Source organism: Eurosta solidaginis, chromosome 4 (assembly GCF_040869045.1).
Source record: "Eurosta solidaginis isolate ZX-2024a chromosome 4, ASM4086904v1, whole genome shotgun sequence".
Classification (NCBI taxonomy): Eukaryota; Metazoa; Arthropoda; class Insecta; order Diptera; family Tephritidae; genus Eurosta; species Eurosta solidaginis.
Window position 1 is genome coordinate 5,512,865 of NC_090322.1, and position 115,441 is coordinate 5,628,305.

The 115,441-nt window shown below is 37.0% G+C and overlaps 5 protein-coding genes across 24 annotated transcripts; 2 read left to right on the plus strand and 3 right to left on the minus strand.

The window, feature by feature from the left end:
- Positions 1-359: 359 nt before the first annotated feature.
- On the minus strand, positions 360-99,314 carry svr (Carboxypeptidase D svr). Of its 15 annotated transcripts, none has more exons than XM_067779779.1 (13): positions 99,225-99,314; positions 98,266-98,900; positions 26,295-26,530; positions 21,485-21,964; positions 20,518-20,618; positions 11,740-11,845; positions 6,424-7,066; positions 5,924-6,333; positions 5,584-5,854; positions 5,304-5,527; positions 5,079-5,231; positions 3,903-5,011; positions 360-691 (listed from the first exon to the last, which is right to left on the minus strand). In XM_067779779.1, exons 2-13 carry the CDS (start codon positions 98,809-98,811, stop codon positions 552-554), a joined length of 4,419 nt encoding a protein of 1,472 aa, XP_067635880.1. In that variant the 5' UTR covers positions 98,812-98,900; positions 99,225-99,314; the 3' UTR covers positions 360-551. The 15 variants fall into 15 exon arrangements, with proteins under 15 accessions (XP_067635880.1, XP_067635879.1, XP_067635885.1 ...); XM_067779778.1 differs by having other exon boundaries at positions 98,266-99,017; positions 99,225-99,307; XM_067779784.1 differs by lacking the exons at positions 98,266-98,900; positions 99,225-99,314 and adding exons at positions 43,750-44,949; positions 45,662-45,758.
- Positions 99,315-100,463: 1,149 nt separating this feature from the next.
- AMPKalpha (AMP-activated protein kinase alpha subunit) lies at positions 100,464-103,381 on the plus strand. Its single transcript, XM_067779819.1, has 2 exons — positions 100,464-101,191; positions 101,350-103,381. Exons 1-2 carry the CDS (start codon positions 100,919-100,921, stop codon positions 102,769-102,771), a joined length of 1,695 nt encoding a protein of 564 aa, XP_067635920.1. The 5' UTR covers positions 100,464-100,918; the 3' UTR covers positions 102,772-103,381.
- On the minus strand, positions 103,172-104,171 carry LOC137248874 (thioredoxin). Its single transcript, XM_067779835.1, has 2 exons — positions 103,787-104,171; positions 103,172-103,727 (listed from the first exon to the last, which is right to left on the minus strand). Exons 1-2 carry the CDS (start codon positions 103,967-103,969, stop codon positions 103,386-103,388), a joined length of 525 nt encoding a protein of 174 aa, XP_067635936.1. The 5' UTR covers positions 103,970-104,171; the 3' UTR covers positions 103,172-103,385.
- Positions 104,172-104,263: 92 nt separating this feature from the next.
- On the plus strand, positions 104,264-111,697 carry LOC137248870 (putative nuclease HARBI1). 5 transcript variants are annotated; one of them, XM_067779827.1, is made up of 9 exons: positions 104,264-104,440; positions 108,167-108,298; positions 108,380-108,699; positions 108,754-108,857; positions 108,936-109,083; positions 109,148-109,583; positions 109,655-109,729; positions 109,794-110,219; positions 110,282-111,697. In XM_067779827.1, exons 2-6 carry the CDS (start codon positions 108,177-108,179, stop codon positions 109,525-109,527), a joined length of 1,074 nt encoding a protein of 357 aa, XP_067635928.1. In that variant the 5' UTR covers positions 104,264-104,440; positions 108,167-108,176; the 3' UTR covers positions 109,528-109,583; positions 109,655-109,729; positions 109,794-110,219; positions 110,282-111,697. The 5 variants fall into 5 exon arrangements, with proteins under 5 accessions (XP_067635928.1, XP_067635926.1, XP_067635929.1 ...); XM_067779825.1 differs by having other exon boundaries at positions 109,148-109,729; XM_067779828.1 differs by having other exon boundaries at positions 104,268-104,440; positions 108,205-108,298; positions 109,148-109,729; positions 110,282-111,695.
- On the minus strand, positions 111,070-113,718 carry LOC137248871 (uncharacterized). Of its 2 annotated transcripts, none has more exons than XM_067779830.1 (3): positions 113,394-113,718; positions 113,134-113,329; positions 111,070-113,057 (listed from the first exon to the last, which is right to left on the minus strand). In XM_067779830.1, coding segments are annotated over exons 1-3 (822 nt in total). In that variant the 5' UTR covers positions 113,396-113,718; the 3' UTR covers positions 111,070-112,433. The 2 variants fall into 2 exon arrangements, with proteins under 2 accessions (XP_067635931.1, XP_067635932.1); XM_067779831.1 differs by having other exon boundaries at positions 113,390-113,718.
- Between the last annotated feature and the right edge of the window lie 1,723 nt (positions 113,719-115,441).

Here is a 115,441-nt window from a genome sequence, read left to right on the forward strand (position 1 = left end):
TAAAATATTTATTTATATAAATATTTATTATTTTTTTTTATTGCCGCGCTAGCTCTCAGCGCATTTTTTGTAACTTGGTTACAAAGGAATGTGCCTAGTATAAAAAATATAAATAGGAAGTAAAAAAACAAAAATCTGTATTGCTAATGGCGTTTTCTTTTCTGAAAATAGTTGGTTCTTCTCAGCGCGCTCACTTGAGTTTGAGTGTTTCTGTGACAAAATATTTTGCACTAAATACCAAAAAGGGTCGCATTACTACAACAAGAGCCATTGTGCAAAAGTTAGAATTGAAAAGTGCAAAATGAGGGTAACATTTTCTTCCAGAAAAGAAAACGCCATAAGCCTTGCACAAAATGGACTCAATATTGTATCTTAATTTTTATAAGCTCACATTTTCTTGTACATGATTGCAATAAATATTTAGCATTTGCTCTTTGTTGTATTTTTTTACTTATTCTATGATTATGCTGCTGAATATTTTTTTATAACTTAGATTTTTATTTAAATTTAAATATGTTTATTTTTTATTTTTTTATTATTCTAATCACAGTTTACTTGCGTTTATCTAACATAACAACCTCCTCGCCACTAGCTTCATTGAATTCATTTTCAAAATCATCATCATCGTTATCGTCGCTATTTGCCTGAGGAATAGCATCATCATCAAAATATGGTTGTAGGGCCATGCCTTCTGTAAAAAATAAGAAAAAACATTTTTAAACTAAATTTTTATTAGTTTTTTTTAGAAAGCTAACAAGCCATGTAAATTTAAGCTTATTCGAAAAAATTTAATTGTAATAACGATACAATTTTTAATTGGAGTTGCCACCTATTTAGAAAGTTAAATTTTTAGTACGTGGAATGGTTAAATTATAATATTCCAAAGTTTTTGTCAAAAAAAGAGTCTTCACCGCTTCTTACTCAAAAAATAGCGGCGTATCAGCTGTTCAAAATCTATATAAGACGTTTATAAGAGGAGTTGCCACCTAATAAAAATGTTCAGCAAAAATAAATTGATGCAATTCGCGAACATCGGAGCTATGTAAAACAGGCAACAGAAAGAAAAATATTTTAACTAGAGTTGGCAACAGCTTAAAAAGCTTAAACTTATACGCCTTCGAATGGGCTCTTAGAGCTTCAATAGAGGTGGAAGGTTGGCACAAGGGTGCCCAAATGGAGCTAATACAAGAGTACACTGATGGTTCCAAATGGAAGAAGGGCTACGGTAAAATGTATGTTGATCCGGAAATAAACAGACCCTACTAGCCGCCAGATCACTGACGCGTTTTTCAGGCGGAAGATGTCGCCGCCACAGCAGTAGAAACACTTAAGGAAAAAAGCTTAAGCTGCAGCATTAACTTTTGTATTGACAGGCAAGAAGCATCTAAGGCAATAATCTCGCATAGCACAACATCTATCTAATAATGTGTAAGAGTGTAAGCAATCCCTAAGAAGATTCGGGATAGGGAGAAGCATACATCTATATTGGATCCCAGGGCCTATGTGAATAGATGAGAATGAAAAAGCAGATGAGATAACTAAAAAGGGCGCATCCCTCGCAGCATACACCGTAGGCGTCCGAATCGGATTGAGCGAGATTAAGAAAAGGCAAGAGTTACTTCGCTGGAAAGACCAGTTGGAAAACGATTTAAATTCCCTTGGTATCACCAATTGGCGGCAGTTAGCTTAGCGAAGCGAAGAAGCGACTGGCCCGCCTTGTTGGACGGCCATAACCGTTTAAGCGCGAACTAAGTAAGACAGTTGCTCATGATCGGCCGAACAGGAAATGCGTGGATCCAAGCGCGGACTGTAAAGTGTCAAAGAGATCATCTGCAGGTCTTACAACCTTAAGAGTAACAAAGACCAGGCGAAAAACCATCTAAATTCCCTTGGTTTCACCAATTGGCGGCAGTTAGCTCAGCGAAGCGAAGAATCGACTGGCCCGCCTTGTTGGACGGCCATAACCGTTTAAGCGCCAACTAAGTAAGTAAGACAGTTGCTCATGATCGGCCGAACGGGAAATTCGTGGATCCAAGCGCGGACTGTAAAGTGTCAAAGATATCATCTGCAGGTCTTACAATCTTAGACTAACAAAGACCAGTCGGAAAACCATCTAAATTCCCTTGGTTTCACCAATTGACGGCAGTTAGCTCAGCGAAGCGAAGAAGCGACTGGCCCGCCTTGTTGGACGGCCATAACCGTTTAAGCGTCAACTAAGTAAGTAAGACAGTTGCTCTTGATCGTCCGAACAGGAAATGCGTGGAACCAAGCGCGGGCTGTAGAGTGTCGAATAGATCATCTGCAGGTCTTACAATCCTAGACTAACAAAGTTTATATTGCCAAAAAAAAAGGACTGTAGGCTCATGGCGGGTATTCAGAGTGGACACCGTCTGCTGGCTTCACATGATTTTACACTAGTCCTTGTCAGTGATAGCAAATATAGCAACTTTGGTTTGGATAAGGAAACGATCAAGCACGTTTAGTGCTCGTTCCCGTCGCACACCTGGATAAGACACCAACTATCAAAAGTGATACAGCTATCGCATCTAAAAGCGGCAAGTGGCATAGGTCCAAGAAAGCTTCTAGTATTTGCCAAGAGGATTGGAGCTATTTTATAACATAGGCTCTGGTTTCAGATGGAGTTTTTCAATTTGATCATTGAGCAAACTTCTGGTAGCACTATGGACTAATTCGGTCTATGTGAGATCCTACGGACCGGCCAACTCAACTTAACAAAACCTAAAGCTTATAATGGTATAAATCGAAAACTGAAATTAGTTTATCGTGTTGAACCATCTAAGTCATAAAGACTTCTTTAACTGCTGCCTAAATATAGGTTTGGAGTTTAATAAAAGTGCCACGTATGCGTCAGTTGTCAACATGATAACACTACCTCAGGAGTTTGTTACAACTCAGTTCTACAACTTTTACAGGCCTAGAAACCAGGCATGCTTAACCAACGAACCGATATCATTTCGTTATGATAATTAACGTTAATAAACGAAACAAAGGTCATTTGGTTTCGTTTATTAACGTTAAGAACGTCAAATTAACGAAATGATTTTGTTTCGTTTTCTGCCATATCAAAACGAAATCAAATCGTTTATGTTGATTATTAATTTCAAACTATGCTGGCAAAGCTGATTGATGGCGGAGTCATTAAAGGTGAAAGCATTAGCCAAGCTGATTGCAACTTTTCTCATGAATTATGACAGTATGAACATTTCTCAGAGTATTTTTGACATTACCACCAACGAATTACACAAACAAATTACATGGAGTTTGTGTGTGTATGTCCGCTCGCTGGTACCACCTTACGGCTTCACCATGGCTATAGCATTGCCAGCACAATTCAAACACAAAGTATCACGTTTTTGTTAACGTTTTTAACGTTAACGAAAGCTTTTCGTTTCGGTTAAAAACGAGATACAATTTATCTTGATAATTTCTTTATCGATAATATTTCGAAGTGTTTCAACGGAAACGGAGGAAATTTTTTGATAAACGATTAGCTTAAAGTTAAGGTGCATCCCTGCTAGAAACTAATATTGTAAACACAAAGAGGATCGGTCTCGCAGCTCACTGCAATTTATAAAAGAAAAGCCCGTGAAGATATTACGTATTGCTGCCGATGTAACAGTATTTGGCAGGAGTCTGGTCGTGGGAGAATGAGAAGTATGTCGAACTTCTCCTATTTAGAAGTCCGCTTCGTAGTAGACCAACACAAAACATAAAGAGTTTAACCTATTGCAATACCCCGTAACACGAGTCCCCCACTCGTCCTTCTTGTGATATTCTCCTTGTTGATTGTGCCTGGTGCAAATTCATTATGGAAATATTTTTGTATCGTGTTTATTCCCAATGATTTTCAACATTCTTAATTTCACTTTTTAGGTACTTACTACGTATAGGAGATCGAAAGAGCTCCGTTTCACCATCGTCTCCAGCATCATCATCCTCGAAGAGTTCTTTTCCTTTCTGCGGCAGCAATGAGAAACTGTAGTACCGTTTATCAGCGCGATGTCGTCGAGCCAATATAAATTGCACACACAAGAAACACAAGATCATTGCGACGATAATAACAATACTGGCAAACATGATAAACAACCAACGTGGCATACCCCACACATGTTCGTCGATCTTCAGTCGAAAAATAACACCACGCACAGCGCCACCTTCCACTTGTACCGTGCGCTCGGTGCCCACATGACGTGGAGCCTCTACCTTTAACGTAATTTCTCCCAACGGTACACCCTTTATGCTGTAAGCGCCCAAGCTGTCGGTAAAGTTACGCAAATAGTTGGGCGTATGCGGTGCTATCACTGAAACTTTTGCATGTTTCACCGGATGATTGATGCTATCCAAAACGAAACCGGAAATTGTCACAGCTTGTGCTGCTGCTACGTTGAGTGGTATAGCACTGCCAGCGCTAATAGCTACATCACCGTCGGCGCCACCACCCAAGCGATGTACCTCACTTACACCGGTTAGTAACGAGTAGTCTCTCAATTGCACTATGCCTAGATCGTTGATTTGCTGAGCTGTAACCCGCACATGCTTCACCGACGACTCATAATTGCGCGCACTTATCTCCAAAGCATATTCACCCGGTGGTAAAATGATTTGAAAGCGTGCAGCATTACGCGTGACATTGTAGATGGGTTTATGATCGATTAACTTGATGAAGGCCTCACGCAGCGCTTCTCCTTTATGGTTCTGCACCTGCCCCACAACACCCGTATCGATGAGTTGAAGAAAATTCTTTATTTTGCCGATATTTCTACGCCAAATGGCGGCGATCTCTGATTGTACAGGCATGCGACAACAGGAGAGACCCAAACTGAATAGTGGAATGTTGTACATTTTGCAAAGCAAATTTGTGAGACGTTCGGTAGACGCTTGATGCAGCGAACGAGTGCTGGTAGCGGGACACTGAAGAGGTGCTGTATTGAAATCGGTATCTTCAATTGAGTGTGCGAGCTTTTCGATGATTGGTTCGCCTTTGGGATAACTGCAAAAGGGGATGAAGTTTTAATATTTTTTGTTCAAGTTCCTGGGATCAATATCTGAGTACTCACGTTAGCTTTGAGCTGCCCGCAGTGAAGGTTAGCATCAAGTCGAAGCGTTCGCAGTCCAAGAATTTTAACAACATATCACGTTTCTTTTCCGATTCAGGATTGAGTACACGATCGGCAAGTTCATTACCGAATTGGGGATCACATATGGAGTTGCTGCGAAGAGAGAGAGAGAGAGCGGAGGAGAGTTAAAGATATATTGCATGATGAGCTCAGTTCGAAACTTACTTTCTGTTGTACATTTTGAAGATTACATTGAAATTTTCGGTTAACGGTAAAAGATAAAGGACGCTCTTCTGCAGCATTTTTAAGATGCCGGTATCACGTATCTTATAACCCTCAAGCACATGCCGCGCTATATTCATAGTAATTTCACGTCCTAACGGTGATGTTGTGTCGAAAAACGAGCTGAGTATGAGTATTTTGTATTTACTTTCCTCCGGTTCGCCAATCTATAAAAAAAGTTCTAATATAATATGATTCAAGTAAACCCTCTACCGGTACTTACATCTGCGGTCAGCTTAATGGAACTGTAGTAAATGCCAAACTCACTTTCAGCATAACCAAAGGTCGCAATCTGACCATTTCGCGTCTCGAACTCAGCCAAACGTTCACGAATCTCTGGATTGCTATGATAACGCGTTTTCACAACATTCTCAATTACACGGAAGTCATTTGCTGATGACCAATGCTGTGGATCGTCACGCATCATGATCACATCCAAACGCATTTCACGCGTATCTGACGGTATCTCGATTTCCTCGCGATACGGCGCATACCTGTTTCATACCAAGATAACAAATAAGTTCAGTGTTTGAGTTCCACAAATTATGCACTATCTTACTCACCCATCAGCTATTACGGTGATGTTATGCCTACCCGGCAGCGCCAACTTCCAGTAATCGCCGTGTATAGCACTGAAACTGGCATGTTTTGCTCCATCCAATGTAACTGCCGCACCTGCTATGGTCGTGCCAATGGAACTACGCACTGTACCGTGCACTCCGTAGTGCACTTGTTCGATGAATCTCAAAAGAGGCTCGCGGTTATCGTGCCAGTAGTTTGGTAACTCTGCGGTTGTTGGAAATTTGTCGCAGCCTAACTCGAGTGTGAGCTCTAGTACGCCTGCATGCACATAATTCCAATCTTGCATGCCACCAGTCACGCTATACCACTGTGCTCCATTCACGATGCCGTTCGGGAAGCGCTCATGTTTGAAGAGGGGGCATGGGTTGCCTAAGTGCATAGTGGGATGTGCCTGGTGAAATAGAGGTTTAAAATAATTATATTCAAACTAAAAATTCAGTGAAGGTAAACAACAAATCAAAAAACTGCAAGCTTAACGTGCCTCCGAATAAACCAACGCCAAATGTCTAAATAATTGATTTTCCTCCGTTGGATTGAACTTTCGTCCCATTGTCGCTGCCGTGCGTTGACGGGCACTCGTATCTGAGAAATCATTTTCACTATCATCGTACGGATAGTTGGCTACCAATGAGCCACCATGCAAGTTCGCCGACAGCACAAACGGTATTGACAATGTCCAATTCATTACAGCTGCTACTTCGGGCTCTGTCACAGCGTTTTCTTTATCGGTGCCATATTGATCGGGAAAATTTCGATTCAAATCGAGTTTATTCGCATTATTGCGACCGAAGCCACTGGATATATCGCCCTCGTGTGATTGCTCATAACCATCTGGATTCATGCTGTAGAGGAAATGCATACGCGTCGTATTTATCAACCTTGTAATGCGTCCATCGATGCCATAACGTTCGCACATATACTTAGTGAGTAGAAGCAACATTTCTTTGCCAACCACTTCGTTGCCATGCATATTGGCGACATATTTAAATTCTGGTATGCCGGGTATATGTTGACCAGGGGTGGCAAATACTTCCATTACCCACAAATCACGATGTTCTACACTCTTACCGATAGAATAGAGACGAGTGATGGGCGGATAGGTATCGGCAATGTTGCGTATGAACCTAGCATGCGTTGACGGGGAGAGAGAGAAGTGCAGCCAAAAGTTGTACTATTAATTAAGAACATTCGAATTATGTGCAAAGCGTAGCTATATATGAACTCAAATAGTTGCAGACATAAGAAAGCTTAAAGCTTGGGCTCTATCCAATGTATAGTTTAAGAGCTTAGCCTTTGGTCCTTATAATTATATGTTCGCCTTGTGAAGGAATTTAGTTTAAAGATTTTGAAACGTCTAATGATGGATGCTTTCCTGTCGCATAAGCAGCTCCTAGTTTAAATAGAGTCGAAGACCTTAGATTACTACCTTAAGACCTAAGCTTTGCCTTCTAGTTCCTGTGCTCTGCGTGAAAGTATTAATAACTCTTCCAAAATAAACGCATGCGTAAGAAAGCTTTTATGTGTGAGTTTTGCGAAAACTTGTTAGCAGTTTTCAAAGTTCAAGGTCGTGGAGATAACAGCTATGATTCCTTGGCAAGCGACTTGTACAAATGTAAAAAGCTCAAAACTGGAAAAAATTTAAGCTTCTGATATGCAGTGATATAAATTTGAAAATTTTTGATCAAAAAATATTCAAATATCATGCCCCAAGATGATTAAAAACGTTCAAATTTAAAAGCATTTTCTGTTCGAAAATTAACGTATCGTCGGTAGAAAAATGTACCATAAATGTGATTATTCTTGAATAATCAATCATTTATGATTCATATTTCGAAACGCTTTTTGCGCATATCTGATATCATTGTAAAATTGGGCTTTAATTGTTTTAGAGTAATATTTGAATGTTTCTCACAGTCATTTTCTGATCATATTCGTGAACATATTTCAATCGTTTTGGTTGAGATTTTTGAATCATTTTTGAATGCGATTATCATGCATTTATTTTTCATATCTCATACAAAATAAGATACAACATGCTAATCTTATTTCATCAGGGGAAGAAAGCATGCGGAAGTGAGCTATTTGAACCAAAGGTAATTCGCAAACAAACTAGACCAATATACACCTGCGACTAAAACATCCAGCATCAGATATGATCGTCAACATCTTAAAATACGATATGGTACGGGATGTTGATATCCAGGTACATATTTCAAGAGAGTTTCACTTACCTGGGGTTCAAATAGTTCACAACCTTTGTATTGTGTAATGGTTGGATTTGTATTTTTCGAAGGTGGAGAAATGGTTGGGGACATCTTTTGTTAGGAGCAGTATATACATTATTTCGTGCCTTGAAGAATAAAATTTTAATATATTTTTTCTGAACTTCATGATTGAAAAAATGTGTGTATGCGAAAAAATAAGATCTTCAATCAAAAGTAAAATTTTAACAAGTATAAAATTCATTATTCAGTCAACAAAGATTGTCAGAAAAGATTCAGAAAGCTGAATGAAAAATGATTAAAATTTTGTGATCACCTAAAGTAAACACATTTGATTCAAATATGATTCCAAAATATGATTGAAAAACTATATACAGTTTTTGATCATCAAAAGTATTCATATTTGATTATTTCTTTTGTTCAATTGTATGATAACTCATTTTTTAGTCAGAAAGAGTAATCAAATTGTATTGATATGTAGGGAAATTCAAAATTTTATCACCTAAATGCTGAGTGGGTAGCTGGAGGTTAAAAGCTTTCAAAATATCGTCAATGCACAAGTTTTAATTTAAAATTTTTAAAATTTTGTGAGCTTAAGCTTTGATCTTTATAGTTTCACAATTTAAACTGTAAAAAAGCAACTGCTGGATAGCTGTGACACTACTTCCTCTGGCATATTGATTAATTTTTATCTCTAATTAAGTTTGTCCTTAGCCAATTGAATTGCTTATTATTAAAAGGGCTCATGACCAACTTTGGGCACCTTACAATTATATTTCATTTTACTTACTGAGTTTTATTGGTCTGGGTTCGTTTAACCCCAAATATATTCAAAAGGTATTGACCCGGCCAGAACAGTCGCTCGATTTTGCGACGGCCTGGCAATTATATATTCCGGGTCTTCCAAGGAAAGCACAGCGAGATAATTTAGTGCATTAATCTATACGGATGACCCAAACTATTTTTGTCTATCTAGGCACTGTTTAGGTTTTCCTACGTTTGTTCCAATCAAAAAATTCTAGCTGTGCACGCGACAGTACTTTAACGCCTTCTAGTATTTGCTATCTAAGCATTGTCTTAGAAATGTCAGTATTCCACCTATAACTGCAAGGGTTGATAAAAAGGACCTCAGGTATAATCCATATTTCGTTAAACAAGCAAATTTTGTACTTACAGCTCTAAACACACAAAAAAATAAAGTGCAGTGTTAACACTAATTTTGGAGTCAACTCTGTTGCTCTGTTGTATTGAGTAATGGCAGATGTGGATTATCAAGCCGCAGTGGTGTTGTAGTAACGTGATCCGCATTTCACACGGAGCGATCAACAACCGGCCGAAGCAACAACCACATTTTTTTATTATTATTTTAATTTAAATTCTAAATTTTTCAGCACTTCTTTGGTTTTTATATAGAAAACACCACAAAGTGTGAAGCATATCTGTGAGGACTATGTTCGGTACACTCAGCGAAAAAATCGTTCTTAAACAGTTTTTAAGAACAGTTTTTCCAAGCACATCGTTCGTATTTTATGACCAGTTTGGTATTGATGCGAACCTACTGTGCTAATTTCAAGCACAACTTGGGCTTGATTTAACATTTTTCGGTCTCAATTCAAGAACGGTTTGTGCTTGATCTTTTGGGGGAGTGGGAAGGTAATGTTTTCAATTAGTACCCATTTATTTATTTTTTTATTAATAATATTTTTTTTTGCCATTAATAAAAAATTTTAATAACAAAAAAACTATTATTAAAATCCAAATAATGAAAAACGCATAATATACATTTCTTTCTTATATTTCTCTTATTGATAAATTATTCTTTTTATTGATGCAATCTGCATATATACTTAAACCATTTCATAACAAGTTTGAGAATTACCTGTGCATATGTGAATGGAATGGACAACCGCAACATCATAGCCGCTGGGCCACTACAATTGCTTGATGGCTTGTGCCAAATGCTTTATTTAACATTGTAGTGCACACGAATTGTACCGTTCTTAATTTAAGAACATTTTACTTAATTTAAGAACATCGTTCTCATTAATAGCACATTTATTCATATTTTAAGACCAGTCGTTCTCTTTTCAAGAAAATGGTGTCAGTTCAAGAACAAGGTTGTAGTTTTAAGAACAGGTCGTTCGTTTTTCAGGAACAAAAAAGTAAGAACATGAAAAGCTTGAATTGAGTCCGGTGGTGCTGGATTTTAGAACAGCGTTTTTCTCTGAGTGTAGATAAATAAATAAAAAAAAATACGGTCGTAGCTTCAAACGAATGCTTTTCTCAGCACCTCGATAGAATTTTCTATTCAGTCAGAATATGAAATATTCTAAGAAAAATTAGACAGTACCCATAGGGTAGTATAGGAGAGTATAGAGTAGTATAGGATGTTGCTCGTAAATAGGCAAATATACATATTCCATGTTGGAAGCGGTCTGGGCCCTGACATAGTATAGGGCATATCTTAACAGGGACCAGGTTACCTAACCGCGAAAGCTGTATAAAGTATAAACTTTGAAACTTAAAACAGTTTCACGTGGCAGTATGCAGTTGATTTAAGCTTTTCAGACCTTTCAAAAGCTCGCCAATTAATTTAGAGCAGCGATGCACGATGCCAGCAGAGCTTCGCACACTTAAGCAAATTTTTTTGTAGAAGAAACATGGAAAATAGCGAAAAAAGTTGCAGCATAGAAATCGCGGTGAAATCTTTACATTTTGAAGTAGATGCGAAAACTGATTCACGGCTTGCTTTGCTGAATCGCAGTTGCTGCGCTCACACGACATGTTCATAGGTGAATACCGAATAGTTTTCCGTTGCTCTGCGAAACTCTTAGTGACATCGTCCGCCGTGGTGTGGTGGTAGCGTGCTCCGCCTACCACACCGAAGATCCTGGGTTCACGCCCCGGGCAAAGCAACATCAATATTTAATAAACAAGTTTTTTCAAATAGGAGAAAGTTTTTCTTAGCGGGGACGCCCCTCGGCCGTGATTTGGCAAGTACTCCGAGTGTATTTCTGCTATGAAAAGCTTTTCAGTGAAAACTCATCTGCCTTGCACATGCCGTGCTAAGACGGCAAAAAATATGTAGGTCCCGCCCCGCCAATTTGTAGGAAAATTTAAAACGCACACGACGCCAATTGGCTTAAAATCTCTTCGGAGGTTACCGCGCTTTAATCACAAATTAAGTCGGCCGCCTTTATGGACGTTTCAAATATATGTATTTCTTAACATTTAATTTGGAGTTATCAAACAACAAGCGTAAAGCTTTTAAAGCATCATACAAAGCTCACGCAAGCTGAGTATAATTCTCTTTAAAGGGTAAAGAACGGGATTTTCGGAGCTCCTATCTGCCTGCATGAAATTGCTTTTTTGATCGCAAATACTTACCTGAAAGCTTTTAAAAGCTCATGCTTTAAAATCTACTTAAGCTTACAAAAGCGCTGATTTTCAAAAGCTCAAAGGAAATAGCTAACTAATACCACGAAAAACATTCAAAATTCATCCTATATGCTTACCTTCCAACTGTTTGAGCTCAAAAAAACTTAAAGACAAGTAAGCTAAAATTATATACAAACTTCTCCATTGCTGTAAAGTTGTGATGCTCAAATTTGATTGGTGTAAGAAAGTCATCATCGTTTATTGGCTCTTTGGAGCGTTCCACTTTTACCTTGCGAAAATTACCTAAAAACGAGTAAAACGAACGAGGATTTGATGAAGTACAAATTAAAAATTAGATTATAGGAAAAAAATAATTATGACAACTGAAAAACGATTTTTGCGTGAAAGTATAATGAATTATTGAAAAATGTTAAATAATAAAGAATGAATTAATATTCAAACAAAGAATTGCCGACACCGAAAGGGAATTGAAAAGTTTCATAGAAAATTAAATGACGCCAAAAAAATGTACTAAATAATTTGGGAAAAATTGAAACAACGTGACCACGGAAGGGACAAGGCGACAGCTGTTTCGATAGTACCTTGTAAATCGCTGAAAACCTCTTCTCCCGGGACTGTGTAATTTTTTTGTATTTCTATATAGAACAAAGCAAAACCAGCTTGAAACGAATCGCCAACAACAAAACTGGTAGCTTTAGCTAACATTCAAAATATGCACTGTGCAAAAAATAATCTATGCAAAGGCAATAGGAAAAAGTTACACAACAACAAAGGCATGGCTTTGGTTGAATTGTCGACAGTTTTTGACTTTGTTGTTGTGTAACTTTTTTCTATTACATTTTTTGCATTGATTATTCTTTGCACATTACATACACTCAGAAAGAAACTTCTCCCGATTGAGGAAAAATTCCTCATTTTGCAGAAATTTTGGCCATGCGAATGAGGAAGAATTTCTCAAGTACCATTTCACTCCTATTTTTCTTCAATCGGGAGGTTTTTTTCTGAGTGTACTTTGTATGCTTGCTGGTACCAAAGCTAAGCTTTTTGTTGTTGGTGACTCGGTTTAAGAGCTGGAGGGCGGGCGTTGAAGATATTTACAAGGTATAATCAAATCAGCTGTCGCGTTTTGCGTCGTTTCTTTTTTAATTTTTCCAGTTTATTAAATAAATCAACATAAAAAGTTGCTTAAAAATGTTTTATACATTAAAAGCGCTGGAGGAAATCCTCGCTTAATTACACGGCTGAAAATTGTTGTTTAAATCTTCTATGACCAAACTATTTTCCGCCTTCAAACCTTGCAAAGTTTAAAACGAAACGAGCTCAAATGACTGGTCTTGAATTGAAACATTTAAATTTTAGTACCAAAAATTTCCATTTTCAAACTTCTGGACTCAAATTTAAACCAAAATATATTAAAATTTGGGTTTATCCTCTCATAGTTTATTATATAGACCAAAAAAGTAAAGACGCGGAACGGGCTAAACTTTTTGGTTTAATTTTAAACTTTTCATCGGGAATTATATTTTTCATGTGTCAAACTGAAGCTAATATATCTTAGAAATTGCTTTAAATTATTTAGTGGTTTTAAAAGTAGTATAAAAACATCTAAAATCAACAGTAAACTTTGCTAGGTTTAAAAAATAAACTAAAATTTTTGAATTTATAGTACACAAATAAAAAAAATTGAATATTGAGAAATAAAATATAATTAAATAATACGAAATGCTTTTTTTTTCTGTTCGGAATGAAGAATAACAGCAAAAAAGAAAGAATAAATGATTTTAGACGTGTTGCATACTTTTTGGCGTTCAAGCACCTTAAATAAACTTATTTATTATTTTGAAAATTTCAAAATTTGTAAATTTATTATATAAAACAAAGGCAAATTTTCATCTTTATAAATGAATAAAAGAGGATTTTGAATAAAAAAATTAGTTTACACTCCAATCACTAATGCACAGTGAATAATTTCACTGGTTTACAGCCAAAATGCACCAGAGACGCCATTATGAAATTCCTATGTAAAATCACCTCCTGATTTCGAAAATCAAGGTTATTTTTAATTCTATGGTAACGTTTTTGAGATATTTACGAATAACGGTTTTTTCAAAAAAAAAAAAGAAATTGGGTCCGCTTAATCATATATATCTGAAGAACGAATTGAGCAATTCCAAAACGGTTTGAATCTTTTAAAAGGTAATACAATTTTCTATAAACTGTGCATACAACACTTTTAGCTAGGCCCTGCAGATTCAAATATTCCATTTTTTTGTAAAAATATAAAAAAAATTGTACTTTGCGAGGAAGGATCTCGAAAACTTTTTATTTTTTTGCAGATTTTTTTCTTTCTCTCTAAGCTCTGTTTTATTACAAAAAAAAAAAAATAAGCTTTCATTTAACAAAATCGATGGACTAATACAAAAGTTATAAGCATTCAAGTAAATATATCCATTTAATACTTAAGTACCCTACTGGTACATATGTGTGAGTATTCGTATATCAGTTAGTTAGTTTTTGCAGATTTTTTTGTTTTCTCTCTAAGCTCTGTTTTATTAAAAAAAAATAAGCTTTCATTCAACAAAATCGATGGACTAATACAAAAGTTATAAGCATTCAAGTAAATATATCGATTTAATACTTAAGTACCCTACTGGTACATATGTGTTAGTATTCGTATATCAGTTAGTTAGCGAATATTAACACATATGTACCAGTAGGGTACTTAAGTATTAAATGGATATATTTACTTGAATGCTTATAACTTTTGTATTAGTCCATCGATTTTGTTGAATGGAAGCTTTTTTTTTTTTTGTAATAAAACAGCGCTTAGAGAGAAAAAAACAAATCTGCAAAAACATAAAAAGTTTTCGAGATCCTTCCTCGTAAAGTACAAATTTTTTATATTGTTACAAAAAAATCGAAAAAATCCGTAATTATTGTTCATTATCTTTGAATCTGCAGGGCCTAGCAAAAAGTGTTGTATGCCTTTTAAAAGCTTCAAACCGTTTTGGAATTGCTCAATTCGTTCTTGAGATATACATGATTAAGTGGACCCAATTTTTTTTTTTGGAATAAACCGTTATTCGTAAATATCTCAAAAACGTTACCATAGAATTAAAAATAACCTTTATTTTCGAAATCAGGGGTTGATTTTTCATAGAATTACATAATGGCGTCTCTGGTGCAGAAAAAAAATTGGAATTTGTGATCCAGTGTTTTTAGCTACAGTAGGTGCACTTCAGTAAATAATTTTGCCCAAAAAAAAGATTATAACAGTTAAATAATGAGGACAGTGATGCAGGGGTGATGCAAAATGCTTTTTTGTTACTTATATATATATCTAACATTCCTGGGAATTAAATAACTCAACAGATTTGGCTGTTTTTAACAGCTGCTAAATAATCTTTATTTTTTTATTAAATTGATATTCATTCTTAAATGCAAGTTTTTTTGGTGCAGATTAGTGATTAATAATTAAGAGAATTATTATTTATCATAATCATCGATATTTCATTTTAGTACATACATATTTTTTTTAAGGTGTTTAAATTTTTTTACTTATTATAATAAAATGTTTTATAAATATATAATACAATACATATATTTATTAATAAAATACTTTTGCTTTACAAGATCAGACTAAAGATAAAGTTTAAAATTTTATTTTGCTGGACCTACGGTCAAAAAAAAAAAGCCGACGAAAATTGTTCTCCTCTTAGAGTATTTCTACAGTCACTAAAGCTACGCACAGAACGCTTTTAGTTCTTGTGGTTGATATTGGTCAGCTCATTTGGTGATGGGTTAAGGCAAAAAAGTTAGTAAATCCCGAGCAGTTTTCGTAAAAGCAACGATATTTAATAAAAGTAATAGTGTAATCCTTAACAAAGAAATTTACATTAAATGTTTACAAACCGCAAATAACCAGAAATATGAATATCGTAGGCAATTTGCATTGCAATGAATCATCCTTTAGGAAATTCTGGATGAAGTTTATATAATGGGAGACTTCATTCCGTCATTTTGAAAGCGGATGACCACGAAAGGCCACTGAACGCGATGATAGGGATATCATCAGTATAGCTCCCTTGAACATATTTAAAACTGCTGCAGAAATTGCCATTGAGTTTAAGGAAAGCATAAACACGAAAATTAGAATTGCAATGGAAAAGCGTCTCTTAAATTAGACAGGAAACGATTGGCTATGATTCAAATTCTCTTATGAACACAAAATAAGTTGTATTCGCTCCGAGGCCAATTTCTTTTTTCGCAGAACCAGCGTAGTGGGGGGAGGGATTTTTGTTGTAAGAAGTTGGTTTTATTCTAGCCAAGGACCATCTAATAACTTTACCTCAAGTGACGGCGGACCAACAATATTGTGACGAATATGAGCATCACTAAGCGATACTAAGCAGCCACTCGTATGTACGTAAACAAATCAATCATCATTTACACATACAAGGCAACGGAGAGATACTCAAAAAAACATGTAATCATCAGCCGAAGTAGTACTCATATATACACACGCATATAGCTACAAACTACAAATATACATGTATAGGGCTGGTAACCAAGCCTGAAGTTCGCGAAACTACTAGACCCTTGGAGAAATGGGTGAACGAGGAAACCGAGAGTATAAAAGCAGCTCAAGCTGAGGCATGACTAATCAGTTTTGATTTAAGCACGCTATTGGTTGTGAAGTATAAGTGTTATCGTGAAGTACTCTCAAAGTAGTCTAATAAAGACCATTTTGCATTATTGAATATTTGAGTTATTTATTCAGCAGTTTAGCGATTCGAACGTTAGCAGAAGGTTTGGAATAAGCGGAATTCCTTAAATTCGTTACAATATTATAGTTTTCATGTTTATACTATCCTGCATTTCCCCAGCAGTTTCTTGAGCAGTTTTAAATGTATTCAGAAAAGCCATGATGACGGTATTCTCATCAACGCATTCAGTGGCCTTTCGTGGTCGTCCACTTCGATAATGAGTTGATAAAATCACCTATTCGATATATTTCGTCCAGAATCTCTTTACGGATAATTCATTATAATTTTCTCCGCCGACGCTTTCCATATTCTACGTGACTTGTTCTTTTTAGGCAATTATGTAAATTTTTTTTTAAGGATAAAACTATTACTTATATGAAATATAGTTGATTTTACGAAAACTTTCGACTTTCGACTTACGACTTTCTAACTTTCTCGCCTAGTACTACCACATAATAAGTTAAGGAATTAATAACTAAAAAGTTTCCTTAACCAGCCGTAGAAACACCGTAACAGGGATCAAATTTTCTTGATTTGTATGAAAGACCCCAACAAAAAATATCACATCATACACACAATTTTTTAATGTTACAGACATTCCTAAATTAAAAACCCGAAAATATATAAAAAATAACTTTTTTACCGATTTATTTATGATTTTAAAATGTAGCGAAAATATTTATATTTACAAATCTTACTCTGATATCAACTTTGAAACAGTATTTGAAGTGCAACACTATTATGAACGGTTCACCACTGTCAAATCTACCAATTGCTTAGTTAAACCCGAAAATATATGAACTGTTCGAACATTGTGTGCGGATCAAGACACATTCGTTGAGTTTCAATGAGCTTTCCAGCTCTAAATTAATTTTATTGGAATGATCCGGATCAGTTCCATGTGAGTTGGCAACACTCAAACATATTAGGGCTCCTGTTATATGCAATTTTTCTCGCATCGTCCCCCAAAATGTTAGATTGAAATTCAAGAGAAATTATCAAGCTAATAAGAAGTATTAATAGTTCTTTGAACAAATGCGTTATAATTACTTTATAAAATTATATAGGACTTTACACTTAAGCAAAAGCTTGAACGCTATTACTTTACAACCGGAGTCGGCAGTTAAAAACGTCCAAAAATATCGGAAGATGTATCAAAAGACATTTAGCAGAGAGTGTTTATCAAATTATATTAGACTTTTTTTGTGGAGTGTTTCTGTTTCTGTAAAGATTGTGCGAGCTACATTGCTGTAAATAGAATTCTAGGAAAAATTTGAAACTTCCATATATATTGGCATGGAAAATGTATCGTTTTTCTAATAAGCATAATGTAACTATTCCGTCACCTTAATTTGTTGTCAGACTTTAAGTAAATATGTATGGGGTATCAAAAGGGAAAAAATTGGTAAATATCGTACACCCTAGGAGGATGAGCTGTCAAAAATCTACTACAAAAAAACTAAATCCACATAACCACACTGTGGATCCGAAATTAAAAAAAAAAAAAAAATGTAAGGCGCGATAACCTCCGAAGAGATCTAAGGCCGAGCTTCTCTTCCAATTTGCGTCGTGCTCCTATTGATTTTCCCTACAAATCGGCCGGACGGGACCTACATGTTTTATCCCGACTCCAAACGGCATCTGCAAGGCAGGTGAGTTTTCACTGAGAGCTTTTCATGGCAGAAATACACCCGGAGCGCTTGCCAAACACTGCCGAGGGGCGACCCCGCTTAGAAAAATTTTCTTCTAATTGAAAAACCTTATTTCTAAAATTTTGATGTTGCTTTGCCCGGGGTGTGAACCCAGGGCATATGGTGTGGTAGGCGGAGCACGCTACCATCACACCACGGTGGCCGCCGAAATTGATCCAGATAAATATCAGAATGACAACTTTTTGTTGCATTTACATGTTAGATTTTTATCGGGATCTGGATCAGAGTTCATTGGAACTCAGCTATTGTTGCGTGCAGTGAATACAAAGTTTAAATACAGCAAGTAACTAAACCTGCTTTGACACTTACTAGGCCATATAAAAAAAGCCAAGTAGAAAATTTTATAAATTTTCACAAATAAACAGACTGAGCTAAGAGCTTTGACTAAAAGGTAAAAGCTGAGAGCTTTCTTTACAAAACTAAGTACATGCCAATTTCCTAAGTGAAAGTCAAAATTCATTATCAGAAATGTGTTTTTTTTTTAGCTTTCACTAATTTCATTTTCAAGTGTTTTAATTAAAAACCGGCCTTTGAGCTCAAAAAAATAGAACAGTTCTTTATACTAACGGCTAAAAACTGATTAAGTAATTTCTTCTTCAAATGTAGTTACGTAAAAGCTTTAAAGAATTTTAAATAAAAAATTGGTCACGCTGTTTACAACGTGAAAGCTTTAAGGCCCGCATATGTTACGCTAACTATACATTTTTCAATTATCTGACTAAACAAAGCTTACCTAAATACCACGGAAAAATAGCTTTTGAAAAGAAAAAAACGTAAAAGCGTAGATAAATGTGCAGTAAGTACTTAGAATTATGCAATTTAATTAATGGAACATAGTACAAGAACAGATTGTTCGCTAATAACTAACTACATGGAATCTAGCACTGAAGAGAGCTTTATCTCCCATGAGTTAAAAAGCTTGCTAAATTTAAAAAAAAATGTGCTGTTCCGTCTTTCAATGAGGTACTACTTCGCGTTTGTTTTTATTTTTTCGACTTAGCTTTCTTCTATAAGTTTTACTTTTAATATTTGGAGCTTTCATGGATTTTTGCAAAATTCAAAAACAACTGGGTATGTATGTATATTGAGCTAGAAATTACTTATTGAGCTTACAAAAGCTTAAAATCCATAAGAATAAATAAATTTTTTCGCATGCAATTTGCAATTATTCAATTATATTCAAATCGAGCTTTTGTAATACAGCTCGAAGCTGAGCTTTCATCTTCGTTGCTTTGTCGAATTTGTTAAATAAAATGAATACATATACATATGTAAATAAAAGTACATGAAGCTTGGTAAGCTTTAAGCTCAAACAGCTTTTTGCCACTTTTTTTAATTTCGATTCGTAACATAGAACTGCGATTATCCGCTAACGACATTGTGCGTATGAATCGATTATGTTGCACTTTACGTGAAAAAACAACGTCCTACAAATTACTTATACTTATGTATTAGGATCTCATAAATAGTATAAATTTATTGTTAGTAGTAGCTTGAAATGAGTGCGAACACTTAAATAATTGGACAAGACACTGGATTTGTTATATTTTTTTTATTTATTCCTCACATACACAAATCGATTATAACAATAACAATGATTAGAGATATACGTATTACATACGTACATATATATGCTTATATATATTTTAATAATTTACTAATTTGTAGAGAGCTATGAACTATGCTTTGACACAGTGCAGCAGGGAATGTCGTACATGGATGGTCACAAAGCTATTTGAATACTGGTGGATTGTGTTGTGTGGAATACATACAGATATAGTCAGTTGTGTGATCAATATAGATTAGATGCATATGTGTGTGCCAGTGATTCGAGTAGAATGCAGGTGATTTCGTGTTTTTTTTTTACTGTTTACTTAATGAAAGCCCATGGGAGTAATGAAAGCTTCAGTGTATGAAAGCTTAAATATATATGTAAGCTTTGTGAAAGCATGCAAGTAGTTTTATGATGTCATGAGCGTGAGTTAAAAATAGAGCTTGGGAAGAAAATAAGTGAAAAGGTGATAACGGAAAGCTTTATGAAAACAGAACGAGCTTAGGTACGTAACGAAAGCTGGAAAGCTTGCGCAATAGGTCTAAAGATGCAAAACGGCTGAAGTTCTTATGCGTAATTATATTTATGTTACATTTATGTTAAACAAAAAATTACAAAAATAAACAAAATTTTTTGACTAATATTCACTCGCTTGCTGTTTTTTGCGCAAGCTTTTGTCACCGTGAGCTTTTGATGTTCGCTTATTCTATCCAAAAAACCAGCATGAAACCAAACAAAAATCATAAAAATTAAATGAAAACAAATAAATGAAATTGTCAAAACATAAACAGTGTAATATTTTCTTTTTTCTCAATGTACATAAATAACAAAAACTTGAGACAACAACAACTGTGCATTTTTGGAGCGCAGTTGATAATACGCTTTAATGGCTAAAGAAATATGGACTATAAAAACTGCTTGTACCATCGTAATTCGTCTCGAGCGGAGATAAGGTGAAGTCGACTCGTAGCGCCTCGTTATTTTCATTGGTCACGTGTACTTGTTTTGGCTCACTGGGCTGATAACTACAGCAACATTCAGTTGTTGGATAACACCACCACACAAAAAAATGAAAAGAAAAAAGAAATACAGAAAATGTCATTAAAAGTTTTGTAAACAAATTTATCAAGTTTGCAAATGTCTCAATTTGCATTCACTTTTCTGGATGCATATAATTCATGTACAGTGTTGTGCAGGCTGGAAACAGTGTTGAGCAACATTTGCATTTTATTTTTGCTAAAATTTTACTTATTTTTTTATGGAATAGGAAAAACTTAAAAATTCTTCACCAGGATGAAGACGAATTCAGTACCAGATGTTCATATACGATCAGCTGATTGCTTCTTCTTGAAATTATCCAAGCAACATCTTGGTTTACTTCTGGAGGATAAGCATCTTCTATTGTGTATGTATTTCGATCTGAAATATAATGGGTATCAATTTCTTGAAGTTCAGGCCATAGTCTAATTTTCTATCAAATTTTGTTGCGTCCTTAAGCCACACCTCTGATTTAGGGTCAGCATGTGGATTCCCTATTTCCCAACGAGTTCTGCCCACAATGGACAACCCAAAACTCCGTGGGATTTTGAGTTTGGGCCATTGCCCCTTCTTATGAACGAAAACAAAAATTCTCGTTGAAAAGGCGTTATCATTTTACATCAGGCGCATTTTTGATTTATTCAAACCAAACGAGTACATCTTTTTCCAAATTTTGAATTTTTGCCTAAGGATTTTCGAAAAATGAAGCTTAATTCAGCGTATGTTTAACTCGAACCATCTTCTTGTTGCTATTTAATTGCACAACACTGTACATGTGTGTGAAGACCTGTAAACACGTTTATTGACGAATGCATTCATCTTGCTTGGTATGTAACTCTCCTCCCTTACTTACCCAAATGCCAATGCTTGCACATTATAAAGGCCCGGCGTAAGTAAACGCCAATATTCGCCACGTTGTGTTGTACGTATCGGTTTATCCTCGATACCGGAGACTACAATGCTTGCATCATTGATTGGATAACCACTGGCGTCTGTGACCAGGCCTTTAATACCAATATGCGCCAATTTCAATAGCTGTAACAGACTTCGTTTATTGCGTGCCCATTCAGCGGGTAATGCGGCAGCTGGCGGAAATTTACAACATGATAACTCAATGGTGAGCTCAAAACAATTGGTGTAGGCATAATTGAAATCTTGCATGCCACCATTTAGTTCATACCAATGAGCACCATTCGTTATGCCATCGGTGAATGTGTCATTGCAATTGTGTCCCTTTCGCATTATCGGATGATTATTGGAGTATGTGTGCGCCATTAGTTTGAAGACGCGATCGTCGGGAGTGAGACTCTCTTCGCAGCATTCATGATGAGCGCTGGTGATTGATTTGTGTTTTTTTTTTTTTAGGAAAAAAAAATGAATGATTATTTGTTGCAAGAAAATTTTTATTTATATGCTTATTCGAAGGGGTGACATCATTCTCTTCTAACTTTTTGTTTGATTAAATTAATTTTATTGATTTTTGTTTCTTCTATTCATAATTCAAACGCCTATTTAATTAAATCTGTTGAATTACATACTTATGGCACATACTTATGTAGTTACTCTATAGCTATGCAACTACAATTACAAATTCTCAATTTCTCTGCAAAAAAAATTTAAGAGTTTAAAAAGTTAGTCAAATAAAAGTTCCAAGTTTTTGTTAAATAAAATTTCGCTTTAAAACAAATCAAGGAGACTTTCATGGAATAGTTCATTAAATAAATAAAACAATACTAGGAGTACTTTTTTTGCTAATCAATTAATAGAGTTATCGCTTGATTGTATTTCGATTAATTGATTTGTTCAACGTTTATCAATAACTTTACTAATCGATTAAAATAATTTTATTTCCATCATTTGAAGGGACTTGCTTTCCAAGTCTTTAAATTGAAATTGATTTTGAGGACTAACTCAATACGGAAATAAAATATTTCGTTTTGCTTCTATATCAACGGGATTTACATAAAATCAATTAATTTAGTAAAAAATATGGAAGCTTTGCCTGATAAGTGAATTATTTGATTTGTCCAATTAATGCGATTTACTGTAGCGATTTGTGTAATCAAAATCAAAATAATTTAAATTAACTTTCTTGTATGGAAATATTTGCTTACATTGTTATAATAGTAAAAAAATTTTAAGATTCGAACTTGAGCTAGCATAAAAAAACCAAGAATGAAAATCAAATTATGTTAATAATTAAATTAATTTTCAAATTTTTAAGTTATTCAAAGAGAACTTGGTATTGAAATGTAACAATTGAAACTGAGCTCGATTGTGTGAATAAAGTACAAATTAATTTCAGCTTCAATCAGTTTTTTTTTTTGAGCGACAACACTTCATTGTATACAAACTGAAGCTAATTGACATTGATTTCACTTGGTTAGTCATAATCTATTTGATTTATCGAGATTATTTGCGTAAGCGATCAATCAAAATGAGAATAAATCCAAATAAAATGATTATCTGTTATAATTTGCTTATTCGAAACTATTGTGACAATGAAAATTAGAAAATTTTCAAAAAATTCGAAGAAAGTTAGATTTCGACTAAAAAAGTAATCAATTTTTTTTAACTTTTTATAAATATATAGCTATAATGAAAAGTAAAGTAAAAAATTTAGCTATAGTTTGAATATACAAATTACATTCATGTCATTTGAAAAGCTGATGATGGCTACCGCTGGTACATAAAATGGCAAGTAAGGAAGGCTAAGTTCGGGTGTAGCCGAACATTACATACTCAGCTGAGAGCTTTGGAGACAAAATAGGGGAAATCACCATTTAGGAAAATGAACCTAGGGTAACCCTGGAATGTGTTTGTATGACATGGGTATCAAATGGAAGGTATTAAAGAGCATTTTAAAAGGGAGTGGGCCATAGTTCTATAGGTGGACGCCATTTCGGGATATCGCCATAAAGGTGGACCAGGGGTGACTCTAGAATGTGTTTGTACGATATGGGTATGAAATGAAAGATGGTAATGAGTATTTTAAAAGGGAGTGATCCTTAGTTCTATAGGTGGACGCCTTTTCGAGATATCGCCATAAAAGTGGACCAGGGGTGACTCTAGAATGTGTTTGTAAGATATGGGTATCAAATGAAAGGTGTTAATGAGTATTTTTGTAAGGGAATGGGCCTTAGTTCTATAGGTGGACGCCTTTTCGCGATATCGCCATAAAGGTGGACCAAGGGGGACTCTAGAATCTCTTTGTACGATATGGGTATCAAATGAAAGGTGCTAATGAGTAGTTTAAAAGGGAGTGGCCTTAGTTCTATAGGTGAACGCCTTTTCGAAATATCGCCATAAAAGTGGACCAGGGGTGACTCTAGAATGTGTTTGTACGATATGGGTATCAAATGAAAGGTGTTAATGAGTTTTTTGAAAGGGAATGGGCCTTAGTTCTATAGGTGGACGCCTTTTCGAGATATTGCCATAAAGGTGGACCAGGGGTGACTCTAGAATGTGTTTGTATGTCATGGGTATCAAATTAAAGGTACTAATGAGGGTTATAAAAGGGAGTGGCTCTTAATTGTATATGTGAAGGCGTTTTCGAGATATCGACCAGGGTGACCCAGAACATCATCTGTTGGGAACCGCTAATTTATTTATATATGTAATACCACGAACAGTATTCCTGCAAGATTCCAAGGGCTCTTGATTTCGCCCTGCATAACTTTTTCATTATCTTCTACTTAATATGGTAGGTGTCACACCCATTTTACAAAGTGTTTTCTAAAGTTATATTTTGCGTTAATAAACCAATCCAATTACCATGTTTCATCCCTTTTTTCATATTTGATATAGAATTATGGCATTTTTTTTTAATTTTTCGTAATTTTCGATATCGAAAAAGTGGACGTGGTTGTAGTCCGATTTCGGGCATTTTTTATACCAAGATAAAGTGAGTTCAGATAAGTACGTGAACTAAGTTTAGTAAAGATATATCGATTTTTGCTCAAGTTATCATGTTAACGGCAAAGCGGAAGGACAGGCGGTCGACTGTGTATAAAAACTGGGCGTGGCTTCAACCGATTTCGCCCATTTTCACATAAAACAGTTATCGTCATAGAATCTATGCCCCTACAAAATTTCACACGGATTGGTAAATTTTTGTTCGACTTATGGCATTAAAAGTATTCTAGACGAATTAAATGAAAAAGGGCGGAGCCACGCCCATTTTGAAATTTTCTTTTATTTTTGTATTTTGTTGCACCATATCATTACTGGAGTTGAATGTTGGCATAGTTTACTTATATACTGTAAACATATCAAATTTTTTGTTAAAATTTGATGACAATTTTTTTTTTTTTAAGTGGGCGTGTTCGCCATCCGATTTTGCTAATTTTTATTTAGCACACAAATAGTAATATGAGTAACGTTTCTGCCAAATTTCATCATGATATCTTCAACCATTGCCAAATTACAGCTTGCAAAACCTTTAAATTGCCTTATTTTAAAAGTGGACGGTGCCACGCCCATTGTCTAAAATTTTACTAATTTTCTATTCTGCGTCATAAGGTCAACCCACCTACCAAGTTTCATCGCTTTATCCGTCGTTGGTAATGAATTATCGCAATTTTTCTGTTTTTCGAAATTTTCGATATCGAAAAAGTGGGCGTGGTTGCAGTCCGATTTCGTTCATTTTAAATAGCGATCTGAAATGAGCGCCCAGGAACCCACATACCAAATTTCATCAAGATACCTCAAAATTTACTCAAGTTATCGTGTTTACGGACGGACGGACATGGCTAAATGAATTTCTTTTTTCGCTCAGATCATTTTGATATATAGAAGTCTATATCTATCTCGATTAGTTTATGCCGTTACGGATTGCCGTTATGCGAACAAAGTTAATATACTCTGTGAGCTCTGCTCAGCTGAGTATAAAAATCAAATTCAGTTAGAAGATAATGAGATAACTCATTAATTACTTAGTTTACAAGCGCAATTTTATATTGTCGATTTATTTAGAGTAGTTGATAAACAATTGCATATATTTGATCATTAAAAAATAATGCTTTTTTTAATCAAAAAAGTTCGGGTCAAAAAATTTTCCTTGGTGAATGTTTATGGGATCCCGGGTATATTCATGACGAATCATGCATCTTTTTATTTTTCGGCCTTTTTTCAACAAAAACTACAAATAAAAGTTAAATCCAGACTTTTATTTTTTAAGAACAGAATAAAAGTCCCATAACTAAGAAACGGCTCATCCAAATGTAACGAATTTTTTAACAACCGATTTTCCCAAATATCTGGATTTGAAATCTGTAGGAATACTTCAAAATTTGTGTTCCTGATACTAGAAGCTTGCCATCGAAAAACCATAACCCTCTCTCATAGTTATACTTATACTTTTCCATTCCTGTTTCTCCGCCATAAAATTTGATCCAATTGAAATATTGTTTTGAAATTTGAATCACCGCTTTCTGTTGAAAAAAGGATTATGCATGAATAAAAACTAGTTTCATTTGGATGGGCCGTTCCATAGTTATAAGGCAAGACTTTTATTCTGTCGTTAAAAAATAAAAAAACCGTATTTAACTTTTATTTTCGGATTTCATCATTTTTTTCGAACTATTAAGTTAAAGATCCGGCATTTGTAAAAAATCAATCACGCTTGTAAGTCAGTCACAATACACTTCATCCACTTTACTTACATTGAATTATCATAGGGATAACTCGCCACAATTGCGCCACCATGAAAATTCGCCGATAAGACAAACGGTTTACTTAAAACCCAATTTATGATGGCCGCTGTCTCTGGTTGACGATTGTGCGAACGGAATTGTGTGACTTGTTGATTTTCCAAACGATCGGGAAAGTCACGATTCAAATCGATGCCAGCAGCATTTGTGCGCCCAACATAATTCGGAAGTGATTCGCAAGTACCTTCCTGGAAATAGAAAATGTTGTGCAACAAGAAAAAAACAAAAAAAAAAAAGAACGCGACATTTGATAGAGAATTACTAATTTTTGTATTAAATATAAAAATGATAATATAAGAAAAAAAATGTGAATATGTAAAAAAGTGAGATATTGATAAAGCAGAAAATGCAACAAATAGGCCACGAAGAGATAACAGAGGGCAAGGCACGACGAGTAACTAATAAATAATGTAATTAGTTCGTATTTTCATAATTTTATTGGAACAAATACTTTTAAGTAGTCTAATAATGTGTTTGTTAACCCTTTTACGGCCAAATGTGCAACGCTGTACGTTTTACGTGGGATTACTGTAAAATCAGAAGGGAGAAGAGCAACCATAAAGCGTAGAGGGGATAGGACTAAATCCACTAACAACGGAGCTAGAAATTAGCTAAATGATTTTTTCTTTTTCCGATTTTCGACGTAAAATAAAGTTACTAAAAATATCCAATATATGGCTATGACAGGAGTACAGTCTCTAGACCCTGCTAGTTAATATTACCGCGGTAAGACATGCTTATCATAAGAGGCGACTTCAATATACCTACCGAAGGTTTGACGAGTCAAAAACAAAAGAACTTTCCCACAGCAGTCGTGATAACTCCAGCAGGTGTTAATACCGGTGTGTGCCCGATTCATATCCGGCAAGGATCTGCCAACACCAAAAATATTCCCAACAGCAACATTACAATCTTTACTACTTAATTTACAGTGCAATTTTCTGGTGAAGCCAAGTACGGAGAAGGTGATTCAGTAATTTTGAAGTAGGTACTTATTGAGGGGTGTACCGTTTCTTTCTTTTCTTATGATTTCAAGCATCTGATAGCGTTTAAAAATTAAGATTATAATAAATTTTTTATGATAGGTTAATATACCTAAATAGTATTATTCGTATGTTTTTCTTTTATCATATGGTCGTTGAACGCGAATCCATTGGTCATTTAAGGGTTAATGTGCCAATATAGCAGATGGCATACAGTGACAGCTGTTCCAGCTTACGCTTATGTACGGGTGATTTAATTTTTGTCATTTACCGTATTTTTGTTAAGTTATAAGTAAAAGCAATGCAAATATGCATACAGTGGGCACTAAAAGTTAACGGATAAAGACAAATTATGTTTTGCTCAAACGAAATATATGTGTCATTAAATTTATTAACGAAGTGGATGACCGTCAGTCGATTAGTAATATTGTGGCGAATTTTAACATCACTAAGGGTATTAAATAAAGGCACAACAACAATAAAGCAAGCCGCCACTCTTGTGTACGTAAACAAATCAATCATCATTTACTCACATACATACAAGGCAACGGAGAGATACGCACAAACACATGTAATCATCAGCCGAAGTAGTACTCACATATACACACGCATATGGCTACAAACTACAAATATACATGTATATGGCTGGTAACCAAGCATGAAGTTCGCGAAATTACTAGACCTTAGGAGAAATGGGTGAACGAAGAAACCGAGAGTATAAAAGCAGCGCAAGCTGAGGCATAACTAATCAGTTTTGATTTAAGCACACTATTGGTTGTGAAGTAAAAGTGTTATTGTGAAGTACTCCCAATGTAGTTTAATAAAGACCATTTTGCATTATTGAATATTAGAGTTACTTATTCAACAGTTTAGCGAATCGAACGTTAGCAGAAGGTTTGGAATAAGCGAAATTGCCCAAAATTCGTTACAATATAAACCGCAACTTAATAACAAAGCCAACGAGTAAATACATTTAAAACGGAAAAATAAACAAAAATCTCGAACATAAAGTACACAAATTTCTAGCTAGCTTATTTGTCAAAAGAAGTTAAGCAAGAAAAATATGCGAACCGTATGCTGTTTTTAATTCAGTTTATAGTTTTAAAAGCTGGCAAATGATTCCGTAGTTGCCGTGGATAAAATTGTTTGCCAATTCTTGCACCGTTGTAAAATTCTAGTATATGAAGCAGAGACACCTTTGGTGAAAGGGAAAAGTATTCATATTGTGGCGAAATTTCGATACGACACTATACCGCTAGTAATAAATGGTGGACAACAACAACAGCAAGGCAAGCATATGAAATAGAAACAACAACCTTACCTTACATAAACTATAGATATACATACATGTATACAGCAAATAGGAGACGCAGCCAATGAGAAAAGTAAATAAACAACTAATCGAGATGGCTGTTCGCGAAAGATCTAGTCTGTGAGAAATAAACGAAGGAGGCAACTGAGTGTATAAAAGCAGCGCAGTCCAGGTGATAGGATTCAGTTTGATTTTAACACACAATAAGGGTAGTATGCCAACACATTAAGTTGTGGAGATCTATTACCATAATAGTGCTGTTAAAAAAATAGCATTTTACGTACAGAACATTTGAGTGCTTTTATTCGACAGCTTAGATATTCGAACGATAACAGTAGTTGCAGAATAACCGACAATTCTTAAAATTCACAACGATATTCTCCCGTACAATGGTATACTTTAAATCATAGAAATCCAAAAATGATCGAACAGTATTTTTTCGGCACCTTTAAGGCTGCATTTCGGGGGAAAACTATAAACACAACGGTCCTCATATATTGACTACTCTACTCCTTCCAGCTCCATTATTTTAAGGTAAATACTTTTGGCGCTCAATGTAATAAGTAATCAGATATGTAAAAAACATTTACCAACAATATCAGCAAACAACAAACGAACCAAAATAAGTGGAGCAATATTTATAAAATTAGCAAAAATTAAAAAAAAAACTGTATTGCTAGTATTTCAACCTCTTACGGTTTGAAGGTATTTTTGTAAAGCAGCTACAAGAAGCCCAGCAGTGGTTTAATGAAGTATATTTATTACGCCTGTACTTGACCTCTCGTGGTATATACAAGTTTTAACATTCGCTGCAGCAGCCGAAGTTGGGAATTTCAACCAAAATTTACATTCAACACAGGAAGCCACAAAATGTAAATACATAAACGAATTATTGGATAATGCGAGCGATGGTGGAGTATTGAATAACACCACACAAGTTAAACAAGACTTGAAAACAAATTAAGTGATGAAATGAAAAATTTAATCACAATTACCTAAGCAGTTTTATAGTAAAAAACTAAATTTTGTACACATGGCAGACGTTTATTAAAACCTGTCTGTCACAGCAGGGAATAAACTTCGTAGCTCCGGCCTTATCCAACCTATTTACAGCATCTCTACTGCTCGGCTACATTCCAAACAGGTCACATGCTCACCTGGTAAGTTAAGGTCAAGGTAGTATTCATACCAAAGCCAGGGAAGTTCCCGTCGTATCGACCAATTAGCCTTAGTGCGAGGTCAACCTAAACAAACTCCCTTTGTGACTCGCTTTTGGACTCAATTTGCCTATCTGTCAGGAAAATTCACGGATATTACTATTCACTGCAACAAGGAAAAAATTGAAAAGGCTCTGGTGTCTATAAATGTAGACCCCTGCAGTTTGATTGACGTCTCAGGGAAGATAACAAGACACATCAAGCTATCGAACAAGCTTTGGTTGACAATGATATAAGCCCAACGATCATTCGCTGGGTGCTATCTATGCAAAAAAAAAAAAAACAAAGAAATCAGTCTTATGCCGGGCGGGATAACTGAGTCAATTGGGGCAACTAGGGGATGTCCCCAGAGGGTGTTCTCTCTACCTTCTTGTGGGTCCTAGTCACATCACATGGATGCACAAGTAAACAATATCCAATCACATTCAACTGGCCTTCGCATCACAGAAAGGTGGTGTGATACCAAAAGATTGTCCATCAAACCTAACACAACTGTCCTAGCGCCTTTTGCCCGCAAAGAAAACCGCCCATGTCAGAACCATCCCTGGGTAGCACAAAAGTCCTAATTAAATTTTCAGTGTTTCAATCGGGATATAAATTATTTAAAATTTTCGACAATTCCTCAAAGGCTTGATCTCTAAAAACAACGTTTAAAACTATTCATCGGACATAAAAAAAACTAAATATTCGATATTCGAAAAAAGAGGTAAACAGACTAAAAAAAGCTCGTTAATCACCCTAGTTAGCCGCTTGAAAAAGCTCGTAACAAATGTTTAGCCAATCTAAAATCAATTTAGATGCAACGCCAATAAGCAAAGCGAATACGAGACGCATATTAAACATTTTAACAATGACAATTTGTTGATATGAACGTATCATACATACATATGTTCACAGATTAAAGCCCTGTTTAGGAATGACATAAAAAATTAACATAATATTGGCTATAAACAAATTGAATAAAGTGCTAAGAAAACACTTTGCATGCTTATTAAACAAACATACATATAAAAGAAAAATATTGCAAAAGAAATTAAATGAATTTAAAAACAAACACACGTGCCAACCAGAAATGCCATCGTAACGAGAAAAAAAAAACACGAAATTGTATAGCATAGTGAAACTATGTGTTGTATATATTTTCTTATTTTCCCTTCATTCGAGTGAGAAAATCCTTCACTTTTTCCAACAAAGAAAAATGCTCCTTAAATTTAAAATTGCCCTTACATATTGTAACGAATTTAGGGAAATTCCGCCTATTCCAAACCTTCTGCTAACGTTCGAATCGCTAAACTGTTGAATAAATAACTCCAATATTCAATAATGCAAAATGGCCTTTATTAGACTACTTCACAATAACACTTACATATACTTCACAACCAATAGCGTGCTTAAATCAAAGCTGATTACTGACTACTCAGCTTGCGCTGCTTATATACTCTCGGTTTCCCTGTTCACCCATTTCTCCTAAGATCTAGTAATTTCTTGAACTTAATGCTTGGTTAGCAACCATATACATGTATATTTGTAGTTTGTAGCCATATGCGTGTGTATATGTGAGTACTACGTCGGCTGATGACGATATGCGTTTGTGAGTATCTCTCCGCTGCCTTGTATGCATGTATGTAAATGATGATTGATTTGTTTACGTACATACGAGTGGCTGCTCAGTATCGGATTAGTGATGACAGTATGGCTTAGGGATGCTAATATTCGTCAAAATATTTATAGGTAAAAAAATTATTTATATAATTACATAAGCAATAGCACAACTTGTAACCCCTTATATTTGCTTTACTTGTATGTATGTCACTCTTTCATACCAAATAATAAAAACAGTGTTACGTCTACGCACCAGTAATAACGTGCTTATTACACATTTTTTTGTTCAACTGAGAAATTAAAAGCATTCATTTCGAAATATCCCACTTTTCGTGCTGTTAAATTGCGGGAATCCCTTTTACCATTTTAGCTAATTTTTTGTAAAAAAAAAAAATCTCATGAATGGAAGAAAATCCCACGTTTTGGCATTACTGGTGCCAACAATCATTCCTTCAATTATGAAAAATAACGATAAATTCGCTTGTAGTATGTCGGAGGCAACGGTGGCGTATGAGCAATATTTTAATACAAAGAAAGTTTATTCAGATGGCAGAAGGTTCATTGATGTTTAAATATCGTATGATAATATATTTTTATATTTGTATAAGTATTATATTTATTAGTATTTTTTCACTGAATTTAAATGTTAAGAATTCATATTTGGAAATGGAAATTATTTGTAGAAATAGTCGAGCAAAATATATAGAAGATTAAGTTAATAAATAGCGAATACCGAAGAAGGTTTATTGATGAGCTGTACGAGCTCTACGTAGACATCAACATGGTCCAGCGGCTAGTCCATGCTATGCGAATGAATAATGATGCTCTGGCTAAGAAAGTAATTTAATGAAATGGCCTATGAAAGCAGAATAGGGCGGCCCCCACTCCAGGTGAAAACCGTTTTAATTTCCTTCGGTGTTACCAATTGACGCCAGTTAGCCCAACGAAAAAGCGATTGGCACGACTTGTTGCATGGCTGCCCCCATGGATTGCCATTTGATCTTATTATACAAATATATTCTATTATATATCTACTACTATTTCGATAAAAACTCTGGCCCTGTGCATATTTGGTACAATGCCACAGTATTAGAAGCTTCGTTACGTCATTGTGCGGCTGGTAATGAAAGCTAAACAACAAAAACAGCAAGGCAAGTAGATGAAACAGAAAACAGCCACACATACGTATACAGCATAAAGAGCGCATATTACTCGGGCATATATACACATATGCATAGAATGGAACAGAGAATAGAAGATGCCGAGATGTACACAGCAATAAAAAGCGCATAAGACTTTAAATAAACCTCAGATAAACATGTAATCCAATATGAGATACAGAAACGAGAAATAGACAAGCAACTGTTCAAGAAGGCTGTTCGTAAATAGTCTAGACCCTGGAGAAATAGGCGAGACAACTGAGAGTATAAAAGCAGCACAAGCTAAGGAATAGTCAATCAGTTGGATTTCCACACGCTGTAAGTGAAGTACGCGGGTAATTTTATTGTGAAGTACTACTACCATAGTAGTGTTGTAAATAAACATTTTGCTATACTCCACATTTGAGCTATTTATTCGAGAGTTCAGCGTTCTTATTAATTAATGTAGAATAATTATGTTTCTGTTTCACTCAGCTGATGATATCGCTTCTGTAGCTGAGCAGCTTTAGATCTCATGCATGACAAACCCTCTGCACATTAACAACTTGGCAAAAAATAAAAATAACATAATGAACGGTATTAGCCTAGTTTTCTTGAGGCACTTCAGAGCTGTACGCTGCCACAACGTACAAAGAAAAAACAAAAATAACGTTTTGAAAAAAAAAAAAAAAAATGCGAAAATCTATTGAGCGATATGTTGCAATTTTAAACTGATCTATGCTGGCAGAATGAGTGACTTTAATTGTTGTTGCCGTTTCCATGGTTTAAGTTGTGTAAGTGGGTATTTGTATGTTTTTTTTATTTGTACACAAGGGTGGTCTACTTTCAGCTGAAATTTATGTAATCTACCCAAAAGACTACTTCCTTCTATTTTAAAAGAATCATATATATTATTTCCAATTGCTGTTTTTATATACGGGTCCCTTTTTCGCTCTCATTTGGAATCCAAATCTATAAATAAAGTTTTGGTTGTAAAGATGGAGATTCGGGCTATTGGCGAGCTTTGGCAGTTTTGGTCGGAGAGCTTTTGTTTAGCTATATTTTATTAAAATAAATTGTTAAAAATAAACGATTGTGAGCACACAAAGAAATCTATTTGTACGATGGCACTATTGTGAATATTTGCACTGCATTACCGGCAGTAGCTACCATACGCCAGATGGCAGCGCAAGCTGTAAGCTGTAAGTTTTAATTGATTGATAGAACAGCTGATTTCTGTTGATATTTGATAAGAGACTTTTATATTGGTTGCGCAAGTTGCGCACGGGTCCGGCTCGTATAAATAATAAATAATTATGAAATTTAAAAACAAATTCCAGGTTTTTCAGAGACTTAACTCATCCAAAATTTAGATTTTGCATACTACGAAAATTCATTTTTACCACAAAAGCTTTTTCGGTAATAATTTTATTTAAATAATAACGTAGCTGATGGAGGCTAAGAAATTTTACACAAAAAATGTACTCTGCGAAAATGTCACCCTAGCAAATGGTTTCACTTTAAGACTTCCTGATATATGTGTATGGGGCATTCTATGCCAACCCAACCAACCGATGAAATTAGCCGATTTCGCTAAAAGTTGCACATCTTTGTTATCCTACGAGAAAGGTTTGAATCCCACTGCCGGGAGAAAAGGTTTTGAAGAGATTTACAAGGTAAAATCGAAACAACTGTCGCCGTGTGTCCTAAGAATTAAATAAAAAAGAAAAAAATCCATAAATGAAACAACCTAATGTGCATAATAAATATATACTGACGAACCTTATATATATACAAGTAATTATATTTATGGCATGCTGTATCACCAAGCACCACAACGGCAAAAAAAATGATTTTACAACCAAACACCAAGTAGTGTTTAGTATTTAGTGCAAAAAATTTAGCAAGAATTTTTAATTCCCATTTTTATAGTAGAATTTAGCAATACCTTTTTTTCCGTGAATTTTTTTTTTTGCAAATTCTTAATATGTAGTAAAATTTACCCTTCTTATACTCAAAGCTGTTTTAAAATTTATACTTTTAAAAAGGAAAGTTCGGTATACAAATTCCCGCATTTTTTTTTTTTTTTTTGCAGTAAGTAATTCTTCGTTATTCTTCATTCGGGAAAAAGATATTTTCGCCGGCAATAGCTACTTCCTTACAAAAAAAAATCTGAAAAATTGATATTTTGATGGTTCTGATATTATTGCAAACAAATTTCCATAACCTGTTTTTTATTATTTTTTATTTTTTTTTTTTTTTATTATATAACAGTTCACTACACTTTTTCATATTCTGTTTTCATATTCTGCAACAATTTTTTTTTATTTAATAGAGCGTAAAAAAAATTTTTTAATATATATTTTTTTGTTTTGTACTAGAATTTTTTCGAATACTTTTTTATTCGAGCACAATTTTTGTTTAAGGGGAGATTTTTCCTGCTGTTTTTTTTTTTTTTTTGTTTTCTGCTGGCATTTTTTATTTGTTCCTGCTAATTTTTCTGTTTATATTCAATAATTTAATTGGAAAAAATGCTGCACTAATTAAAAAAAATTTTGAAAGTGCTAGTTAACGTATGGCACGTCGATTTGTATGCAATTATATATTTTTCGCACATTTATAATATGTTAAATTAAATTTTTTTATGTATGCTGATTTTTCGTATTTTCTTAAAGTTTACCACTCAAAGTTTTCTAAATTTTATAATTTTTGCAGTTTGAATAAAATTTTTTTTTTAAATGTTTTTATAATTTTTAAATTTTTATTTATTTTTTTGTTTTCAAAATGATTTGCAAGTGCATATTCATTCGGAATTTTTTTTGCGTACAGAATGAATGAAATGAAATAAAAACAGCAAAAAAAGTATCAACAATTTTCCTTTTTGAATTTTCCGGACAGCCAATGATTTTGCGTTTTTTTTAATTTCGAAACTTTTATTTTATACCTATAATTTTTGAGTAAAATTTTCTTTCAAAACGATTTTACGAGTGGCCATTCTTTCCGAAACAATTTTTTTTTGTCCAGAATGAAGGCAAGTGAAGAACAGCAGAACAAGTGTAAAAACATGTCGGAAATATTCTTTTCGAATTTTCCGCATAGCCAATGATTTTTTGTTTATGAGTGGTGAATTTTCATTACAAATTTTTTTACACACAAAACCAAATACATATATGTTGTTTTAGTAATTTCTGTTGAAACTGAATGCGTAAATATTTTGTTCAGCAAATTTTGAAAATTTTGTGCGATTTTTTTTTTTTTTCAGAATAAATGTTCATATCAATCGAAGCACAATGCATACAACAATAACAGCATAACATTGAGGTGCTGTAAATAAAAAGAATAAGTTCAAAAACAACAAGAAATTCAGCCTCTTAAAGTTGTCTTTGAAAGCGTGTTTAGGAACGAAGGCAAATCATTGAATGTGATCGTTTTATATGCTCACATACATACAAACATTTACAAAACAATTCAAAGTACAAATGTCATTTAATAGCAACAAGATCTGCAAGCGGTTAACCGTTTGTTGTTGTATTAATGAAATAAATAACAACAGCATCTACAACAACATCAAGCAACAATAGCAAAGCTAGCAGCAGCATTTACCTGATAAACGCGCATGCCAATCTAACACAAGACAAGTTAAGAACACAACAACAAAAACTGTTAGAAGAAATAGCAGTAAATAGTTTTGTTATAAATTTGTCAACCCTCAAGAATACTAAATTTCAAAACAAAAACTTGATACATTATGAAAATATTTTGCATTATAGTGTGTTGAGAAAAAAAGAAACAACTCTAAGTAATGTATTTATTGTCATCTCAGGGGCTCACGATAACACGACACATCAAGTTATCGAACAAGCTGTGATTGTCTGTTGAGCTGGGCGGGACATCTTAGCCAATTGTGGCTGCTAGGGCATATGAGCTCCTGCAGTTACTGAAATCCAAATCCAATTTGACACACAAGGGTATGCAGATGGCTTAGTAATCTACATCAAAGGGATGCACGAGAAAAAACTGGCACAGTGAAGAAAACTATCCATGCCAGAATCATCCCTGCGTGGCACTAAAATCAGATTTTCAATGGATGCAATGTACATAACCCCCTCGTGGAATGCTCATCTACATACTACCTTAAACAAAGCAACAAGAGCCTTCTTCGCTTGCACTCGTGTCTATGTGAAAACATGAGGGCTATCTTACAAAATGGGTTACTGGGCAGTAAATACTATTGTGCCGCGAATAGTCACATTGGCTTCCTTAGATTGGTGGCCGGAGACCATGCATCACTGCATCGACTAGTTAGTATTGGCATAATGGGATGCAAGGAGGAATCAAAATCTGATGAAAAAGGCAAACGGCGCTAGACCAAGCTTTAAGAAATCTATGCCAATGTGATGAAACCCCACTGTTTTCCAAGCAAAAATCCATGCAATAGAAGTTTGTGGTAGATAATGTCTACGAGGAGGTTTATCCTCGAGGAGTATCCTCCTTACGTCGAAGATCCAGATATTCTTAAGTGCCTTGAAGTCTTACACAATTACTGAATAGGTACATTGAATTCCTAAATAATCTGGGAGCCAAAAACAAGGTTTTGTTAGGATGGGTTTCCGGCCATCAGGAAGAAAGGGTAGTGAACAGGCAGACTACCTAGCCAAGCAGGGTGCTTTAGAAGCATTCTCTCATCCAGAGGCCTTTTGTGAATTCACAAAAGCGCACACTAGGGAAACTATAAGTAACTGGGAAACAAGAAGTTCTGACGACACTGGTTTGAATGCGCAAGGCAAATTGTCTATACTCCCAGCAAGGTGAGTATCAGCCAAACTCATGAATCTAAGCTGAGAGAATCCACTAACTCTCACTGGGGCATTGTAGTCTTGCATCTAGGTGGCGTTACTCTTAACCTCTTCGTGATATGGAGAAAATAGAAAGCCCGAATAAATAGATACTTAAGTACATAAAAAGTGTCCGTTTACAGTAATAGGCTGAAAGAAGAACTGCAAAGCTATTGACGACTTGATATTCTAATATCTGGGTAAAAAATAACGCATATACATATGAATATGTATGTTGGCCCTTATTGGAGAGAGATTAAGGTTGTCGCACGAAGATAAAATACTGAATTTTTTTTTTCATATCTAAAACCCAAAATCGATAATTCCATAATAGATGATATCATGCATTTAAGTCCGGGACCTAGGTATTACCGCTTGAAAAAATGAGGCTGGAAAAAATATTTTATTTGATTTGCAAGGACCTAATATGCATACAGATGGACATCTCAACGCCTACAAATAATACCGCATAAACTAAGTGAGGCGGCTCGAATGTTCGGGAAATCAAACAAATCTCTCCGTCGGATACCGAGCTCGTACCGGATTAATATACAGAATCTTTTCTGCATTCATAGCAGCACAAAAAATCCGAGATATTAAGTCTTTAAATTCAATTAAGGCAATAATATCTCATAGCACATTATCTAAGAGTGTATTAGAGTGTAAGCAATACCTGGGAAGAATCGGGATAGGTAGAAACATACATCATCATCGGTCGAAGGTTGTATCGTAGATATTCCAATCAGATTGGCCGACCAAGCCGGAATGCGTGGAACCCAGCGCGAGACTGCAAAGTCTCTAAAATTATGTGCAGGCCTTACAACCTTAGATTAACAAAACTATTATCATTGAAAAAGGGGGACTGTAGGCTCATGATGGGTATTCTGACTGGACACTGCCTTTTGGCGTTACATGCTTTTAAATTAAGCCTTGCCAGTGAGTGCCCTTCGCTCGCAAGGCTAAGACTCCAGCTACTAGGAGTGGCACAACTATCAGATCTAGAAGCAGCAAGTAGCATAGGTCATAGAAAGCTTCTAGTATTTGAATAGAGGATGGAGCTATTCTATAACATGGGTTTTGGTTTCTAATAGAGTTTTTCAGTTTAGTCGTTGAGCAAATTTCTGGTAACACTATGGACTCATTCAGTATATGTTAAGTCTAAGTTACAAGAAGAAATTTTCTATATTTGATATACTGCGAGAAGTGCAATAAGTTGAATGAACAACTTAAATACATTTTCCGGAAAAATTTACTATCAAACTATCGACAGAAAAAAAGGATGGTTTTTCAAAAATTTACTTTGTATATCGCCTTTATGTCACTTGGTAGGCCTAGGCCTGTCGTTTGTTAATCACTATGTTCTCTCTCGTTTTTTTTTGTCAAAGCCCCCAGCGGGGTGGAGAGGGGGGGGAGGGGGGCGGATGGCCTGAAGGTTTAATGTGGCCATATAAATCGTTCCCGAGATGGTCGGGCTAGGACCTTAATGGTGCTGTGTTACCGGAGCATACCAGATCTGTATCCGGCAAAGGACCATCACGTCGATAACACTCCACAAAGTCTTCGGGGAGAAACCTTATCGCTACAACAACAACAAACTATCGATACTGTTCATAGTGCCATCGATAGTTTTGCAGCCCTGACTGAAAGGTTAAGCACAAATACTTAAATATTTGTCGTAGAGCATCGTGGCCTAATAATAATAATAATCACGATAGCGTTAGCTTTCACAAAATATTATTATGTAAACGTAATGATTGCTGCCTTTTATAACAGAGGAATGTAAAAAATAATTGAAAACGTTTGTGACAGTAAATATTTTTAGTTTACTAACGCAAAAACCTCATTACCTCAACAGAAAAAAAATGCAATAACCGCAGAGCAGCATTGTGCCTCCACATATGACATAAATCACGCCTACACCCTCTCAATTTAATTACCACTAAGCTACACATTTCTAGTGTACTTATTTATGTATTTGCTACTCTTCATTCAACAAAATTTTCTAGCAAAAAAAAAAAAGTAGAAAAAATCACACGAAAAGCACACATTTCCTATTTTCCTTTCTAATGAAAATATCAACAGCGCTTTCGTCACACAACAGCGCCTACATTAAATGAATGATAGTTATTATCTATTGTTATTGTTATTTTTGTTGTTTTATGTTGTTTTTGTGTAGAGTTTTAACTACTATCTGCTAATATGAGTCGTGGCATCTATTTAGTTCAAGCGAATTGTGAATGCTTAAATAAATTTTAGCGTCATCATATTTTTGTTGTTGTTGTTTTTGTTTTGTCTCAAAAACTCCACCGTTGGCCCATATTGATTTTTCACCAAAAACTTACATACAATCAGGTGTACACATCTACATACATATAAACACAGTGAAACCTCCCTTGGGCGCAATCCCACTGTCAGCCAAGCTTTTGTCCGCTCAAAAGTGGTGTCCGATCAAGAGAGTGAGTAGCTATTTTAAAATGTTACAATTTTTTATTACTCACATCCTTCTATTTTAAAGACCAATTTTTATATTACACTGTTCTGTTCTAAAGAGAGTAAGCCTGTGCTTCAGTGGAGATCTTAGAACACCAACAGTGCTAAACGGATGGGGCAACGGCGTGGAAATGTCGGTAGATACGATATACTTATAAACCGGTTGAACCAATCTTATGGAACCAGGATGGTCTCTAGTGTACCTGTCTGGTAATAAAATGTTCGTTCTCACACGTCATGCGCTTACGGAGAGTTCGCGTCCGTCCAAGAGAGGTTTTTGATTGAATTGTTATGAAAACGGGTTTCAATGTCCGCCGATAAGAGGTTTGTGTCTGCTCACTAGAGGTTTTTCACCCCATTTTATAGCAAATAATTGTTCTAAAAATTGTACCTAAAACTTGGCGCATTAAAAACTGTCCGGCCAAGGGTGAGTTGTGAAACAAAAACTCACAGCAAAACAATAAAAGGTGACAAATTTGTCGGATCTATTAAGCGAGCCCATAATGAAATAAAACGAAGTGTGTCAATATTAAAACGAAAAGGTGAAGTCAATATTACAAAATGGAGCCGCATTTGACAATGTTCGCACTTGACTTTTCTGTAGTATTGATTTTTTTTTCAGTATCACAAAAAACACTACATTCTACCCTTTCTGAAATATTTTCTTAGGTCGATAGTAATGTCTTATTTCTGTAAAAGAGGTAAGGCTCGCTGGCAATACTCCCATTTTTTGGAATTAAATTCCGCGGAAATTATTTCACTGCATGAGAACTATAGCGCTCCTGAGAGGAAATGGCGGCGTTTTAGTCAACGGAACTGAATAGCGTGATATTCGGGTATCACATTGTTTACAACTAAAAATGGCAACACACCGTTGAAGTTACAGATGAGTAAGTGGGGTAATACGCAAACTCGGGATTTACGGTATACAGGCCCAAAACCCAACATTTACCTATGTAAACCCAGCGTTGGGAGGTAGGTTCATTCAAGTCTCACAAATGGATGTATGGGTTAAAAATATAAAGCGGCAGAGGTTTTACAACAACGATCGTTCAAAAAATCAGAGCTTATAGATTTACCTGATGGCTAAAAAGAAGTCTGTGGCTTATCAAATATTTATTTTAAACGGTTGTAGCTAACCCTGAAAACGTTTAGAATAAAATGAAATACTATCGGTCTTATTATCAAACCAGATAGACGTTGTTCTGACTTTACCTATCCACCTGTGTCACCTCTGTCTCACCCCATCTCTTCCTCTCTTATTTCATCTCCGCTCTGCGTTTTTTCCAGTTAACCTTAATCGTACCAAATTTCCCTATCCCTTTCATTCTTCCGTAAATCTTCCTATTTTCCTCTTACTCCTCCTGCTGTGACTCTTATCTAAGTCTAACTCTCACTTTTACTCTTAAATTTATTCTTATTGTTTTCTTACTCCTCCTGTAAACATCTTATTCATACTTTTTCTTAAACCATTATCCTTATTCTTACTTTCAATCCCACTCTCCATCTTACTCTTGTTCCTTTACTTTTTCGCATTCCCTCAAACTTTATTCAGTCTCCCTTATCCAATTACTCGTTTTTCTTTTATTTCTTTCGATGCACCTTTTCCAATGTGTAGATGTATCGAGGTTGGCTTTTTCCCGCACATTGCATTATAAGGTAGTAAAAAAGTAGCAAAATAGTACCACAAATTTTCCCTCCCTACTTCTTTAAAATACGTGACCGGATTATGAGGGCTGGACAGTTTTTGTTGTTATACTACTGACTTCACCTATGCGAGCCCTAAGCTGATACACACGGATCACAATGCAGGTTAAACCACCATCAAAGAAAATATTTATGAAATCGAAATTTTTGGTGTCTATTGAAACATTTCACGCTCTAAGAAACCGTCGCCATGAGCGGTGTACAAAAATAAATATCGACAGTGGCGGAGTTGAGATTTTAGTCCTTTAATTATCTCTAGTACCAACCCTAGAGAAGGAAATCACTGAAGGCAATAAGCTTGCCGATCTACTAACAGATTGCTGACGCGTGCTAGAGCAAAGATTTTGATGCATTTCTAATTGGTCTACAGGTTGAAGCGTTCTAGGGTTAGATGTGTGTACTTCTTCTTGGGACGGCATATAGAATGGCCAGCTTAGACAAAAACGTTTGATTTTGCGTTATAGCAGCCAACCTCATAATTTTGCAAATATACGATTTCTTACTGAGATCTTGAACATATTTTATGACAGCATTAAAGAATTTAGAGCACCAACACTTGATCTAAATTAGTTGGAGTGGCCTAGAAAAGGTGTTAAATGATAAAGCAAGCATACGAAAACACTTAACTGAGCTGTGAAGTGTACCCCAAGCAATACGATGCTTCGGTTGTGACGCATCTTATTTAAGTTGTTATCGCCAGCATACATTTTTTTTTTATTCATGTCATTCTATTTGAGTACTTAGAGCATCTTCTGGTCATCTTATAAGCGGTTTCGTTCAATTTTGCTCGTTTAGGTCCGATATAACACTGAGACTGAATGTAAAAACGGTGCACTATTTCTTTTTCGAAATCGGATAACGAAAAAGTAATGGGCTTTAATCATCTAATAAATATAGACTTCAGGCATACGAATCAGGACATGCATGTTTCATTCGGATCGTCATCTAGAATAATGGAATAGTTGAAATGAGCCAGTAACTATTGTCGCAGCACTGTCATCTTCTAGCGCAGGTGTCCTGTTTCTTGATGTAAGGTTAGTTGCATATTAAACTTTTAGATAATTTCCCTTAAACAAATCAAATCTCAGCCAACTAAATGCGGAGCGCCACGGGGCAGGCGTGAAAAGCGACGACTCGCAAACTGAGCCTTGAATATAGCGAACCAGTTTTTGTGAATTTCAGGAAAAAAAACAGATTTAGACTAAATTAAACATTCCATGCGTACTAAGCACAACAGACGCAAGAACTTAGCATTTGCTGCCAAACGTGCAACTCTGCGTTTCAATAAGTATATATTCGCACTTCTTCACTTTCTCACATTTTTTTAGAGCTTTCTGAGATTTAAAATCATAATTTTTCAGTAAATCTTTCATACCTTTCATGAATATGAAATGATTTGATCTAGCACCGATTTGAAAGTATACCCACATTTATCATCAGAACTATGAGCTGCATAGTTCCGTTGAGAAATACCTATCCTCAAGCGTGTCCAGGGAGGCAAGGAGACCCATGCCTTCTAGAGTTATTTGATGTGAGGCATTACTAGCTCATACATCTAACGCAAAACTTGTCTGCACGACATTTCATCTTAACTCAATGATTCCAAGCGGTACAACAGGATAGTTATGAAGCCTTATTAGTCCACGGTAGCATTTTATGGCAACAATGCTTCCGTTTGTGACGGGGTGAAGTGTTTGGCGGTGTATACGATAACTTGGTACACAATTATTTCTATTCTTAAGTATATCTATGTGTTTCCGTTAGATTTCGCTGTGAGAAAGAACACGTTCCTAGGAGTCTCCCAAAATTGTGGAAAATCTCTACTTTGGAAGTAGTGAACGTGAACTTGTCTTTTCGCTTACATACAATTAATCTTTGCGATATAAGTACATTGAAACTTTTACACTTAAGTAGGCAAACATGCCAAGATAGGACCACTATATCATATCATAACTGCACTATACACCTCACTATTGGGACAAAAGCGTTCCACTTCAATTCATGATAGGTATAAAGCCTTCGGCAAGTACGAAGATAGATCTAAACGCATTTGCTTACATTTTTGTAAATCAAATTCAACTATGCTCGCCTATAGAACTACACAAGCAGCATCATTATTCACCTGGGATCGTTCATAGCCATCTGGATTCATTGTTGGCATCAAATATATATCTGTGGTATTGACCAAATTAGCCACCTCCAAGCTCGTTTCATAATTATACAATAAATACTGTGCCAAATAGATGAGTAGCTGGCGTCCGATTGTCTCATCACCATGCATGTTACCAATATACTTGACCATGGGAGTCAAGGGTGTGCGTGGTTTTTGTACATTTTTTCCAATTTGTAATACCAACAAATTGCGTCCCTCCAGGGAACGTCCAATTGTCTCGACACGCGCATTCTCTGGAAAGGTTTTAGCGAAACGTGCAAACATATCCTCGATTTCGGCTTGCGTTTGATAGTAGGGTACTTTCAGAAAGGATTCATCCTCCTTGATAATAAATGAATGTATAAGGACGACACTGAAAAATAGCACAGCCAGCGTGTGCGCCAGTAACAGCTGTGGGCGAAGTGTGAACATTTTTGACGTGAAATTGACGGGTTAGCGTGAAATTGACTGCTTTACTGAATCGCCAAATGTTAATTGGATTTTTAAGTGTTTTAAATGCCTGTACTGTTGAATCTAGTGCTATATTTATTTTTAGTATTATTTTTGCCTTTTCGACTGCTGCTCCGACTGCGAGACGCAAGGTTGCACTGCTATGGTTTTAGGATATGTTGCGACTATTTAATTAAGGGACATCGGCGGTCGTTAGTTGTCGTAGGTAGGCAGGCAGAGTTGCAAAAAGTTGGAGTGTGTAGGCGATGTGTGGGCGCTGTGGATTTTCGGTATGTGTATATTTTTATGTTTGCTGTTTTTTTATTAGGGCTTTTGACGTCGTACGCGTATTATTTTCTTCCTTCCCTATCCTTTCGTTAGCTGAATTTTGTTTAATGATTTTTTCTGCAATTGTCCACTGCTAGACTCCTTGTTATACTGAAAATGTCAGTCTGCTTTGTTTTAGCGTCAAGCTGTTAAAGTTAACTGCTCTCGCACTGTCGCCGTGCCACACTATCGCCTGTTATCAGCAAAGCGTGTATTAATGTTTGCAAAAATATTGTTTATTTGCTTTAACGTTAATATTCGAGCGTTTGATTCAGTTAAACTGTTTTTAACTTTGCTCATCTAACGCTTAGCACCTGTACCACTCGTTCAGCAAATGTTAATAAGGCCAATTTCATCTTCACTTAAACAGTTATAGCAACTGAATTCCCTGCTCTTCACACCACAGACACATTCAGTCTATATGAGGTAGGGTGGGTCGATTTGTATGGACGAAGTTAACCGATATCGCGCCATCGATTTTTCGATAGTATTTGGGCTTATGAAAAAAAGTTCCACTACGTATACCCAAGAAAATAGTTTTCGAGCCTGCGAAATTTCATTTTTTTTTACTTTTTTCGACTTTGATTTTTAAGGGTTTTTTCATGACCTACTAAAAAAATTTTCATTTGATTGTAAAATTTTCATGTATACCCTGTCCGACCTGAAAATGTCCGCTAAAAACGTTGGTGATAACAGTTTTTTGAAAAAAAAAATATATTTTTTTTCAAATGTTACAATCAAATGAACATTTTTTAGGACATGAAAAACCCCTTAAAAATCAAACTCGAAAAAAAGTCAAAAAAATGAAATCTCGCAGGCTCGAAAATTTTTTTTGGGTGTGCGTAGTGCAACTTTTTTTCCTGAGCCCAAATCCTATCGAAAAATCGATGGCGCGATATCGGTTAATAAATCGATCCACCCTAATGTGAGGTCTTTTTTCACCAAAAACTTTTCTTGTGTTTTGTTTATTTTACTTTTCGTGCTTATTACTTTTTTGTTTGTAATTTTCCGTTTGCACAATGCACCCTCACATCAGCTCTTCGCAGTATGGGCGATAGGCCAAACATTTTATATATTTTAGCGTCAATAATTTTCGTTCGCTTACATCACTGCATTGCTCGGCACTCGTTTTGCACAAACTGAATGAATTCCAATGGCTCATTGCTGATTTATGCCATAAATATTGTATGAATCGTTTGTTGCTGCACGTCATCGCTTTAACACCCTGCAAAAATCCAGCGTACAAGAAGCGCCTCGTCAGCACACCATTCGTGAGAGTGAGTATGCGCCTTTGTTATGGATTTTGCGCGCTCTCAGCGGCACTGTGTTTTGTACTCTAATATTAACGGTAATGGATTACAAGCGCCGAAGCTTTGTTGGAAACGTGTTTGTTATCGATTTACTTTCCAGGCTTTTACGCTCTCGCTGGAGTACATAACTTGATATTACTCATTCAACATTTTTCCATCTATACTTTAGTTTATGACGTCACACGCTTATGACTATGCTTTCGATGTCAGTTAATCATGTACGCAACTCTTGGTACTCTAATATACTCAACGTTGCCGGCGTGATGCGCGCCAAGGTGGCCAACTCAGTTCCAATAGAATTTATTGAAATTTATACTTTTTGTACTCATTCTAGATTGAGCGCCGTCTTCTCAATGTCCTATTCATGTTGAGATGAAGAAAATTGCTGATCTCGTTCCAACCCTACCTCTGTCACTACTTTTATTTACTCTTATCTCTTCACCTTAATCTCTACAATTTCCCCTTAGCAACTGTCTTTAACGTGTAATTTTAAATATTCAGACAGTGTGATTTTTATAATCTGATGCTGAAGAAAACTATAAAAGCTACAGAACTTAGCCGCTTTGGAGCAATATTCAAAGAGCTTGGAATTACTGGCGTATGCTGGGCAATGACGTCATCGGCCTGAACACCCACGCCATGCGTTCTGCTTACACCAACCTAAAAAAATACTTAATTAATTTGGAAACCCGCATTAACACAGACCAGAACGCCAGCGAGAAAACCCGTCAATAAATGCTACTTGGGACTAAGAAGGAAATTGAAAGGTAACGTCCTCTTCGGCAAACGTAAATCATGATCTACAAGTCACGAGTCGTACCCGCCCTATTATGAAGTGCAGAAGCATGGACCCCAACAACAGCAGAGTGTTCGAGAGAAAAGTTATTCGACAGTTTCACGGACCTCTACGTGTTGGCGGCAGCGAGCACCGAAGAATATTTGATGATGAGCTTTGTGCGGACATCAACATATTTCAGCAACTAAAAAACAGCGGATACGCTGGTTAGGCCAGGTATTGTTATCGGAACCTGCCTACGAAAAAAGAATAATCCGGCCCTACTGCAGGTGTAAAACGATTTAAATTCCCTTGGTGTTACCAATTGATACCAGTCGCTGCTATCCTTAAGTATGTGGTTTTTAGAAATTCAAACTGAAAGCGTTTTAGTTTCTAGTAGTTCTGTAATGAACGAGTACAAGATAAAATGCTTGCAGTCATCAAAGAAAAATTCATTATAGGAGCTAATCCTGTAGTACTCGAGCGAAAAGTTCTTACAAAGTCTACTTCAACCAACTGCGAGTTTTGAAGAGATTACACTGAAACTATACTGAAATCAGACATTGTTACAAAATAAACAATGACAAAAAGTTTACAAACAGAAATTTATACCGAAATTACGAGCACTTTGAAAGCACCTTTGGTATTTTCAGTATTTTTCGACCAGAGATAACTGCTTTAAAAAATAACAAATGTTATTGAGCTGATAAGATTTTGGTGAAATACTAAAGTTTAAAGCTGATTGGCCTCGTTTGAACTTTTAGAGAGGTTTTGGAGACGAATTCTGAATATTTTGTTCGCAAATCTTGAGAGAAATAAGAACTTTTGTAATCACAAATAGCAATCACAGTGGTTGCGTTCCAATGAAGCGTGATCCAGATACGGATAGAAATTTAACATGCAAATGCAACAACAAATTGATCCACATGGGCCACATTGTTTTTGTATTTGCATGTCAAATCTCTCTCCGTATCTGGATCACGCTTCGTTGGAACGCGAGGAGTAGTAGCCAAATTACAGCTTTGATTATTTGCCAAAGCTTGACTTAACTTGGAATTTGCCTTTTCAGAGCAGAGAGAAAGTATAGAGCAGATAGCGTCGATTACGCTCGCGAGTAGATTGCGCGAAATCTCAGAGACGCCTGCGCGCGTATGAAGTAAATAATGACGTCGGCAAAACAAAAAATTAAAAAACGTAAACGTTGTGAGCACGCCATATGAGATTTTGAAGCATTAATATGGCCAACGCTTTTGAGCCCAGTTAAATGCGCGTGTAAACAAACAATTAAGTTAGTGTTAGAGAGGAAGAGAAGAAGCAAAAATAAGTTTTACATACACAAAAATTACGTATGATTGAACGTGAATAAGTTTAGGAACAAAGCATTACAATGTATTTATTTGACTACATACTTACAAAGCGTTTAAGCTTTTGAAGGGCTTATCTATCGGCTTAAGCTTAGTAGGCGTTCAACACTTGGTAAGTGTTGACATATGTACGATGGATTGTTGTAGATTATCCAAAAATGAACAAGAACCGATGTAGTTACATACTACGATTTTCAGACTAAGACTGTCAGTCAATAGTGAAATAGCAGACTGGCACTTGTGAAATGAACGGTAAAGTTAAAGCGCCCATTAAAGCTTAAATGACCTTATGGCTGATTTACTTAGAGCTTTAAAATTATACTTTGACTTTGGAAGTTCGTCATACAGGTATCATACTACATACGGATGGTGACTTTGTGGAACTTTGAACGAAGCAAAAATAATTTCTTATCATATGACGCGCTTATCTGTCAAAGTCAAACTCATTAATTTATATGAAATGTACTCTTAGTCATTCATTGAGATATTTAAAGCTGTGAAATCTGATTCATGCTAACCTTCGTACTAAGCCAAAGAATTTGCCATTCTTCGAAAAAATAATCGAGCCTCTTTTCTCTAAAAAAATCAGCTATTTCGATACGTCAATATGCCGCTAGTAATCAATGCTGGACAACGACAGCAAGGCAAGCAGATGAAATAGAAAGCAATCATATATACTCCTAAACAGCAGCTATGAGGATAGATGGCATTACACATATGTACATATATCTTATAACTTTAAACGAGCAATTCTTGTTTGTTTGTTTTGCCGTACGATCTCGGGAACGGCTCAACCGATTTAAATCAAATTTGGCACAGAGATAATGTATCACCTTCTAAGACTTTCTACCTAGGTTTTGCCACTCAGAATGTTTCACAAGGTTGCCACCTATTCGAAATTAAAAAAAGTTGGATGAGATATGCCGATATGGGTATCAAACGAAAGGTATTTCACTTCGCATTACAATGGGGACATTTTTGAGTAGGGTTGCCATTTAGGGTTGCCACCTATTCGAAATTTAAAAAAATTGCATGGGATATGCCGATATGGGTATCAAACGAAATGTATTTCACTCGGAATTACAATAGGGACATTTTTGAGTAGGGTTGCCATTTAGGGTTGCCACCAAATCGAAATTAAAAAAAATTGCATGAGATATGCCGGTATGAGTATCAAAGGAAAGGTATTTCACTCAGGATTACAATCGGGACATTTTAGAGTAGGGTTGCCATTTAAGGTTGCCATCTATTCGAAATTAAAAAAAAAATGCATGATATGCCGATATGGGTATTAAACGAAAGGTATTTCACTCCGCATTACAATAGGGACATTTTTGAGTAGGGTTTCCATTTAGGGTTGCCACCTATTCGAAATTAAAAAAAAGAAACGTTGCCAGCACAACGAAACGTTGCCGAGCAAAGCTCGGTCGCCCAGGTGCTTTACATGTATACAGCAAATATGAGATGCAGCAGATAAGAGAAGTCTAGACCCTGGAAGAAATAGGCAAAGGACGCAACTGAGAGTATAAAAGCTGCGCAGTTCAAGTGAAAGTGAATCAAATTGATTTTAAGACGCTATAAGTGAAGTACGCGAATCCATTAAATTGTGAAGATCCACTACCATAGAAGTGCTGTTAACAAAGATCATTTTATATACAGAACATTTGCGTTTATTTATTCGACAGTTTAGGGATTCGAGCGATAACAGACGGCGCAGAAATATCGAAAGTTCTTGAAATTCGCAACGATATATATAAATAAGAAATATATAGCAACACCTGCATAGTCGTCTACGGTTAACGATTGTTAAGGGCAGCTAAATTTTTTGACGTTTTTGTTCTACTTTTACAGCTTCACATGTGTTTCGCTACACTTTCCGCTGCAGCGATTGAGACACACTTCCTATTCCATTTAAGTACAAGCTAACATCGGCCAAATAAGTCGGAATATAGTAAATTGAGCTCACATTCAAGCTAAAACCAGAATTGAACGTCAAAACAAACCAAACAAATTCAGTAGTGAGAAAAATTCAATCCAATGCGGCTTTATGACGTGTCTGACAGTTAATCAATAAGCAAAAATACTTAGTCAGACAACCATGCTCTATGCAGACTGGTTGGGTAATACAGCTTGGAATGTAGAGACAGTTGATCAAATTCGTAAGCAAGCATGACATCGAGGGGATATATGTATGTTAGGAGTGATCTGCCGTCAATGCATACGCAGTGAACTTATTTTCGCATAGAAATTATATTATTATTTTGCTTAAATTTCAGAAGTTTTAGCAGAAGCTTTATATGTAATTCTCTCTACATACAAAAACTAAAGGAGCCTAGCGACTTTTTTACTTTCCATCAGAATTAGAGTACACATGCAGCATCATATGCTAGATGCATATTCACTAAAAGAGTTGGCCGACACTGCTAGCTTCCTACACCTCGGCGATATTACAATTTCCTTCTTCTTTCGACTCCGCCCATGATTCCACGATTGTTCTGTTCGTTTACAAAGGGCTTTATTGTTCAATTTCCTACTCAGGGCAAAGTACCACTTGTTGATGGCTCTCAGATAGACAAAGTTCCTCGTCGTCTCGAATTTATATACATCAACAGTGACATGATCGGCAGAGCGCGAAAGAACCCATTCTTTCTTTGATGGCATCTACTTTGACTTTTCTTCGGTCATCACAAGTCCCATTTCGGTTTTTTTATGCAGGATAGCCAATGATATCGATACTATAGGCATATGACAGGTTTGTACGCTCCATGGCGGATTATATAGATTTGCTGCTAAAATTATCCGGTCTATTTCATATTAAAGAAATAGAACGATAGGGAGTCGCCATGTCTGAAGCTTTTTTGATTTCGAATATAGCTCAAATCGGCCCATTTCAATCCTTACGAAGCCGATGGTTTTGCCACAACGTCATAAATTTGACAAAGGACTAAAATTCAGACAGCAAAATTTAGCCATCACATTATTGCGCTGTCAAAAGCTGCTTTGAAATCGACAAAGATATGCTGCATGAGGTTCTCTTCTCGTAGGTGTTCTGAAGCCGCAATGAGAAGTTCCTGTTATGTTAATTTATAAAAATTGCTGATTAAGTGCAGCTCACTAGACAAGAAAAACATCGTGAGTAGGAAAACTCTCCGGATATCGCAAACTCTGGAACTTGGTACAAAATTTAGACACCTCCACCTTTAGATGGGACCAACTTATGTGCTTTAAATAATAAGCTGACAAATTCTAACAGAAGATGTGAGCAGTTTTACAAATAACTGGTTTCTTCAGATTTCCGCGAAAAAAGTCGCTTTACTTATGATGCTTGTTAAATCTAAAATTAGCATTCCCTATTCATGGTAGATATCCTTTATACAGAATGCAAACGTCAATCGACATGAACAGCAATATAAATAAGTAAACTTAGGAATTAAGTAGTTACATAAATATACTTATTACTTCTTTTATATTAGGTCGGTTGAATTTTTGTCAGCTTTTCATACAAATCTTACAATCGATTTTTAAGTAACTTCTCATTCAGCTACAAGCGTGAAACTTTACACGAAACAAAGTCATTTCGTTTCGTTTATTAACGTTGATTATCGTAACGAAATGATATCGTTTCGTTGGTTAAGCATGCCTGCTTTACAGATAGGCTGGAACGCCGTGACAATGCAACAAAAGGAAAAAAATCCGTTAGGTGGCGCACAGATCGAAATAATTAGATAAGAATTTGAAATTTTTTAAACCAGCTTTTAAGTAACTTCTCGATGAGTTAAAGACTTGCAATTTCAAACTTAATTCAGAGGTCGATGACAGCCGATGACACAATACAGAAAGATTCGCTAGGGGGCGCACGAGATGAGATATTTAGAAAAATCGTACGAAAGGAGGGAATTTTGGGATTGATTTTTGTGTAAGGTCTCATTGAGCTACAACTCTAAAACTTCACAGATAGGATAAGACGCCGAGAAAATTTAAGAAAAGGAGAAAAACTTTCCGTTAGGTGGCGCACTGATGGAAATATTTAGATAAGAATTTTTGAAATTTGGTGTTTTGAGATCGATTTTAAAGTAACTTCTCATTGAGCTACAAACATGAAACCTCAGAGACAGGTTAAAACACCGTGACAAAGGAACAAAAAGAGAAAAAAATTCATTAGGTGGCGCACGGATCGAAATATTTAGATAAAAATTTGGAAATTTGAAACCTGGTTTTAAGTAACTTCTCGATGAGCTAGAGGCTAAAAATTTAGAGCTTCGTTGGTTAAGCATGCCTGCTTTACAGATAGGCTGGAACGCCGTGACAATGCAACAAAAGGAAAAAAATCCGTTAGGTGGCGCACAGATCGAAATAATTAGATAAGAATTTGAAATTTTTTAAACCAGCTTTTAAGTAACTTCTCGATGAGTTAAAGACTTGCAATTTCAAACTTAATTCAGAGGTAGATGACAGCCGATGACACAATACAAAATGTTTCGCTAGGGGGCGCACGGGATGAGATATATAAAAAAATCGTACGAAACAGATGGAATTTTGGGATTGATTTTTATGTAAGTTCTCATTGAGCTACAAGCGTAAAACTTAACAGATAGGTTAAGACACCGAGAAAATGTAAGAAAAGGAGAAAATAAAAATAAAATAAAAAATTTTTAAACACTTCATTTATATAAATGGATAAAAATTAGCGAAAAATTTCCCCTTATATAAAGACATATTCTTTCTAAACTTTGATTTTTAAATTTTGACATAGAAATAGAACGAAAAAAAATATTTATGTGAAAATATAAAGGTGTTGCGCAATAGATTGACTAATAATATCTCCTTTCCTGACAACTTTCCAATCCAAGTAATGTGCGCTCCACTTTTTCTGAGAAATATTTTTGCATTTTCACTGTCAAAATTTAAAAATCAAAGTTTAGCAAGAATATGTCTTTATATAAGGAGACATTTTTGGCTGATTTTTGTCCATTTATATAAAGGCAGTGCTTAAAATTTTTTTATTTTATTTTTTTTTTGCTAGAAAATTTCATCGTAAATAGCAACACTGTAAGGTCGTCGGAATGTGCTTTCGATTGCTTCAGCTTGTACGTCAGCATTTGCGTGAGAATGTCAACAATTACGAGTATTGAACCAGTATTCATAGAAGGGTGTTTTACCTCCTAATATAATTGAGCACATGCGATCTCTAAGCGAATGTTGAACTGGCCGGTAAATAAAGACCTCACATAGACTGAATGTGTACATAGTGCTACCAGAATTAGTTTGACGAACAAACCGAAAACGCCTAGTTAGGCACAAGGCCTTATACATATATTGTGACGAATATTAGCAAACTAAGGGATACTATCATCTCTTAGCCGATACTAAGCAGTGACTCGTATGCACATCAACAAATCAATCATTATGTTTACCCATATGTCCATACGAGCAGCGGAGAGTGACGCACAAACACATGCCTATATCTGAGATACTCCCAAAAGTATGCAATCAATTGTGCAAGTATCTCTCACATATACACGCGCATGGGCTATGAGAGAAGCTATAAAATCGTACATCTGTAGTTATAGCTGAGAAATTTATAGCTGATGGCTAACTAGTAAATTCTAGAAATAGAAAAGCCAAGAAATATGCAACGAGGAAACTAGACAATATAAAAGGCGGCAACAGTTGAGGCACGATAATCAGTTTGATTTAAGCAAGCAAGTTGCGAAGTATAAGTGTTATTGTGAAGTACTTTAATAAAGGCCACTTTGCATTATTGAATAGTGGAGTTATTTATTCAACAGTTTAGTGATTCGAACGTTAGTAGAAGGTTGCAAATAAGAGGAATTACAGTAAATTCGTTACAATATGTTAAAAAATAACTTCGTCCTCTATCAAATACTAGAAGTTGTTAAGGTCCTAGCTTAACTGCTGCCTCGAGATGTGGTAACCATGCCGCCCCTAATAGTTGGAGCCTTAACGCCGCGAGTGCAGGGCACGTTCTCATTTCCCGCATCTACTGTTACTGCTGTTATTGACGAGGCCTAACTTATAAACGTATAACGCCAGAAGGCAGTGTCCAATTGGTATGCCCAACGTGAGCATTAAGTATTCTCTCTTCGGAGATATGAGCCACATTGTGAGCCTAATATCGTAGGATTTGCACATGATATTAGAAATTTTGGTATGCCGCGCCCCTTTCTCACAAAAGGATTGAGACGTCCACCGTCGATGCATCAAGTGCTGCACCTTCATTTGCCAAGTCATCGGCCTTTTTATTACCTTCTATCCCTTTATGAACATTATATCCATTATAGATGTATGGTCCTGCTTGAGCGAAGTCTCTACAATACTTCTTTGCATTCCGATATAGGGAAGGTTAGGTGGAAGCTGCCCTGATAAGGAAAGCTAACTTGGACAACACGAAGGTCGGTTGTGATACCACATACAATAAAAAAGATGACGTAGATCTAGCTACTTAGAGAATCGTTGGGTAGCAACGATATAGTTCCGAATGATACCGATCTCAACCTTGGATAAATCCTCGGGAGATCCAAATGAGTCGCGACCGAAGTACTTTCGCCTAGTTCTGGCAAAAGCTGGCCAATCAAGCATAAAGTGATTTGGTGATACCACCTCATCATCCTCCATACAGCTAGAGCAGGATGGAAATTCCAGTATATTGAGACGTACCGCATGGATACCCAGGGAACAGTGCCATGTCAAAACCCCAATGACCATTGATAGGTGAGCCTTAGTGAACCCAATTATTTCGGCAGACCCCTGCCATCCACTTTCGGCCAGAAAGATTTTGCTACGCTGCAAGAGGTGGTGTCCGCCTAACGTTTGCTGAGTTGATTCGAGGCCCAGCTATTGAGGAGAAAACCATAGGTAGCCAGCGGAATCCCGAAATCCCTACAGCCATCTTCATCCGCTTTAGTTGTACCGCTGCGGGCTAAGAGACCCGCTTGACAGTTACCCGGAATATCACTACGGCCGGGGACACATATAATCTTAATTATAAAATAGTTCGATGCAATCGCAAGCGAGATCAAGCACTCCCAGACCACCCTCGACCGCACGGTAGTTGAGCTCAAGGCCTTGATAGCCGCTTGGCTATCAGAGTAGATGTTAAATTCCCTAACCGTGGTAGCACTGCCTAGCATTTCATCCACCGCATCCTTAATCCCAGCAACTTCCGCTTGGAATACACTGCAATGATCAGCCAACTTAAACTTGCGGCTTACATTTAGCTCTTGACAAAAGACCCCCCCCCCCCCCCCCCCCCCCAACCTTTCCACCTCACTTCGACCCATCCGTGAACAAGTTAACAGGTCCCCTGCCACAGATAATTCCTCTTCCCCACTCCTCCCTCGGGGGAATGGCTGGGGTGAAGGTTGTACAGAGAGCAGTTATGGTCCTATTAAGGTGGCAGACACACTCTAGCAAACAACAATAATATTATATAATAAACTAGAAGACCCGGAAGACGTTGTTCTGCCCTAAATTTGGCCTATCTGCATACATTTTAATGAGCTTTTTCCGTCTAACTCTGCCCTCCCGCCCTCTTCACTTTTTCCTAATCCTTTTATTCACTCCCCCCTCCGTCTGTTTCGCTTCATCTATCTCCATCTTCGTCTCATTCTATCTCTCTCTCAGTCTCCTTCTCCTTCTCTCTTTTCTCTTCTCTCAAGTTCTTCTCATTCTTCTTCATCCCTCATTGTCTGTCCCAGAGGGTGGTATGTATTTTGTTCCAGTCCCAGTCCCAGTCCCACTCCGAGTCTCAGCCCCAGTCCGTCTCTGGTCTACTTCCCGGAAAAAAGGATCGTAAATACTAATATTACTAATATAGACAAATTTATATACCAAATTTCAGGCAAATCGAATAGGACGTATGTAAATAGGTACGTTTGAACAAAATCGACAGACGCATCTCTTAAAAACACCGGCGACCAATTAACACACATTTTAGCCTTTCTTTTAATATATATAGATTTTTATTTTTCACACTTCAATATAATATTAAAACGAAATGCAGATATTCGTTGCTTTTGAAATTCGGCTTAAAAATTGCACATGGAACAACTAAAGACTCTCCTGAATTAAAAAAAATGTCTTAGTACCTCAAGTCGCGGGCCCCCTCTCGCCGGCCCTGGTGATGCGCTATATATATATATATACATATATGTATATAAAGTTTAATAAGCACGTGCACAAACATATCCATACCAACTGAAAAGAGGCGCACCACTGCGTACACGTAACATATTATTATTACGTATGAACAAATAAAAAAATTTGCAATAAAATAATATTGCGACTATAAACTGAGATATAACCTATCCTATCTCTCAAGTTACATCAAACTACACACGGGGTGCAAAACAAATTCAAAATCGGTTCAGTAGTTTAGGAGTCCATCGCGCCCAAAAATGTTGTGACACGTGTTTATTATATATAATAATTAATTTATACCTCATTTATTGCTTAATAGGACCAGCAGTTATCGGCATACAATAGTCTGTCCTGTCCGGGATAAAGTCGAAACTGGTAAGAAGGCTAGAGTGTCCGAAGTCAGAAAGCCCATAGCCCATATCACGAAGCCTGGCCAACGACCGGACCGCGGCTGCCTTTCCCGCAATATCTACAGGATGTATGTTCAGCATGACATTCAGTGCCAAGGTAGGTGTTGTTTTGAGAGGGCCACTGATACCGATCAGCGCCGTCCGTTGCACTGACACTAACATTTTGGAGGTGCTCGCCGTGTCCATTGCTTTCCACCAGACCAGCACCACATACAAAGATGCATTTGGATATAACTCCGAAGAGAATTAAGGCCGAGCTTCTATCTAATTTGCGTCGTTCTCCTTTTAATTTTTTCCTACAAATTGCGGGACGTGACCTCAGAAGTGAAACAATTAAACGTACGTTCACAGCACAAAACTGGTTACTGAACCACACTTAAAAAGTAAACATCAAAGCCTAAACTAAGCATACAATATATGTACATATGTATGTATATGAAAAAATCTAGTTTAATGCGGCACGAATGTAGGATGAATGCTATGTCTCATTAAATAAAGGAGGAAAAAGAATCAAAATAAGCATAGTAGGGATGTTGCGAATATTCGTATTCGCAATCACGAAAATCCTCACATTAATTTCAACACCCACGGTTTGTCTAAAGACTGGTGAGATTGGAGTGGAAAGCAATTAGGGTATTCACAGGATTTGGTTGAAGAACGCCCTATCTCAGCAATTATTTCATTAACACCCCAACTAGGGTCCTATTAAGGTGGCAGACACACTATAGCAAACAACAATATTATATATTAAATAATTTATACCTCATTTATTGGCAATTTAATACCGCAAAAAAAAATTTAAAGCTGCGTCCGGTTCCGAGAAACGGGAGTGTCTGCTAGCTTAAGACTCAAGCCAGCAGACACTTCGTGAAAACACGACCTACGACTTCCGAACGAGTTGGATAATTGATATTACATTTATTGGCAATTTAGTACCGCAAAAAAAATTTAAAGCTGCGTCCGGTTCCGAGAAACGGGAGTGTCTGCTAGCTTAAGACTCAAGCCAGCAGACACTTCGTGAAAACACGACCTACGACTTCCGAACGACTTGGATAATTGATATTACATTTATTGGCAATTTAGTACCGCAAAAAAAAATTTAAAGCTGCGTCCGGTTCCGAGAAACGGGAGTGTCTGCTAGCTTAAGACTCAAGCCAGCAGACACTTCGTGAAAACACGACCTACGACTTCCGAACGACTTGGATAATTGATATTACATTTATTGGCAATTTAGTACCGCAAAAAAAAATTTAAAGCTGCGTCCGGTTCCGAGAAACGGGAGTGTCTGCTAGCTTAAGACTCAAGCCAGCAGACACTTCGTGAAAACACGACCTACGACTTCCGAACGACTTGGATAATTGATATTACATTTATTGGCAATTTAGTACCGCAAAAAAAAATTTAAAGCTGCGTCCGGTTCCGAGAAACGGGAGTGTCTGCTAGCTTAAGACTCAAGCCAGCAGATACTTCGTGAAAACACGACCTACGACTTCCGAACGACTTGGATAATTGATATTACATTTATTGGCAATTTAGTACCGCAAAAAAAAATTTAAAGCTGCGTCCGGTTCGGAGAAACGGGAGTGTCTGCTAGCTTAAGACTCAAGCCAGCAGACATTTCGTGAAAACACGACCTACGACTTCCGAACGACTTGGATAATTGATATTACATTTATTGGCAATTTAGTACCGCAAAAAAAAATTTAAAGCTGCGTCCGGTTCCGAGAAACGGGAGTGTCTGCTAGCTTAAGACTCAAGCCAGCAGACACTTCGTGAAAACACGACCTACGACTTCCGAACGACTTGGATAATTGATATTACATTTATTGGCAATTTAGTACTGCAAAAAAAAATTTAAAGCTGCGTCCGGTTCCGAGAAACGGGAGTGTCTGCTAGCTTAAGACTCAAGCCAGCAGACACTTCGTGAAAACACGACCTACGACTTCCGAACGACTTGGATAATTGATATTACATTTATTGGCAATTTAGTACCGTAAAAAAAAATTTAAAGCTACGTCCGGTTCCGAGAAACGGGAGTGTCTGCTAGCTTAAGACTCAAGCCAGCAGACACTTCGTGAAAACACGACCTACGACTTCCGAACGACTTGGATAATTGATATTACATTTATTGGCAATTTAGTACCGCAAAAAAAAATTTAAAGCTGCGTCCGGTTCCGAGAAACGGGAGTGTCTGCTAGCTTAAGACTCAAGCCAGCAGACACTTCGTGAAAACACGACCTACGACTTCCGAACGACTTGGATAATTGATATTACATTTATTGGCAATTTAGTACTGCAAAAAAAAATGTAAAGCTGCGTCCGGTTCCGAGAAACGGGAGTGTCTGCTAGCTTAAGACTCAAGCCAGCAGACACTTCGTGAAAACACGACCTACGACTTCCGAACGACTTGCATAATTTATATTACATTTATTGGCAATTTAATACCGCAAAAAAAATTTAAAGCTGCGTCCGGTTCCGAGAAACCGGAGTGTCTGCTAGCTTAAGACTCAAGCCAGCAGACACTTCTTGACAACACGACGTACAGCTCCCTAACGACTACAATAATTTATACCTTATTGATTGCCTAAATGTTTCGTTGTCCTGAAAAATATTTTCACTATACCAAAAGGAAAAATTTAATTTTATATTTTGCCGACCCTAATAAATATAAATTATAACTTTCGAAAATCAGTGAGTTGCATGTTACTGATTACTGAAAACTTAGCAACACTTAACTTGACTTAGAAGTCTGTTGAATTTTGATTTTCTATGTAAGTTCTAAGTGACGTTTACATTTTGAGATGCCATTTATTTGTTTCCATTTCATTTTGACATACAGATTGACACTTATTGATTATGATGCCAGAGTGTATGCGCTAAGTGGAGTATAATCGGTGCTAAATTGCCAAGTTTACGCCAAGTCAAGTCTATGCTAAGTATCAGTAATGTGCCCTTAAGTCTGAAGCCAGCAGACGCTTCGCGAAAACACGTATGAACATACATGCATACATACATATGTACACATGTACAATGTTCATGTTACCGCGCATACAATGAATTAAGTAATGCGTAAATTTAGTTGCATCAATATGTTGATTGTTTTTGTGTTGATGATGGTCGCAACTATAACGGTTTATGAAATACATGTCGGTCTTCTTTCTTTCGAAAATCAGAGAAAAGTTTGTGCATATTTCGTATTTGTATTTTCCCGCTGCGCGCAGGATTTCTGATAACGGGTACATATGTGCTTTAGGGTGTGCCGAGAAAAATAACTTTTCAATTTCCATCCTCTCAAATATTTCTATTTTATTAAAAAAAAAAACCCTCACCAAAGATGGGTCCTATAACTCCACTCTACAGGGTACGATATTTTTATTTTATTTTCCCATTTCGTTAACATGGGAACAACTATTTTTTGTCCAAACTTGAATTTACTCAACTTTTTTCGAAAATCTTTTATGTGCCGTTTTGCCTAGTTTTGAGGTCTTGTACAGGTTAAAAAAAATAAATGTAAGGCGCGATAACCTCCGAAGAGATCTAAGGCCGAGCTTCTCTTCCAATTTGCGTCGTGCTCCTCTTGATTTTTCCCTAAAAATTGGCCGGACGGGACCTACATGTTTTATGCCGACTCCGAACGGCATCTGCAAGGCAGATGAGTTTTCACTGAGAGCTTTTCATGGCAGAAATACAATCGGAGCGCTTGCCAGACACTGCCGAGGGGCGACCCCGCTTAGAAAAATTTTCTTCTAATTGAAAAATCTTATTTCTAAAATTTTGATGTTGCTTTGTCCGGGAGTTGAACCCAGGGCATACGGTGTGATAGGCGGAGCACGCTACCATCAAACCACGGTGGCCGCCAAAAAGTTTTTATGATTTTTTTCTAATCATATCATTTGAAAAAACCCTTAATGTATTTCAACCTTAATTACGAGTTTATGTTATTATTATATTGTTTTAGTTATGGCTATGTGAATTTATGCTTTATCATTTCAATACACTTTTTAAGTGTGAAATAACTGTTTACACAATTTCGTCAAAGAACACAACTTCAAATGGCCACGACTTTTGGACAAAAATCGTAATTAAGATCTCAATATTAAAGAGTGTTTATAAATGATATGATTAGAGAAAAAATCATACAAATTGTTTGAAGCCTGTACAAGACCTTAAAACCCGGCGGGAAATCCGTTTTTCGGGTACCACTTAGGGTGGAGTAATAGGACCAAACTTTGGTGAGGGTTTTATTTTTACATCAAATTGAAACATTTCAGAGGATAGAATTTGGACAAAATTTTTTTTCGAACCACCCTAATATGAACTTTTTCATATGTACCCATTAGCGCAGAAATCCTGCGCGCATGCCATTTGAAACATATCGAAATACAAACTTTTCTCTGATTTTCGAAAAATAGTAGAGCGAGATGTATTTTAGAAACCGTTATAGTAGCAAACATATCAGTTTGTGCTAACACATACACAATCAACATATTCATGCAACTAAATTTACTCATTACTCAAATCATTTGTAGTAAGTATGCTCGCTACCTTGAATGTATGTTCCAGCGTTGCCTCTCGCGCAATTTTTTTTGTTCCTAAAGTGTAGCATTCCTGAAAAAATGTATCAATTCGTTTTAATAGACTGATACATACTTTTTGAGTCATTTCGTCTGAATTTTATATAATGTGTGAAACAAAATTCTGAAATTAATAATATTTAAAACAAAACATCACCGCACTATTTTGGCTAAACGGATCACACAACTGAATTTTATAAAATTTTACCAACGCTCAGTTTTAAATAAATGTCGCTGTTATAAAGGTTTTTCTATTTAACATATCGAAACGCGTTTATTTAAACGGAATTATTGTTTATACGTTTTTTAACAAACACTACTTATGTATGTATAAAAACACAGCTATAATGTGAAAATCATACCATTTAGAATTTCACTGCTATTTTCGTGTTCACAACTGAACATACATACATGTTAGCGCGCATACTTGCTAGACTACTGTTGCCAATTTGGTCCGTTGGTTCCTTTTTTAAATTTTGGTCCTTTTTAGAAAGTAGCCACGATTTTGGTACTTTCCTTTCCTTTTCACTGAGGGAAAAATTCAAAATACTGCTCACAAAATTTGCCACACACTCGTTAACTCACATATAATTTTCAATTTACTTCAATGTAATTCTTAATATAAAAATTGCTCAGTCAACAAAATGTAACAGAACAATGACATTTCACCAACGAGATAATTTAGGCTAGGCATTAAAAAGAGATGTGTTGGATCCTTGGGCAAGCACATTGTCATTAAATTTGGTGAAAGACATAGGCTTATCCTAGAAATGTGGAAATGTTATACCTAAATAATTAACGTAGTATTTGTATACTTTTAATATTTCTTTTCTATTTAATAATTTAAACTCAGCTGATGGTATCTATTTTTTGTAGGAAACCAAGGAAAAATCTTAAATTTTTTATATTTCACAACGAAACGACACTTTAGTAAATTGACGAATTGTTTGTATAACAATAAACTAAAAGAAAAATTTGACCCTTTTTTGAGATTTGGTCCTTTTTGGATGAATTTTGGTCCCAAATGAAAACATGATGTGCTTACTACAAATGATTTAAGTAATGCGTAAATTTAGTTGCATAAATATGTTAACAAAAAAGGAAACGTTTGCTACTATAACGGTTTATAAAATGCATCTCGCTCTTCTTTCTTTCGAAAATCAGAGAAAAGTTTGTATTTCGATAAGCTTCAAATGGCATGCGCGCAGGACTCCTGCGCTAACGGGTACGCGTGGGGTATGCATATTTTTGTATGTAATTATCATTTAGTACAATTTTTTGATGGTTTCAACTTCTTTGTTGCCGAATTCGATGTTTTATTGTTTCGCGATTTGTTAACTAAAGAGGTTGCTCTGAGGAATTTCTTCAGTTGCAAATAAGAAATAGATTCAAAAAGTTGTGCGTTCTAAATAAATGTGATAAAATATTATTTATTAATAGAGTGAATTTTGTGTTATTTTTATACGAATTTAGTCGACATTTCTTTAAATCGCGAGCGTGAAAAAGTGTATCAAGAAGTAAGTATTTTTTTAATTCATATCGCAACATTTAATTAGAGCACAATGCACTAAACTTTTGTTTTCATCAACATTTTAAGTTGGGTGGTAGTGGTAATAATTTCCAATTTTACAAAAATTGATTGAAAACTATGAAAAAGATTATTATCTTCCTTCCACTTACACACATGTTCTGCTTGATGTATAACTAGGAATTTTTCACACGCTGCATGTTGTCGTAGGCAGGAGCAATGCAAATGCATTTACTTTAAATTCAATCATTACCTTACCATTTAATAATGTACATAACTGTCGCATTGACATTTCAATATTAGAGCATGAACTCATAATACAAACAGACATGTGTGTACCCACATAATTAATAGCTGTGTTTTTTTTAGTTCTATATATGTATGTACGTTTACGCGAAATTGCTGCGCATAAAATTTGTCCTATTAAATTTCAATACACATTATACTCAGATGTAACTGAAATATGTGTTTTTGTTTCACCCTCTAGACTAATTCTAACAAACGCATGTATGTATACCTACATATGCAGCTACACTGAAACAATAGCCGTGTTTTTTTATACTCGCGTATACGTTTCGTTTGCGCGTGAAAAAACGCCTATCTTTTCTTAGATAATGCTTAGGAGACCCATCTAGCGGCAGTGGTTAAATAACTAACATAACATCACATGGTGTACCGAAAAGCGGAGACACAACCCTCTGATGGCCATAGGGTATATATAGCTGAATCGGTTGCGATGAATTGTGGACACACATAGAATACATAGAATTAGTGTAGAGGGTGAAACAAAGACACATATTTCAGTTACATTTGAGTATAATGCGTATTGAAATTTAGGACAAATTTTATGCGCATCAATTTCAGAGGTGTATTTAAAGTTTGTCGCTTAGCAGTCCATATAAAGTTTAAGCGTAAACGTATATAGAAGTAAAAAAAACACAGCTATTGTTATATAACTAGAACTAAACTACATTTCTCTTTATATTGAATAAACTAGTCTACAGTGAACCACCAAGAGGCGTAGTTTTATCGTGCTATTTTTCTTTTAATTTAGAGCACAGCTCAGTCCCTGTTTCGAATTTTTTCCGCGGTAAGAAAAAAGCTTCTTCACCCTACAGTAACAGTTAGAACATACCATAATAGCATGTTCCAAACAAATCTTCAACCTGGCTGTCATTTTCATCCTTATATTCAGAACTCGAAATTTCTTCCTCCAAAAGTAGTTTGATTTGCTCTTGATTCATTTTGATAATTACAGGTACCTTCAAAATAATAAAAAAAAGGACGTGTGGCACTCGGGGACTGCCACGGTAAAGCTATTGCATATTATCACTTATGCAATTATAATATTTATGCAACATTTTGTTTTCTTTGATATTAATTCAAGTTTTGTCTTTGATATTAATTCAAGTTACACTTTTTAAGCGTGGTGACCGATAAGAAAACAAATTTTTTACTTTTATTGATTAAATCTAGCGTGCAGGTCATCTGGCATCTGGCGGTTACCAGTGCCATCTACGGCGCAGTAGTGAAGATAGATGTACACCAAAGACAACAACCAATATTCGCATAAATAGATCAAATTTTATGTGATCAGCCTGTTGCTAACACCGAAACTTTTGCTGTTATTAACAGATGTTATTCGATGATTTTATGTACATATATCAGTTACGATTTTTTTTGATTCAGTCGCCACGCTCAAAGCCCGCGATAAAATTTATGCAATAACTTAAAATCAAAGGGAACAACTATGTACGTAATTACTGTACTAAGTTCAACAGCAACAAAGGCAATTCTGTACAGCGTGTGTGTGTGTGTGTTGGTGTGCATCATCTAGCGTGCAGGTCATCTGGCATCTGGCGGTTACCAGTGCCATCTACAGCGCAGTAGTGAAGATAAATGTACACCAAAGACAACAACCAATATTCGCATAAATAGATCCAATTTTATGTAATCATCTTCTTGCTAACACCGAAACTTTTTCGAAACTTTTCGAACCTTTTTTGACAAATATCCGTTACGGTTTTTTTTGATTTAGTCGCCAAGCCCACGATAAAATCTATGCAATAGCTTAAAATGCACAGCAATGAAGAAAAAACACAAAAAAATTTTACCTGCACAAAAAGTTACACATATACCCGTGCCGGTCTCACAGACCAATTATTATCAAATACACCAGTATGCCCGTCTCGCACAAACACTAAAACAAAGCCTGTAAAAAAAGCGGCAGCTAACAGAAAATTCAAATTTCTAGGGTTGCTGGAAAAAAGAGTATTTACGTAAAAGCGTTTTGTTGGTCTCACAGACCAACGCGCGGGTATAGGAAGGTTAAAAGATACCAGATTTCCTGGAATCTTTTCACAATTTAAGTCAATACCTAAATACATATGTATATCAAGACTTCCTTCAAAAAAAGTTTATTTCAAAGATCTGGATGTGTTCAGATTCCATGGTTAAGCAAACTTGCCCACATTCAAAATGCTATATATTTGGTTCCACTCGTCTTTTTTGTTTTATTTTGAAGGTAACGACATTTACTTTATAACTGCGTTAAAGAAAGATTTTATTTTATAAAATCGAAATAGTAAATAAATAATAAAATTATTATTTTATAAAATCGAAATAGTAAATAAAAGTTATACTTTTTAAACAAATATTACATACTTTATTCCCCTTTTTATTTTATTTTGTTAGTTCAAAAAATATTAACTAATTTCTCACGTTACTACGACCAGCTTGCCTACATTTACTTACAGCAAGCAATAGGTGGCATTAATTGTATACAGCTAACGCGTGCCTACATATGTATGTATATACATATGTACGTATGTATGTATGCATGGTCAACTTAACAACAACAACATACATATATATATATATATATATATATATATATATATATATATATATATATGCAATCATTGTTGTAGTACAAAGGACAATAGGATACAAATAAAAAAATAATTTCTACTCCTTTAGTTATTTTATAAATTTTATTTTCATTCACAAGCACATTTCAAAACCTTCGTAAGAAGGACGAAAGTTAACCGATATCGGGCCATCGATTTTTCGATAGTATTTGGGCTCAGGAAAAAAAGTTCCACTACGCATACCCAAAGAAATAATTTTCGAGCCCGCGAAATGTAATTTTTTTGACTTTTTTCGACTTTGATTTTTAAGGTTTTTTTTCATGACCTACTAAAAAAATTTTCATATGTATACCCTGTCCTACCCAAAAATATCCGCTAAACGTTGTCGATAACAGTTTTTGAAAAAAAAAGAATATTTTTTTTAGCGGACATTTTTTGGTCGGAAATGAAAATTTTACATCAAATGAAGATTTTTTAGTAGGTCATGAAAAAAAACTTAAAAATCAAAGTCGAAAAAAAGTAAAAAAAAATTATAATTTTCACAGGCTCGAAAATTATTATTTTTGGGCATGTGTAGTGGAACTTTGTTTTCCTGAGCCCAAATCCTATCGAAAAACGATGTCGCGCTATCGGTTAATAAATCGACCCAGTATAGTGTACACGTTTAGATACCTCATGTAATAATATAAAAAATTTCCTTTTCGAAAATAGAATTTAATAATTTCTAATAATAAATTATAATTTATATTAATTATTTTTGTAAAATTAATATTTTACAAGTTATTATTAAATTTTGTTATTTTATTGTGTTTTTGGTATGGTTGTATATTTGATACTTTGTTCCGCCCTTTGAACTCATTGAGCTGGGTTAGAAATATTTAAATATCGATGTTCCAAACAAGAACTATTGCTTTCAAAATTTTTGCATAGAATTTTTTTGTCAAAAATTTTTAAGGTGTTACTTTTGTTTGGCACGTTGTCCTTTTCAAACTCTCAATATCTCTCGGTATGCTTGGCCATGAATTAGGTAAGTGGCAATAATATAAAATAACCTAGTTTCCCCATGCAATTTTAACAGGCTAAATTTTTCGTTGTCCTAAACAATATTTTCTAATAGCATGAGATCGCAGGCACATTGTACATATCTGTTTTCATATGTACGCACTAGGGTAGATACATATGAAAACAGATATGTACAATGTGCCTGCCAGGGTTGACATTTGGATACAATTGTATACATTTGAATACATTTTTAATGAGTGGATACAAATATACAAAAAATCTAAAATGTATACATTTTATTTTGGAAGATTGAAGCTATGTCCCTGTCATGGGAACTACAAATTATCAGTAAGATTTCTAAAAAATGTTTGAATATGCAGTTTTAGAGTAAATCAAATTTTAGAATGATATTTATTTTTTCCTTTATATCTATATTATATATATAGATAAACCGTATTTCTTCTACATAATTATTTTGTTGGGATTAGTTTTGTTTAAAATAAGTAGTGTTTGTTAAAAAACGTATAAACAATAATTCCGTTTAAATAAACGCGTTTCGAAAAACCTTTATAACAGCGACATTTATTTAAAACTGAGCGTTGGTAAAATTTTATAAAATTCAGTTGTGTGATCCGTTTAGCCAAAATAGTGCGGTGATTTTTTGTTTTAAATATTATTAATTTCAGAATTTTGTTTCACACATTATATAAAATTCAGACGAAATGACTCAAAAAGTATGTATCAATCTATTAAAACGAATTGATACATTTTTTCAGGAATGATACACTTTAGGAACAAAAAAAATTGCGCGAGTGGCAACGCTGGAACATACATTCAAGGTAGCGAGCATACTTACTACAAATGATTTGAGTAATGAGTAAATTGAGTTGCATGAATATGTTGATTGTGTATGTGTTAGCACAAACTGATATGTTTGCTACTATAACGGTTTCTAAAATACATCTCGCTCTACTATTTTTCGAAAATCAGAGAAAAGTTTGTATTTCGATATGTTTCAAATGGCATGCGCGCAGGATTTCTGCGCTAATGGGTACATATGAAAAAGTTCATATTAGGGTGGTTCGAAAAAAAATTTTGTCCAAATTCTATCCTCTGAAATGTTTCAATTTGATGTAAAAATAAAACCCTCACCAAAGTTTGGTCCTATTACTCCACCCTAAGTGGTACCCGAAAAACGGATTTCCCGCCGGGTTTTAAGGTCTTGTACAGGCTTCAAACAATTTGTATGATTTTTTTCTCTAATCATATCATTTATAAACACTCTTTAATATATTGAGATCTTAATTACGATTTTTGTCCAAAAGTCGTGGCCATTTGAAGTTGTGTTCTTTGACGAAATTGTGTAAACAGTTATTTCACACTTAAAAAGTGTATTGAAATGATAAAGCATAAATTCACATAGCCATAACTAAAACAATATAATAATAACATAAACTCGTAATTAAGGTTGAAATACATTAAGGGTTTTTTCAAATGATATGATTAGAAAAAAATCATAAAAACTTTTTGGCGGCCACCGTGGTGTGATGGTAGCGTGCTCCGCCTATCACACCGTATGCCCTGGGTTCAACTCCCGGACAAAGCAACATCAAAATTTTAGAAATAAGATTTTTCAATTAGAAGAAAATTTTTCTAAGCGGGGTCGCCCCTCGGCAGTGTCTGGCAAGCGCTCCGATTGTATTTCTGCCATGAAAAGCTCTCAGTGAAAACTCATCTGCCTTGCAGATGCCGTTCGGAGTCGGCATAAAACATGTAGGTCCCGTCCGGCCAATTTTTAGGGAAAAATCAAGAGGAGCACGACGCAAATTGGAAGAGAAGCTCGGCCTTAGATCTCTTCGGAGGTTATCGCGCCTTACATTTATTTTTTTTTAACCTGTACAAGACCTCAAAACTAGGCAAAACGGCACATAAAAGATTTACGAAAAAAGTTGAGTAAATTCAAGTTTGGACAAAAAATAGTTGTTCCCATGTTAACGAAATGGGAAAATAAAATAAAAATATCGTACCCTGTAGAGTGGAGTTATAGGACCCATCTTTGGTGAGGGTTTTTTTTTTAATAAAATAGAAATATTTGAGAGGATGGAAATTGAAAAGTTATTTTTCTCGGCACACCCTAAAGCACATATGTACCCGTTATCAGAAATCCTGCGCGCAGCGGGAAAATACAAATACGAAATATGCACAAACTTTTCTCTGATTTTCGAAAGAAAGAAGACCGACATGTATTTCATAAACCGTTATAGTTGCGACCATCATCAACACAAAAACAATCAACATATTGATGCAACTAAATTTACGCATTACTTAATTCATTGTATGCGCGGTAACATGAACATTGTACATGTGTACATATGTATGTATGCATGTATGTTCATACGTGTTTTCGCGAAGCGTCTGCTGGCTTCAGACTTAAGGGCACATTACTGATACTTAGCATAGACTTGACTTGGCGTAAACTTGGCAATTTAGCACCGATTATACTCCACTTAGCGCATACACTCTGGCATCATAATCAATAAGTGTCAATCTGTATGTCAAAATGAAATGGAAACAAATAAATGGCATCTCAAAATGTAAACGTCACTTAGAACTTACATAGAAAATCAAAATTCAACAGACTTCTAAGTCAAGTTAAGTGTTGCTAAGTTTTCAGTAATCAGTAACATGCAACTCACTGATTTTCGAAAGTTATAATTTATATTTATTAGGGTCGGCAAAATATAAAATTAAATTTTTCCTTTTGGTATAGTGAAAATATTTTTCAGGACAACGAAACATTTAGGCAATCAATAAGGTATAAATTATTGTAGTCATTAGGGAGCTGTACGTCGTGTTGTCAAGAAGTGTCTGCTGGCTTGAGTCTTAAGCTAGCAGACACTCCCGTTTCTCGGAACCGGACGCAGCTTTAAATTTTTTTTGCGGTATTAAATTGCCAATAAATGTAATATAAATTATGCAAGTCGTTCGGAAGTCGTAGGTCGTGTTTTCACGAAGTGTCTGCTGGCTTGAGTCTTAAGCTAGCAGACACTCCCGTTTCTCGGAACCGGACGCAGCTTTAAATTTTTTTTTGCGGTACTAAATTGCCAATAAATGTAATATCAATTATCCAAGTCGTTCGGAAGTCGTAGGTCGTGTTTTCACGAAGTGTCTGCTGGCTTGAGTCTTAAGCTAGCAGACACTCCCGTTTCTCGGAACCGGACGCAGCTTTAAATTTTTTTTTGCGGTACTAAATTGCCAATAAATGTAATATCAATTATCCAAGTCGTTCGGAAGTCGTAGGTCGTGTTTTCACGAAGTGTCTGCTGGCTTGAGTCTTAAGCTAGCAGACACTCCCGTTTCTCGGAACCGGACGCAGCTTTAAATTTTTTTTTGCGGTACTAAATTGCCAATAAATGTAATATCAATTATCCAAGTCGTTCGGAAGTCGTAGGTCGTGTTTTCACGAAGTGTCTGCTGGCTTGAGTCTTAAGCTAGCAGACACTCCCGTTTCTCGGAACCGGACGCAGCTTTAAATTTTTTTTTTGCGGTACTAAATTGCCAATAAATGTAATATCAATTATCCAAGTCGTTCGGAAGTCGTAGGTCGTGTTTTCACGAAGTGTCTGCTGGCTTGAGTCTTAAGCTAGCAGACACTCCCGTTTCTCGGAACCGGACGCAGCTTTAAATTTTTGTTTGCGGTACTAAATTGCCAATAAATGTAATATCAATTATCCAAGTCGTTTGGAAGTCGTAGGTCGTGTTTTCACGAAGTGTCTGCTGGCTTGAGTCTTAAGCTAGCAGACACTCCCGTTTCTCGGAACCGGACGCAGCTTTAAATTTTTTTTTGCGGTACTAAATTGCCAATAAATGTAATATCAATTATCCAAGTCGTTCGGAAGTCGTAGGTCGTGTTTTCACGAAGTGTCTGCTGGCTTGAGTCTTAAGCTAGCAGACACTCCCGTTTCTCGGAACCGGACGCAGCTTTAAATTTTTTTTTGCGGTACTAAATTGCCAATAAATGTAATATCAATTATCCAAGTCGTTCGGAAGTCGTAGGTCGTGTTTTCACGAAGTGTCTGCTGGCTTGAGTCTTAAGCTAGCAGACACTCCCGTTTCTCGGAACCGGACGCAGCTTTAAATTTTTTTTTGCGGTACTAAATTGCCAATAAATGTAATATCAATTATCCAAGTCGTTCGGAAGTCGTAGGTCGTGTTTTCACGAAGTGTCTGCTGGCTTGAGTCTTAAGCTAGCAGACACTCCCGTTTCTCGGAACCGGACGCAGCTTTAAATTTTTTTTTGCGGTACTAAATTGCCAATAAATGTAATATCAATTATCCAAGTCGTTCGGAAGTCGTAGGTCGGGTTTTCACGAAGTGTCTGCTGGCTTGAGTCTTAAGCTAGCAGACACTCTCGTTTCTCGGAACCGGACGCAGCTTTAAATTTTTTTTTGCGGTACTAAATTGCCAATAAATGTAATATCAATTATCCAAGTCGTTCGGAAGTCGTAGGTCGTGTTTTCACGAAGTGTCTGCTGGCTTGAGTCTTAAGCTAGCAGACACTCCCGTTTCTCGGAACCGGACGCAGCTTTAAATTTTTTTTTGCGGTACTAAATTGCCAATAAATGTAATATCAATTATCCAAGTCGTTCGGAAGTCGTAGGTCGTGTTTTCACGAAGTGTCTGCTGGCTTGAGTCTTAAGCTAGCAGACACTCCCGTTTCTCGGAACCGGACGCAGCTTTAAATTTTTTTTTGCGGTACTAAATTGCCAATAAATGTAATATCAATTATCCAAGTCGTTCGGAAGTCGTAGGTCGTGTTTTCACGAAGTGTCTGCTGGCTTGAGTCTTAAGCTAGCAGACACTCCCGTTTCTCGGAACCGGACGCAGCTTTAAATTTTTTTTGCGGTACTAAATTGCCAATAAATGTAATATCAATTATCCAAGTCGTTCGGAAGTCGTAGGTCGTGTTTTCACGAAGTGTCTGCTGGCTTGAGTCTTAAGCTAGCAGACACTCCCGTTTCTCGGAACCGGACGCAGCTTTAAATTTTTTTTTGCGGTATTAAATTGCCAATAAATGAGGTATAAATTATTTAATATATAATATTGTTGTTTGCTATAGTGTGTTTGCCACCTTAATAGGACCCCCCAACTAGTGTCAAAATATATTGAAGTTTAACTCAGAATGGGCGTTTTTGATACAAATTTGGAAATAAGGCGTTATTAAAAAGTTTTCTAAGACTGATGGTGTTTTTGAAAGCAGCCGACCATAGTCATATTCTACTCAGCTATTATTTTTAGTCACACATAACTTCGATTTTTTTTTTCAAGATTTTGTATTCAAGTTTCATTAAAAACATTTCTTGAATGTTTTTTCCAGTTAAGAAAGATTAAAAGTGTCTGGCTGGACAAAGCCGCTATGGATAGTGTCTGGCAACCAGGCTTGTGACTTCTAATATCGTTACGAAGACAATCTATAAAAATCAGCCTTATTAAATGACGATTTTAAGGTCTCTTTTTTCCCATGTCAGTTGGAGGTATGCCCTGACGAAATTTCGGCTTTTATAAAAGGACGGAGGATTGGCAGTCACGGGCGCTTAGACTATTAAGCAAATAATAAACAAAATAAAAAGCAAATATTTGCTGGAAACAAATTAAAAACTTTATTTAAGCAACGCAGCCAAGTCAACAAACACAAAAAGACTTAAGCATTGAAAATCACGAGAAGCAAAAAAAAAAATTCACAAAAAAAAAAACAAACAAATGAAAGCTGGTCAGAAAACAAAACAAAAAACCCGGCAGTAAAGGGTGTTAACAAAAATTATGGAGGGCGTCAACAAGAAACTTTAAAATATTGAATGATTCACGAGTGTGAAGTGGTTTTGCAAGAAAGCTAAGCTGACACTGAAGACACGCTCTTAAGAAAAAATGAATGTAAATTGTGTAATTTGCCGGCATGAACGGATGTCAATTTCAGTGGGGAAGTTTTTCATAAACAATTCGTTTAACCAGTTTTGGCAGTTTTTTTTTTTTTTTTTTTTTTAATGAAGATGAGTCAAATTACACCCATGGCGCAACGATACAAGGTGGCAGCATGGAACAGCTGATTATAAACTTTTTTTATTTGATTTGAAACATCAACTTCCGGTGCCGTACGATTTTGACATTTGTCCATCGAATTTACAAAAACAAAGTACATCGAATTTTTATTTATGTTTGTAGGTATGTCACCATGCTGCCACCTTGTATCATTCCGCTATGATTACACCTAAGCAAATAAAGAAAATAATGACAATAAAATTACAAAATCCACACAAAAATATGTACAAAAAAATTGACAATACAGTTAAGCAAAAAAGCAATGAACCAGCGAAGCTGAATCGCCACCAGTAAAATCGATTGAACTTGATTGTTGACGTCTCTCAAGTGGCACAGTTTTTTAAACTCTTCATTTTTATTGTTGTGATTCTCAAGTGCAAGGCATCAATTAAGTGAAAAGAAGGATGCACCCACCAAGCGACATCATCTTCAGCGGGCTAACATGGTTTCGATTGATTTGTGTACAGTGCAACACACTATCGAGTGTTAGATTATTGGGCTTCGTGACAAAATGTTGCTGATTGAACCAACGATAGTTACAGTTGCAAAAGTGAAAATAAGAACAGACGGCTGCTACGAAGAGTCCCAACATGGCATAAAGAGTACATTACTTTAGCGCTAATTACATTGAACACGGCGTCTATAGAGCACAACCACAATAATGCAAATGACGACAACGGTAGCCAAGCATTGGCTACTTGAATGCTTTGAACGCGACAGCCACAAATATAAATTATAGGAAACAGTAGTGAAAATTTTAGAAAAAATATCAATTAAGAGCCGGACCCATGCGCATCTTGCGCAACCAATATAAAAGTCTCTTATCAAATATCAACAGAAATCAGCTGCTCTATCAATCAATTAAAACTTACAGCATGCGCTGCCATCTAGCGTATGGTTGTTGTTGTTGTAGCAATGCTCGCCCCACCTAATAGCCGCGACCGATCACAAATTGTCATCAATATCCTCTAACGGGAGTCCAAGGAAACTTGCTGTTTCAACAAGGGTGGACCATAAGGAAAGGGGTGTTAGAGGCGTTGGTTCCACATTACAATTAAAGAGATGGTTGGTGTCATGTGGGGACACTTTGCAAGCGGGGCATACATTTTGTATGTCGGGGTTGATTCTGGATAGGTAAGAGTTTAACCTGTTACAGTATCCAGAACGAAGTTGAGCAAGAGTGACACGCGTTTCCCTGGGGAGTATGCGTTCCTCTTCCGCGAGTTCTGGATATTTTTCAAGTACTGGATTCACCGGGCAATTCCCGACATAAAGGTCCGACGCCTGTCTATGGAGTTCACCAAGGACCTGCTTGTGTTTTTTCGCTTCATACGGCTGGGTTCTCAGGTGCCGTATTTCCTCAAAATGCTTACGGAGATGACTCCTTAGGCCCCTAGGCGGTGCTGGTTCGTCAATCAGATGTCTGTTGGGATGCCCAGGTTTCTGGGTATTCAACAGAAACTGTTTGGTGAGCATCTCATTTCTCTCCCTGATGGGGAGTATTCTCGCCTCATTATGCAGATGGTGTTCTGGGGACATAAGAAGACAGCCCGTGGCGATTCTGAGAGCAGTATTTTGGCAGGCCTGTAGTTTCTTCCAGTGGGTAGTTTTTAGGCTTGGCGACCATATGGGTGACGCGTAGCACGTAATCGGCTGGCTAATTGCTTTGTATGTGGTCATGAGCGTTTCTTTATCTTTTCCCCAGGTACTGCCAGCAAGGGATTTGAGGATTTTATTACGGCTCTGAATTCTCGGAACAATTGCGGTTGCGTGCGCACCAAAATGTAGATCCTGATCAAACGTCACACCCAAGATCTTGGGGTGTAGGACAGTCGTAGCGTAGTGCCATCGACGTGGATGTTCAATATGGTCGACATTTGGGGCGTCCATGTTGTAAATAAGGTCGCGGAAGATTTAGTCGGTGACAATGCCAGGTTTCGCGAGGCGAAAAAACTGGAGAGATCAGGGAGATAGCCGTTTATTTTATTGCATAGCTCATCGATCTCTGGGCCTGGGCCTGTGGCCATTATTGTGCAGTCATCGGCGTAGGAAACGATTGTGACTCCTTCCGGCGGTGAAGGTAGCTTAGATATGTAGAAATTAAACAAAAGTGGGGATAGGACACCACCCTGTGGCACCCCTTGTTTAATTCTCCTTGGTTTTGATGTTTCGTTTCTGAATTGCACCGATGCCTGCCGACCACCCAGATAATTTGCGGTCCACCTTTTAAGACATGGGGGAAGGGTAGACCCTTCTAGGTCTTGCAGTAATGAGCCATGGTTGACCGTATCAAAGGCTTTTGATAGGTCTAGCGCTACGAGTACTGTTCTATGGTGGGGGTATTGATTCAAAACGCAATTTATCTGGGTGCTAATGACATTTAGCGCGGAGGTAGTGCTATAAAGTTTTCTGAAGCCATGCTGATGAGGGGCTAGCTGCAAATGTGCTTGGAAATAAGGGAGCAAAATGGCTTCAAGCGTCTTTGCCACTGGCGATAGGAGAGATATCGGACGATATGACTCACCTACGTTAGCTGGTTTCCCAGGCTTTAGTAGCGGGACCACCTTGGCCATTTTCCATTTCTCGGGTATGGCAAAGGTGGAGAGAGACAGGTTGAAGACATGCGCTAAATATTTGAAACCCTCTTTCCCTAGGTTTTTAAGCATCGGCATGGCTATGCCGTCTGGGCCCACTGCTTTGGATGGTTTAGCGCGACCAATGGCGTCCTCAACCTCTCTAGCGGTGATGGTGATTGGTGACGCGCTGAATTTGTGTTTATGTGCGTGTCTATTGGCTCTCCGTCTATCTTTGTCTACCGTAGGATGCATTATATATTGTCGCAGAAAGCGCTCGCGCATTTTTCCGCATCCGACAGCACCTTATCGCCAAAGGCGATGGAAACTTTGTCTTTGTGCTTAGTCGGATTCGATAGGGACTTTACGGTCGACCAAAGTTTACCTACACCGGTAGAGAGGTTACAACCTCTTAGGTGCTCTTCCCATTTCGCCCGCTTGTGCTCGTCCACAAGCAATCTGATGCGTTGGTTTATATCCCTTATTTGGGGGTCGCCTGGATCAAGCTGTCTTATAAGGTCGCGTTCCCTCGCTAAGCTCGCGGCCTCCGCCGGGAAGTGGGGCCGGATTTCGGGAATTCTCCCGGCGGGAATGAAATGTGCCGAGGCGGATTCAATGACCTTACGGAAGGCACGCTCCCCTTGGCGGGCATCAGTCGGGATAGGGAGGGCAGCAAAGCTGCTGTCTGTTGCAGATTTATATTCTTCCCACTTTCCTTTTTTGAAGTTTATGAAAGTGCGTTTTTCGGTGACGATGAAGTCGGCGGTACGCTCGAACGAAATAAGTATGGGCAGGTGGTCGGATGCCAATGTTACCATCGGCTGCCAGTTGACGCAGTTTACGAGTTCTGCGCTCACGATTGAGATATCTGGCGAGCTATGACAGCTTCCTACCATACGTGTGGGGGCGTCTCCGTTTATTGTGCAGAACGTCGTTTCTTCTATTTGATCCGCCAACATCTCACCCCTACTGACCGCCCGCAAGTTTGAATGCCATAGGTCGTGATGGGCATTGAAATCGCCTAAGATAATGCGATTGTTGCCAGTGAGTAAGGCCTCGATTTAGGGTGGTATCCATTGGGGCAACAGGTGACAGGAGGGATGTAGATGTTGATGATTTCTAGATTTGCATCGCCTGACCGGACAGATAGGCCTTGACGTTCTAAGACATTGTCCCTGCGGTCGATGCCAGGATCAAATATATGATATTGCACAGAGTGGTGTATAATAAACGCGAGGCCGCCTCCATTTCCGCTCTCGCGGTCCTTCCTGTGGACATTATACCCAGAGCAGGTCTGCAATGCAGATCTTGCTGTGAGTTTAGTCTCTTGAATCGCAGCAATGCGGATGTTGTGCCGCTTCATGAAATCGACTATCTCCGTAATCTTCCCAGTTAGTCCATTACAGTTTAACTGCAGAATTCTGAAGTGCATGAGGGGTGACGCCGCCACTCTAGGGGTAAGTGACGGGTGACTACGCCTAGGTTGTGGAAGGCCAGGACGCAATTGCTGTTGTGGCCTTGGGACTGGGCGCCCTTGGGCAAGCATTGGGGTACCCGGATGATTTGGGTTTGCGACCTGGCAACATGGCGCGATGAAACCCGTCGAGGGGTTGCCGTCGCGGAGACCAGAACATCTAGGAAAGTGGCACCACCCAAGGCAGGAGCTGCATTGAGCGGATGTCGCAAACCTATATATTCTGTGCTGGCAGACGGTGCAAACGGAGGGAGGGACTAAGAGTCTGTTTCCCTGACCTGCACGATTGCTGCCAGAAAAGAGAGGGGGAGAAGAAGACGGGGGCAGGGGCTGATGCTCAGCATTGCTACCAGCTCTACTACGAAGGTAGTAGTTATGAGTGGTATCAGCTGTTTGAGTTGTTGGCGCCGTGGGGCGCGAGCAGCAGCGGGTACTTGTTGTGGCTTGCTGAGCAGCGAGGCTGCTGGAAGGTAGTGGTGGGGCACTTAGGCGTAGACTACGGGACGCCCTTGGGCGTGAGCAGCAAGGAGCCACAAAAGATTTATAAAAGTTACGTGGACGTCGGGTTTTGGGATCAAGCCCAGAACACCCTGTCCGATGCAACCATCCCTTGCACGAGACACACTGAACAGAGTATGACCGTCCTAAAAAGATTCTTTTCTGGCAAATGCAGCAAAACCATTTCTCAGGACCGGGGTCAGGAGACGGACCCGGATTGGGTTCGATACCTTCCCGGAGTAAGAGAATATGTAGCAGTCCTGCTGCAAGGAGCTGCTGGGAGGATGACAATTTGTGGGAGGGACGAAACAAATTAAATGGGGTCACACTGAAATGACAGTCCTTGGCCGGGAAAAATCCCGAGTCGCTCCGGTACATAGAACCGACTGCCTTGGGAAGCGTCTAGCGTATGGTAGCAACTGCCGGTAATGCAGTGCAAATATTCAAAATTGTGCCATAGTACAAATAGATTTCTTTATTATTTTAATAAAATATAGCTAAAAAAAAGCTCTACGACCAAATTGCCCAAAGCTCGCCCAAATCTCCATCTTTACAACCAAAACTTTATTTATAAATTTGGATTCTAAATAAGAGCGAAAAAGTGGCCCGTACATAAAAACAGCAATTAGAAATAATATATGTATATGATATTTAAAAAAATTTCGGAAAAGAATGATTTTAGCTTTATCTGTTATTTACCTCTATTTTGGTTTTTATTGACAAAATAAAAAGGACGCCACTCGCTGTCGCTACCCAAAAATAGAATTAGTCTTAATCTGACAACAACGGCATTCGCGATTGACTTCGCGCTGAAAATAACGACCCTCATAAGAACATGTGTAACAAGTAAGGAAAGCTAAGTTCGGGTGTAACCGAATATTACATACTCAGCTGAGAGCATGGGAGACAAAATAAGGGAAAAACACCATTTAGCAAAATGAACCTAGAGTAACCCTGGAATGTGTTTGTATGACATGTGTATCAAATGAAAGGTGTTAAGGATTATTTAAAAGGTAGTGGGCCTTAGTTCTATAGGTGGACGCCTTTTCGAGATATTGCAATAAGGGTGGACCGGGGGTGACTCTAGAATGTGTTTGTACGATATGGGTATCAAATTAAAAGTATTAATGAGGGTTTTAAAAGGGAGTAGCCCTTAGTTGTATATGTGAAGGCGTTTTCGAGATATCGACCAAAATGTGGACCAGGTTGACCCAGAACATCTTCTGTCGGGTACCGCCAATTTATTTATATATTTAATACCAGGAACAGTGTTCCTGCCAAGATTCCAAGGGCTTTTGATTTCGCCCTGCAGAACTTTTTCATTTTCTTCTACTTAATATGGTAGGTGTCACACCCATTTTACAAAGTTTTTTCTAAAGTTATATTTTGCGTCAAAAAACCAATCCAATTACCATGTTTCATCTCTTTTTTCATATTTAGTACAGAATTATGGCATTTTTTTCATTTTTCGTAATTTTCGATATCGGAAAAGTGGGCGTGGTCATAGTCGGATTTCGGTCATATTTTATGCCAAGATAAAGTAACTTCAGATAAGTACGTGAACTAAGTTTAGTTAAGATATATCGTTTTTTGCGGAAGTTATCGTGTTAATGGCCGAGCGGGAGGACAGACGGTCGACTGTGTATAAAAACTGGGCGTGGCTTCAACCGATTTCGCCCATGTCACAGAAAACAGTTATCGTCATAGAATCTATGTCCCTACCAAATTTCACAAGGATTGGCAAGTTTTTGTTCGACTTATGGCATTAAAAGTATTCTAGACGAATTAAATGAAAAAGGGCTTTTATCTTTGTATTTTGTTGCACCAATGATATGGTGGACTGGAGTCGAATGTTGACATAATTTACTTTTATACTGTAAAGATATTAAATTTTTTGTTAAAATTTGACTTAAAAAAAAAAATTTGTTTAAAAGTGGGCGTGTTCGTCATCCGATTTCGCTAATTTTTATTTAGCACACGTATAGTAATAGGAGTAACGTGCCTACCAAATTTCATCATGATATCTTCAGCGACTGCCAAATTACAGCTTGCAAAACTTTTAAATTGCCTTCTTTTAAAAGTGGGCCACGCCCATTGTCCAAAATTTTTCTAATTTTCTATTTTGCGTCATAAGGTCAACGCACCTACCAAGTTTCATCGCTTTATCCATCTTTGGTGGTAATGAATTATCGCACTTTTTCGGTTTTTCGAAAAATTTTCGACATCGATAAAGTGGGCGTGGTTGTAGTCCGATTTCGTTCATTTTAAATAGCGATCTGAGATGAGCGCCTAGGAACCTACATACCAAATTTCATCAAGATACCTCAAAATTTACTCAAGTTATCGTGTTTACAGACGGACGGACGGACGGGCGGAGATGGCTAACTGAATTTCTTTTTTCACCCAGATCGTTTTGATATATAGAAGTCTATATCTATCTCGATTAGTTTATGCCGTTACGGATTACCGTTATGCGAACAAAGTTAATATACACTGTGAGCTCTGCTCAGCTGAGTATAAAAATAATATAACAGATGTCGCTTTGTAGCCGCCGTCGTGAATGTAATCACACCTTTTCACTGTAAAACGAAATTCCTTTGTACACAAATCTCGAATTTTCACACATTTGTACAAATTTTGTATGAGCTTTTTTTCATTTTATCACTTCACAGAACGTGAATAGCCCCCCCCCCCCCCCCCCCCCCCCCCCAACCTTTTGAAACAGGATGTTTGGACGTGTCAGCTCACCAGAGATATTACTGTTACAATAGGACTGTTGCATGTATAAATTATTGATCGCGAAATTCCCCATTTGGTACCAACTTCCTGTATATTTTGCACTAGAATTGTTACCCTTGCATAATGCATTATCATCGGGTTCTCAACTACGTATCCGGTATTAAGTTTGTAGTTCAAAAATTCATTGCAATACTCTTTTTGATCGATTTCGGACGATTTTTCAGAAATATCTAGACCCATGCGACACCTAGTAAAACTTTTTGTCATACATTTTAAACTGCCATGGAACTCTTAAAAAAATTTTAAATTTCAAGTCTCTAACTCATCGGGAAGTTCCTTTAAAACATATCCCAATATTTCAACTCTCGTATGAAATTTCTAATTTTTCGACCCGTGCGCGACTTAGCGAACTTTTTCCCTTTAGGTACGTTGTTCCAGTCCTATGAATTATGTTTAAATTTCTTAAAATATCTACTCGGGCGTCATCTCTCGGAATTTTTATTCTTATTTAAAGCATTATCATCGTTTTCTCAACTAAGTATGAGGTATTAAGTTTGTAGCTAAGTGGAAAGTCTGTCAAAAATTGCTCGCAAAATTCCATCCGGTCAATACGATTTTTTTTTAATATTTCGACTCGTTCGCCACCTAGCGGAATTTTTTCTCATATTGTTGCATTGTCACAGTGACCCGAAAAATTTGTAAACTTTCTAGTTTCTAGCTCAATGATAAGTTACTTAAAAATCGATAGCAGGATTTCATTTATCCGTATGGGTTTTCTAAATATCTTGTATTATCTCAATTCCTGTCCAATATATGTAGTAAATTTTTTTATCCTTAACATTGCATTTTAATATGACTTTAAGCTATGTTCGAAGTTTTAATCTCTAGCACACCGGGAATTACTTAAAAAAACTTGCTCGCAAAATCTCCAAATTCGGACTTTCAAGTCTCACGACTCTAACTACACGGGAAGATACACAAAAAGATTTCTCAATTTTGTACTGAAATTTGCGGAAAATACGAGTCGAAGGAAGTAAAAACGTTTCTCTTAAGATTTTTATGTTGATTTCCTCAGGTCTTGAATCAAATACCTTTGGTGTGGAAAGCGAGCACGTTACCGCCACACAACGGCGGCCGTCAGTTTCAAGTACTTGTGAGTAAGGAAAGGAAAGTCGAAGATATAGTGTCAAATTGCATAGTCGACCTATGAATGTGTCCTTCCTTCAAGCTTAAGTTGCATTGGGTTATTCACTTATGCGGGCATATCAGGTTAACTGCTTATGTGGTTAAATTTTTTACTCGTATTACAAAAATAAAATACAGTTAATAGAAATAATTTTTAAACTGATAATTATGGTGACGTGAATATTCCATATTTTTGTTAGGTATTTTTAACCCAAGCAAATAGGTTTTCTCATTAAATACAATCGCTGATTCTATTTATCTGCCTTCAACTTCCCGCACACGTATGCATATCTACAGTAGACGTAAGAGCGTGCATTTCTGAAAGTTGCTTTTAATATGCTTGCGTTCAAGGCGAATCAATACTAGGTGGTGGCAAAGCGAATTCAACCTATTCGCCGTACAGAAGAATGTCAAGTCAAAAGAAAATTTTCATTGATTTCGATTAACTGACATGTTGCAGTACAAGGCGTTGTATGGAAAATTATCAAGAAGAAGCAATCAGCTGATGGGATAACACCACCTGTAATGAATTCGCCTTGGCTTGCGCTTATCTAAGTATTTTTTACATTACTTTCTGTTTTCAATTTTTTGTTTCTTAATTTATGACAATTTTCTTTATTTTTCACGGTAGTGATTAAAACTTGTATTTTTGTTTTTCTTACTTAATATTTCACGCTTAAATCAGGGATGTGCACTGTATGAAAGAATTGCATCGGTGCGGTTCAGCGGTTTAAATCGTTGTTGCACGTTTGGATTGGTTCATCAAAGCGTTTTTGGGCTCTTTAACACGGGTTTTCGGTTGGGTTCAAGGATTCGAATATAAAAAGGTGCTTATGAACATAAGTATACATTAGAGTGTCCCTTTTAATTAAATTCTCGATCATACCTGTTGACAAACTAGTCATTATATACACCAAAATCGTACTAGGTGCCATATTACTCAGTATATGCATCAGGGTCATACCAATTAACACACCACACTAGTCAGCATTTGCGTCAGCATTATACCAGATGGCATACTAGTTATTATATACACAATATCAAAGCAATTGACATACTAGTTAGTTTGTGCAACAGCATATTGACCTAGCGAAGGTATTTGTCGTTTAAGTATTAGGCTTTGGGCCCCTTATGTTTATATATGTATCAACCGGCTGAGTTGGTAGGTGCCGTATCTCATCGTAGTGGGAGATGTTTCCTGATCCCTCTGGAGCTCTTTTGCCTCACTATGTAGATGGTGTTCAGAGGTCATAAGACATCCCTGTACTCTCTTTCAGTGTGTTTGTTTTAAAGTCGGGCCACCAAAACTCATCTATCGAGGGGCCAGGGCCAATTGCCATTATCGTGCAGTAGTCGGCATAGGATATTTTGGTAGCTCGTTCTGGTTGTGAAATGAGCTTTGATATTGTTACGAATATTAGCAAAACTAAGGAGTGCTGCCATCTCCAGGCCGATGCTAAGCAGTCACGTGAATTCACATCAATAATTCAATCATTATGTATCTACATAAACGAATCAATAATTGCGTCTACACATATGTACACATTCCGACGAGCAACATTTACATACAAGGCAGCGAGAGATGAGATGTCACACACAGATGAATTTACTTATACGCTTATGTGTGTGCGGGAGACTGTAAACTACAAACTCACATATGTACATCTGAGAAGCGCTAAAAAGTAGACAATTGTAAACAAGTAGAAACTATATGAGAACTAAACACACGAATATAGTTGGTAAGTTCTGGAAATGGAAGAGCCTAGAAGTATGCAGCGTAAACTATAAAAGCGGGGCAGGCGAGTAAGAAGTAATTCAGTTTGATTTGAGATTTCGATTAAGCGCTATCTAGCGAGCTATAGCAGAATTATTTTGAATAGTAGAGTTTAATTTGAGCTATCAATCAGTTTGGTTATTAAGCTTGCTATTCGTTGCAAGTATTTTATAAAGGTACTGTAATAAAGGTCATTTTTAAATTATTCAATATTGGACTTATTTATTCAACAGTTTAGTGATTCGAACTTAGCAGAGGATTGCAAATAAGAGGATTTGCAAGTAAAATCGTTACAATTGGTGTCAGAAGAGGAATTGTTGAATAAATTCCAGAGGACAACAAGGACATGGAAAAGTTCAGTGAATTGAAGATCCAGCAACTAAATAGGAGTTGGAGAGCCGTGGATTGAATACAAGCGGCGTTAAACTGGAACTTCAGGCACGGCTACGAGAGGCAATGGAAGCAGAAGGAATTGATGTGGAAGAGTATGACTTTCATCTTGATGGCGAGGAAATAACAAAAATGGAAGAAACACCGCAGACAATGGCGAACACAGACCTGAACATGATATTGGCTGCAATATCGGCACAAATGTCCGAAATGTCATCACAAATATCCACCAACATGTCATCTCAACTGGAATCGCAAAAGACAGATATTACATCCAAGATGGAAACTCAGCTGGAATCGCAGGAGAACCGAATAACAGCGAAGATTGAAGCACAAGAGGCACGTATAACAGAAATGTCATCACAAATATCCACAAATATGTCATCACAGCTGGAAGAACAAAAGACATATATGGCAACCCAACTGAAAGAACAAGAGACACGCATAACAGTACAACTAGAAGCACAAGAGGCGCGTATATCATCAAAACTCGAAGCGTGCATGGACGAAAAAATAATGCAGTTTGAAGAAAAATTCGAGGCAGAGGTGGATGCGTTGAGAGGTCGTATACAGGAATTGCAACTTAATCGGCCGGCTGCGTCAGCGAGTAATACGAAGGTAAAAACTCCATCCTTTGACGGTTCTGTTCCTTTCCAGGTCTTTAAGCTACAGTTTGAGAAGACCGCAGCACTGAACAACTGGAATGTGGAAGATAAAGTTGCCGCACTCTTCGTAGCATCGAAAGGACCAACTGCCGAAATCTTACAGACTATTCCAGAGTATGAACGGAACAGTTATGACGCATTGATGGCTGCTGTAGAACGGCGATACGGAAGCGAACACAGGAAACAGATATTTCAAATAGAATTGCAAAACCGCTACCAAAAAGCTAACGAGACTTTGCAGGAGTTTGCTTCGGACATTGAAAGATTGGCTCATCTTGCAAATGCGGATGCACCCGTGGAATACACGGAAAGAGTGAAGATTCAGAGCTTTATAAATGGCATACGAGACGTGGAAACGAAGCGAGCTACATACGCAAACCCAAAGCCAACATTCGCAGAAACGGTGTCACAAGCTCTGATTCAGAAAACAGCGTCGCTTCTGTGTAAGCCAGTTTTCAAAGCACGCCGTGTGGAAGTAGAAAGGCCAGAGTGGGTAGACGCAATATTGGAGGTGCTGAAAGGATCGAAAAAGCGGAGTGAAAAAGTTATCAAATGCTTCAAATGCGGGAAGTCCAGTCACATTGCACGTCATTGCGATCTTGGTCCTAATAGTTCCAACAATGTGGGTGGCCGTAAACGCAAAGCTGGAGGAGATGAGCAAGGGCGAGTAAGAGATAAAGAACGAAAACTTGCCCCGGCTATTGAATGTCCTGTGATATCTGTGTCGCAAATTGGAAGGAAATCAAGCAGTCTTACCGTCAGAGGGAATGTGGATGGCAAGGACCGTGTACTGACTGTAGATACGGGCGCATCTCATTCCTTGATTCGATCTGATTTGGTCTACAAGAGAGTAAAGTCATTACCTGGAGCGAGGTTGCGTACGGTCACAGGCGAATATAACCAAGTCCAGGGAGAAGTAATATGTGAAGTCCTAATTGGGAAGGTCATGGTTCTACACAAATTCGTTGTGGCAGAGATCGTTGATGAAGTTATATTGGGATTGGATTTCTTGGTTGACCATGACATCAAGATCGATATGCAGAGAAGGGTGATGCATTATGAGAACCAAGATGTGCCACTTAACTTCAGTTTGGAAAAAGGGTTCAGCAGTAAGCGAGTGCTGGTGGAGGAGATTCGACAAAGACCACGAAAGTCAAGGAAAGTAGATCGAGCAAAGGTTGATGGATCGAATGTGCCAAATAAAGCGAAATTAAAAGTACCTGCGAGGAAAAGACCGGCATCAACAAACCCTAATGGACGCACTAAATGACTGAAAGAATTTTTCAGAAAGAATGCAAGGATGGTTTCAAGCCAGCGCGCACTTTTGTTGGGAAACGTCGGAACGATACTGAGTATGTGAAGCCAATCCGTCAAGAACAAGCTCTACAAAGTAGTTCTTCATTGGCCAAGCAACAGAGTGCGAGAGAACGATCCAGAATAATGAATAGTAAGATGGAACACAGGTACGACAGGGAAAATAATTCGGAAGGTTTCCGGAATGGAGATTTGGTACTGTTAAGCAACCCTCACCGGCGGAAAGGTGTTCCAGCCCAATTTCGGTGCAGTTGGGATGGCCCGTACAAAGTTGTGAAGAAGATCAGTGATACCATCTACCGCATACAAACCACTGGGAAACCACGGATTAGAAGGGTGGTACATTTGGAGATGCTAGCGGCGTTTAGATTGGGAGATTTGTCTGATCGGGACGATCAGACTTAGGTGGAGGGCAGTGTTACGAATATTAGCAAAACTAAGGAGTGCTGCGATCTCCAGGCCGATGCTAAGCAGTGACGTGAATTCACATCAATAATTCAATCATTATGTATCTACATAAACGAATCAATAATTGCGTCTACACATATGTACACATTCCGACGAGCAACATTTACATACAAGGCAGCGAGAGATGAGATGTCACACACAGATGAATTTACTTATACGCTTATGTGTGTGCGGGAGACTGTAAACTACAAACTCACATATGTACATCTGAGAAGCGCTAAAAAGTAGACAATTGTAAACAAGTAGAAACTATATGAGAACTATACACACACGAATATAGTTGGTAAGTTCTGGAAATGGAAGAGCCCAGAAGTATGCAGCGTAAACTATAAAAGCGGAGCAGGCGAGTAAGAAGTAATTCAGTTTGATTTGAGATTTCGATTAAGCGCTATCTAGCGATCTATAGCAGAATTTTTTTTGAATAGTAGAGTTTCATTTGAGCTATCAATCAGTTTGGTTATTAAGCTTGCTATTCGTTGCAAAGTATAAGTGTTATTGTGAAGTACTGTAATAAAGGCCATTTTTAAATTATTCAATATTGGAGTTTCCAACGTCATTACTTCTGACTAAAGGAATGAAAACGACGCACCATCATTAGCTGGGCTTCTGGCTTTGTTAGTAGGATTATTCGTTCCATTTTTATTATTCTGTCTGTGTCTATTGATTTAGAAGGCCTTTTTAATTGCTTCATTAATCTGCAGAAGCCAATTGCCGACAGAAATCGCTCGCGAATAGCCTCACAAAATTTGAGTCAAGGTACTAGAATGTTTACTGACTATATTGGCTTTTGGTTGCAGGGTATGTATTAGGTTATTTGGTCAGAAATAGCAACTTTAGTCAAGCTTAATTTGCTTTATCATTTTACTAATTTTACTATAGCCCTGCTATTTTTGTATCGATTGTTTGTTTATCTGGGAATTGATTAAGCTTTAATACTTCATCAAAATTCAAGCAAATTACTAGCTCTTAATTGAGGTATTTTGCAACGTACTACTAAACTAATCTAAATTGCGCTCTATATCTTGCATATCATGCATTTATCGCCTAATAATATACAAGTTTGAAAAACATGATATGGCGGCCTGTTAGTGTGAAAGATCTTAATACTATGTTCAAACAGAAAAATTAATTGAGGCAATTTCGATTTAAATTGAGTGGTGTTCATACAACTCAATTTAGCTTACACAATAGTAATTTGATAGCTGGTTGGCTCATCTCTACAGCAACAACATACCTTTGTTCAGACTGTCAAAATGTGCGTGTTGGTATTAGGCGAATGGATTGAAATGAAAACATAAAACTTTGAAATTTTTGTGTGTTGTAAGAAAATGTGTTCAATGTTTTGTTTTATTTTGAGTTTGCCATCTTCTTTTGACAATCTCTACTCCAGTGAAATGATAAAAATAAAATCAGCTGATCAGATGAGCCAACCATATAGTTGAGCCATGCGTAACTGAATTTTAAATCACAAATCACCCACACAAGATTGCGCATTGCGCATGTAAACAAAAAATCAGCCGTTTTTATGGGCAATTTTTACGTCATTTTGCTGTAGCTCCTCTTTTTTTCTCTTTTTTTCATTCGCTCAAGCAGTAGATGCGCAGAACGAAGCAAATTTGAACTCGTGAATGCGCAATCTTCTGTTTGTGATTTGTGAGTTTAACGGCTGAATTCTGTAATTCAGTCTCATCTCAAGTCTCTAAATTTGAGATTTTCCTTTAGAGACAATTTTTGTGACTTGAGATGATTTCGGTATTCAGTAAACGAAAGTCACAAAAACAATTCACCATATCAACGAAATTCACCAAAATGAAAATTTACTCATACATTGAACAAATAACATAGCATTGCTTTTTGTCAACACAACGTTAGGTGATATTGTGGCTGAGCTTGCTAAGATGCCGTTCACAATTTTTATAGAAAATCCCAAAGTGTGTAGGTTCGAATCTCAGTGGCGCCACATAGTTCGATGTTTCTTTTAAGTATTTTCTGTTTTTTAATTTTTTCTATGCTTATTTTAATTTGAAGAATAAAAAGAATATATTTTAAGCGTTTTTCGCAAATAATTTTCATACTTTTTCTGAAATTTTCACGTTTGTGATCTGCCCCGGCCTAGCTCACAAATTAGTGATTGCTTTTGTGAGGCTGGAGACGCGAGACAAGTTACAGAATGGCAAATTGTCTCAAACGTGATTTTCACCCCAGATAGTATCTAATAGTGACTAGAGACGGCTTACTGAATTCAGCTGTAAATCTACTCAATATACACACTTTACAAGGTTGCATTTGCAGTTTGAAACAATGTATTACGCTTTTTTTTTTTTAATTGTCAATTAATTATTACAATTTATTATATGATAAATTGCTTAATAAATTGCCCAAATGGTATAAATTGCCAATTTGGTGTGTGTTTGTACACAGTATAAATAGGATGAAAATTTTTTTCACAGTTCTATATATTAAACTAGAAACAGCGTTTTCTTTTCGGTTCGAACCACTTATCGGTTCGGATAAAATACTTCATCATGATTTCGATTCGGTTAATGGTTTTTATTTACAGCCTGATTTCAATGTGGTAACAACTTTCTTCACCACGGCAACTTTCTTCATGTGGTAACTTTTGTACCCTTTTGGTATTCTGCCCACGAAAGTAGCCGGATAATTGTTTACCCACTAAAATAGGTGGTAACATCGATGTAACCACACAAAAGTTGTTGTTTAGAAAAAGGCAATACTGAACAAGTAAGGAAGGCTAAGTTCGGGTGTAACCGAACATTACATACTCAGTTGAGAGCTATGGAGACAAAATACGGAAAATCACCATGTAGGAAAATGAACCTAGGGTAACCCTGGAATGTGGTTGTATGACATGTGTATCAAATGGAAGCTATTAAAGAGTATTTTAAGAGAGAGTAGGCCATAGTTCTATGGATGGACGCCATTTAGGGATATCGCCATAAAGGTGGACCAGGGCTGACTCTAGAATGTGTTTGTACGATATGGGTATCAAATGAAAGGTGATAATGAGTATTTTAAAAGGGAATGGGCTTTAGTTCTATAGGTGAACGCCTTTTCGAGAAATCCCCATAAAGGTGGACCAGGGGTGACTCTAGAATATGTTTGTACGATATGGGTATCAAATGAAAGCTGTTAATGATTATTTTGAAAAGGAGTGATCCTTAGTTCCCTAGGTGGACGCCGTTTCGAGATATCGCCATAAAGGTGGACCAGGGGTGTCTCTAGTTGTACGATATGGGAATCAAATGAAAGGTGTTACTGAGCGTTTTAAGAGGGAGTGGGCATTAGATCTATAGGTGGACGCCTTTTCGAAATGTCGCCATTAGGGTGGGCCAGGGGTGACTCTAGAATGTGTTTGTACGATATGGGTATCAAACGAAAGGTGTTACTGAGCATTTTAAGAGGGAGTGGGCATTAGGTCCATAGGTGGACGCCTTTTCGAGATATCGCCATTAGGGTGGGCCAGGGGTGACTCTGGAATGTGTTTGTACGATATGGGTATCAAATGAAAGGTGGTAATGAGTATTTTAAAAGGGAGTAATCCTTAGTTCTATAGGTGGACGCCTTTTCGAGATATCGCCATAAAGGTGGACCAAGGGTGACTCTAGAATGTTTGTACGATATGGGTATCAAACGAAAGGTGTTACTGAGCATTTTAAGAGGGAGTGGGCACTAGGTCTATAGGTGGACGCCTTTTCGAGATATCGCCATTAGGGTGGGCCAGGGGTGACTCTAGAATGTTTGTACGATATGGGTATCAAACGAAAGGTGTTACTGAGCATTTTAAGAGAAAGTGGGCATTAGGTCTATAGGTGGGCGCCTTTTCGAGATATCGCCATTAGGGTGGGCCAGGGTGACTCTAGAATGTGTTTGTACGATATGGGTATCAAATGAAAGGTGGTAATGAGTATTTTAAAAGGGAGTAATCCTCAGTTCTATAGGTGGACGCCTTTTCGAGATATCGCCATAAAGGTTGACCAAGGGTGACTCTAGAATGTTTGTACGATATGGGTATCAAACGAAAGGTGTTACTGAGCATTTTAAGAGGGAGTGGGCATTAGGTCTATAGGTGGACGCCTTTTCGAGATATCGCCATTAGGGTGGGCCAGGGGTGACTCTAGAATGTTTGTACGATATGGGTATCAAACGAAAGGTGTTACTGAGCATTTTAAGAGTGGGCATTAGGTCTATAGGTGGACGCCTTTTCGAGATATCGCCATTAGGGTGGGCCAGGGGTGACTCTAGAATGTTTGTACGATATGGGTATCAAAGGAAAGGTGTTACTGAGCATTTTAAGAGGGAGTGGACATTAGGTCTATAGGTGGACGCCTTTTCGAGATATCGCCATTAGGGTGGGCCAGGGGTGACTCTAGAATGTTTTTACGATATGGGTATCAAACGAAAGGTGTTACTGAGCATTTTAAGAGGGAGTGGGCATTAGGTCTATAGGTGCACGCCTTTTCGAGATATCGCCATTAGGGTGGGCCAGGGTTGACTCTAGAATGTGTTTGTCCGATATGGATATCTAATTAAAGGTATTAATGAGGGTTTTAAAAGCGAGTGGCCCTTAGATGTATATGTGAAGGCGTTCTCGCGATATCGACCAAATGTGGATCAGGTGATCCAGAAAATCATCTGTCGGGTACTGCTAATTTATTTATATATTCAATAACACTAACAGTATTCCTGCCAAGATGCCAAGGGCTGTTGATTTCGCCTTGTAGAACTTTTTCATTTTCTTCTACTTAATATGGTAGGTGTCACACCCATTTTACAAAGTTTTTTCCAAAGTTATATTTGGCGTCAATAAACCAATCCAGTTACCATGTTTCATCCCTTTTTTCGTATTTGGTATAGAATTATGGAATTTTTTTAATTTTTCGTAATTTTCGATATCGATAAAGTGGGCGTGGTTATGGTCGGATTCCGGCCATTTTTTATACCAAGATAAAGTGAGTTCAGATAAGTACGTGGGCTAAGTTTAGTAAAGATATATCGGTTTTTGCTCAAGTTATTGTGTTAACGGCCGAGCGGAAGGACAGACGGTGGACTGTGTATAAAAACTGGGCGTGGCTTCCACCGATTTTGCCCATTTTCACAGAGAACACTAAATTTCAAAAGGATTGGTAAATTTTTGTTCGACTTATGGCATTAAAAGTATTCTAGACACACTAAATGAAAATGGGCGGAGCCACGCCCATTTTGAAATTTTCTTTTATTTTTGTATTTTGTTGCATCATATCATTACTGGAGTTGAATTTTGACTTAATTTACTTATATACAGTAAAGATATTAAATTTTTTGTTAAAATTTGAATTTAAAAAAATTTTTTTTTAAAAAGTGGGCGTGTTCTTCATCCAATTTTGCTATTTTTTATTTAGCACATATATAGTAATAGTAGTAACGTTCCTGCCAAATTTCATCATGATATCTTCAACGGCTGCCAAATTACAGCTTGCAAAACTTTTAAATTACCTTCTTCTAAAAGTGGGCGGTGCCACGCCCATTGTCCAAAATCTTACTAATTTTCGATTCTGCGTCATAACGTCAACCCATCTACCAAGTTTCATCGCTTTAACCGCCTTTGGCAATGAATTATCGCATTTTTTCGGTTTTTCGAAATTTTCGATATCGAAAAAGTGGGCGTGGTTATAGTCCGATATCGTTCATTTTAAATAGCGATCTGAGATGAATGCTCAGGAACCTACATACCAAATTTCATCAAGATACCTCAAAATTTACTCAAGTTATCGTGTTAACGGACGGACGGACGGACGGACGGACATGGCTCAATCAAATTTTTTTTGGATCCTGATTATTTTGATATATGGAAGTCTATATCTATCTCGATTCCTTTATATATGTACAACCAACCGTTATCCAATCAAACTTAATATACTCTGTGAGCTCTGCTCAACTGAGTATAAAAATAAAGAATTGTGAGCGCAAATAAGTAGACATAATAGTAAAAAAGTGTGTTGCCTCTTGCTATACATATTTGTTTCCATGTACTTTCACAGTATCGGCCCGATTCTTAGCGTTACCGGTAAAATAGTACCCAGAACATTATGCAACCGAAAATCGTTACCGTTGTTTTATTCGCGATTCTGGCCAAAGTGGTAACGCTGTCATCACCGAAAAACTCACCAGTGTTTTTGGTGAAATTTAAAAGATGGTTTTCTTCGCTTTACCCATGGCGGAACGATACAAGGTGGCAGCATGGGACAGCTGAATATAAACTTTTTTATATAATTTGATACATCAACTTCCGGCGCAGTACGATTTTGACATTTGTCCATCGAATTTACAAAAACGAAGTACATGGAATTTTTATTCATATTTGTAGGTATGCCACCATGCTGCCACCGTGTATGTTTCCGCCATGACTTTACCGAAAATGTGTCACTCGTAGATACGATGTTAACGAATAAACGGGACGATGTGTATATACATATGTGCATACATGCATACGTTTTTACATACCCTGCAAAAATTGTTGGATTACGTGTTCCATTTCCTTCATGTTGGAGTACTCTAACAATACTCCTTTGCAATGCGTTTGCGGAACACCATCAGCCGATCATTGCTCGTTTTTTAACGACCGTGATCACGACACGATAACGATCGAACAAAGTTGCCAAAAGTAAAATATTGCATACAAATAACTGATAATAAAATTTTACTATGGCAACTCTGATAAAATGCGCACTGGTTTTATGTATACATACTATAGTATAGAGAAATATTAGTTTCTTTATTCACGAAAATGCTAAATAACAAGAATATTCGTAGTAAAAAATATAAAAGTTGTATTGCCCCTCTTCATTTACTTTCATTTTAAATTAAATTCACTCCAATAATTCTTTCCGACACAATTCCTCTTTACTGCTTTGGCATATGATCCTCTGTGGGTGCTCCATGGAGTACTAAAGTGAATGTACTTTGGAAAGTACTCTCACGTATGTACTCTATGGAATACTCACAAACAAAGCGAGAGTGGGATCACCTACTCCTCTCCTAGGACATCGAAATGTTAGGTGGAGCACATTTTTTGTATGAATACAGATTAGTTTTGGAATACTCCTATACTCCCAAAGGAGTATTCCTTACATTATTTATGGAGTAGTCGGGTTTTTTGAAGGGTAGCTATATTGTAATATATACTGTGAAAGTACATGGAAACAAATATGTATAGCAAGAGGCAACACTTTTTTACTATTATGTTTACTTATTTTCGCTCACAATTTTTTATTTTTCAGTATTGCCTTTTTCTAAACAACAGCTTTTGTGTGGTTACATCGATGTTACCACCTATTTTAGTGGGTAAACAATTATCCGCCTACTTTCGTGGACACAATACCAAAAGGGTACAAAAGTTACCACATGAAGAAAGTTGCCGTGGTGAAGAAAGTTGTTACCACATTAGAATCAGGCTGTATATATTACAATATAGCTATGTAAAAACGTATGCATGCATACACATCGTCCCGTTTATTCGTTAACATCGTATCTACGAGTGACACATTTTCGGAAAAGCCATGGCGGAAAAATACAAGGTGGCAGCATGGTGACATGCCTACAAACATAAATAAAAATGTCATGTACTTTGTTTTTGTAAACTCGATGGACAAATGTCAAAATCGTACTGCGCCGGAAGTTGATGTATCAAATCAAATAAAAAAGTTTATATTCAGCTGTCGCATGCTGCCACTTTGTATCGTTCCGCCATGGGTAAAGCGAAGAAAACTACCTTTCAAATTTCTCCACAGACATTGGTGAGTGATGACAGCGTTACCACTTGGGCCAGAATCGCGGATAAAAGAACTGGTAACGATATTCGGTTACATAATGTTCTGGGTACTATTTTACCGTTAACGCTAAGAATCGGGCCGTTAATGAAAGAAATCATTTATCCGGCTCAAATCCGGTTCGGTTCAAAACCGGTCCGCGACCCTGTCTTAAATACATATATGCATGTACAAAATTACATACATTTTTATAGAATATAATAAAACACAATACAAGTAGATAATGTAGTACATACATATATGCTTTGCTTATGCGTACGATAAAGAAAAAAACATTAAACTTGTTTATAAACATGAGTTAGAAGAAATGATTATTTGGAAAATCGATCTACGAGCTTACGCTTATATGAGTTCTTAACATCTGTGTCAATTATCAGTAAGCAAGTGAATCTAGAAATTAAGAGCAAATAAACAGCTGAACACGTTAAACCACACATTTTTAATTATTTCATATCTAAGCAAGAAATTGATAAATAGTCGTCAATTACATAATTGTAACGTAGTAACATCATGATTCAATCACAAGAGGTTGGCTCGGAAATTTTCTAAAGACTACGCTTCATACTACTACAAGGAACTAAGGGGTGGGGGCGGGATGTCCTTGAACATTTCATGTGGTCATGCTAATCGTTCTCGAGATGGTCGGGCTAGTACCTTAATGGTACTTTGTTGCCGAAAAGTAACGGTTCTATATCCGGCAAAGGACCATCAACATCGATAACACTTCCTCCCCAAAATCTTCGGGGAGTGTCTTTATCGTTAATACAACAACGTCGTATAGGTTTCTTTTTCCGCAAATAGATTTCCGCATGCCGAGGCACGTAAAAGCTTTGTTCTTTGTTTATTAAAAAAATGGACATCTCTAAAATTTGTTATTGTTGTTGTTGTTGTTATCGAAGGGAAACATTTGTATGGGAAATCTATTTATTTAATTAAGGGTTAGGAGTTTAGCACGAAAATGAAGATCATCTCGTTACATGTAAACTGTGTCTATGTTTAGTTTTATAACAAAATTTTGTTAGTTTTTTCCGGTCATGCAGTTGTTGTTGTAACGAAAGTCCGTTTTGGAGAGTGTAACCAATTATGAATCTTCTTGGCGGGTTACATATCCGGTACTTTGTGGAACTAGCAATATTATTGTAACGAATTTACTTGCAAATCCTCTTATTTGCAATCCTCTGCTAAGTTCGAATCACTAAACTGTTGAATAAATAACTCCAATTTGTAGTAATGCAAAATGGCCTTTATTAAAGTACTTCACAACAACACTCCAACTGTACAACGAATAGCTTAATAACCAAACTGATAGCTTAAAGGAAACTGACTTTCAAATAATAGTGCTATTGCTCGCTAGATATCGTCTTACTCGTAACTGCTTGACAATTCAAATTAAACTGAATTACTTCTTACTCGCCTGCATCGCTTTTATAGTTTACGCTGCATACTTCTAGGCTCTTCGATTTCCAGAAGTTACTAGTTGTTTCGGCTACAAAATCGCCAGCCACAACTACGTGCACAAATTATTGCTCTCTCTTGTGACAACTCAGATAAGGTATATGCATGTGTTTGTAGTTTACAGTCTCCCGCACACACATAAGCGTATAAGTAAATTCATCGGTGTGTGACATCTCATCTCTCGCTGCCTTGTATGTAAATGTTGCTCGTCGGAATGTGTACATATGTGTAGACGCAATTATTGATTCGTTTATGTAGATACATAATGATTGAATTATTGATGTGCATTCACGTCACTGCTTAGATCGGCTTAGAGCTGGCAGCACTCCTTAGTTTTGCTAATATTCGTAACACTGCCCTCCACCTAAGTCTGATCGTCCCGATCAGACAAATCTCTCGATCTAAACGCTGCTAATCTCTCCAAATGAACCACTTTCATTTTGGTTCGTGGTTTGGTAGTGGTTTGTATGCGGTACACTACATCATTGATCCGTTTTACAACTTTGTATGGGCCTTCCCAGTTACACTGCAATTTCGGGGACAAACCTTTTTTTCGTTGTGGGTTGTATAGCAGCACCAAATCTCCTTCCTGAAACCCTTCCGAATTAATTGCTTTATCGTACCTCGCTTTCATCTTGTCACTCATAATCTTTGCTCGTTGCCTTACCAGATCGTGTATCTCTCTCAGCTCTTCTTCTAAGACATCAGTGGATTTCTTGACATTCCTCTCCGCATCGGCATCTATCCCATACTTCAAATCAGCTGGCAGTCGAAGGTCATTGCCAAAAATTACCTTTGCGGGAGTTTGGCCCGTTGTGTCATGTACTGCCGATCGGTAGGCCATCAAGAATAATGATATGTGTGTATCCCAGTCCTTATGGTACTTGTCGACTACTTTCCTTAAATGCTCCTCCAATGTTCTATTGAAACGTTCCACCATACCATCGGACTGAGGATGCAATGCAGTTGTCCGTGTTTTTCGAATGCCCAACTTCTTGCACAGTTCTTGGAACACAGCTGATTCAAAATTCCTGCCTTGGTCAGAATGTAACTCCATTGGTACACCATACCTTGCAACCCATTCGTTTTTAACCACTTCTGCTACTGTTTCTGCTTCTTGGTTTGGGATTGGGTATACCTCTGGCCATTTACTGAAATTCTGGATTTTTACCCTTTCAGTGTATTCCACGGGTGCGTCCGCATTTGCAAGATGAACCAATCTTTCAATATCTGAAGCAAACTCCTGCAATGTCTCATTTGCTTTTTGGTAGCGGTTTTGCAACTCAATTTGGAATATCTGTTTCCTATGCTCGCTTCCGTAACGTCTCTCTAAAGCGCTCATCAATGTTTCGTAATGGTTCCGCTCGTACTCTGGGATGGTCTGTAAGATTTCCGCGGCAGGCCCTTTCAGTGCCACGAACAGAGCTGCAACTTTATCTTCAGCATTCCATTGGTTCACTGCTGCGGTCTTCTCAAACTGTAGCTTAAAGACCTGAAAAGGAACAGAACCGTCAAAGGATGGTGTCTTTACCTTTGGATTACTCGCTGAAACAGCTGGGCGATTTAGTTGTAACTGCTCCATACGACCTTTTAAATCATCTACTTCTGCCTGAAATTGAGCCATTTTTGCATCCTGCGCTTCCAGTTTTGATGATACCTGTTCCAAAATTTCTGCCGAAATTTCAGACATACGTGCCTCTTGCGCTTCCAATTGAGATGCCATATATGTCTTTTGGTCTTCCAGTTGAGATGACACTTGCGACGTCATTTCTGAAATACGTGCCTCCTGTGATTCCAGTTGGGATGCCATATATGTCTTCTGCTCTGCCAGTTGAGTTTCCATCTTGGATGTAACCTGTGTCGACATTTCTGCCATACGCGTTTCTTGTGCTTCAATCTTGGATGTTATGCGTGTCTCCTGCGATTCTAGTTGTGATGACATTGTCGATGTTTGAGCAGATATTGCAGCCAAAATCATGTTCAAGTCTGTGCTCGTAACTGTCTGCGATGTTTCGTTTTTCTCTTCAACTTTTGTTACTTCCTCGCCATCAAGATGAAAGTCATACTTTTCCACATCAATTCCTTCCGCTTCCATTGCCTCTCGTAGCCGTGCCTGAAGTTCAAGTTTAACGCCGCTTGTATTCAATCCACGGCTCTCCAACTCCTTCTTTAGTTGCTGGATCTTCAATTCACTGAACTTTGCCATGTCGTTGTTGTCCTCTGGAATTTATTCAACAATTCCTCTTCTGACACCAATTGTAACGAATTTACTTGCAAATCCTCTTATTTGCAATCCTCTGCTAAGTTCGAATCACTAAACTGTTGAATAAATAACTCCAATTTGTAGTAATGCAAAATGGCCTTTATTAAAGTACTTCACAACAACACTCCAACTGTACAACGAATAGCTTAATAACCAAACTGATAGCTTAAAGGAAACTGACTTTCAAATAATAGTGCTATTGCTCGCTAGATATCGTCTTACTCGTAACTGCTTGACAATTCAAATCAAACTGAATTACTTCTTACTCGCCTGCATCGATTTTATAGTTTACGCTGCATACTTCTAGGCTCTTCGATTTCCAGAAGTTACTAGTTGTTTCGGCTACAAAATCGCCAGCCACAACTACGTGCACAAATTATTGCTCTCTCTTGTGACAACTCAGATAAGGTATATGCATGTGTTTGTAGTTTACAGTCTCCCGCACACACATAAGCGTATAAGTAAATTCATCGGTGTGTGACATCTCATCTCTCGCTGCCTTGTATGTAAATGTTGCTCGTCGGAATGTGTACATATGTGTAGACGCAATTATTGATTCGTTTATGTAGATACATAATGATTGAATTATTGATGTGCATTCACGTCACTGCTTAGATCGGCTTAGAGCTGGCAGCACTCCTTAGTTTTGCTAATATTCGTAACATTATGTTATCAACCTTAGAGCATGAGCTCGATCTGGCTTGGTTCGATTCGAGAAGCAATGTAAAGTCTAGTACGAAATTTACACTTGTGGAATCTTCGAACCTTTGTATACCTACAATATGAGACAATAACGCTATTTTGAGATCGTTGATAGTTAGACCTTTTGTCTACAAATGAAACAAAATACTGTCAGATAAGTGGAACGTAATTGGGGCAATAGGTTACGGTACTTGGGCGCTGATCTAGCGTCAATTCGAAACCCTGATTATATTTACTAAGTAATATCATCTTGTCTTTACAAAAACAGTAATATTTCCATCCATCACCACTTACCTGCGATGCTGCAAAACCATCGGGATTCAAACTGGGCACTAAATGAATTTCAGTGTTATTCAATAGCCTTTGCACGTCAGGCAGCTTTTCAAAATTCGCTGTCAAATATTGTGCTAGAAATATCACAATTTGTCTACCAAGCGTCTCATCACCCTGTATATTGGCCGTCACCTTCACCAATGGGCGTAGCAGATCGACGTTTCTTCCGCCGTCTTTGTTTTGTGCTTTTAACGACAGTGCATACATTTCACGACCCTGCACCGTTTTTCCAATGGAATATTTCGTAGCCAAGTGAGGATAGAGTTCTTGTAGTTTCGCGAATAGAGCACTTATTTCAATATTTGTTAGATAATGTGGCGGTGGATGGCCTATAAATGATTGGTCCTCCAAATGTGCCGCCGTCTCTGGTGTGTTGGCTGGTGAGGAAGCAGCAGCAGGGGAAGAGACGATGGTTGTGTTGGTGACAGTGCTCTTGACTTCCTTGTCATTCACGCAGCTGATAATGAAAATCATAACAAAGGCGTAAAAGCTTTGCATTGCAGGCATTTTGGCCGATATGCTGGATCTTATTTAAAAAAAAGATTGCACAATATCCGTGTTTTGGGCTTTTTTAAGAAACGTTCACTTGTATTACGCTAGTTATTAAACAAAAATTACGGTTTTAATGATTTTTTGCTATTTTATTGCACATAATCCCTTTAAACTTGTAAACTAAAAGTTCTTGCACTGCGCAAGCGAGGAACACTTATTTTCTAAAAAAAAAAAAAAAAACAGTCGACCACTTTGCTGACGTTGGATTATTTCCTGCGAGGCGATTTCTTTCTGCGCTGCGCGCAACTGCAAAACTTTCAACGAATTTCACATGTAATTTTTTACACAAACTCCTCACTTCGCACGGCACTCCATTAAGACCTAAATATTAATTTCATATATTTAACAATGCACTGCACTTTTATTACACATTGTACGCTGGAATTAATAATTAAACGCAATTTATATGTGAAAATGTACCGAAAAGCAAAATTACAAGCTAACGAAACAAACTATACACAATGAAACAAATGAAAAATGACAGCGGTCTGGAAATGCCAAACCAAAATCATGATAATCGCGAGATTGGCATGGTGTCATGGTGTATTGCATTTGTTCACATTGCAACATTGCTTTGTGGTGGGTTGGCAAAATTGACATTTAACAAAGCTCTTGTATTTACATATTTACATACGTAAAGGGCCAATTAAACTTCCTTAACCCTAACGCCATAGTCGTAACCATACCCATATCCATAACCATCTCCAATGTCCAATGTTCCAATTTGATCAATTAATGGTGCCGCCATAACCTAAAAATCTTGAAAATTTCATAAAAAGAAGAAAACGCAAAAAATTACAAACATGAGCCACAAAAAATAAGTCTCTTAGTCATAACGTATCCAAAACAATGAATAAAATCTACAAAAAGTTATTAAATTCACCAACTCAAATGTTTTTAGGTTATGGATATGGCGAGAAACCAAAAACCAATTGGTTATGGTATGGTGGTATGGTTATGGCTTTAGCGTTATGGTATGGCATCATTAAACCTGCAAAAACGCTCTCGTCATTCCACGTCATTTGACTAGTCCTTTTACGGTCATAGGTTATATTCATAGTCACATTTGCATGGGCGTGATTAGGTTTTGTGACCACATTTTTTGTAGGGAATCGATTACATTGATTTCCATAACAAGCCAACCAAATAAAACCGCACTGTGTTTTTTTAGCGCACGCAAACAACCAGCGTTTTTTACCCTAACCGAAATAAGCATGCGTTGCAACGATGTAAAACATGTATGCAAACGTCAAACCTAAAATGTCACGCAGAACAAAAATTGGAAATCGAGTTAGGTTTTCACGCAGCAAATTCAGTTTCGGTTGCTCTCATACAAGTTGTATGTGCACGAGACATTTTTTTTTATTAAGTGGACTTGTATTGTAAGGTTGGTTCGATCAGCTGTTTTATCTGGTTATGGATAAGTCACCATTAATTGGCCCTTAATAAGGTAATAACGGAGCTCTTGTATTCTTGTATTTACATTTACATAGGCAATATAACAGAGCTCTTGTATTTACATAGGCAATATAACAGACTCTTGTATTTACATATGCAATAATGTTAAATTTTCTCGCTGTGTGGCAGCACTGCGTTTTTGTCTTTCTCCTTTTCCTTTATCTTCGTTTGTCCAAAATCGTAGTTTTCTGGTTATTATTCGTCATTGTGAAAAATTTATCTGCGAGGAAAAACATACAATTGCATCAATTTTCCATTGAATCGTATACAAAAGTCCAGAAATTGTGGACAAAGGTTTTTAAAAGCTAAAAACAAGTAAAAGTTGTGGTTTTTTAAATGTTTGTTGAGGGCAATTTTTTCGTATTAATAAACGTTGCCCGTGCAGCAGCGCAAATTAGCAGCAGTGGCCGAGAGTTCTAAACGACGTCGTGGAAAATTTTGCTTCAAACAGAGGGTGAGCGGTACGGAGAACCTAAATACATATTCGATTGATCGTAGCAAGGCTATTGTGACAGCAGTACCTCCATAAACCACCCACCATACATCTATTACCTTACTACACACTTGTAAATTTTTGCATATCGGAAACCTTTTATTGACAGTTATGCCACAATCACGTGCTGCCGCAGCTGAGGTGGCCACTGGCAGCGGTCCACAGCCACTTGTTAAAATTGGTCATTATTTGCTTGGTGCAACTCTCGGCACAGGTACTTTTGGCAAGGTGAAAATTGGTGAACATCAAATGACCAAACATAAAGTGGCTGTTAAGATTTTAAATCGTCAGAAAATCAAAAGCCTTGATGTGGTTGGTAAGATACGAAGGGAGATACAGAATTTGAAACTCTTCCGGCATCCGCACATCATTAAACTTTATCAGGTATGCTTGTGTTTTCTATGAAATTGGTGTGTTGACAGTAATCGCTTGCATTGTTTATGTGCAAAGGTCAATAAGGCTTATTATTGTTTGCAGTTTACACTTTTATTATTATTATTTTATTTTTAACGGCTATTTTTACTTGCACACGCAATTTGCAGGTCATTTCGACGCCCACTGATATTTTTATGATTATGGAATACGTTAGCGGTGGCGAGTTGTTCGATTATATCGTAAAACATGGCAAGTTGCAGGAGCACGAAGCACGTAGGTTCTTTCAGCAAATCATATCTGGAGTGGACTATTGTCATCGTCACATGGTGGTGCATCGTGATTTGAAGCCGGAAAACTTATTACTTGATCATAATTTGCATGTAAAAATCGCTGACTTTGGTTTGTCTAACATGATGCTAGATGGCGAATTTTTACGCACCTCTTGTGGTTCACCCAACTACGCTGCACCTGAGGTAATATCTGGCAAACTTTATGCCGGCCCGGAAGTGGATATATGGTCATGCGGAGTTATACTCTATGCGCTATTATGTGGCACTCTACCATTCGATGACGAGCATGTGCCTACACTTTTTCGTAAAATCAAGTCTGGCATTTTTCCTATACCAGAATATTTGAACAAGCAAGTGGTGAATTTGGTATGCCAAATGTTGCAAGTAGATCCATTGAAACGTGCTACTATGGAGGAAATCAAAAAGCATGAGTGGTTCCAAAAAGATTTACCCTCATATCTATTTCCCTCATCGATTGAGCAGGACTCCAATGTTATTGATACAGTGGCTGTCGCTGAAGTTTGCGGTAAGTTTGGCGTAAAGGAGGCTGAGGTGCATAACGCCTTGTTAAGCGGCGATCCACACGATCAATTGGCTATTGCTTATCATTTGATTATCGATAATAAACGTTTCGCTGACGAGGCTGCCAAGACAGAAATCAATAATTTTTACGTTGCTGGTTCACCACCGCCAGCTGCACATTCGCCTAGTGAACGCTCCGAATCGGTTGGGCCAACAGCTATTACAATTGGTGTTGGTTCTGCGTCGGGCACTTCAACGCCTGGCGGAACTAGTGGCGCTATGCGTCCACATCCTGAACGCATAGCACCGATGCGTGAACGTCAATTGGCTATGTCTGTGCAGGCATCGGGTGGGGGCGCATTCCCTGAGAAGGCAGCACGTGGTACACCAATTAAACGCGCAAAATGGCATTTGGGTATAAGATCGCAGAGTAAGCCTAATGACATAATGCAAGAGGTTTATCGTGCCATGAAGGCTCTCGATTATGAATGGAAGATTATAAATCCATATCATGTGCGTGTACGTCGTCAAAATGTTAAGACAGGCAAATATTCGAAAATGTCGCTGCAACTTTATCAAGTGGATTCAAAAAGTTATTTACTGGATTTTAAATCTTTAACTAATGAAGAAGTTGAGCAGGGTGATGATGTTATATTGGAGAGCGTAACACCACCGCCACTAAGCGTGCAGGGTGCAATGCCACAACAGCCAACTGGACATCATACAATGGAGTTTTTCGAGATGTGCGCAGCGCTGATTATACAACTGGCACGTTAGATGTTTTAAGAAAAAATTGGGGTATCCACGCTCATTATAATTTCTTAAATTAAAATAGTAGATTGTACACAATTAGCATGTTATTCGTATATATTGTTTTAGATGCAAGTAAAAAGGTGTAGGTGCCTCTTTAGTTTAAATAGGCTTTTATTTTCCGCTGTGGCTGAGCGATTATATATTCGAAGTGTATGAAGCGTATAAAATTTTAGTATGTATAAATGGCTATTCATTATTGTACTACAACTAACGCTTTTATTTAGAATGTATAACACTTTTGCAGATATTGTAAATTTATCTTTGAATGCAATCTATTAAATGGATTTTAAATTGTTCGGCTGAAACTAAATGGTTTTTATTTTGTTTATCTTCTGTAATCGCATACCTAGTACACCAAAATTAGTTTACGTTTTCGTTCGTATGCTTTATTGTTAATTTTACATACATCCTGCTTATGTCCAATATATTACTAAAAAATGCATACACTAAAAATTATTAGCAAAAAAGTGTATATCGTTATTGCAATGAGTGTAATAAAAACTCACGAAGAAACATTAATAAATTTAGATGAAGCATATAATGTTGTAAATAAAGATTTACGTAAAAAAGCATAGCAATTATATTTCATTTTCCTCTTTATCTTTTTTGTTTGCCGCAGCCGCCTCCTCTTGTTGTTGTTTCTTTCGTTTTAATTTGTTAATTAAGTTTTCTATGCTGTTAGCATCAACTAAACCAATGAATTTGTCAACAACTACGCCGTTGCGAAAAGCGAGGACAGCAGGCACAGCCTTTACCTCGAATGTCTCTACCAAATCTGCATTTGTATCAACATCTATTGTAGCCAAATCAATATCTTCTGAAGCATCCAATAGTTCACTCATTTTTGGTGTCAAAATTTTACAAGGATCACACCATTCAGCATGAAAATTTACAATAACTGGATTTTCGCTGTTTATTACCTATTGGGTAAAATGTTTTGATTGCATAATTCTTTAATATCATTTTCAAACTTACTGACCTTTTGATCAAATTCATAATGATCTTTGACATCTACTTTGCGTTCGCAGGATGTAGTTTGTGAAATGTACTTCTGCATGAGTGCAGTAGCGCCAGGTGCCTGACGTTGGAAACTATTTTGGCCGCTGCTTAGCAAAGCAATAACCGAACGTGGCGCTATGCCTCTTGCTACAATTTTTAGCATATTAGGCTGGGAAGCAGAACTGCAAGAAGTCAGTTGTTTAGCGTAATTTATTAGAGGTACCTGTTGCTTTCTTAAAATCCGTCAATGTTTAACTGAGGTCCACCAGCAGTTCTTGGTACAAGCTCTCTGGCATTGTAAATTTTACCAAGTAGCGCAACTAACAGCTGGGCCCGAATTACGTTTTCCGTGATCAAAACGGCAATCGTACGAATAAAGATTACGTGACTGATCGTACGTATTGCAATATTGGTATTATTAGGTACGTTCAGTAACGTATCGTAATTTATGACAGACAGTAATAGATTGAATGGTGATTTGTAATAGATATTTTGACATTTAAATGTCAATTTCTATTTGTAAATAATACAAATTATTTATTTACAAAAAAATTACATGTGCAATAAATACATAAAAAATATTTTATTATTAAACAAGGAAAAAACAAGTGCTGATTCCAACAAATTAACGAAGGTAATTATAGTGATGAGTGCACAGTGATTTAACAATAAATATAAATACGAGGTGGTAGAGAGATCCTCCTAGTTGCCGGATTAGGTAGTAGTACAGTTTACGGTACCCACCCTAAAGTTGGGCTAAGATTTTCGGGTGAGCTATCAAAAGACGCGTATTAATCTCGAGAACAATAATCCGAAGGCGGAAAAGAAAAATTTTATCTCTGTCCGGAGATATTTGCAGTTGAAGTTGGCGATTTTCGTGTGGTTGTTGTTGTGTTTTTACCCACAAAAAAAATTGTGCATCACCGTGGCGGTAGCCACGGTTATACCACACACCCGGACTTGGGAAAGCGTAGCCCAGGGTTATTTTTTATAAGCGCGGCCAAAGGCCGCCAACGCAGAAAGGTGTTCTGCGGAAAAATACTATGGATTCCACCCCCCGTTTCGGAAGTACCACCGGGTCTTTTTTCGGTTTTTCGTTAATAGCTTTTGAACGGGTAAAAAAAGTTAACTTCCGCTTTCGGATTCTTGATCTAGACGTGAATACGCGTCTTTTGATACCTCACTCGAAAATTTTGGCCCAAATTTCGGTGGGTACCGTAAACTGCACTATTACCCCGGATTATTGTTGTCGAGGTCAATACGCGTCTTTTGACACCTGTCTCAATATTTTTGGTAGCGTATTAGCAGTCGACCCCTCAACTAGACCTTTACCGTAGTTTGTTCAAACAATTGTTCCTGCGGGAAGATTACCATCTACGCCGCTTACGCTGGAATACATTCCCCTTATGCATAGAATAGAGATTTATGTGCTCTTTGTTATATGTAAATATTAAATGTAACAATTTAAAACAGGGCTGGACTGCTAATACTCGTCCAACAATATCGGAAGACGTGTCAAACGACATGGTCACATAAAAAAAAAGGTAATAGTCTAGTTGAGGGGTCGACTGCTAATACGCTACCAAAAATATCGAGAGAGGGGTCAAACGACGCGTATTAATCTCGAGAACAATAATCCGATGGCGGAAAAGAAAAATTTTATCTCTGTCCGGAGATATTTGCATTTGAATTTGTCGATTTCCATGTGGTTGTTGTTGTGTTGTACCCCCAAAAAAAATTGTGCATCACCGTGGCGGTAGCCACGGTTATACCACACACCCGGACTTGGCATGGCGTAGCCCAGGGTTATTTTTTATAATCGCGGCCGAAGGCCGCCAACGCAAAAAGGTGTTCTGCGCAAAAATACTATGGATTCCACCCACCATTTCGGAGGTACCACCGGGTCTTTTTTCGGTTTTTCGTTAATATCTTTTGAACGCGTTAAAATTTTTATTTCCGCCTTCGGATTATTAATACTGATGTCAAGACGCGTCGTTTGACACCTCTCTCGATATTTTTGGTAGCGTATTAGCAGTCGACCCCTCAACTAGACTATTACCAAAAAAAATTGTGTAGAAAGGGGTTTTGCACGGCTTTAATATTGACCCCAAACAGGTGTTGCACGAGCCGGGGTAGTATTTTATAAGCGCGGCCGAAGCCCGCCCATGCATATAGGTGTGCTGCGCAAATGCTATGGGTAATTTTTCGGGGTTTCGGGAATATCTTTGGATAGACTCAAAATATGGTTTTTTCGCATTCGGATCAATGATAGAGGGTTTAAGGCGCGTTCTCTGCCACCTCACGATATATTTAGAAGTATATTAGCAGTCGTCCCTCTTGTAATTATTCGTTATTGTAATAAAGATGACAACAATTTGGTAATTCTATAAGACAGCATGACACTGCTAATACGCGTCCAAAAATATCGAGAGAGGTGTGAAACGCGTATTGACATCAGTATTAATAAGAAAAATTGTATCTCTGTCTGGAGATATTTGCAGTTGAAGTTGGCGATTTTCATGTGGTTGTTGTAATGTTGCGTACCCACAAAAAAAATTGTGAACATAGGTGTTTTACGCGGATATAGTTTTGGTATCCAAACCGGTGTTGGACCCACCCAGGGTAATTTTTTATAAGCGGGGTCGAAGGCCGCCAATGCGGAAAGGTGTTCTGCGCAAAAATACTGTTGATCCCACCCCCGGTTTCGGAGGGACCCGTGGGTCATTTTTCGGTTTTTCGTTAATATCTTTTGAACGACTTAAAATTTGTCTTTTCCGGTTTCGGATTATTAATACTGATATCAAGACGCGTCGGCGTTGAAACCTCTGTCGATATTTTTGAACGCGTATTAGCAGTGTCATGATGTATAAATCTACCAACAATTTTTATAAGGTGTTCGAAGAACCGGTACTCTAGGCTTCCTTTACGTGGTTGTTGTTGTAGCATTGCTTCGCCGTATCCACTAGGTGCGACCACTCACAAATTGTCATCAATAGGCTCTAACGGGAGTCCTAGGAAACTTGCAGTTTCAACAGGGGTGGAGCAGAGTGAGGGCTGTTAGAGGCGTTGGTTCCACATTGCAATGACATAGATGTTTGGTGTCATGTAGGGAAACACTGCAAGCAGACATACATTATTAATGTCGGGGTTGAATCTGGATAGTTACATGTTATAGTATTCAATTGAAGTTGAGCCAGGGAGTGTGCTTCCTCTTCTTTGAGTTCTGGGTATTTTTCCTTAAGAACTGGGCTCGCCGGACAATTCCTGGCATAGAGGTCCGACACCTGTTTGTGTAAATCTCTGAGGATCTGCTTCTGCTTTTTTGCTTCATACGGTTGTGTTCTCAGGTGCCGTATTTCCTCATAATGCTTCCGGAGATGACTTCATAAGCCCCTGGCGGTGTGGCCTCTTCAATCAGATATCTGTTGAGATTGATATTCAACAGAAACAGTTTGTTCAGCATTTCATTTCTGTGCCTAATGGGGGAGTACTCTCGCCTCATTGTTTAGGTGGTGTTCTGGGGACATAAGAAGACAGCCCGTAGCGGTTCTGAGGGCAGTAATTTGCCAGGCCTGTATTTTCTTCCAGTGAGTAACCTTTAGGCTGGGCGACCATATCGGGGACGCGTAGCATGCAAACGGCCGGCCAATTGTTTTGTAAGTGGTAATAAGCGTTTTTTGTCTTTACCCCAAGTGATGCCGGTAAGAGATTTTATTATGACGTTATATATATTAGGAAAAATTGCAGTTCCATTCTTCCCAAATTTTTGGGCGTAAGGCACCCGGTAGCGTAATGAATGTGGTCCACATTTGGCGCGTCTATGTTGTAAATAAGGTTGCCGATGCTTTGGTCGGTGACAATATCAGGTTTGGTAAGTCGAAATAACCGGAGAGAGTGGGCCTGTGGTCATTATTGTGCAAGTGTGGATAGGACACCACCCTGTGGTACCCCTTGTTTAATTCTTCTGGGTTTAGATGTTATGTTCCTGACGTGCACCGATGCTTGCCGACCAGACATAATTTGCGGTCAACCTCTTGAGACTTGGAAGAAGGGAGGACCCTTCCAGGTCTTGCAGTAACGTGCCCTAATTGACCGTCTTTATCTAGTAGAACGCTATTTCGCCTTTTTGTCCGTCTGTAGATCAGAATGCCATAGATCGTGGTGGGACCTGCCTAGAATTATGCAATTTTCTCCGGTGAGTAGTGCGCTGATTTCAGGGCGGTATACACTGGGGCATTAGGTGACAGGAGGGATGCAGATGTTGATACTTTCTAGTTTTTGTTATACCACTACTTCACCCTAACCAATAAGCTCTATCACTCCAAGAAATACCAAGAAAACTAACGTTGTAGTTTTTTAGAGTTGAAAATATGGAGCCGGAACTACTTTTCTTTTTAGAAAGTTCCGACGAAGGCGTGGATGGGCATGACCAGAAGGTTGTAAGACGCCAGCTAAGAGACAAAAGCAATCCTCTTTCTTTGTCTGAAAAAGCGTAAGTTCGTTTATAATTTCACTATAACTTGAACATTTGTGAACTGTTACCGAATCGTTTATATAACTGGCTAATTTTTAGGTTCATTAAAAGGTTTCGTCTTAATAAAGCAGCATTTAATTATGTCCTGAGGAACACAAATTTCAATTGCCATTCCTCAGCAGCTGCACCGCCCATCCTCCAGTTGGCAGTAACGCTTTCGTTTCTTGGAAGTGGCAGTTACCAGCGGGCGGTAGGGGACGATTACCTTATGGGAATGAGTCAAAGCTTGGTTTCAAAATTGAGCACCATAGTAGTGACTGAAATAGAAAGAAATCTATGTCCAGAACATATCCGTTTTACACTGGAGAGTTTGAGTGGCTGTATGGAATGGTTCTACGAGAAGTATAAGATACCACGAGGTGAGAAAATTAAATAAATTTTTTTGGATGCGCCCAAACTTTTCCCTCTTACAGTAATTGGATGTATTGACGGTACCCATATTGGCCTGCAGAAACCCAGCGAAAACGAACATATGTTTTTTAATCGTAAGGGATTTCATAGTTTAAATGTAATGATTGTAAGTTAAATATAAACTTCGAAGAATATAACGATCGAAAGAATTATTTTATCCGTATAAACACGTATCTTGCTGCAGATATGCGATCACCAATACAAAATTAATGCAATAAATGCTAGATATGGAGGGGCTGCACATGATTCCTTTGTATGGAAGCAATCAGAACAAAGAATAATGCTAGAAGAGAAATTTGAAATAAATTCTAACAATAATTCGTGGTTACTTGGTATGTATTTTTTAGTCAACTAGTATGAACTATGGGCATTTATTCTCTACTTTCATTTAATTAGGTGATTCCGGCTATCCACTTGAACCTTGGTGTATAACCCCATACAGAAATCCTGCGGAGGGTTCAAGTGAGAGTGTATTTAATGCGGTTCACTCAAAAGCCAGATGTATGGTGGAGAGAACAATTGGTATTTACAAAGGGCGGTGGAAAATACTATGCAACGATAAGCGCGGAAGATATACCCCACAAAAGGTGGCAATGTTTTCCAACGTTTGCGCAGCTCTACACAACATATGTATGGAATTTAAAGTCCCTTTTAACCAACCAAGTGTAACTGCCAATGATGTTGCTGTGAATGATATTGATATAGGCGAGCATACACAAATTTTAAGAATTGGTCAAAATATTCGAAACCAAATAAAGCAATCCCTTCTTAATTAAAATACAAATGGCCAATCACAAAAGTTAATATACAGGTGTCTTATCTGAAGTTCTTAGTAAGTTTGGCTTAAGATGAAATATTTTGGCAATTTTTTTCAAAAAAGTGTGTCAATTACACATAATATAGGCAATGTAAGTTGAGAACTTACCTGGAGTGGATCTGGCACAAGCCTTACACCAATTTGCTCCAGACGTTTTTACAGTTAAGTGTGAGAAATTCAGGAGAAATAACTAAATAAACTATGATAATCTTTTTATGTTTACAGATGCTTGGTTGTCCAAAATAAGCACAGTAGTAAATTAACGCTTGAGGATGAGCAATTTAAAGAAAGTTATTGAAGGTGTACATGATTATTACAACGATGTATTAAGTTATTCATTAGCAGATTTTCCTCAACCTGATGCTCAACGTATTTCCGAAAAATGTGATCCTGCGTTCCTGCTCGAGCGTTTTTTACAGCTTATACTAGGTTGCGCAGTAAATTGTGCTGCCAAGCAGATTATATACGACAAATAACGTGCTTAGTGGAATCACTTCAAGCTAATATAATGCGAACACTGCAAGATCTTGAGTCAACTTGGCATGGAGAGTGTTCATCTCGTAGTTCGTCAAGTATAGCTAATTTCGATTATAAAATATTGCAGGAAGGGGAGATGCTTTGCCTCAAAAGGGTTTCGAATCTGATAAAAAGGTATTTGGTGAAATTGAGTTTTACTTAAAAAATTTTATTTTTTTTAATTTCATATTTTACAGAAAAATCTAAAATACAAGAGCTTAATAACCGCAGGATGAAGTTCATCGGTTGGAAAATGCAACTGCTCAAATTGGTAATGATCGTGTATCACTGGGTCCAGTTCAAGCTGGTTCTGCACGTTATTGTGAACTTCGTCGATAGCTCGATCGAATGAAAGAAGACCTTATACAATCAGATGCAGCACGAGAGGACCTGAAATTTAAGGTTCAGCAGCAAGAAAAGGAAATTCAAATAATAAAACAGCGTAATGACGATCTGATAGTAAATATCGTCCATATTTATAATGCAACCAAAGATTTGCTATTTTCATTCACGTATTAATTTTATCTTTTTTCATTAAAAAAAAACACTTCTGAGTAAATACAGCTTAAAGATGAAGTTGACGTGCTTAGAGACGATAAATTGAAAGAGTGCGAAATCGAAATGGAAACATATAAGAAAAAATTCGTAGAATTTGTAAACTTTAAACTGGCTTAATCTTCTTATATATTGACATATAACTTTCTAAAAAAATAACGAAAATAATTTTATTGAAACGAAATTAGCTGGGACAAGGTTTTAAAGGCGCCACCCCGTGTTTCCAAGAAAAAAAAGTTGGGATCTTCCCACCTCTTGTATATTAACATAACGCCAACTTTCATCGTGGCAAATATTTTACTTGTTGTTACATTTCAATCTGTAAAAAATCTATTGGTTAGGGCCTTTGTGAATTAAGCTAACGATATGCACCTGTAAGATAAGAGATAAAAAGAATAACAATTTTTATCAGAATTTTTTTTTATTTATTAGCTAAAATCATTACATGATTTGTATAACTAAATTTATAGTATTTAAAAATAACTATACTAAAAAATAAAAATATGACTGGAGTTCAATAAATTTTTTGTATTCAATAAATGTATATATATATTTATATAATAAATACTATCCCTTAAAACTATGGACATTTTTTCGTTCAAGATTTAAATAAGGTTCAACATTTTAATTTCAGTTCTTATATACATACCCAACAGGCATTTCTGTAAATGTTTTGAAAAGTAATTTAAAGTAAACTTGTTGTGTTAAACGATTCCAGTATTAAATATATATATGTATATATTTTTTTTTTTTTCAGAAAACATTTTATAAGTTTTGTGAAGAAACGTTGATATGCAAATTAGCTGTGAAAATAAATTGTAAATGTTACCAAAAAAGACGACAGAACTATTTGCCAATATTTTTCAACTTCGAAAATTTTAAATTATTTTCATGAGAGGGAATGGCTGCATTTAAACCGTTTCCTGGATTCGCCTACAACTTATTCGAAATGCAGCCATTCTTTATTTAATATATGAATGAAATTCAGAATTAATTCATATGTAAATTTACATACACCTATGTATTTCTTAATATTATTGAAATGATTGAAATAAAAATTATCATTTATAAAAAGTTTTGGGAAATTATTTATAACAAGCTTTCTTTTCGAATTTTTTTTATAGGCTTAGAAGTAAGCCGTTTCGATTATTTCAAGCTTAATTCTAAACAATTTGTAAACAAAAAATCAACGTTTTGTAAGCTTAGTGTTTGTTTGAGAAAACTTTATAAATTTACATTACGTTTACTTTGATTGTTGGGTATATATGTAATAAAAATATTAATAACTAGCTGACCCGGCAAACTTTGTACAGCCTCAGAACGTATGGGCGGTGTCACGCCCCCTTCAGGAAACATTTTAATTCGCTACATTTCCGAAATTATTTTGAACAGGTATTCAATATTTGGTATGGGGATTTCATATCTGAAGAAATTGAGGTTGGAGAGTGGGATTGGGATGGGAGCTGGAGTGGATATGAGAATAGGAATGTTTATGGGAGTGGGATAGTTAGAGGGACAGGGAGTTTGAGTAGATGTTGGAGTGGGGTACGTTTTGGAACGGAAGAGAGATAAACGGAATAAGGTATGGAGAAGAATAAGAAGAAAAATATAGTAGAAGAGAATGGGATTGAGAGTGAAGAGGGGAGATGGGGCTCACTTTTTAAATGTAGGAAAACCAATTTTCGGGTAAGACATCGTCTGCCGGGTAGGCTAGTTATGTATATAAAAAAAAACTATGTAAATTAAATATGATGAAAATTATTGGCGAAAACAGGTGTACAATATTTGATACCTTTATTCGGAATCGGAAAATGGATTTAAGTCCCGCTTCCTCAGTTCTATTTCTAAATCGTTCAGGGCACAAAAACGTTTGTGTTTTTCTTCCCTGATCTGTAGCGTCCGCTCTTGGATTTGCAACATCCGCTCTTGAATATCCACGAGTCTGCCAAGCTTGTCATCCATATTGAGCTTTGCCTCATTTGCGGATTTTAAATTTTGCTCCAAAAGTGTTAATTTTGGATCCTCACATACTTTTCTCCTCCTCTTCGAAGTGGACGGGACATTATATTCTTCAATGTCATAATCAGAAACTTTGATCTTCCGTGTCGAAGTTGTTGGGTTGTTTGTGTCAATTTCAACTGAAGGCATCTCCGCCTGCAAAAACTCAATCTCGTCAAAGTCCTTGCTTACTTCGATTGGAGATTCAAAAAGGTGTTGAGAAAAACCCTTCGAGATGTTACCCCAGGTTTGCACTGTTTGCAGACCCTCAACCGTCGCTTCTAACCCGCTTGCTTCAATGATATTTTCCTCCGCTGATGTTATCAATTTCTCCTCGTATGGTCCACCACCAGTCCGAGACTTTGAGCTCCGGTTAAAAGTTAGTTTTCGCTTCGCTTGGTATTTTTGGTCAGCATATACCTACAAATTATAAATATCACAGAATTACAAATTATCATACCAAGCGATGAGTGTTCCGATCGGTTGTTTGATTTACCTTTCTCCACATTTTTGCATCTTTCATAGGTGGGCCTACAGCGTTAAGTTTTTTGGATAGATCCTCCCACAATCGTTGAGATGTCGCCTTTCCTTGGGCACAATTTGGTATGATGTTTTTGGCCAGGTTGGGGTGCTGCTGCATAAATTCTCCCATCATCTCCTTTTGCTTATAATTAAGCTTATTTAGATTCGTCCTTTGGGGAAACAAACATTTTATATTATAAATAATTTTAACTAATTTTATATTTATTTACCTACATTATTAAACTCGAAATTTTCCTTTTTATGTTTGATAAAATTTTCCTTTTTAGTTGTGCTAAGATCACTTTAATTTTTTAAAAACAAATTTAAAACGTAAGAACTATAAATTAATTCGTTTAATTTTCAAACTACAACCAATTTTTAATGCACTCGAACGTCTTTTTGCTATCGTATGAAATTTTTTGACGTTTACGATTTGTTGTGTACGTTCACTGAACACATAATACCGAATTTCGATAGCAGCTATTCGTTCACGTATCACGTAATACCAAATAAGTACTTTTAAGAGACGAGTGTTCAGTTCACGGAATACGTAATTCGGGCCCTGATCGGTGAAAATTCGCACATTCACACGCACAGTTCTCGACTCAGTTTCAAAGAAAAACTTTAGATTATTTAATTCAAATTTTAAAGTGAGATAATCCTTACAAATTTATGTATACAGAATATATATGGCGTTTTTGTTGTTATTAAAACAATAGTTTTATTTATATTAAAGCTTTTATCATTTTTTTTTTTAACTTTGAAAAATCTCCGAACACCATTCCTTCATTATATGACATTCGACTGCCTAGTCCACTGCCTTCCACTCTATTCGCAACATAACCTCTACTTAAGCTGCCAAACTATATAGTAAACAATGCTCTCTGGCCGCTTTTATTTTTATTCTCTATCCGCTTCACACCAGTTTTCGCTCAGCTGTTAGATGACGTCTAAAGATTCGCCAATCTGATAGCTCGTTTTTTCTTACCACGCCAAATATGGATTTCTCTGCAATTTATTCTTTTCTTTTTTATTTGTTTTATAAATCCCTCTTATATTATATTGGTAAGTATTTACTTCTATTTTCAGCTCTTTTTCCTTGTAAAAACTGATACAAGCTGGCAAAAGAATCAAATAAAAAGTCCACATATCAAATTTGACAACTCTTAAATGTCAAAGTAAAGCTAGAGTTGCCGCTTCAATACGTTGTTTCAATGCTGCAGGCACAATTTGTGAAGTTCTAATGAAGAATACCAGATACGAATAGAAATTGAAAGGGCGAAAGGGCCAATTAATGGTGACTTACCATAACACTAACGCCATAACCATACCATAGCCAACCAATTGGTTCTTGGTTTCTCGCCATATCCATAACCTAAAAATATTTGAGTTAATGGAATTTAATAATTTTTTGTAGATTTTATTCTTTGTTTTGGATACGTTATGACTAAGAGACTTATTTTTTGTGGAATATGTTTGTAATTTTTTGCGTTTTCTTCATTTTTATGAAATTTTTACGATTTTTAGGTTAAGGCATAATTAATCGATCACATTGGAACATTGGAGATAATTGTGGATATGGGTGTGGTTATAACTATGGCGGTAGGGTTAAGGAAGTTTATTTAGCCCTTAACATGCAAATGCAACAACAATGTGAATTTCTTGTTGCATTTGCATGTTAAATTTTTATCGGTATCTGGTTCACTGTTCATTGGAACGCAAGGAATGTAAACAAACGCAATATACCATTTCAATCTTGCATTCTACCAATTTCATTCTGTCAGTCTATCCATCAATTTGGACTTATCGCTTGGACAACGGCATCTTTTTTCATTATTAATAAAAACTAATAGCTGAATTCAGTAAGCCGTCTCTAGTCACTATTAGAGACTATTTGAGGTGAAAATCACTTTTGAGACAATTTGCCATTCTGTAAGCTGTCTCGCGTCTCCAGCCTCACAGAAGCAATCACTAATTTGTGAGCTGGGCCGGGGCAGATCACAAACGGGAAAATTTCAGAAAAAGTATGAAAATTATTTGTGAAAAACGCTTTAAATATATTTTTTATTCTTCAAATTAAAATAAGCATAGAAAAAATTAAAAACCAGAAAATACTTAAAAAAAACATCGAATTCTATGTGGCGCCGCTGAGATTCGAACCTACACAATTTGGGATTTTCTACAAAAATCGTGAACGGCGTCTTAGCAAGCTCAGCCACAATACCACCTAACGTTATGTTGACAAAATGCAATGCTATATTATATGTTCAATGTATGAGTAA

What these genes read in the sequence shown, in the direction of transcription:
- LOC137248874 (XM_067779835.1), bottom strand. Translation starts at nt 103,969, where the DNA reads ATGCTAAAAATTGTAGCAAGAGGCATAGCGCCACGTTCGGTTATTGCT. An exon ending in ATTATGAATTTGATCAAAAG is followed by an intron (nt 103,728 to 103,786) that starts GTCAGTAAGTTT and finishes TTTACCCAATAG; the next exon opens with GTAATAAACAGCGAAAATCC.
- LOC137248871 (XM_067779830.1), bottom strand. An exon ending in ATGCAAAAATGTGGAGAAAG is followed by an intron (nt 113,058 to 113,133) that starts GTAAATCAAACA and finishes TATAATTTGTAG; the next exon opens with GTATATGCTGACCAAAAATA.
- svr (XM_067779779.1), bottom strand. Translation starts at nt 98,811, where the DNA reads ATGCCTGCAATGCAAAGCTTTTACGCCTTTGTTATGATTTTCATTATC. An exon ending in ATGGTTTTGCAGCATCGCAG is followed by an intron (nt 26,531 to 98,265) that starts GTAAGTGGTGAT and finishes TTCTATTTCCAG; the next exon opens with GAAGGTACTTGCGAATCACT. An exon ending in TATCCCTATGATAATTCAAT is followed by an intron (nt 21,965 to 26,294) that starts GTAAGTAAAGTG and finishes ATCAATCACCAG; the next exon opens with CGCTCATCATGAATGCTGCG.
- LOC137248870 (XM_067779825.1), top strand. Translation starts at nt 108,177, where the DNA reads ATGGAGCCGGAACTACTTTTCTTTTTAGAAAGTTCCGACGAAGGCGTG. An exon ending in CTTTCTTTGTCTGAAAAAGC is followed by an intron (nt 108,299 to 108,379) that starts GTAAGTTCGTTT and finishes GCTAATTTTTAG; the next exon opens with GTTCATTAAAAGGTTTCGTC. An exon ending in CAATAATTCGTGGTTACTTG is followed by an intron (nt 109,084 to 109,147) that starts GTATGTATTTTT and finishes TCATTTAATTAG; the next exon opens with GTGATTCCGGCTATCCACTT.
- AMPKalpha (XM_067779819.1), top strand. Translation starts at nt 100,919, where the DNA reads ATGCCACAATCACGTGCTGCCGCAGCTGAGGTGGCCACTGGCAGCGGT. An exon ending in ACATCATTAAACTTTATCAG is followed by an intron (nt 101,192 to 101,349) that starts GTATGCTTGTGT and finishes CGCAATTTGCAG; the next exon opens with GTCATTTCGACGCCCACTGA.